Genomic DNA, 125,831 nt, shown 5'->3' with positions numbered 1-125,831 from the left:
AAGGCGCATGTTGCTTTTCCAGGGACAAACAATTCACTTTCTTAGCTGTCTTTGCATTCTTCTTATGGAGTGGAACCGCAGGGTATAAATGAAATAAATAAATTAGAAATTAAAAAGTAAACAGGCATAGATGGGGAGCAGCAGTAGCGTTGGCAAATGCTATGATAGGACGTAGTTTGGGGAAGGGTCCTGCAAACCAGCTTCGCATCCCCGTATGGAGACAAACCCTGATTTATTGATTACCTTTAGCTTGTCTGATAACTGAACACAGGAAGTGTAAGGAAGTCCTCGACTTAACGGCACAATTGGGAACAGAATCTCTATGGCTAAGCGAGGTGGTTGATAAGTTATGCCTGACTGTATATGACCCTTTTTGCTTCCATTGTTAAGCAAATCACTGCAGTCATTAAGTGAATCATGCTGTCATTAAATGAATCTAGCTTCCCCCATTGACTTCGCATGTTGGAAGCCAGCTGCGAAGGTCGCAAATGGTGTGATTACAGGACTCCCGGAGGCTGTGACCATCGTAAATACGTGTGGATCGCCAAGCGCCTTAATTTTGATCATGTGATTGTGGGGAATGCTACGATGGTCATAAGTGTGAGGACTTAGCTTAAAGAAAAGTTTAGAGCTTTAAGAAGGATGTCTACCAGAAAAAGAAAAATTATTCTATGAGGCTAACAGATGTGTGTGTGTGTGATTTCAATTTAATCAGTTAATTGGAGTTAGTTGGATTTTTATTGGTCTGAAAGTGAACTTTAAAGTATGTTAAGAGGAAGTTTTAAAAAGATGCATTAGAATGGTTTGATTTTAGAAATGTTTTTTTTAAGTTTAGTTTTTAAAATGGATTAAAATGGTATTTTTTCCCTTTAAGGTTAAAGAATCTGAAAGAATACAGTGAATTTTATTAATACAAATGGTGATAGTTTATAAAGATTATTGTTATCTTTATATTAAATTATATATGTGTGTATATATATGTGTGTGCGTGCATGTGTGCATATATGGTATATATGTGTATGATTTCTATAGTAAGGAAGGTAAAGCAGAAATGGTTACATTGTTTTAATCAGAGGAGGATATATTTAATTATGTTTTTTATTTGGATATCTGGATTTTGTGCTTGTGATAAAAAAAAAATGAAACTGACTTTGGTTTTGCCGATTAGATAGATTTGTTCTAGAAATGGCTAGTTATAATATGTAAAAGTAAAAAGCTGAGGCTGGAATGTTACCTTGTGCTGTGCTGAAAAGAGTCAAAAGTCAACACTTTCCCCCTTTTTTCCCCTTGCACCTCATATTTTCTCTCCCCCCCCCCCTTAATTTCATTTTTTTTTCCGTGTATTTTATTTTAGATATTGATAAAACAATAAAAGTTCTGGGGAAGAAAGGGTTGTAAAGTCACTTTTTTCAATGCCGTTGTTCCTGAACAAACGGTTGTGAGTCAAGGATTACATATATTGTATGAGTCAGCCAAATTAAAGGTGCCTTTTGAATTCTCAGATCTTAAGGGCTGCTTTGATAACGTTGCAATGGTTGTGTAAATGGTTGCATTTACTTTCTTAAGTAATGCTCATATGTGCCACTGGATGGCAGAAAACTCTAAGAAATCCAGGGCATCTCTCTTTTACAGAAGGAGTTAAGTTTTCCTGTAATCTAAGAACAACAGAATTGGACTTCCAGGGATGGAGCATCCAGAACTTCAGGAGGGAAGCCGTTCCACCGATTAATTGATCTGTCGAGAAATTTCTCCTTACTTCTAGATTGGATCTCTTCTTGATTAGTTTCCATCCATTCCTTATTGTCCTGCTTTGGAGAGTAGGTTGACCCTCCTCTGTGGCAGCCCCTCAAGTACTGGAAGGCTACAATCGTGTCACCTCTAAATCCTTCTCTTCATTATATTAGACATAATCAGATCCTGCAACTGTTCTTGATACGTTTTTATCTTTTAAGAGTTTGCAAAGGGAAACTCAGTGCGCTTGCTGTAAGCACCATCCTTCATCCGTTGTATCTTTCCACCTTGTTCCTATAGAAGGAGTGAGGGAGGGAAGTGTGTCATTCAGGATTTGCTTAAAGATGAAACTTTGGAAATTCATACAAACGTACATCACGCCTCTAAAGAGCAAGTTTGTTGGAGGAATATATATTTTAGAGCTACGAAGACACGTGTAACGTATGTAAACATGGGGAAGGGATGCAGTCATGGTCCCATTTTGATTTTTTGGACAGACTTCAGAGAGTAATGAGGACTGTAGAAAAAAACAACTGCTATTAGCCTGCCTTCCATTGAGAACCTGTATATTGCAAGAGTCAAAAAGAGGGCTGTGAAAATATCTACAGACCCCTCACATCCTGGACATAAACTGTTTCAACTCCTACCCTCAAAACGACACTATGGAGCCCTGCGCACCAGAACAACTAGACACAAGGACAGTTTTCTCCCGAACGCCATCACTCTGCTAAACAAATCATTCCCTCCACACTGTCCAACTATTTACAAAGTCTGCATTACTATTACTATTCATCTTCTCATCCTTCCTATCACCCATCTCCTCCCACTTATGACAATGACTAACCTTGTTGCTTGCATCCTTACAATTTTTATTGACTTTTTATTAGTATGATTTGATTGCTTATTGTACCCTATGACTATTATTAAGTGTTGTACCTTATGATTCTTGACTCTTGACCAATGTATCTTTTCTTTTATGTACACTGAGAGCATTTGCACCAAGACAGATTCCTTGTGTGTTCAATCACACTTCGCCAATAAAGAATTTTATTCTATTCTATTCTTTGTGGACACCCCTAAATGGCAGTGGTGGGATCCCCTCCACAGTTAAACCCCACAAAAATCACCCTATAAAATAATCTTGAGTTTTAGATTTAGCCTGGTTCAACCACTATATTATCACAAGTCACTATAAATTGAAACATCAATAATGAAAAATCAATCTACGTCTCTGGTACCAATTTTTTTTTAAATGGGCTCTTTTGTATTTAAAAATATCATTTTAAATGTTGATATAATTCCAAAGGAAATAGAATACAGCAACTCTTACAGGGCTAATTCCTAAGGTTTCTAGCAATTTATTAAGTAGTATTTACATGGTGTGTGTTCATGTCTGTGTATCCAGAGTGCTTTTCTCTTTTTTTTTTTTTAAGAGAAAAGCTTTATATGACTAAAAACATTGACCAAAATATCCTTTTTTGCTTCTTGTTTTTGTATGTTGAATGACTTGCCCAGTTCCCAGCTCTCTCTCTCTCAATATTTTCTGATGCTGGGGGGGAAATTGCCAAGGTCAACAGATAGAATAAATGGGAAAACCTGTGGTTGCCTTTACTAATTAAAGTCCCAAGGGACGGAGGGGTGAATCTGAAAAGAGAATGTTCCTTTCACCAACTAGTTTGTTTAAGAAAAAAAACCTTTTAGATAAGTATCTTTCGAACAGAGAACAATAGAGTTGGAAGGGTCCTCGGAGGTCTTCTAGTCCAACCCCACCACAAGCTCAAGCAGGAGACGTACAAAATAAAGAAATCCATTCTTTCCTCCTTTCAAAAGTTAGGGAGGGGAAAAGAAATTCTAAAACAATCTGAGATAAGAGGCAAAAACAGGTGTCTCCCTCGGAGGGGTGAAAAACCGTTCGGGGAATTTCAGCATCAGACGAACCCAGCTGGAGTCTCGTCCCCCAATCTTTGATCTTAGATGGGGGGGGGGTTGTTTTGTGTGCGTGCGCATGTGGTGTGTGTGTGTATTTCTCCCGTCCCCCCTGATACTTGTCACCTGCTAATTCAACTTGACTCATTGGGGAGACATTACGTCAAGCCCTCTGCTAAATCCTGTCACTTTCAGAGCCAGAAATCGTGATAAATAACAATAATTTTCTTTCCATGACTTTCACAGGCAAACTTTTTCTTTTTTCTTTCTTTTCCTTTCCTTTCCTTCCCTTCCCTTCCCTTTTCCTCCTTCCCTTCCCTTCCCTTTTCCTCCTTCCCTTCCCTTTCCTTTCCTTTCCTTTCCTTTCCTTCCCTTCCCTTCCTTTCCTCCTTCCCTTCCCTTTCCTTTCCTTTCCTTTTCCTCCTTCCCTTTCCTTCCCTTCCTTCCCTTTTCCTCCTTCCCTTCCCTTTCCTTCCCTTCTCTTCCCTTCCCTTTTCCTCCTTCCCTTCCCTTCCCTTTCCTTTCCTTTCCTTCCCTTCCTTTTCCTTTCCTTTCCTTTCCTTTCCTTTCCTTTCCTTCCTTCCCTTTCCTCCTTCCCTTCCCTTTCCTTCCCTTCCCTTCCCTTTTCCTCCTTTCCTTTCTTTTCCTTTCCTTTTCCTTTTCCCTTTCCTTTCTTTTCTTTTCAGCTGGGAGAAACGGGCGTTTCCACACGGCTGATCCTGAAAAGATTTTTAGCCTGCTTGAAGGTTGATAGAGCCATGTGGCTTCGGTTTTTAAATGAATCTCCTCGTGGTTGCACGGGAGTCTGTAGTAATACAGGGAGTCCACAAGGTATGACAGTTCATTTAGTGACCAAAGTTACAAAGGCATTGAGAAAAAGTGACTTACGACCATTTTTTCACACTTACGGCCATTGGAGCATCCTCGTGGTCAGGTAATCAAAATTCAGACACTTGGAGAGTATTATGAGGTCTGGAGTAAAATGTATCAACAGCTAGAGTCAAGGAAAAAGAAAGAAAGGGTTGATGCTTTATAGGAATGAAAGTTAAAGTTTTGTAAACCAAAGAGAATGGAATATAAATATGAGATGATACGAATGCATGAGTATAAAAGACGGTTGTGAATATGTATATAACTAGATAAATGTAAATAGAAATAATATGCAGCTAGCACTGTACTAATAAAATAAGGGAAAAAGGAAATGAACTATTATGTGTATCTCTATATACTAAAGCTTGTATGGTCAAAATGATGGCCAAGAAAATCGCAGTGTTCAATTGTTTTTAATGTTTATTCAATAAAATGTTTTCTTTTTTTTAAAAAAAAATTTTTTGGACGCTTGGCAACTGGCATGTACTTATGACAATTGCAGTGTCCTGGGGTCACAGCCCTGCTGTGGAATTCTGGGAATTCTACCCATCTTAAAGTTGCTGAGGTTGAGTTACAAGGCGGTAGGAGGTGAGTAGGCAAATGTGAAAATGAAATGTTAAAAATGAAACATTTTCTGACCAGCAAAATCACCGGGGAAGCCAGGTTCACTTAACAACCATGTTGTCAACAAGTGCAGTGATTCACTTAACGAGCCTTGCAAGGAAGGTCGTAACAATGGAGCAAAACCCACTCCACACCTGTCTTGCTTGTCTATATTCCACTGATACATTACAATATCCTAGATTCTCAGGAAGAAATCAATCATGCAAATGAAAGCCAACCCTAATCGAAAAGAATTGGCAGCTGCAATTTCATGTCCTTTATATAATAACGATCATAATTCTTAAAACGGAATGGGTGTGCCTGCGGTGAAAAATTTGCATGCAGTCTGTTTTCACTCAAGTGTCCCCGGGGAAGGAGGCAATAATTTTCCTGCCACTTTGATAACAATTTTCTTCCTTTTGCCGTTCCAGCCAGATTCCTGCAAAAAAAAAAGAAAAAAAGAAAAAAAATGGAAGTTGGAGGCCTTGGATCCTTGCAGACCGTGTGTGTGTGTGTGTGTGTGTGTGTGTGTGTGTGTGTGTGTGAAGTCGCTGGCCTTGTGTGTGCCGCACTGCATTTTCGTGTCAGGTTTGGCACGAGTCCTGAATTTATGGATGTAAAATTTCCTGGCTCGGCTCTTCAGTTCCTCTGCTGCTCGGAGTTCTGGATTGGTGCCCAGACTCTATAAGTCTAGTATGTAAAAGCTGTCGGATGCCTAGAATGATATTTGAACTCTTGAAGACAAAAGGTAGAAAAAGAGAGGGGGGAACAAAAAAGAGAGAGAGAACCAGATTCCAGGTCAAACGGTGACCCAGTCCTCCAAAATACACAAGAGGAAGTGGAAGGCCTTGAGGGGGCCTTCCAAAGTTTGGATGAAATCTCAAAACTCTTCCAAACGATACAGAAAAAAATAACAGTGAGGTACGAGTAGCTACACAGTGAGTATCTACACTTATGGGCCGACCCCATTAAGGAGTTCTTAGCCTAGTTTTCATGCAGGGCCAATGACACTAAATCAACTTTTGCTTCAGTCTTGACCTCACCTATAATTTAGGGGTGACTTCCTTGCTGCTTGGCAATGTGGTCCTCTCAGAAAATTGTGTTGCTCCTGAGACACGTTGCTCGTAGACAAGCTTGGTTGATATTCTAAAAGAATCAACTTCTCTAGGAATCTTCTTTGTAGAAAAAACAAACAAAGCAAAAGCGAAGCAAAAACCCCTTGACCTTTAAAGCACATCGAATTATGAATTATACTTCAGGGGTGTGGAAGTGACAAAGCTAAAAAGGAAAACAACAAAAGTCCAAAACATCTCTGTCAGCAATCAACCCCCCAGATAAATCGAGATTAACCGCAAGATTAACACTAGAGTGATAATCAAGCAGTAAACAATACCCCCGTACCCCAATCGAGGAACTACCAATTCAATCACAGTAAGCAACAGCCTGATCAATGCTGACAGGGCAAGCCATTGTATATAAACAGAGACCAAACCCAACTCCCTTCTAGCATGGATGATGTTACTCAGTTGGGTAATGAAATGTCTGCAAGAAAACCACTAAGCTCACAGAGCGCCAAGGACCCTACAGTTCTCCTCCTCCTCCTCCTCCTCCTCCTCCTCCTCCTCCTCCTCCTCCTCCTCCTCCTCCTCCTCCTCCTCTCCACAAATCCCACTCCCTTCTAGCACTGATGATGGTTGGGAAATGAAATTTCTGCAAGAAAACTCAGAGAGCACTAAGGACTCTACAGTTCTTCTTCTCCTCCTCCTCCTCCTCCACATCTTCAAGAAAACCACCAAGCTCAGAGAGAACCAAGGACCCTACAGTTCTCATCCTCCCCCTTTCTCCCCTTCCTCCTCCTCTCCACAAACCCTACTCCCTTCTAGCACTGATGATGTTACCTAGTTGGGCAATGAAATGTCTGCAAGAAAACTCAAGAGAGCACCAAGGAATCTACAGTTCTCCTCCTCCTCCTCCTCCACATCTGTAAGAAAACCACCAAGCTCGGAGAGCACCAAAGACCCTGTTTCCTTTCAGGATTAGAACCCAGGTTCCAGCAAACATCCTCTTCACAGAAACAAGGAGTACAGTCCCATTTTAACAGGCTGCCTTCTCAACGTTGACGCGTGTCTGTTAAAGAGAAGAGCGGCCCCTCGTTTTGATATTAAATGGCATCAAATCCAGGTTCCCAGACTGAAGCACGTGTGAGTGGTCACCTGGTTGGGAGTTGGGGCATCTCAAGAGCCTCCCTTGAGGTTGTAGAAAGTTGATTTGGGAGCCAGCTAAGCTGATCTGAAAACACTTTCCGTGCCAAGGGAAGAGGGTTGAGTGGGCCCCCCTTTTTTCTGCTGCTGCCCCCAGTCCCACTCTCTGTTGCTGCTTTCAACCCATGGCGGGTCAAGAGTTTAGCATCTCGGTGGCCGACTGCCAAATCGCCAGGCCTGCGCTCTACATCTGCAATGCATTTGGGACCAACGATGAAAGTGATAATAAAGCAAACTCTGGCTGTGCCAAAGGATTGAAACTTCTTCCATCGTGGCGGGACAAGCATGGTCATAATTTGCTACTCTGGACCTGAGAAAGTTGCCTTTCCAGTCTTGCAAAAAATAATAATAATAACAACAACAATAAAAAGATCTAAACCAAATCCACCGCCAGACGGGGAGAATAATGCAGTATTGGCTAAGCCTTGGCTGGTAATGAGAAGGAGCCAGTTGTGTGAGTCCTTTGGAATTAACAAGGGTGAGGTTTGCAAAGTGAACGCGCCCTGAATTTTGTTCTTTTCTTCTGCATCCCAGGAGGTATGTGGACATCTTTTGTGTAAAGTGACGGGCGAAAAAGTGCAACCTCCGTTTGAAATAAGTCTGGGAGGGTTGCATCCAGATATGCAAGGGTTCTTTACTCTATCACCTTTCCTGGGAAAATTTGCTTTCCGCTACCTTATGTGGATAGAGGTGCGATGGCTCAGTGGTTAAAGATGCTTGTCAGCGGGAAAGCTGACAGCCTGGGTTAGAGACCTGAGCACAATGGGGCGAGTTCCCATCCCTTGCTCCAGCTCCTTCCCACCTAGCAATTTGAAAGCACGTAAAATGCAAGTAGATAAATAGGTACCCCTTTGGTGGGAAGGTAACAGTGTTCTGTGTGCCTCGGTGTATAACCATGCTGTCCAAATGACTGTGGAAGCATCTTCGGACAATGCTGAGCCCCTCAGTTAAGAAAGGGAGATGAACACTGCCCCCTAGAATCAGATATGACTGGACAGTTGTGTCCGACTATTTTTTGCAGAAAGATCCCTTTCTCTTCTAAAAACAGCCCTGACTGGAAGTGGCCAGGTTAGGATTCAGACAAGAGGATGTAATGGCATGTGAGAAAGACCTTGGGAGTCTGGGTGAAGAGCCAAGGGAATGGTCAGATAAAAGATGGCATAGCCCACAGCTGCATAATGGGTAGCAAAAGAGGCTCTGGTCCCTAGTTCCTTGACTGTAAAGGATATGGCTGTAATGGTATATGGGAAAGACTTTGGGAGACTGGGCAAAGAGATGCTGCCAAGGGAGTGGTCAGATAAGGGACTGCTTAGTCCTCAGCTGGACAACGGATGGAGAAGGAAGTTTAGAAAAGACCATTCCTAGTTACTCAGGCTGTAAAGGAGAGGGCTGTCATGGTATGTGAGGAAGACCTTGAAAGATGGGAAGAAGAGATGCTGCCCGGGGAAGGGTTAAATAAGAGATGGCATAGCCCACAGCTGCATAATGGGTGGAGAAAGTGGCTTAGAAAGGATCCCCCCCTTATCTGACCATTCCCTCGGCAGCATCTCTTCGCCCAGTCTTTTAAAGTCTTTCCCATCCACCATTACATCCATATCTTTTATAACCAAGTAACTAGGGAGGGTCTCTTCTGAACTTCTTTCTCCATCCATTATGCAGCTGTGGGCTAAGCAGTCCCTTATCTGACCCTTATCAGTCCCTTGGCTGCATCTCTTTGCCCAGACCTCTCCCAAGGTCTTTCCCACACACCATTACAGCCATATCCTTCACACTCAAGGAACTAGGGACTTGCTACCCATTATGCAGCTGTGGGCTATGCCATCTCTTATCTGACCGTTCCATTGGCTCTTCACCCAGTCTCCCAAGGTCTTTCTCTCATGCTATTACATCGTCTTTAGAGGTGGTATTCAGCCGGTTCTGACCAGTTCTAGAGAACTGGTAGAAGAAATTCTGGGTAGTTCGGAGAACTGGCCAATCCCACCTCTGACTGGCCCCGCCAACTCCATCTCTTCTCTGCCTCCCATTGAGTCCCAGCTGATCAGCTGGGTCTTCTTTGGTTGCCCCGCAGAGGAGAACGGAGCTGGAAAGCAGGTTAGTGGGGTGGGGAGGGAAGGGGGATTTTGCAGTAACGACGCCCACCAAGCCACGTCCACATAACCGGTAGTAAAACAAAAAAAGTGAATGCCACCATTGATTGTCTTGTCTAAATCCTACCCTAGCCACTCCTAGTCAAGAGGAGGTGGTGTGGTGGGGGCTGCTTTAAGAAGAGAAAACAGGGATCTTTCTGCAAAAGATAAGCGGTGAAATGTACTTTCAGGCTTGCAAGATTCGGTCAACGTAGAGCTTTACGAATTAACTCATCCGCTGGTGCTTCTTCTCTGCTTTTCTACCCAAAGCCGAGAGATGGACGGCTTCAAGGCACGTCGCTGAAGGAAGGTTCTTCTCCATCCTACACTGAGGTCTCCAGAAGGCGGCAGGCTCGGCCTGTTGCTTCTCTGCCCGAAGAGAACTGACAGATGCGAGACTCATTTTTCTTTTCTTTTTTTCCCCAAGCTCTTCTGGCACAAAGCGGAGTGTGAAATATTTGAGATTTAGCTTGTTTGCTTCCAGGCCATTTGTGAATGGGGAGGGAGGGAGGGGAGGCACAGAGCCAGATGTTGTGATCAGCGTCACACCTGGAGCTGATTACAGAAAAGTGAAATCAATGGAATGAGCGAAAGAGCTAGGGCCAGTTGCATTTGGGATGTTGGGTGAAAAGCAAAAAAAACAACAAAGCCAAACCCTTCCCAATAACTTAAATCTTAAATCTTGCAGGGTAAAAAGATGTTAATTACAATTCATGATTTCAACTTCCCCAGCCTGTCCTTTGGAAATATATATATATATATATATATATATATCCCTTTCCCTCCCTCCCTCCCTCTCTCCCTCCTCTCCCTCCCACCCTCCCTCTCTCCCCTCCCTCTCTCCCCTCCTCTCTATCTCCTCCCCTCTCTCCTCCCCTCGCCTCCTCTCTCTCTCCCCTCCCTCTCTCCCCTCCACTTCTCTCCTCCCTCCCTCCCCTCCTCTCTCTCCCTCCCTCTCTCCCCTCCCTCCTCTCTCTCTCCCCCTCCCTCTCTCCCTCCCTCCTCTCTTTCCCTCCCCTCCTCTCTCTCTCTCCCTCCCTCTCTCCTCCCTCGCCTCCTCTCTCTCTCCCCTCCCTCTCTCCCCTCCACTTCTCTCTTTCCCTCCCTCCCCTCCTCTCTCTCTCTCCCTCCCTCTTTCCCTTCCCCTCCTCTCTCTCTTCTCTCCTATCTCTCTCCCCTCATACCACTTTCAACAATTTTTTTTTACTCTTTTCTATTTTGTGAAGCCCCCTAACAGAGGGATAGAATCAAGATCACGTGAAGTGTTAATACCACTCCATAAGGGCTTGGTAAGGCCACCCTTTCAATACTGCATCCAGATTTGGTCGCCGTGATGTAAAAAAGATGTTGAGACTTTAGAAAGCATGCAGAGAAGAGCAACAAAGAAGAGTAGGGGGCTAAAACGTATAAAGAACAGTTGCTGGAATTAGGTATGTCTAGTCTGATGAAAGGAAGGACTAGGGGTGACATGACAGCAGTCTTCCGATACCTCAGGGGCTGCCCCAGAGAAGAGGGAGTCAAGCTATTCTCCAAAGCACCAGAAGGTAGGACAAGAAGCAACGGATGGAAACTAATCAAGGAGAGAAGCAACCTAGAACTAAGGAGGAATTTCCTGACAGTGAGGACAATCAATCAGTGGAAGAACTTGCCTTTAAAAGTTGTAAATGTTCCAACACAGGAAGTTTTTAAGAAGATATTGGACACCTATTTGTCTGAAATGGTATAGGGCTTCCTGCCTGAGCAGGGGGGTTGGGCTAGAAGACCTCCAAGGCCCCACAAGTTCTGAAAGCAAACCATTCCATTGATTATGGCTCTCACTGACAGGAAATTTCTCCTAAGTTCTAGGTTGCTTCTCTCTTTGAGACATTTCCAGCCATTACTTCTTGCCCTGCCCTCAAGAGCTTTGGAAAATAGATCGACCCTATCATCTCTTGGGACAGCTCCTCAAATATCAGAAGATGCTGTCATGTCACCCTTAGTCCTTCTCTTTGTTAGAGTAGACATACCCAGTTGGGGATGCAGTGGCTCTGTGGCTAAGACATTGACCTTGTCGATCAGGAATGTCGGCAGTTCGGCGGTTCGAATACCTAGCGCCGTGTAACGGAGTGAGTTCCCGTTACTGGTCCCAGCTTCTGCCAACCTAGCAATTCAAAAGCACGTAGAAAATGCAAGTAGAAAAATAGGGAACAGCATTCTGTGCACCTTCGGCGTTGAGTCCTGCCGGCCACATGACCACGGAGACGTCTTCGGACAGCGCTGGCTCTTCGGCTTTGTAACGGAGGTGAACACCGCCCCCCTAGAGCCAGAAACAACTAGCACATGTTATGTGTGATGGGAACCTTGACCTTTAAACCCAGTTCCTGCAACAGTTCTTCATATGTTTTAGCCTTCGGGGAGCCATGCCAAAATGGCATGCAGGCTCCGGGGCTAGGCAAGGTGCTCTGCTCTAAAACCAAGATTGGAAATCGAAGGAAGCAGGCCAAATCTTTCCCACCCAACTCTGAATCCATCGCTCGAGCGAGGCACAATCAGCACCGTCTCGGTTTGCATGTCCCAAAGGGTTAAAACCTCTGAGAAAGGTGGGGATGTGTTGGCTCACTTTAGCAACACTCTCCTCTGGAATTCCCACCCCACCCTGTTGAGAGAAAGGTTTGGCAAGGAGTACGAGAGGGAAGTATAATTCTGGGAAGGGCCGCAGAGACAGGTGTCTGCAGTGGGAAAAGGCCTGCGGATTTCGGGTGGGTGGGGAGAAGCCCCCATGCCAAGCTCTCGCCGCCTTCTCTCACACGCACAAATAGGCCATGCCTTCCGCACCTGACAAAGAGTGAAACCCCCTTCAGCCCCCTCCGGCAACAATTGAACCCCTCACTCCACCCTTTCCAAGCTGCGTTGCCAGCTGTGGGAACCAATGTTTTGTGGGGCTGGGAAAATGCCATGTCTGGGTTTGCACTAACCCCTGAAACCACAATCCAGGGAATGGTGGTTTTAGCAGAAAGAGGCCCCTTTTCTGGGAACCCCTGAGACAGAAGCTGAAGGAGGTTGGTGGAGATCCCTTAGCACGCTATGGGAAAATGAGTCCCAAGGGCCTTTTTTTCCTTTTTTTCTTTTTCAGCGACACTGGCGAGGGCTCGATAGGCACAAAGGGGTGGTGGTAGAAGGGGGTGGTAAAAGGGACGGAGTTGCCCGAGATGGCAAAATGGATTCAAAAAGAAGAATTTATCTAGTTTGGGAGGGAGGAGGGTTGGTTTCCACTTGGAAACTGATTCTGGACTTTATGTTTGAAAATGGGGGGTGGGGAAGAAATTTGGGGTTTTGATGATGAGATTGATGTTATTATAGAAACGGTTTAAATGAAGTAGAAATGTAAAGCCAAAAGGTTTAAAATGTAATTTTTCTGTGGAACTGAAAAAAGTTGAAAGCCCTTCCTTCCTTCCTTCCTTCCTTCCTTCCTTCCTTCCTTCCTTCCTTCCTTCCTTCCTTCCTTCCTTCCTTCCTTCCTTCCTTCCTTGACCCCTCCCTCCCTTTCTTCATCTCATTCTTCCTTCCTTCCTTTCCTCCCCTTCCTTCCCTTCCTGATTCAGCTAGATTCCTTCCTTCCTTCTTTCCTCCCTCCCTCCCTTCTTTCCCTGACAATGTTCCCAAAATGGTTCAAGAAATGTGATAACAAGATCATCCTTCTGCACAGAGTCTAAAAAGAAAATATACTTATTTCCAATATTTTTCTTCAATATGTATATCCCACTCCAGGCCTTACAGATTCTAGATAGATAAGCAATACAGCCCAAAAGTATTCAAGATTTGGAAGGCATTAAATAGATTTTGAACCCTGTCTAATTTTGGGTGGGTGGTTGGAGTGGAGAAAAGGGACAGCATTGTAAAAAAAAATGGAGGGGATAGAGTTGCTTTGTTCTGTATCCTTGGCCTAGGATACTTTACAACTTAAAATATTCTTTTCTTTCTTGTTTGTCAGTCATTTGTGCTATCCAGATCTTCTCTGAAGTTTGATGTAACCCATCCTTGGTTCAGGAAATGAGGATTGTGTTGATGTGGGAAATGAACCCGTGGCCCATCCCTTGTGATTTAGGATGTTTGAGGGTGTGGGAGAGCAGAAATTCTCTGGAGAGTGGTATAAAAATAACGAAAATAATTATACAAGGAACGGTAAGAGTTTGGAGCACTAGAATTATGGTGGGATGCAGTCCGGCTGCAGATCAGATGAAGAATATGTAGAAAGTGTTTAGTGTTCGCACATTATATTTTTACTAGCTGTCATGATGGTTTTACAAAAGGAACCAAAACTCATTTCAACAGGTCATCCCAGGAAGTTCCCACTGCCATTTGTAACTCATCTTTGGGTAACAGAAGACCTGAGATCAAAGGAAAGTCGGTGGAAGAGGTTGGCTGGATGGCCTGCACAAATTCCAAATTTGCTTCTCCTAAACCCATTGTCTCCTCTTGTCTAGATGGCTGCAATGCATTCTGCTTGGGGCTGCCCTTGAAGACTGCTCAGAGTTGGTCCCAAAGACTCTAACCTTACCAGTGGGTTTCTGATATAATTTAAAAGGCCACTTTTAACCAATAAAACCCGTTTGTGATTTGTTGTCCAGGTACCTACAGGAAAATAGAAGTTGCCTATCCAATTTACATACCCTTGCTATGCCATTTGGGGATTCTCCTTGTGAGAAGTTGGGGAGAGGGGAGAGAAATTGCACATGGCCCATGCATCTTCTCTTCTGTCCATCCATCGGAGGAGGAATAAAACAGAGGTGTTTAGAAGAGCATCTAACGCAGGGGTCTTCAAACTTGGCAGCTTTAAGTCTTGTGGACTTCAACTCCCAGAATTCCTCCTCCAGCCATGATAGCTCAGGAATCCTGGGAGTTGAGGTCCCCAAGTCTTAAACTTGCCAGGTTTGAAGACCCTTGATTTAATGTTTAAAACCTTGTGAATTGGAAGAGGGACCCTATTGCGATTGTTATAATGGTGTTCTTTATGATCTGTGGTTTTACAACGCTACGCTCCATGTTTTTATGTTGTAAAGCACTAAGAATCCTTTGATAGTGTGGCAAATAAGCAGACCAACAAACAAACAAAGGGTGTTGAGACTCTAGAAAGAGAGCAGAGAAAAGCAACAAAGATTAGGGGGCTGGAGGCTAAAACATATGACGAACGGTTGCAGGAACTGGATTATGTCCAGTCTAATGAAGAGAAGCATGGAGGGTGATAGGACAGCAATCTTACAATGTTTGAGTGGCTGTCACAGAGAGAAGAAGGGGTCATCCAAAGCATCTGAAGGCCAGGCAAGAAGCAATGGATGGAAGCTTATCAAGGAGAGATCCAACCTAGAATGAAGGAGACATTTCCTGACAGTGAGAATTTATCAGTGGAACAGCTTGTCTCCCGAAGTTGTGGATGCCTCATCGTTGGAAGTTGACCTCTAAGAGCCCTTCCAACTCTGTCATTCTGTATGCTGTAAATATAGAGATTCAAAGACCATTAGACTTCTCACCTTTGCAATGCATTAATCCTTGTGAAGAAGACAGCAAAAAAAAAAAAACCACACACAAAAAAACAGGACCTTGGACAGCTCCATAATGCTTGTTGATTGACCTTCCTTTTGGGCAACTGGGAAATGTCGTCTTAGCTAAATTAATGAAGGCTCTATATAAACTGTCAGATTGTGTAATAATGGCCCATTTCTGCCTCTTGGGACAAACTCTTTGGGTGTTCATAGTGGTTCTCACCTAATTGTCCAGAACCAACTTTTAGGTTGTCTTGGGATGATGGAGAATTGAATGATAGAAAAGTTGAGTCCTTCCTTCTTCCAGAATTTCCTTCTGGTTCCCCGCTGTGTTGATTTCTGTCTTCTGCAGTTCTCCAACAATTGAACAATTTACAGGGCGTCAACGTACGTTTTTCATTGTTAAGATCGTTCCAGTATCCCATCCCCATGGTGACATGATCAAAATTCAGACGCTTGGCAACTGCTTCATACTTATGATGGTTGCAGTGTTCCACGACCACGTGGTCCCCTTTTGCGACCTTCTGACGAGCAGTGTCAATGGGGAATCTGGATTCACTTAACAACCAGATTACTAACTTAACGACTGTGGTGTTTCACTTAACAACTGAAGCAAAAAAGGTTATAAAACAGGGCCAAATTCACTTAACCAATGCCTTAACATAAGCTGAGATGGAGAGGTTGAAATGATAGATCAGGGGTCTTCAAACTTGACAGCTTTAAGACTTGTGGACTTCAACTCCCAGAATTCTTCCTCCAGTCATGTTAGCTCAGGAATAATTCTGGGAGTTGAAGTCCACAAGTCATAAACTTGCCAAGTTTGAAGACCCTTGGCTAAATGTCTCATTTGAAAGACAGCCCAATGAAGTTTCCTGTGTGTTTTGGTTTGGTTTTTTCCCAACTTGTTATCAAAGCAACAAAGGGTCCTCAGGACATCAAAACCCTGTTTGCAATAAAGCAGAGATAAGGAGAGAGGTTGGAAGAGAGTCTTTGGCAATGGGGGATTTGCAGAGAAGGAAAATCACCACATGTGTGATGGCATTTCCTGCCTTCTTCTAGCCTTAAGCAAGAGAAAGAGAGAGAGAGGGAGAGAGAGAGAGAGAGAGAAGGGTGTTTAAAATGCCAGAGCTTTTTCTGATCCAAGAGTGCTTTGTCATTTTAAGAGGGGAGAAAACCCTCCGGCCTGGGATGTTGTATTTGTTTCCCCTGCCAGCCTTCGATTTTGGAAAACTCAGCCCTTCAACGCCCAGAGTAATGAACCGCCTCCTTTAAATCTTGACATCTCCCTCAGCTTTCCTGTCCCTTTTTGTGTCTAATGGATTCATCCTCATTTTAAATGAACATCAGCCCTGCTGCAACACATCATTTTGGCTAAGGCAGGCGGTTGGCTGTGCCAGATTTTCACATTCATCAAAGACGCAACCTGCCACAGCGCTGCGGAGTCAGCTTGGAGGCAGGGGCTCTGCAGAAGCCAGGCAACCGTCCCAGACCTTCCAGGAAAACAGGGGAGAAATACAGGCCATCCTCGGCTTACAACCACCATGGAGGCCCAACCTTCCGGTTGTTAAACGAGGCATTTGTTAACCAAGATGCTCTGTTCCACGACCTTTCTTGCCACCGTCGTACAGCAAATCGTTGCAGCTGTTCAGTTAGTAACACGGCAGTTCAGTGAATCTGACTTCAGGCTTGACTGCCATGTTTCCCCAAAAATACAACCTACCCTGAAAGTAAGACCTAGTTTAATTTTACACATAAGCGCCCAATATAAGCCCTACCCCCCAAAATAAGCCCTAATTAAGCTTCTGCACGGGTAAAAAATAAGCTAGGTTGGGGATGGGGTTGGTGGAGCTGCCCTACTACTTACCTTTGGACAGTAGTAGCCAGTCCTGGCACACCCCGACACCTGCTTTGTCGGCCCATTTCTTCTGCAGCTGGCAAGGCTTTTCTGAAGGCCTCTGCAACCAATAACAAAGCTCTGGATCAATCCAGACCTCTGTTATCAGCTGCAGAAGAAGTAGTTCCTTTTTTTATTTCTTAATTATTTGAATACATCTTTTCAAGAACAGTCTGGTTTCAAGTGTTCTACATTTCAAATCAGCCATATTCATAAATCACAAATCCAACCCTCCAGCATCACTTCGCCATCCATCCTCCTCCTCACATCTTTACACTCTCACAATTACTTCATTTCACGAGTCATTCAAAACCTTCACCCTAGTTTGTAGCTATCCTTAACCATATATTCCCCTATTCACAATAATTTGAATGATATATCTTCTTATGCAAATGGATAACAAAATAATTAATTCATTAAAGACATGTTAATCCATCTCTAATTTCGGTAATAGTGAATTCTTATGCTTACTATGTTTACAATTTCATACTATTCTTTAAATATTCAAAAAAATATCATCTTAATTTATATTATTCACCATTATTTTTCCCCATTTACATTTGCCACTATTGCTTATATTTTATCTTCTATATGCACCTTTCATTCTAACATCTCCATCTTGCATAAACATTTCCTTTTAACCAATAAATTTAAATTTACATTATTATTACATTACGATATATATACATATACATACATACATACATACACACACACACACACACACACATATATATATATGTGTGTGTGTGTGTGTTTTCTTAAGTTTTCGCGGATACTTACATGTATGGCATTCAGCTTTGTTCGGGTATTTTCCCACGTCATTGTAGTTGTGCTTTTAAAGTTGCCGAACGTTGCTACAACTTTAAAAGCACAACTACAATGACGTGAAATACCGAACAAGCTGAATGCCATACACACACACACACACACACACACACACACACACACACACACACACACACATAGTATTCAGCTTTGTTCCGGTATTTTCCCACGTCATTATAGTTGTGCTTTTAAAGTTGTAGCAATGTTTAGGCAGAATCCCATCTGCCATCATCAGGCTTCTGTATGGCAGATGAGATTCTGCCGAAACGTTATTTATTTATTTATTTGATTTGCCAATTGTTTACAAGATAATAAGTATAAATGTATACATAGTTGTGAATACATGAAATGGGTACATATAAGAAAAATAAAAGAATAAGAGAAACAATAGGACAGGGACGGTAGGCACGTTGGTGCGCTTATGCACGCCCCCTACAGGCCTCTTAGGAAAGGGGTGAGGTCAATAGTAGACAGTCTAAGGTTAAAGTTTTTGGGGTTTGGGGAAGAAACTACAGAGTCGGGTAGAGTATTCCAGACATTGACCACTCTATTGCTGAAGTCGTATTTCCTGCAATCAAGTTTGATTGTAATCAATTTAATTAATTGTAATCAATTAATTAATTGTAAATTGATGTAATCAATTTACGTTGCTACAACTTTAAAAGCACAACTATAATGACGTGGGAAAATACCCCAACAAAGCTGAATACTATGCATATAAATACCCGCAAAAACTTAAGAAAATATATATAGGTCTAGGTGTGTTCGGGTCTTTTCCCGTGTAAGATTAAGAGTATCTTGGCGATGTTTCGGCGAGGTCCTACTCGCCATCCTCAGGCTGGTGCTTTCGACTTCGTGCCAGTGCAAGCACCAGCTAGACCTACACACCTAGACCTACACACACACACACACACACACACACACACACACATATATATATATATATATATATATATATATATATATATATGATTTCTGATTTCTACTCCTTAGGACCTAAAGAGCTTTCCCCGAGACAGCAGTCAGGCCAGAAAAACAACTTTAAGAGAGGCTAGGTGAAAGAGAGCAGGATAAACGAGGAGGGGAAGGAAAGGCAATGAACCTGACAACTTACCTCCAAAAATTCACCCCAGGGTGAAAACTTGGCAAAGGAGAGGTGGGCCAGGTGTGGCTAGAAACAGGAATAAAACTAGCTTTACCTGCGAGACCTTTCCAATGATAACATTCAGTCTCTGAAGGACTAAAGGCCTTGACTTAACGACAGTTTAGTGACTGCTGTATATATATATTTGCTTTGGCTCAAAATTAACACTTTGGTCTTGTTTCTGATTTCTACTACTTAGGATCTACATCTATACATCTATCCTTATTTCAGTTTCTCTCTCTCATCTATCTATCTGTCTTCTATCATATCGATCTATATATTTATACCTAACTGTCATCTATTTGTCTATCTATATATCTATATATCTATATCTATATCTATATCTATCTATCTATCTATCTATCTATCTATCCATCCATCATCTATCTATCATCTATCCTATCTATCTATCTATCTATCTATCTATCTATCATCTATCTATATCTATATCTATATCTATATCTATATCTATCTATCTATCTATCTATCTATCTATCTATCTATCTATCTATCATCTATCTATCTATCTATCTATCCATCATCTATCTATAATCTATCATCTATCTATCTATCTATCTATCTATCTATCTATCTATCTATCTATCTATCTATCTATCTATCTATCTATCATCTATCATCTATCTCTATCTCTATCTATCTATATTTATATCTATATCTAACTATCATCTATATTTATATTTATATCTATCATCTATCTATCTATCTATCTATCTATCCATCCATCCATCCATCATCTATCTATCTATAATCTATCCTATCTATCTGTCTGTCTGTCTGTCTATCTATCTATCTATCCATCATCTATCTATCTATAATCTATCTATCTATCTATCCATCATCTATCTATCTATCTATCTATCTATCTATCTATCTATCTATCTATCTATCTATCTATCTATCTATCTATCTATCCATCCATCCATCTATCCATCTATCCATCTATCCATCTATCTAGCTAGCTAGCTAGCTATATTTATATTTATATCTAACTATCTGTCTGTCTATATTTATATCTTTATCTATCATCTATCTGTCTGTCTATAATTTACACATTTACATTATCTATATCTAACTATCACCTATCGATCTATTTGTTGATCTATCTGATCTCTCTGAGGGAAAACTTATCATATATGTATGCGTGTATCTATGAACTTTTCCCCCAGGGAGGATAAAAAAATAAAACAAAAAACCTGTTGCGTGCAGACGGCTGAAGTTAAGAGGCAGGGTGGCCCACTGCAGGATGGAAAATAAAGACTGGCACATTTTCAGCCGATTGCAACACACATCTCTCCTGACACACACACACACAAAAAAGCAGTTTTACCACTTCCCCTAAAATGTGAAAGGAGCCAAATTCGAAGGGAGGGTGACTGCCTATCCCAAAGGGTTTTTTTTTAAGACTCATAAAACACCCCATCTCCCCCCAAAAGGGTGTTCCACCTTCAGAAATTATGTCATTGGAAGACATAATGCTGACTCAGAGCCAGACGGTGAGTCAGGATACAGCAATTTGGGTCTTTGTTGAATATTTCACCCCAAGGAGGAGGAGGAGGAGGGGGGGGGCTTTGAAAAAGGGGGTGGCTGAGATCATCCTTCTGGCCAGACCAGTTTGGGACTACATCTCCCACCCATCCCACCCCGCGCCCCAAACCACCCACCGATGGGAGTTGTAGATCAGCAGATCTGCAAAAGGGCCAGAGGTTTGGAAATCATTCACGCTAGCAAGGAAAGTTGGCCACAATTTTTTATTTTTTATTGTTAAAAAAAAAAGCTATGATTAAGACAATCTTCTTCCTAAGAAGGACGACTGTCATTTCTTGAGAATCTGGGCAAGAATTGGGTGGTGTCTTTTTTTTGTTTTTTTCTTAAATAATCCCAGCACCCAGCTGGGGAAGTTGGGATATGATTCACTGACCTTGGAAAGCAGAGGCTAGAAATTTTTTCTCATCCTCAAGGGTGCAGTGTTGAAGTGCCAAGAAAGAATAGGGGCTTAATGGACCAGAAGGAGAAATGTCTTTTAATAACAGATGAGGAACATCGAGCGAATTGGATGGATTTAATGTCAAGTAAGATGTAGGTCCTTTTCCCACCCTCTATACCAGGGCTTTCCAAACTTGACAACTTTTTAAGACTTGGGAACTTCAATTCCCAGAATTCCCCAGTCAGAATTCTGGGAGTTGAAGTCCGCAAGTCTTAAAGTTGGCAAGATGGAGGCCCCAGGAATAGAGGGACTACCTTGGTGTGATGCTTAAGGGGGTCATGCCCCTGTTGGAGTCTGAATCCGAAGAGGAAGACAAACAGCTGGCAGGGAACAGGAGTGTGGCTCCATTGGCTGTGGAGGAAACTGGGGAAGGGCAAAGTCCGGCTGGGCAGAACAGGGAAGAGGTAGAACAAGGGAGAGGGAGTTTGGAGGAAGACCCAGGCCCACCCCCTCTTCATCCTAGGGCATGCAGGGAGGAATGGAGAAGGGAGCAACGTGGGTTGCATGGCTTACGGGGGAGGAAAGGGCCCTGATTCCCTTCATTAGCCACACCTGGGAAGGGAATTTAAAAGAGATGCATGCTGAGTATGGCAGCTTCTGGAGTTTATCTTGTGTTGACTTTAGTTATCTGTGTTCCTGGTGTCTTCCCAAACGTGTTGAGTTATTGCCGTGCCTTCACATCTGGAATTTTTGGTCCTGCCCTGATGGACTAATTCCCTTATTTTGCCTTAATTGAACTTATAGTTACAGTTTGTGTTGACCACGTTTTGGACTTGATTCTCTGCAGCCCAAGGCTGTTCCTGGGAGAGTTTTTCTCCAACCCAGCAGGTAACCAGGACATTGGGGGCAAAGTTGGAGCTAATAAAGGGACTCCTGCTGATTATCTGACTGTGTTGCCCTTGTGCCACGCCCCTTTGGGTCATCACAAAGGAGTTGGATGAGAGAAGGACCCAGGTGGGATCCTCACCGAAGCCCCCAGAGGAGATATGGGGCCAGTCCTTCCCTCTCAACCCAATCAACCTCACAGGGTTGTTGTTGTGTTGGTGACGAAATATATAGATCCCTCACCCTCGAAGACTGCCTTAGCTCTATGAATGAAAGACAAGATATACCTCTAAGAAAAACGACCTGGGGGGAACCATTTTGGACATGAGTAAGTTGAGGGTAACCCCCATTTTTGGGGTCCACCTGCCATCCTGGAGTTTCAGGCTCCCGCAATCCTTGCTAGATTTAACCCTCTCTCTGCCATTTTTCACACTCTGGATGATTTCAGCAGGATTTTGAAGCCTGAAACAATGTTGGAAGGAACATTGGAAGTCTTTTGGTCCAACCCTTTGCTCAAAGCAGGGGACCTTATTATAGTACCGTCCCGGACACATGGCTGTCCAATCTTTTCAACCGTCACTGAATGTTGCAAGTAAGCCGATTTATTGCCTGTAAATCAGTGCAGCAGGATCTGTGGGCAGCTGGATCGAACCCCCAAGAGTTCATTCCCCAGACCTTCCAGCCTGACAAAGCTTGCTTTCTACAGCAGTGGCCCTCAATTTTGGGGACGCCAGGGCCCTGGTTTCATGGGAAAAGTTTTTTTTTCCCCCGTGGACTGGAGGATGCACGTTTTTGCGTGCTGCCTGCATCCCACAGATGGGGCTTGTTTGCTGGGAACAATTTTCGGCACGCTGCGGCCCAGTGTGGCTCCACAGACTGGGTGTTTATTGGGGGGTTTAGGGACCCCTGTTCTACAGGATAGCAGCTTTGTTAGGTGCAAAAATCATCCCTCTTGCCCTGCAAAGCAGCTTGCCTTATGGAAGACCTCAGCCAAATAATAGCCCAGGAAGAAACGCCAGGGTCTTAATATTATTACAGCTGTCTTCCTGAGTTTTCTTCCCACATTGGTTTGGAGGGTGATTTGAGGGGGTGGTGGGGGAGAGAGGCTGGAAAAGGGGGGGATTAGAAAAACACACCTCTGCTTTTGCTTGAGGCGGGATGCGGCTGGTTTCGAGAAGCAGTGGGAGAAGGAGAAGCTCGCAAAGTATTTCCCCTTAAGCATTGTGAATATGAGGTGGGGGCTGGGGGGAAGGGAAGGAGAGAGGAGGAGGAAGGGGGGGGAAGGAGGGGAGCCATGGCAAGCCCTCCACTGCAGTTTTGCTCCAGGCTCACCTTGGCTTCTGCAGGCGTAAACCAAGGATGGGCATTGCCTCCGTGCAGAATGCAAAAAGGGATTCCAGAATTATATCCCCTTGGTTGAGGCTGTTCTCGGCCCAAATTCCACCCCCCCACACACACCTGAATCATCTGTGACCTGAATGGGATTTTTTTCCACCTCCGAAAATAAACCTTAGGGGGAGGAACACAATGGGAAGTTTTTCTTCCCTTCTTTTTCTAAACATATTTCCTATGCCAAGATAGAAAACAGCTGTAAAGGAGAGAGAGAGAGACAGACAGAGAGAGAGAGACAGACAGAGACAGTCAGAGACAGGCAGACAGATTGGCAGTCCTCCCTCCCTCCACTTCTTCCCTCCCTCTATTCTCTCTCTTCTTTACAGCTGTTCAAGACAGCGAGAGACAGACAGGAAGTATATAAGGCAGTCTCAAAAATTCAGAGCCCCTCTAAACATTCTGGTGGGTTACTCAGTCAATTGACGATGTCTATTTTATTCTCCAATTTGTTCTCCAATTCTCCAACCTTAACCCCAATCGTAATCCTAAATGGATTTGCCTCCCAATGGGATTTTTCCCATCTGTTTTACCAAGAAACGTAGATAAGGCAGGCTCAAAAAGTCAGCATCCTCCTAAGAGTACTGATGCACAACGAATCCATTGGCAATGAACATTTTGTTCTCTGAATTCATGGAGACCTAACCCTAAGTAGATTTGCCTCCCAATGGAATGGAAGGGAATGGAAGGTTAGGGAATGTTAGGGAATGTTAGGGAATGTTAGGGAAGGGAAGGGAAGGGAAAGGAAGGGAAGGGAAGGGAAGGGAAGAGAAGAGAAGAGAAGAGAAGAGAAGAGAAGAGAAGAGAAGAGAAGAGAAGAAGACGAAATGGAAGAGATGAGGAGGGAAGAGAAGAAGAAAGGGAAGAGAAGGGAAGAGAAGAGAAGAAGATGGAATGGAATGGAATAGATGAGGAGGGAAGAGAAGGAGAAAAGGGAAGGGAAGGGAAGGAAGAGAAGAAAATGGAATAGATGAGGAGGGAAGAGAAGAAGAAGAGGAAGGGAAGGGAAGAAGAAGAAGATGGAATGGAATGGAATAGATGAGGGAAGAGAAGGAGAAAAGGGAAGGGAAGGAAGGGAAGAGAAGAAGATGGAATAGATGAGGAGGGAAGAGAAGAAGAGAAGGGAAGAGAAGAGAAGAGGATGGAATGGAATGGAATAGATGAGGAGGGAAGAGAAGAAGAGAAGGGAAGGGAAGAGAAGAGAAGAGAAGAAGATGGAATGGAATGGAATGGACGAGGAGGGAAGAGAAGAAGAAAAGAGAAGGGAAGGGAAGATAGAATAAAATGGAATGGAATGGAATAGACAAGGAAGGAAGAGAGGAAGGGAAGGGAAGGGAAAAGAAGAGAAAGTGGAATAGAATGACCTAGTTAAAAGACCTCCAAGGTCAATAGTATAGAAAAACAGAGTTGGAGGAGATTTGGGGGAATCTTTCAACTATGTTATCCTATCCTATTCTGTTCTGTTCTATTCTATATTCTACTCTAATTTCTATTTCTATTCTATCCATATAGACCATTATGTTACCTCTTACATTCTGATCAAAGTGTAGATCATCTACAGATAATCCTCAACTCATACCCATTCATTTAGTGACTGTTTGACGTTACAACCACACTGAGTAAAGTGACTTAAGACAGGTTTTTCACACTTATGACCATTGCACATGATCAAAATCTGGGCACTTGGCCACTGGCCTGTACTTACGACGGTTGCACTGTCCCAGGGTTACATGATCCCCTTTTGCAAGCTTCCCAGCTGGCTTCCCACAAAGAAAGTCAATGGGGAGGACCAGATTCATTTAACGTCCACATGATTCGCTTAATGACAAAAAGGTCATGAAACAGGGCAGAAAACTCACTTAACTGCCTTGCTGAAATTCTGGTCTCAGTTGTGGACTTAATCCAAAGCCTACATCATGTATAGTCATGTTGAGCTTGCCCATTAAATGATCAAGGTCTGAGCCAGTTTCTTTCAACCAGTGTCATGTCCCTGTTGGAATCTGATTCCGAGGGGGAGGTTGAACAGCTGACAGGGAGGCTCCGGTGGCTGTGGAGGAAACTGAGGAAGGGCACAGTCCGGCTGGGCATTCAGAGGAAGACCCAGGCCCACCCCCTCTTCATCCTAGAGCACGCAGGAGGAATGGATAAGGGAGCAACGTGGTTTACGGGGGGAGGAAAGGGCCCTGATCCCCTTCATGGGCTGCAGCTGGGAAAACAGGACAAAGAGGGTGTTTGCACACAGAACCTTGCTGGAAGTGAAGCATGCATTATCTTTGTTTGTCAAGTCCTATCTGGGTTCTTGTGTCCTCCCAACTGTGTGTGTTTCGTTATCTTTTGAGTTTTGCACTTCCTTATCCTGCCTTGTCTCGTTAATTGCTGCAGTGTGGTTTGTGTTGGTTTTTTTTAAATAATTTATATGTACTTTTGGTTCGGACTGAATTTCTTCCCTTGAAAGACTGTTCTTGGGAGAGTTTTTTCTCCAGCCGATGATAACTGGACATTGGAGGCCAAGTTGGAGGAATTAAAGGGACTTTCCCTACTTTTCGGACTTTGTTGCTTTTGTGCCACGTCCCTTTGGGTCATCACAACCAGGTTGGAAAAAATAGATAAAAATCCCACAAAATCTTAAATTCTTCAGTCGTCCTCCCAATGAAACTCCCACTGGTAAAACGAAGCAGTTACTAAATAACCCTCAATCAACTGTATCTGGTTACTAAAGCCAGACCAGACAGTATCAAATATAAGCCATGATATTCTCCAAGACTTCGGCCAATGTCTAACGCATTTTTGACAAAGAAAGAACCAAGAGGACTTGTTTTTAATCATTTAGATTTCCCTTCAGGGGAAAAAAAAATAGTACTTTGCAATAACCGTTTTTCTTGCCAAAAATTTGCACAGTTCAAGAGATGCACTCAAGATGCTGTGTTGGCTGCATCTGTGCTCCATTGTTAAAGATTACAATCAGGTGCATTGCACAGCTCTGCTTTTTAAGCGGTTGGGTTTAGCGCAAGAATGGTTTCAGGATTTAGGCACACACATCCTCACATTATGGCCATAAGTCACAATGGTTGCAAATGGCCGTGACGATCAGACCTTCTGGAAACGTAGCTTGTCCTATCGAAAGGAAGAAATGTGTGGCTCTATGAAACAGCTTCCAAGAAGTGTTTCAGATAAACCCTTCAGGAAACTGGCATTTCTTTGAATCTTAATTTGTGTGAGGTCTCAAGCCAAGGACAGAATGATGGCGTTAGAAGGGACCTTGGAGGTCTTCTAGTCCACTGGTCGCCAACCAGTGGGCCGGGGACCACTGGTGGTCCGTGAGAAAATTTTGGTAGTCCAGCAAGGCATCCTGTCCAAGAGGCTGTGCCAGCAAAGACTCATTTCTGGTGGAGTTTGCGGGAGAGAAAGAAAGACTTCTACTGCTTCTGCTGCTTTCCTTGCATGAAGCCAAAAGTCTCTCTCTCTCTCCCCCTGAGAATGGAGCTGGAGACGGTGTCCTGCGATCCCAAATAAAGAATGATCAATCGGTAGGAAAACGGGGTGGGGAATTTTCCTGCAGACTTTTTGGGGAATTTTCCCAGGGTCTCTGCTCTGCGGGATTTAAAATTATGAGTTTGGTGGTCCCTGAGGTCCAAAAGGTTGGCGATCCCTGTTCTAGTCCAACCTCCTACTCAAGCAGGAAACCCTATACCGTTTCAGACAAATGGCTGTCCAGCGTTATCTTCATTTTAGATGTTAAAAGGGTTTTGTGGTTCGCGGTGTTTTCTTTTCTGTGGGAAACGGGTCCAAATGGCTCTTTTGAATGTTTAAGGTTACTGTCCCTTGTCCTAGGAGAAGCTTAGAAGATCCACCATCTGCATCACACTGGCTACTGGTGCAGATAGTTGACCAAGCTTCAGTTGCTCAAGATCAGCGGCAAACGGAAGCTATAGAACATAAGGCTAGAAGTCTCCGTTGTCTTCTAGTCCATTCAAGGCAGGAGATCTTCCTAGGGGTCACCAAACCTTTGGACCTCAGGGACCACCAAACTCATTATTTTAAATCCCGCGGACCAGAGACCCTGGGAAAATCCCCCCCAAAAGTCTGCAGGAAAATTCCACACCTCGTTTTCCTACCAATCGATCATTCTTTATTTGGGATCGCAGGATACCGTCTCCAGCTCAGTTCTCAAGAGGAGAGAGAAAGACTTTTGGCTTCATGCAAGGAAAACAGCAGAAGTCTTTCTTTCTCTCTCCCAAACTCCGCCAGAAATGAGTCTTTGTGAGGCTTGTCACGCTGCAGCAGCCTCTTGGAGCAGGAGGCCTTGTAGGGTCCCAAGACTCATTTCTGGTTGAGTTTGGGGGAGAGAAAGAAAGACCTTTGCTGCTTTCCTTACGTGCAGCCAAAAGCAGAAGAAAGAAATGGAAAGGAGCAGCCCAGTGGCCAGGCAAGGTGTGTGGGGCTAGTGGGGCAAGTTCCTCCCCCTCTGCCCTTTCCTCTCTCCCCTCAATACCTTGTGTTGTTCCAAATGCAAGCCTTGTGTTCCCACAGGCCATGTGGGCAGCACAGTCTTGTGTTCCCGTGCAGCCTGGATTAATTGCTTTGGCGGGTGACATTTCTCTGCGGACCACCAAAATTTTCTCACGGACCACCAGTGGTCCCTGGCCCACTGGTTGGCGACCACTGTTCTAGTCCACTCAAGACAGGAGACCTTACACCATTCTGGTCAAATGGTTGTCCCGTGTCTACTGCCCTTCTGGACTGTCTGTGACCTCCAGAAACATCTGGTAGGCCACGGGAGCTCCATTTCATCCACCACAGCTCGATCCAGCGGGAGCCATCTTGTTTCACTCCGTTCCAAGGATATCTGTCTCAAAACTTCGTTCCAAGTTGCAATCTGAGCCACGTTTCATTCTTCCTCCTTTTCCTTGCCAGAGTTTTCCACTTGAGGACCGCCGATAAGCTTCCATCTGTAGCCCTAATCCCCAAAGAGAGCCGTTCCAAGGAACTTAAGGCAGAGAAACACCGACAGCCAAACGTGATCTCATCCAGAGGATGGCTAAGAAGGCAACATTATTGCGTGCGCAAAAATGGAAGGAGGCTTCGATTCCTACTGTGGAAGACGGGTTGCAGAAAGCGGATGCAGTTGGCTGGAATGGTAAAAACTCTGCTCAAAGAAAAGAACACCAATACATGTGTTTCTGAACTTTGTGCTTGAAGTGGAAAAGAATGAAACTTTGATTTGGGGGGTTGACTGATATTTTTTGTAGAGATGACTGCTTCGTACTATTGTGGTAGAACAAAAAGTTGTGATTTGTGGGTTAACGCAATAGAGAGAGTCGGAAAGCAATGTTTCCCTAACCCTTCCTCACTTTTCTTCCCCCCCCCGCTTCCCCTTCCCCTACGCTGTCCCTTTTATTTGATTTTGTATTTTGCAATACCTTATAACCTAATAAAAATGTGTACGAGAAGGCGGCAACGAGAGAAACAGCTAGGGGAAACTTTTAAACAGGAAAAAAAAATAAAATGCCAGCACGACTGTGTGCGGAAATGTTGGGAAAGATTTATCTAATATTTGGAGGCGAACAGCTGAGTGGGGCGAAAGCAGGCAAGGGAACACCGAAGAGAAGTGGGTGTGCTCGCCAGCCAAACCCCCCATTTAAAGAAACCGAGGTTTAAAAGGCGTCAAGGGAAGAGGCAGGGTTGAATGGGCCCGGTTTTCAAAGCCAGCAAGCACCTGAGCTAGAAGCTTAGAAGCAGCAGCTATGAAAAATGTTCGCTGTTTGAAAAGGGGTGGGTGGGTGGGGGGGGAAATAGCCAAGGTCCCCGTTTTGGTGCCAATTGCCACTTTGCAAAAATGCTTACATGGCGAAAATGAAATGGGAGAGTGGCAAAGAAGAGAATTACTTTTAGTAAGTGAATAAGGAGAGAGAGAGCGAGCGAGCACTAGGGATGGAGGCTGTGAGGCCTTTTCTTAAAGGGAGGGCTTCTGTTGCAGGTTTCGGAAAAACGGCACACCTTAAAATGAAAATAGCCCAGCTCTTATTTATTAGAGTTATTTATTTCATTAACCTGCCTTTATTATTTTTATAAATAATTCAAAGGCGGGCAATATATCTAATGCTCTTTCCTCTTTCCCCTACGACAACCCTGTGAGGTGGGAGAGAGACAGACAGACAGACAGAGGGGAGGGAGGAGGGAGGGAGGGAGGGAGAGAGAGGGAAGGAGGGAGCAGAGAGAGGGAGGAGGAAGAGGGAAGGGAGGGAGGGAGAGGGAGAGAAGGAGGGAGACATAGAGAGGGAAAAGAGAGGGGAAGGGGAGAGAGAGGGAGAGAGAGAGAGGGGGGAAGGTGGGAAGGAGAGAGAGGAGGAGAGGGGAAGAGGGAGAGAGAGATGGGGAAGGAGGGAAGGAAAAGAGAGGGAGGAGGTGAAGGAGGGGAGGAGGGAGGATAGGGGAGAAGGAGAGAGAGAGGTGGGAAGAGAGGGAGAGGGAGAGAGAGAGGGAGGAAGAGAGAGGAGACAGGGAGAGAGAGGAGAGGGAGAGGGAGGAGAGGAGAAAGAGAGGGGAGGAGGGAGAGAGGAGGAGGAAGGGGGGAAGGAGGGGGAGAGGGAGAGACTGGCCCAAAGTCACACAGTTGGCTTTTGTGCCTAAGATGGAACTAGAACTCCCAGTCTCCTGGTGATTAGGTGCTGGAGACTAGAGCATATGATGAACGGTTGCAGGAACTGGGAATACTTAGTCTAACGAAGAGAAGGACTTGCGGGTGGCATGATAGCATCTTCTAATATTTCAGGGGCTGTCACCGAGAAAAGGGGATTGGTCTATGCTGCAAAGCACCTGCGCGCAAGACAAGAAGTAATGGATGATGATTAAAGACAGATCCAACCTAGAACTAAGGAGGAATTTCCTAACAGTGGGAACAATTAACCAGGGGAACGGCTTGTTCCCAGATGTTGTGGCTGCCCCATCACTAAAGACTTTTTAAGAAGAGACCGCACAGCCAGTTGTCCGGAATGGGATAGGGTCTCTTGCTTGAGCAAGGGGTTGGACTAGAAGACCTCCAGGGTCCCTTCCAACTCTTCTTATTCTGTATCTTGTAAATGCCCATCTCAGCAAACGCAGGCACTGCAACTTGGGCCAGATCTAGAAGCTGAATCCAACATTGATTCGTTGATTCATCTCAACCCTTCAAGGAATCCAAGATCTCATTCACGCCTGCTCTAAATCCCTTTCTCTGGTTTTTTTTCTCTAAGCACTGGGGATCCCCATAGGATCTCCAGAAAGAAGCAAGAACAGGGTTAACCTGGAGCATCAGCCGGTATCCAAAGCTGTAGTTTAACCATGGAATAATTCAGTGCAGAGAAGAGCAACTAAGTTGATTAGGAAACTGGAGGTTAAAACATATAAAGAACAGGTGCTGGAATTGGGTATGGCTAGTCTGATGAAAAGGACTAGGGGTGACATGACAGCAGTCTTCCAATATCTGAGGGGCTGCTCCAAAGAAGAGGGAGTCAAGCTATTCTCCAAAGCACCTCTGAAGGCTGGAGAAGAAGCAATGGGTGGAAACTAATCAAGGAGAGAAGCAACTTAGAACTAAGGAGAAATTTTCTGACAGTCAAAACAATTAATCAGTGGAACAACTTGCCTCCAGAAGTTGTAAATGCTCCAACACTGAAAGTTTTAAAGAAGTGATTAGACAACTATTTCTCTGGTGGTGTAGGGTTTCCTGCCTAGGCAGGGGGTTGGACTAGAAGAGCTCCAAGGTCCCTTCCAACGCTTTATTCTATTTCTATTTCATAAAGCTACAGGAAGCAGCTGGTCCTTATAGCGTCTCTAACGCAAAAAAGGCAGCATATTCCAGCTTCTGTGCCCAGGGACAGAATGAAGCCTCCAAACCACTCTGTTCCTTCGCGTCCTTCTGTTTTTTTTTTAACCTGGTTGGGCAAATGCATCTCCAAGGACGCAGCTCAAGTGGATTTTCTAAGCAGGCCTGCTGACTTTGCAAGTTGTCAGGAAAGCCAACCAATATGCAGAGTTCCAAGCATCAGGCATTTTAAAATATACCCACCCTGGAGAATATCTCCGGAAGTGGTGGTGGAGGAAAAAATAAAAATGAAGAGTTGAGGAATTTAAAGGAAGTAGGCTACAGGGCACCACAGGCAAAACTATTTTCCTGCAGCTGGCCTGGAAGCTGAAGGAGAGGGGGGCGGGGAAAAAAGGGAATAAAAGCATGATTCTGAAAGCCAACATTACAGGTAGACCTTGACTTACGACCACAATTGAGCTCCAAATTTCTGTTGCTAAGCAAGACATCCATCAAATCTTCCCCACTGGATCTTTCTTGCCACTGTTGTTAAGTGAATCGCGCTAGTTATTAAGTTAGTGACACACAGTTAGGGGAATTTGATTTCCCGCATTGACTGTGCTTGTCAGAAGATTGCAAAAAGGGATTGCGTGACCCCGGGATATGAATGCAACCGTCGTAAATATGAATCATTTGCCAATCATCCGCATTTTCGATCACAGGAACACGGGGAATGCCACAAAGTCGTAACTCTGAAACAGCCATTAACTCACTTTTTTTCAGCGCTGTTGCAATTTTGAAATGGCCACTAAATGAACTGTTAAGTCAAGAACTATCTGTACATGTCGGTTGTCTGAATTTTTGTCATGTGACTGTGGGATTGCTACAATGGTTGTACGTGTGAGGACCAGCCATAAGCCACTTTCTCAGTTCGCTGAACAAACAACTGTAAGTTGAATGATCCTTAAACCACCATGGTTGTAAGAACAGCACTACCTGCAAAGCTAATTTTAGTAAGACTTTGGTCTTCTTGTGGGATTGATTTCCTGGTCTGGCTCTACCTGGCGGAGTTGACATCAAGCAAGACTTTGGAAAAACATTTCTTGTTGAGGTCTGTAGATTCTCAGTCATCCAGGTCATAGTTGTCCCAAAGGTGTTTTTTCAGGAGGAAACTGTCAGCATTCCAATTAACCAACTCCAACCCAATAAACTCTGAGACAAACATTTCTTCAAAGTTCCATTTTATTAGAGTTGTCATATTGGCACATCTGGAAAAACCTAAATCTGAGAGTTCCGGTTTTCCCTTCCCAAAAGAAAAATCAAAGATCCATCCCCTGCGTCCATCATATGGTCCAATCAAATCTTTGTCCCAATTGGAGACATCCTTCCAGTCACTCCTCACCAGGTTCAGGCTAACATGTCCTTGACTTCTAAGAAAGAATGTTATTGAGTCTAATCTTCTACCTCACTAGGAAATCCCCACCTCCCAAATTCCCAGGCACTGAATGTGGCAGCCTCAAAGCTTCCAAATTAAAAAAAAAAAATGGCTTCCAAGGCTGACAGCAACTGGGCTTTCTTGTTTCTTCTTAATAGAATAGAATAGAATTCTTTATTGGCCAAGTGTGATTGGACACATAAGGAATTTGTCTTGGTGCAAATGCTCTCAATATACACAAAACAAAAATTGAAGAAGCTTCTTGGATGAGAAGCGAAACGTCTTCAAGGAAAAACCAGAAAAGTCTAGTCCAGCCTGTTGAAAAAGCACCATTGGGATTTCTTTTAATTCTCATTCCACGCAGCTGGTTGATGGCCAAAATGTGACTTCCTCTTCGATTATTCTAAATACCACACCCCAAACATTTCTGCAGAAACTTCAAAATTTAGCAAAACTGCTAAACTTTAATCCAGAAACTGGTTTGAACTTAGTGCAATAGCAATAGCACTTAGACTTATAGTGCTTTATAGTGCTTTACAGCCATCTCTAAGCTGTTTAGAGTCAGCATATTACTCCCAATTTTACCCACCTCGGAAGGATGGAAGGCTGAGTCAACATTGAGCCTGGTGGGATTCGATCTGCCAAATTGCAGTAGGAGTAGCTTGTAGTACTGCACTCTAACTACTGCACTGAGGCTCATAATAATAATAATAGCAATTATAGTGCACCATATTATTTAAAGGCAATTTCCAATTTCCCTTCTCTCTAATCTCTCTATTCTTTATTTTTATGTATGGTTTGATTGCATAAAACCTGCCAAAATATTTAAGCATCGACAGGCACAAATATATTTGTATTTAAGTATCAAAATACAGAACTTTCCTTTTCTAAAAACGGAGATGCAGGTAGGAATCTTAAAACTTACTCACCTGTGCATTAAGAAAGACCAAAACCAGAAACGCCAGCCCACAAATCCTACTTTTCAATCAACCTTTTAATGAAAAGTTCATAAAATAACAAAGTTTTTCATCACTGTACATTAAGACTGCAAATTACTGAATGCTGAGATCATATTATAATTTCTGCATTTTTTATTATTATTTATTTTCCCCCAATATGACACGCGAGTTGCAGTCACAACTGCCTGCAACTCTTAACCTGAATTCAAGCTTTTGAAGGGAAGAAGAAGACCTTGATAGGATAGGAACGTCAATTACATTTGCAAAAACATTTGGGGATTTACAGTCAGAAAGCAAGCGAGCGAGCGAGAAAAAATTAAGGCTCAAGGAGGTGGCAGGGGAAACAATAGATGCCCCTTTCTCCAGTTGGTGTTGAGAATTAAAGCAAACCTCCTCACTCAACACTGGCAATTTTTTTTCTCTTCCAATTTTCAACCCAAATCAGATTGGTGAAATTGACTCGCCATGAGTGAAACTGACTCGCCATCAACTCCGTAAGCTTCAAAAAGCAACATCCATGCCATAAGACAGAAATGGTTGGTAAAAGCAAAACCGAAGAACAGTTTGCCCAGTAGGACTCTCAACTTAACTGGAAAAAACAAGGAAAAAAGTAAACAACCCCCCCAAAAATTCTTGGATCCATTTTATCTGTTCCTGATGGGAATAACCTCCAGCTGCCAACACGTCAATGCCACATGTTCAATGTTGTGTAGGTGACGGAAAGAAATTGGAATGAGGAATGCTAGTAAAAAGTGGAAGTATTTGCAAAATTGGAGGATCTTCTTCCTTCCAATAGAGGTAGAAATGAGGTAGAAAACGAGATTCTCCATCCCTACCCTGGAACGTATGAACGTTGCCCAAAAGAACCGACGTTTATGATTGCACACAAATCTTATCCTAGGTGCCGCCTCTTTTGTGTTCCGAGAAGGAATTGGCTTGGACATTTTCCAGATGTGAGGGAAGTGAGATAAAGCAGCCTATTTTCATTTTTTTTTTTTTTAAAAAAAGGACTTCCTAAAAAAAAAATTGGCCAGCGGCTACACAATACCTGTGTGCCTTAGGACTTTGCAATGAGTTAATACAGCGCACGAGTGAAAACTGGCCCAAAGAAATGGGAGTTTCTGCTGTCCTTCGTAGACATGGTGTTATGTGTTTGTGTCTGCAAAGATTTGAATAATGTGCGTACGGTCACCTTTAAGCTTAAGGACAGAGTGTTAAGGAACACTTCATTCTTTCAATTGACTGTTTTTTCCCCTTCACCAAATCATCGGCGTTCAGAACTCTTACACAGAGGGTGGCAGGATTTCAAACCAAGAATAGATAGAGATATAGAGATAGATTGTAATCGACACATCCTTGCTCCCAATTTGCTCCTTTGGGAGTTGAGAGAATGAGGGAAGACGCACACCCATCAATGCATTCCTCAAGTGTGTGTCTAGTTCATATTGTAATTCATGCCACCTAAAATTGTCCGGTTTTAGTTTTAACATTTCACTCAAGCTTCACTCCTGAGGGGGATAAAGAACATTTAAGATAGAAGCGAGTGGCCATTGACTTCTTCAAAGACCCTAAAATACCAAAATATCTCATGGTCTCCCTCACCCTTAAAACTGGATCTTACTAGCACTCTCGTATCCATCAGCTTCACACAATGACTCCCAAAACATAGCCATAATATCTACAAGAGAATACCATACGTTAACAATATATGAAGAATATTTCTTATGACCTGTGCATAGTCTTCCACAGTTGAGTTTCACCGGATGTCCCAAACCTATCCAATGTCTCTATGCTACACGGACTTCCTTTGAAGCCTACCCTTAAACCATAATTAGTTCAGCTAAGAAATGGTCCACCTCAACTCCAGCTTAGCAAGATGGGAAGGCCCTGGAGGGAGGAAGGTTTCATTAGCTTGCAATATCCTAGGATTTTCTGGTTTGGGCTGCGAGGGCAACGTCCAGAATTCTCCAAGGCTTCCCAAAATTTACATCCAAGTGTCCCCAAAGGGTTGGAGCCTCTCGGTGCTTGGGACTTTATGGTTGAACATGTGGAAGGACAACAAATGACAGCTGAAGGGCCACCATTCTCTTTGGTTCTTGCGAGCCGGGTGCGTAAACCTTTTTTTTTTCTTGGCCTCCCGTGCCCAACTCTTACAAGCCCCCTTAAAGCAAAAACAGACAAAACAAATCAAATTTCAAAAACGCTTATTATTGCTTGCATTGTAAACATCAGAAAGGTCATTGGGATTGACCAAAGAAAATATTCTGCGTTAGGCATCAGGGAGGTTTTGATTTGCCAAACTCTGGAAAGTTTCTTGAGGCTGCTTTTTCTTAGAGGTGCAACACTCCCTTCTCTAGGTTGGTCTCAACTGCATGGAAAAAGTAATATTAATAATGACAACAGATTCTCTCTCTTTTGCTTTCTGCACCAAATGACTCCAAATGTTTTCTCTTAGGAGCTGAAGTTCCTTCCCCCCACCCCACTTTTTTTGTTTTGTTTTTAATATTTAGAACAGAAGTGACATGGCAGAATCTTTTTTTTAAAAAAAAAATACTGTTAACCTTGATTTGACCTGCACTGCTCAAAAAAAGCGCTTTACACATTGGTTTACTCATGCACGTACACACCCTCACGCATACAAATGAGAGAAAATAAAAAACAAAAACAAAAGCAAAACAATAACAAGGAAGGAAATTGTATTGAGAGTGACATTGCTATAACTGGAAACATCTTAAATACAGCGAAAAACAATATTTTTGTCTTTTATGGAAAAAAAAAGAGCTACAAAAATCCACGGTTTGTATTGTCTTCACAGGTTATGGTTTATGGCTATGCCGAGAGAGTCTCTGAGTTTTTTTTTTTTTGTTTCTATTTTTTTTAAAGTTTTTAAACTTTTTTTAAAACTTTTATTATTATTTTTCTTTTTGAAATCCTGTAGCAAAGACCCTGCTGAATGCATCGTTTGTCTTTTTGCAAATGCTGAGGTTTATTTATCTTTTTTTTTTCTCCTTGCAAAACTGTGCATACAGAATCTTGAGAAATAAATACATTCAATAAAGCACGTACAATATTGATATAAAAACAAACAAAAACAAAAACAAAACAACACTGTCAAATAGTGTTTGCACCATCTTTGTTAAGATATTCAAGACCAGGCAAAATTAATAAAGTTTTCCATCAGCCTCTTTCCCTACCTTTGTGCACCCTAAAAATTTCAGGCTATTTTTTTTATGTGTTTGCTTTTGCTCTTAAAGGATGTGGGGGAAGAAAGAAAGCAGAGGAAAAAACAGCATTCAACGAAGATCTCGGATAAAGTGTGACTGTTCTTTAACTTGGGTGATGCACAAAAATAACTTCAAAAGATGTCTCCTTTAAAAAAAAAAAAGCAGAAATATTAAGAGGAGAATTATTATTTTTTCCTCTTTACAGAAAATATTGAAGGTGCATTTCTGGATCGTCCAGGCTAAGATCCACTCAATCTAGATCACAATCTGGAAAAGTACACATGAACAGGAAGAAAAAAAGAAAGAAAAAAACTGGTAGGAAAAAAAATCTAGTTCTTAGATCAGATATGTTGTGTAGTAAGACTTATTATGTCTTCGTGCTGAGTGAAAACACTTCCCCTCTCCAGAAAGTGCACCAGATTGCAAACCAGAGTAAGGTGGATCTCCTCACTTGGAGGCCATCATTTGAGAAGCGTCTCAAATTCGCCGGCATCCCCATCCAAAAAAACACAACTGTCATCTAACTTAAAACATGTTTTGGCTAGAACCACCAATCCTGAAGCTAGAGAGGACATCTAATCCTGAAGCTAGTGAGGATACCTAATTCTGGAGGAGATAGGAAACATCTCCAGATCTTCCAGATGTTGCCAAATGTTAGTATGCTGTAATATGGCAACAGCTGGAGGATCACAGGTCATCCGGGCCTGGGATTTCCTCGTGTCACTTCTTGAGATTCGTGACCAAGATCAAAGCTATTGACCATTCTAAGGTCTTCAACAAGCTTCTGCGCCTTTTTAGTGGAGTTAAAACTGGGTTAAACACATACTTTGGGACAATTCTTCAAGAATGGTGATAGATGACCAGCACCCCAATACACCTGACTAACATTCAACACTAGTTTCTTCTCCAACAAAGATTTCCTGTTGGTGGTTCTCTACCGTGTGTGGACAATTTCCCCTATCCCTTGCAGAGGAAACATTCCATTGTCTCAATTTCTTTGTGACTTGAGAACTTTTTGTGGTCCAGCAATTTGCTATGGAAAGTTATCAAGGCTTTTTGTGATCTTTTTTTTTTTTTTGGACAAATGGAAGTTCCTTCTCATCCTATCTGTGGTCCTACGGTTTCCAAGAACATCATCTGATGGATGGACTACCGTCCAACTGCTATTCTACTGGCCACTGGCAAGGCTGATGGAATGCCAAGTTCTTCTGAAGATCTTAATGGTTCATCTTCCTACTCCTAAACCACGTTAAAAAAATCCTGGAATAACAAAATCAGTTCTAATTGAACTGCTGAGGTTAGGTGGTTGTGGGTTTTTGTTTTTGTTTTCCCTTCCTTTCCAAAACAGCACAAACAGAAAACATCCTACAAACTGTTTACCTGCAATTGTCAGCTAAACCAATGGAAAAAAAGCAATCATTAATTTTGACTGGCCCCTAGATCTATATTGAGGTCTGTAACTGTAAAAGTTTATGTAAACAATGAGATAAATATATTAATTTTTTTTCTGAGCCAAGTGAGGTTCCATAGTTATTCAAATGTGCTTTGGTTTTAAAATAGGAATTTCTTTTGGGTGTGAATTTGGGTTATGAGCTGTCTTTTAATACAACTTTTTCTATGTTATTTTTGTTTTATTTTTTTTTAATAATCCAACTCCGAAAACATTCTGGTGATCTAAATTGATTAAAGCATAGAGTTAAACTGTCGGGCCTCTGTGATTTTTACATTTTTTTTTCTTTTAACAACAACAACAACAAAAAAAACACCAACCTCAGGAGGCTCTTTTCTGTATCTCAAAAAAAAAAAGTAGCAAATTAAAATAAAACAAAACCAAAAAAAAAAAAAAAAAAGGGAACAAAGAGAAAGGAGAAACCAAAACCGGAACCAAGTGTTATTTCCCTCCCCACCCGACCCCAGAATTCTTAAAATCTTAAATATGAAACTAGTGTTTTGCTTTTTTTTTCTTTTTTTCATTAAAATACAGAAAATGCTTGATACAATACTATGTCGTATAAATGCAGTCGAGTGTCCAGACTCTTTAAGTTGAGTCCTGGACAGTCCCTGAAGTTTTGAGAATTATTTGATTTTTTTTTTCATTATTATTGTCACCGTCTTGGGAGGTGAGGAGGGGAGGAGAGGGAAAGGGAGGAGACGGGAGGAAGGACATCAAAATCCTATCTATGGAACACTTCTACACGGCTACTTTTGTCGGAAAGGGGTGAAACGATGAAAAGAAACGGGGCGTTCCTTTTTTTTCCCTCAAATTTTTTTTTTGTACAATACTCGTGCTGTACACAGACTTTTTGTCGTGTTGTTTAAGTGCTGAGGGGGGAGGGGGATGAAAGAAAAAGAAGAAAAAAAGCAAGCTTAAGTAGAAAAAGAAGAAGCGACCCAACGATCGTGGGTCCTGAAACATCCCCAAGATTTCAAAGCTTCAACCAGAAACCCAAACAAAAGAAGACCCAACTTGAAAAATATCTACACCCAGCCTCAAGACCTCCAATGTCTTGAATCTAAACTCAACATTTCAGCGAAGAGAGGAATGGTTTCCTCTTCGTAAATGTTCCACACTCCTTTGGATTAACTAAGTGGACCTTTTCTGGATGGCAATGTAGAAGTTAAGTAGCAGCTGGAAGAATGATGGCCTGCTTCCATAGGTAGTTGGACCTCCAAACTTCTGGCTTAATAAGTAACATTTGCCAGGGTTGGCTCAAAGGCCTACCTCATCCCGAGGCCTTCTAAAGTTCTTCAGCTCAGTTGCTCTAAAGGTCATGGAAGAAGGAACCATCCCGTAAAGTATGTCATGGACCAGAGACGTCCATGATTCTGGAACAAAGAGAAGCTTGGGGGTGGGTGATTTTTTCTGAAAGGATGGTGAGGTAGGAACAAAATATCATCCTCAAAGTCGCAACTTTAGACCATACAATTTTGCTAGCCCGAGGCGTGGCTTTTGAAGGCATCTCAAGTCAGAAAAGGTCTGGAGATGAACGGAAGTGGGAGTGTAGCCTGGGGATTTATATTCTTGAAAAATTAGACACCTGAGCCCCTGAGCATCAGGTCAAAGGACAGTTTCCATTGAAGCTTTCTACCACCCAACTACTAATCCACAAATGCTGGCTTTGAGGAGAGGTTCTCTGTTTTCACCAAAAGTGAAGCATCTATTCCTCCCAAAGGCCAGATGGTGGTTTCACCGTAGGAGTCACAGAACTGAGACATTCTACACACATCCTGGGGCATTGCATGGGGCCTCCCAGCTCATGAAACCTTTGGAGTCTTGGCACGAAGCCCTTTTGCTAACCAAAAAACCCTCCTTACCATTAGAGGAAACAGTTCTCCTCCCTCAAGAACAGAGGGAGGAGACCAGTTTATCTGGAAATAAGATGCAGCTTACAGTGCTCTGTGCATAAAGTTTAAGGAAAGGATTGATGGGGATTTGGGTGGTTTTTGTTGTTGGGGTATTGCATTGCCTGCAAAAAACCAAGGAATGATGCATACAGTTTAGAAAAATGGAACAAACAAACAAACAAAAAGAGAGAGAATGAGATTTCGCAGAAAGATGGCTGTGGGTTTGGCCAAGAGAGGGGAGTAGAGTTTTCACATTCATGTTCCACAAAAATTAAAAAGACAAAAACGAGTGACCCACAAAAAAAAATAAAAATTAAATCCATTCTGCGGCCTTACACAAACATCCCCGAATTTGAGGATGCATGGAATTGAAAAATGAAACGTGAGGTAAAGATATTTTAAGAAGGGAAGAAGACGACCAATTTTCCTGCACAAGGGCTCACGGTTAGTCGTTTGAAGGCGTCCTGGGTGAAAACAGGGAAATTTAGGCTGCCTTAATTCAAATATGGGTTTGTCTCTATGCTAATAAAGAGGAGAGGAAAACACTTAATGGGAGAGTGGCGAGAACGGAAAAATGCAAGCTTCTTTCTCTTTTATTTGAACAGGCTGAACTTTCTCCATTTTGGTTTTTTTTTTTTGGTCTAAACTTAAAAGACAAAAAAGGTGTTTTTTTTTTCCTTTTTGTTTTGTTTTTTTTGTTAAGAAAAAAAGAAAAGAAATAGGGCGCTTTGGTGACCCCTACCACCACCATCATCGTCATTATAATATTAACCATCATCATCATCATCAACAACAATCATAAACAGAACAATGGTTTCAAGCAAGAAAGCTAAAGTAGAATGGCGGGAAATGTAAACCTTACTCCATTCAGACTCGAGAGAGAGAGAGAGAGAGAGTTGGGGTTCTACCCACCACTGACACCCCCCATATGGGGTTGGGGCTCAGCCATTCACTTTCCATAACTGGTCGTGCCAACAAGGTTGAGGGCCCTCGTCTCCTACACCTATAGCAGCTGTTGGCGGTGAGGTCTTGTGACAGACAGTGTATGGCTGTTCCATCCCAATACGTGGAACCCGTTCGTGCATCCCTTTAAGAACGAAGGTGGAACGAGCACATCACCCAGGTCGACATCCCTACAACTACACCCCCGCCACCCCACTCCCCCAAAAAGGAAGGAAACAAAAGACTTTGGTTGGGTTCTCCACATTCTTATTGCGCTCTGGATCCTGGCAGGACCAATGGCTATGCCGTTGACCGGTGGGGGGAGGGGTCTTCAAACTTGGCAGCTTTTAAGTCTTGTGGACTTCAAATTCCTCCTCCAGTCAATCTTAGCTCAGGAATTCGGGGAGCTGAAGTCCACAAGTCTTGAACTTGGCCACGTTGGAAGACCCTTGCCGTTGACTGTCTCATCTGGAGCCCATCGAAGGGACAACCAACGGAAGAAATGGCGTTTGTCTCCCACCATGGCATCCAGGTTCAATAAACAAGGCTACCCCAAAGCAATTTTCTTTTTTTTTTAAAAAAAAAGGTTTTGTTTTTTTTTCTTTTCTTTTTTGTGGACAGAAAACCCCAATGATTTGGTGGCACCGCTTATCTTCTCTGGACCTCCAGCTTAAAACTACTTATCGTCTTTGGCCATGCTTTTTGCATTTCTGACGGAAGAAGTGAGGTGGCAAAAAATCCCCTTAACCTTCGTTTAAATGCCTACTTTGTACACTAACTTACAACTGTGGATAAGTGGGGAGAGGGCTGGAATGGGGGGGGGGGAAGGACGAGGAGGAGGGCGGGACAAAACACCACACCTAATTATTTCGCTAACCATCTTATTGTTCTCGTGAATTCAAGAGGTAGAAAAGAAAGTTGGGCCCTGCCGTTTCGGCCCAACTCTTTTGTGAAGGAGGAAAAAAGCTAAGTGCACGCATACAAACACCCCTGTGCATGCGTGCAGACAGACGGACAGAGACACATGCGCACCCCAAATAATAACAATTTTTTTTCAAAAATAAAATAAAATGAAAAGGTACCTAAAGGAACTTGTAGCCATTTCAGCCTACTTCAATTCCCGCTGCCCACCCGAAGTCCCTTAAAACTTTCCAGTTCCAACACTTACATCAATATGAACAACGCATCGTTTTTCCTCTTAATAGAACAAGTACCTCTAAGCACAAAATATCCATATGAAAACTAAGGGAGTTTTGGGGGGGAGGAAATTAAACTCAGATATGACCCCTGCTCATTTTGAAGGAAATTCCTGGGGTTGGGGTGTCAACTCAGCCCCCCCCCCCATTCAGTCATGGATAAGGCTAGAGAAGATCAAAAGAGGTTGAGAAGGAAAGTTGGACCAGAAGAACTTGAAGACTAGGGTGTGATGGTTAAGGCGGGCCAACTCTTCCCTTAGGACTTGATGGGAGAAAGGGACAGTTGGAAGGAGACCTTCCTAGGTGGAAAGCACCATGTAGAAATGGGGGAAGCTCTTTTAGCCAACGGAGAAAGTCCTTGGTGTTTGTTCTCCAAGGAACATCTCCCCATTGCAGCTTTGAGGGACAACCATCCATTTAAACCAGGTCAGTTGTAAAAACTAACACCCCCCCAAATCCCCCTTCAAAAAAGGATAAAAAAAAAAAAAAACCCAAGAAGGCCCCTCCACGGGCCACTAAAGGGTATCCTTGGAGTTGGTCAGAAGAAATAAAAAAATAATACTGTGGTGGAAGTTCTACCATAGCAATTCCAAAGTGCTAAGAACGTAAACCGAGGTGGTGAGGGGGCAAGTCCCTCGTTTCCATGACTAAGACCACCTTAGCTCCCCCCCCCCTTTTCCCCATGGGGCCCTCAATTTCGATTGGTATCAACCAGGAAGGGCTTTCTTCCTAGACCACCCCTCAATTCCCCCTACGGCGGAGCTCCTACGTCATCTCCCTCGCCCCACTTGGATTCCCTTACAAGCCCCTGAGAGAAAAGCTGAAAAGGAGGGAAGGAGTCTGGAAGTTAAATTGGGGCTGGGGGTGTGGGTTTCTTGGCAGAGGGGAAGGGGAAAGAGGCGGGGAGGGGAACAGGAGGAAGGAAGGAAGGAAGGAAGGAAGAAAGAAAGTAAAGCTCTGTTTGGTTCACGCCTTCCATGACTGAAGAAGGGAGGCAAAAATGTCCTGTGTGTTTGTATAGTCTGTTTTAAAGCAGCAAGTCGGAAGGGGTATTCCTGGTGGGTGGGTGGGTGGGTTGGAGGGGCTCAGAGCTCCTTGGGAGAAACTTTGGCTTCATGTAGGAGAGGTATGCATTCTCAAGTGGCTAATGAGGTTTCGTTGCTGGGTAAATTTCCCGCCGCATAGTTGACATTCGTAGGGCTTTTCCCCTGAGTGGACGCGCATGTGCTCGGTCAGCCGGTACTGCCGGGTGAAGCGCATCCCGCACTCCTCGCAGGCGAAGGGCTTGAGTCCCAGATGGCTGCGCATGTGCCGAGTCATGGTGCCCCGCTGGGTGAACATCTTGCCGCAGATGTTGCACGGGAAGGGCCGCGTCAGCCAGTGAGTCTTCTCGTGCTGCCGGAGGGTGGCCGGATCTTTGTAGCTCTTCTCGCAGACCGAACACTTGAACGGCCGTGGTTCCGAGGCGTAGGGCTGGTTGGGGTTCGACAAATCCTCGGCCTCCTCTTCTTTATCCTCGAACGTCCCTTCCTCCTTGATGTACAGCTCTTCCTCCGTGTGCTTCTCCACGTGGGCGTTGAGCTGCTCCGAGCTGGGGAAACCCTTCCCACACGGGATACAGACATACAAGTTGTCCCCGAAGGCCACGGGTTCATAGCCTTCCTGCCGGTAGACGTAGTTGGCGCTGCTGTGCCCGCCGTTCTCGCTTTCACTCTGGCCGCTGTCCTCGCTGTTCTCCTTGCCGTTCTCCACGTCTTCTTTGCAGGCGTGCAACGGCGGCTCCGAGCCATAGGGGCTCAGGCCTAGGCTACGCTCCGCGGACTTGCACAAGGGGCCCATTAGGATGCCGTTGGGCAACCCCTCGCCTTCCTCGCAGCCTTTGCCCCCGCCCTCCTTGCGGTCGAAGGGGCAATCCTTCTTGAGCCACTCTTTTTTGCGCGAGGAATGGCGTAGGCTCTTTCGCTGGTTGCCTTCGGGGAGGGACTGGCGGTCTTCGCTGAGGTCCATCTCCATGGGCTCGCAGTTGTCTAGGAGGGTGGGAGGGGCTCCGGAGGTGGACTCTTCGAACGATGAGGCACTGTTGGCGGTGGGGGCTGAGGCGGGCCGGGGGGAGCCACGCTGACTTTCGCCGTGGGGGGTATCATCTTGGGGGGCTACAGTGGGCAGGGAGGGGCTTTTTTTGGACAGATCCAGCCCGAGTTCCTGGTCCACACAGCTCCCGTTGGTGCTGTTGCTCCCCTCTCCCAGGCCCCTACTCAAGGCATGAGAATTCTCTTGGTTGGAACTGTTCATGAAGACCTCGTCATCCGAGACCTTCACCTTTGGCATCTCTTTCGGCTGAGAGCCCTTCATCCCTTCGGCTGACCCTGAATAACGAGTAATAACGGAAGCGGTGGCAAGTCTCTGGCTCCGAGGCGGCCGCCCGACGCTGGAGGCTCCCCCAGCCCGGCCAGCGAAGGCCCGCCCGCTGCGCTTGAGCTTCTTCCTACAAAGGGTTGCCAGGTCAGGAAGTTGGAGGTAGCTTGCTGCGGTGAGGAGCGCGTTGAAGTTCTGTTCCCCAGGCTGGTCGGTCATTAAGAGCTTACCAGTATAAATAAAGTCCAAGATTTGCCGGAACACGGTCGGGTTGACCATGTCGGTATCTAAGTTGATCAGGTTGTCGTGCAAGATGAGGGACTTGAAGTACATGCTGCTGGCCGCCAGGATGTTCTTGTGGGCACGGAAGAGGGCATTTTCGACAACGATGATCACATCGCAAAGGAAACCTTTGGCTCGTTGCTGGTTAAGCTGCAGGAGCAAATGTTTGGCATGATTTGGCAGTTCCATCTCCACCTTGTCTTCCCTTTCCTGGTCACCTGATCACCTAAAAAAAGGGGACAGGAAGAACCACAACAAATGTCAGTCCGTTTCTCAGCTCCACTGCTCTGTTCCTCTCCTAGGTTAGCCACCAGAGGGGTGGACTTCAATCTCCAGAATTCTCTGTACATGGTTATCCTAGCTAGGAATTCTGGGAGGTGAAGTTCACCTATCTGGCAGGCCCCCCTAGGCAAGGGGAACATTAATCGTCTATTGCAGGGGTGTCAAATTGAAGGCCCAGAGGTCGGATCCAACCCATGGGGTACTTAGATCTGGCCCGCGGGACCACCCTGGAGACAGCGAAGGAGCAGCCCACGGCACCCCTGCCAGCAAAAACGGAGCTCAAGGGGGCCACACTCTGTTTTTGCTGGCAGAGGGTTGCAGGAGGCAGCCACAGCCAAAAATGGGGCTCAGGAGCCCATTTTCACTAGGCACCCCCAACACGAGTGATGACGAGCTGGCCACGCCCATTCTGCCCCCTCCCCAGGTCAAACACAACCCTGATGCGGCCCCCAATGAAATCAAGTTTGACGCCCCTGATCTATTGCTTAAGGCTATGCTCAAGTCAAAACGTATGTAATTCAGTGGTGTTGGATCCGTCTTCTCCCAGTAACGACCAGTACGTGAAAGTCGTCATCGCTATGGGCAGCTATAACATGCTACTTTCCCCCCCCCTTTCTCTTTGCTTTTTATTAAAAATTATAAAGTCCAATCCATTTGCAAAAATTGATCTGCACTGCCACGTTGGATGGAAATTACTAGCAAAAAGGGATCTATACTTTTTAGTAGCTCCCTGCTCCAGCGGCCTACTTAAGCAGTTCAAAACCATGCAAGTGCGAGTAGATAAACAGGCACCGCTTTGGTGGGAAGGCAACAGCCGTGATGGCGAACCTACGGCACACGCGTGCCAGAAGTGGCATGCAGAGCCCTCTCTAGACACGCACTCCATTGGCAGCTGCTGTTCTGGTTTCTGGCATGCCAGCCAGCTGGTCTTTGCGGGTGCTGGAGCGCCAGAAAACAGTACAAAAAACAGGTCATTTTTCAGGCCATTTTCGGGCCTGAAAAAGGCCTTGAAAATGGCTCAAAAACAGCCCACAACTGTCCTGAAAAACGGCCCGAAAAGGGTTTGTAAATGGCCCCAAAACGGCCCAAAGAACAGCCTGAAAACAGCCCCCCCAAAAAACAGGCATGTATGCAGCACTCCGGCACCCACACATTGCACATGTGTTCTGGCTTGGGCACTCGGTGCTGAAAAGGTTCAATGGGCAACAGCGTTCTTGTGTGCCTTTGGCGTACAGCTTATGCTGGCTACATGACCGTATGAATGGTCTTCGGACAACGCTGGCTTCCTCGGCCAAGGCAGAGATGAACAACGGTGTTGGAGAACGACTGATGGGGAAAATTTTACTTTTTTATAAAGTCTGCAACCAGCAAAGTTTCATCTTTAAGAGGCTTTCCCACTGCTGACAAAGCGAGGGAAATGGAATTGGCTTTGATTCGAGGTTTCTGCAATGCACCAACAGAAGTGTGCACCACCAAATCCCGCATCACGGCTTCCTTCTGAAGATTTTTTTTTTCTCCACCCCACCTATGCAAATCTATGCAGATGGAATTGATCCATCAACTAAATAACGATATGGGTCATTGGGTAATTAGCTTTAATATCACGGCTTGCATCCGAATGTAATACAAGCTGTGCTGGATTAAATCGGAAGCCCTTCTTAGCTCTGTGTTTTAATGTTTGCAGGGGACGAACGAAAACAGAACCTATTGAAGAAAATCATGATGTGCGCAGAAATGGATAAACTAACAAAGGAACTAAAAAATAAAGAGGATTTGGATTATTATAAAATATGGGATAAATTTTATAGTTAGCTAGAGATGAGGAAGATTCAGGTGAATAAGGAATGATTATATGTATATATAATGTATATGGAATGAATTTATGTGTTGTTATTATTATTAGATTTAGCAATGTAATGACAAAGATTGATGTTAGGAATGACTGTACCAGGTTCAACTTTTTTAATGTATCTTTGTGTTTGTGTTTGTTTGTTTAATAAAGAAATACTTAAAAAAAAAAACAGAACACAAGTCCCTTTTCCTACCAACATTCCTTAGTAATGGAGGCAGAGTTGCTAATAAGACTGGTCTTGGGAGAATCTATGCATCAAAAAGAAATCTGATTTAAAAAACACTCTTTTTTGGTGGGGGCAGCGGTGAAATATGCATTCACAAACCAGGCTGCATCTAAAACCCTCTTATATTTGGGAAATATCTGTTCCACAGAGCATCAACCTTGTATACACTTAAGTTTCCACTATGTATTCAAAATGAGCAGTGATCAACCTATATATGCATATATACATATGGCTGCAGGTACGTGTTTATAGTATGTACTAGCTCTATACCTGTGTGTTGCTACAAAACTATGTGGTCGGGCTTAGTTTTTGGGGAGGAAAATAAGGGGGGGGAAATTCTGTCTTTGCCTATCAGCATCCATCGGTATTCATCTGGCTAGCGTCCTGTCAGTGTGTGAGAGAGTTGAGGGCTGTTTGGAAACTGAAACAGTATTTGCCGTGTGAGCAAGGAGGAGACAGCAAGGAGCCTGGGCGTGGCTTAGCTCAACTGTTCTGTCCTAAAGCTGCTTGGTGCTGTGAAACTGAAACTGAAACTCCTCTGCTTGTGTTTTGCATTTGGAACAGGTTTCTTTTCAGGTGGGGAGGGGGAGTAGAACTCCTTAGCACCAGAGCATGTTAATAATAGTAGTATAAAAAATACTAATGCTCTGATAGTCATTTAAAAAAAAATTCCTTTCTTAGTGAGCACCTAGAAGCCAAAAGGACCATTTCCCACGTCATTGTAGTTGTTCTTTTAAAGTTGTAGCAACGTTTCAGCAGAATCTCATCTGCCATCATCAGGCTTCTGTATGATGATGGCAGATGAGATTCTGCTGAAACGTTGCTACAACTTTAAAAGAACAACTACAATGACGTGGGAAAATACCCAAACAAAGCCGAATGCCATACATGTAAGTACCCACGAAAACTTAAGAAAACAAATACACACACACACACACACACACACACACACATATGCTGGGCTGGTTGGCTGCGCTGCTACCTCTTGATTGGTTGATGGAGTTGATGTTGGTATAATGGGCTGTGTGATGGCCTTGTGAGTTTTGCCAACCAGCCCAGCACACCAGCCCCCACCACCAGTATTTATAGAGAGACGGCAGCTCCGATCACACACTGCTTGCACTGGCACGAAGCCGAAAGCACCAGCCTGAGGATGGCAAGTGGGACCTCGCCGAAACGTCGCCAAGATACTCTTAATCTTACACGGGAAAAGACCCGAACACACCTACATACATACATACATATAATGGGTATTTGTGCATCCGTTTGGGCGGATATATGCTTTCTCTTGAGAGCAAGCAATAGAATTTTCATTTTTAATGCTCACGACAATAAAAAGTTACCTTATCTTATCTTGCAACCATAGCAAGTTGGGTTTTTTTTTAAAAAACAACAGCCTGAAGAGATTTATTAAAACCCCCAGGAGAACAAAATGGCCAAGTTTCTCTTGGATTGGCAGCCTGCCCACCCATCGTAAATGGTCTCTCAACTCGTGTTCAGCAAGATCTTAGGCATTCTTCTGAAAGAGATGCTGCCATGTTCCCTCCGCCCCCAGAAAAGAAAAAAAAACCACACACACTAAAGGCGAAGTAATTAAGAGAAGAGACGAGCCAGCAAAAAGCATCGTTTGTGCTGAAGTTGCAATCACCAAAATAAATAAATAAATCCTTCTCTCTTGGAGCGCAGGCACACCTGACGCCTCTGAAGGCAGAGATGGGGAAATCTCGCCCACAAAGGGCTGCATTAACAGAGGGATAGAAATCAAGATCACGTGAAGGGTTAACACCGCTCCATAAGGCCTTGGCAAAGCCACACTTGGGATATACCGCACCCAGTTTGGGTCGCCACAATATTAAAAAAAGGATGTTGAGACTCTAGAAAGAGTGCAGAGAAGAGCAACCAAGAGGAGGAGGGAGCTGGAGGCTAAACCATGATGAAGAACGGTTGCAGGGGAATTGGATATGTTTAGTCTAGTGAAAAGAAGGATTAGGGGTGACATGATAGCAACCTCCCAATATCTCACACAAAGAAGAGGGAGTCAAGCTGTTCTCCAAATTACCGGAAGGCAGGACAAGAAGCAACGGATGGAAACTAATCAAGGAGAGAAGCAACTTAGAACTAAGGAGAAATTTCCTGACAGTGAGAACAATTAATCAGTGGAACAACCTGCCTCCAGAAGTTGTGGATGCTCCAACACTGGAAGTTTTTAAGAAGAGATTGGATAACCATTCATTTGAAATGGTATAGGGATTCCTGCTTAGGCCTCCAAGGTCCCTTCCAACTCTATCATTCTATTCTATTCTATTCTATTCTATTCTATTCTATTCTATTCTATTCTATTCTATTCTGTTCTATTCTGTTCTATTCTAATATTCTATATTCTATATTCTATTCTATTCTATTCTATTCTATTCTATTCTATTCTAATATTCTATTCTATATTCTATTCTATTCTAATATTCTATTCTAATATTCTATTCTTATATTCTTATATTCTATATTCTATTCTATTATTCTATATTCTATTCTATTCTATTCTAATATTCTATATTCTATTCTATTCTAATATTCTATTTTATTCTATATTATATTCTAATCTATTCTAATCTTCTATTCTATTCTATTCTATTCTATTCTATTCTATTCTATGCTATTCTATTCTATGCTATTCTATTCTATTCTAATATTCTATTCTAATATTCTATTCTAATATTCTATTCTATATTCTATATTCTATTCTATTCTAATATTCTATTCTATTCTATATTCTATTCTATTCTATTCTATTCTATGCTATGCTATTCTATTCTAATATTCTATTCTAATATTCTATTCTATATTCTATATTCTATATTCTATATTCTATTCTATTCTATTCTATTCTATTCTAAACTGAGCACTGGACGGGGACTTCTGTTGCAATGGGGTTGGGTTAGGGGGTAGGAAAACAGCAGCCTTGCTCTGTCCAGCTTTGCTGACTCAAGGAAAAAAAATCCCATTTTTACTGGCTGGCTGTCTCTCTCTCCCCCCCCCCCCCCATGCCAGATTGATTGGCCCTGTGCCCTCTTCCTTCCACCCTCATCGGCTGTCCTCTGGGGATTCTGAGCAGAGATTTAGCAGTGCTGGTTGCAACAAGTGGTGCATTAAAAAAAAGACCCAAGCCAGATTGTGCTTGCTGGGAAGAAGGAATTAACCTTGAGCCAGCCAGGATCGAACTCCTGGCTGTGGGCAGAGTTAGTCTGGAATGCTGCTTTCTGATAGGGATAGATAGATAGATAGATAGATAGATAGATAGATAGATAGATAGATAGATAGATATAGATGGAAATTGAACTGCTGGCAGTGGGCAGAATTAGTCAGCAATACTGCATTCTAACCACTGTGCAGGAAGGAAGGAAGGAAGGAAGGAAGGAAGGAAGGAAGGAAGGAAGGAAGGAAGGAAGGAAGGAAGGAATAGTACTTAGACTTATCTACCGCTTCACAGCCCTCTCTAAGCGGTTTACAGAGTCAGCCTATCGCCCCCAACAATCTGGGTCCTCGTTTTACCGACCTCGGAAGGCTGAGCCAACCTCGAACCAGTCAGGATCGAACTGCTGGCTGTGGGCAGAGTCACCACGGCTCCGTCGTAAAATGGGCCGCGGATACTCGGGCACCCGCTTAAACACTTGCCATGCAAAAGCAGCGTCCAAGCGCCAGGGCGAAGGAGGAGGAAAGGCGAACGGGGAGAAGACGGGGAGGGGATGCCTGATGCACCTGTGAAGGCCTAACGGGGGTGGGGTGGGGTGCTTAAAAAGGGCAGGCTAGTCCTGTTGCGGTTGCCGCTTACCATGGCAGGTAGGAGGGGGCTAAAGGTAACTCCATTCCAGACCCTCCCAGACGGTCTCCGTGCCGTTCCATTGAACACACAACCAGCACGCTGAACGGAGCACCAGTGGGGCTCGCTGTTAAATGCAATTAAGAGACTGCAATCAAATGGAAAGGTCTCTAGAAGTCAGAAAGCGGGAAGGGAAAGGAGACAAGAGAGGGAGGGAGGAAGTGCTTTCTGAATCTTGGTTTAAAGCTTTGGAGGGGGGCAGGATCAGAGGTGGGCATTCAGCAGGTTCCAACCAGTTCTGGAGAACCGGTAGCGGAAATTTTGAGTCGTTTGGAGAACCGGCCAATACCGCCTCTGACTGGCCCTGCCCCCATCTCTTCTCCGCCTCCCCTTGAGTCCCTTCCCTCAACCTAAGAGATAGTTCATTAGCCCTTTCATGTACAGCCGCACCTGATGCAATCTTTTAATCTAGATATTCCCATGATTTCAAGACTCAGAAGTCTACGCCCAGGAACAACGTTGCATGCTTTCAAACTGAAATGGGAACTATCCCTGACCTGGAAAAAAACAGGAGCCCAGCTAAAATATCTACCTTAGCTTTTCTTCTGGCAGGCTAGCATGACCAGAGTACATCCAAAGTCAGTAATAATAATAATAATAATTCACTGAAAACTATGCCAAAAGTTTGGATTTGGGTATAGTAACAACTACTGGGAAATATCAGGTTGAGAAGGTTCTGGAGAATGAAAATGTCAAGATCTTGTGGGACTTCAGAATTCAGACGGACAGGCATTTGGCCCACAACACACCTGACATAACAACAGTTGAAAAGAAAAAGGTCTGGTTCACTGACATTGCAATACCTGGTGATGCACGAATTGCAGACACGCAGCAAGAGAAAAATCACAAAGTATCAGGACTTACAAATTGAAGTTGAGCGACTTTGGAAAAAGAAATCATGTGTGATCCCAATTGTAATTGGAGCCCTTGGAGCAATACCTAAAGGGCTGCCTCGCTATTTGGAAATCCTGAATTTATCAGACTTGAATACCCTGATTCTACAAAAAACCATCCTACTTGGAACAGCTTATATCCTCTGACGCTACCTGAACAGTTCCTAGGTCCTTGGTTAGGACTCGAGCAATTGAGCTACCAACCAGCCCCAAAGGCTGTGAATGTCACTAAAGATTTACTACTACTACTAATACTAATAATTGCAGCCACAAAACTTCTATTTCTATTCTCCTTGCTGAAATAGAAGCAACTTTTTTTTTACTTACTGAAATGGACAGCCCTGGGACTTAGATGGTTATCAATCCCGGTTATTTTAACCCCTTTTTAAAAATAGAATTATATTTTTACATCAATTTGCACCGGGAAGAAGAAGAGAGAAAGAGAACAAAGACCAACTGAGTGTGTGTGTGTGGGGGGGGGTCAAAAACATTTCATCATTCCGTGAATTTTTTCCTTTATCGTAATTATATAATTACATCTATTTGACGATTGCATTCTGGCTTTTCATATAAAGAAATGAAATCTCAAGCAAGCTAGCTCCAAAGACTTAGCCCGTATTCCTTTTAAAAGAGGTAATTACTCTAAAATAATTAGAATAAAACAATTCAACAAACTTTTTTTTTGCAATTGCGTGTGTGGTTCAGGGGATTAAGCCTTTGAAAACCATCAATTTGGGACCGAAATACTCAAGTAGTCCTTGACTTACGGTGACAATTGAGCCCCCAAATTTATGTGGCTTGTCAAGTGAATTGCTACGGTTGTTAAATTAGCAACACCGTTGTTTAGTGAATCTGGCTTCCCCATTGTGATTCTTGCAATGCTGCATTTTAATATTTTGTCTCGCAAACCTGTGCCAGGAGTCACCCTCAGATCTAATTTCCAGTTCCTCAGTTTGCTCATCTTATAAGTTCTTCTTTTTTTGTATCATTTTGTAGTTTTAAAAAAAATCTGCACATATTTTGGAATGGTCTTTTATCTAATATATGCAGGGTTTTGTTTTGTTTTTTTCAAGCCATTCCCCCTCTGGAATTTTACATGTTTTGGGGATCATTTTTTTATTAAATGCACATTTTCAAAGGCTATTATGATTGGTGAAAGACCATCCATCTAACCACAGTCTAGTTTGAAATTCAGGAAACGCTACTTGAATAAATTCGCAAGAAGTGTTGAAGCACACAGATTTTTCTAACGTAAAGTAACCAAATCCTGCCTTTAAAACAAAACAAAAACACCCCTTTCTTTTTATATTCTATTATACACAAGGCAACTTAAAACAACTAGCAAAGGTAGGTCTGAGGTTTAAAGACAGTTGCACAATTTTGTCAAAAGAATTCTTTTTCCCCCCCTTTTCTTTCTTTCTTTTTTTGCTAAGGCAGCTTTCTAAGCTCTGTCTTGAGACGGAAGGCAAGCTGGTTTGGCCGCTACGACAATCACACACCCAACAGGCTTAGAAACAGTGTTTAAGTTTCTACAAAAGTTATTTAGGGCTGACTTCTTGGGGCTTTTTAAATCTTGAGATCCCAGCGAAGTTGATGGTTAATTGTGTGTGTGTGTGTGTGTGTGTGTGTAATAGGTAAACAAATCAGAGCTGACGTCTTAAGAGTGCAAAGGGAAAACAGAAACCACAAATGACCACTGTCGCATAGAATGAGGGTGGCACCACCAGAAAGACACAACATAATTCTAAAAAGATAGTAAGAATGCAGACTGACTGTATGCAGGATCAAAACATCTGGAGGAATGCTTAATAATAAAATAGAAGTCCTCACTTAGTGTCTGGCTGCTTAACAATTAGCATTCAGTTACGATGGAAACCCCCAAATGTATTTTATGACCCAATTTCAAAGTTAGGATGGTTGTACACACTCACGTATCTATTGTCACTTGATCAACTTTTGGGCACTTGCATTTAAGGCCATTTGCAGTGCCCTGCAGTCGTGTGTGTGTGTGTGTGTGTGTGTGTGTGTTGTTGTTTGCTGGTTTCTGGCATTTAATTCCAGCTTTAGACAAGATGCCCATTGGGTATAACGGATTTGTTTAATGACTGCAGTGTTTGTTTATCCACTGCTGAAAAAGATTATAAGATTGGAGCCGGTCATGTGATATAACCTGCTTAACAGCTGCCACAACTTACAAGTGTGATTCTGGGCTCAGCTACGGTCATAAGTTAAGGACTATCTGTACAGGGTTTGATGTAGGAGAAGAGATGGCAACACCTGAAGGCAGAGTCAAAAAAGCCATTAGCCTAGAATCCCTATGTAGCCACAAGTGGCCGAAATCCAATCTCCCTTGAGTGCCACTGACTCTATCAAACTCCTACCAGGTGCTAACCATGCAAGGCTTTTTAAACAATAAATCAGTTTAATCGAACCTTGACTGATGAACCTGGTCTTTCACGCTGGACACTTGATGGGTTAAAACCAACACTTTAAATGCCACTGGGAAAACAATTGTTTTTAACAATCTTTGCTCGCAAACACTATTCCATGCATTTGAAGCATCCTGTAGAACAGGGGTGTCAAAATCAATCAATCAGAATAGAGCTGGAAAGGGACCTTGGAGGTCTTCTAGTCCAACCCCCGTTTAGTCAGGAAACCCTATACCATTCCAGACAAGTGGCTGTCCAGTCTCTTTTTAAAAGCCTCCTGTGATGGAGCATCCACAACTTCTGGAGGCAAGTTGTTCCACTGAATAATTGTTCTCACTGTCAGGAAATTTCCACTTAGTTCTAAGTTGCTTCTCTCCTTGATTAGTCTCTACCCATTGCTTCTTGTCCTGCCTTCTGGTGCTTTGGAGAATAGCTTGACTCCCTCTTCTTTGGGGCAGCTCCTAAGATATTGGAAGACTGCTATCATGTCACCCCTAGTCCTTCTTTTCATTAGACTAGACATACCCATGTTTTAGCCTCCACTCCCCTAATCATTTTGGTTGCTCTTCTCTACACTCTTTGTAGAGCAAGGATCTTCCAACTTGGCAAGTTTAAGACTTGTGGGCTTCAACTCCCGGAATTCCTGAGCTAAGATGACTGGAGGAGGAGGGATTCTGGGAGTTGAAGTCCACAAGTCTTCAAGCTGTCAAGTTTGAAGATCCTGGTCTAGCATGGGAGTCTTCAACGTCGGCCATTTTAAGACTTGTGGGCTTCAACTCCCAGAATTCCTGAGCTAAGATGACTGGAGGAGGAGGAATTCTGGGAGTTGAAGTCCACAAGTCTTCAAGCTGTCAAGTTTGAAGATCCCTGTTCTAGAGTCTCAACGTGTCAAAATGGATTTTTTTCAAGGGCCGGATCAGCACTGTAGTTCTCCTCTGTGGGCCAGCCAGGGCGAGTGGAGGAGACAGGACAGATGCCTCCTGCTGGCCAAAACAGGGCGCAGGGGGACCATCTGAGGCCCACACCCTGTTTTCGGCCTGGACAGTCTCCTGCAACGCCCTGCTGGTCAAAATGGGGCACAGCCCCCCCCCCCCTCACAGAGCCCACAGGCCGGATTTATGCACCCCATTGAGTTTGACACCCCTGCTGTAGAGAGTAATGAAGATGACCTTGAGGAAGATATACAGGTGGTCCTCAACTTACAACCACAATGGAAACCACCGCCAAATTTATGTTGCTAGGTGAGACAGCTGTTAACATGCATCCCTGCTCCGGCAGGAAACTCTATATTCAGACCCATGGTCATCCAATCTCTTCTTAAAAAAACCTTCCAGTCAGCGGCGAGAATGATATTCACACAACATTGGAAGAATGAAATCATACCACCAGAAAGAGATAATAATCAGGAAAATAATGGGCTTGCGGAGAATTGGAAAGGCTAACTTAGAACTGAAAAAATGAGGGGGGAAATCAGATTATAATGAAACGTGGAATAAGTTTTATCAGGGGTTGCAAAAAAAAAAAAGAAAGAAGGGAAGGTCGGAACAAAAATAACCGCGATGAACAGAATCAAAAAGTAAATATTGTATCAGTAATATGAATGTTAATAGTCTAGTAATATTTTTGCATGTATGGCAAATGCAATGCCAAAATGGTGGCATTGTGTTGCATATTTATAGTTGTAAATAATATATATAAATAATAATAATATATATAAAAATAATATATATATATAAAAGCACAACTATAATGACGTGGGAAAATACCCGAACAAAGCTGAATACCATACATGTAAGTACCAGCGAAAACTTAAGAAAACGTATGTATATATATAAACAAAAAACCTTCCAGTGTGACTGTACTTTGGCCATCTTACTAAAAACCAGGATTTGTTGAATAAGCCACCGTTGTGTCAAGTTTTAAGATTTTCCTGGCTGGATCGAACTGAAAACCTGGCTCAACTGCTGAAGAGCCCTCGACGTTGATCCCAGAGAGAGATTTTAATCTTCTCTCCATCCCATAAGTGGAGTCTCTCTCCTCTTCTTTGCAAATGTTGGCTTGTCAGAGGGGTTTCCAGAGGGATGCAAATCCATAACGGAGCTGCGAAATCAGATGATGATGAATGGCCTGGTGGCTGTTTTTCTCCCTGACTCATGATAACCAAAAGAGCTGAGTCCTAAGTTTTAGCTTGATGGATTGCAGAGGTGTTTTAAACGTTTGCCTGGATTGAGACTGAGAAATGTCACGTGTGCTAACTAGGCCTGACCAAAATCAATCTCTAGTTTTATTGAGATCAGCTATAATAAGAGAAGATAAGATAGAATTCTTTATTGGCCAAGTGTGATTGGACACACACAAATTTAATTCTGCTGAACTTCCTGATCTCTGTTGTGGTCCACCGGCGGCCCGCGGAGCTGGCAGCAGAGTTGGACAGTAGGGAAGAACACGGGCCAATTCTGGAGTCTGGAGAGGGATCGGACAAGGGATCTGCATCTGACATAGAGATGGGGCCAGGGCCATCTGAGAGTTATGTGCTGACTCCGGAGCTTCCAGAATCTGACATCAGCGAGGCAGAGGAACAGGGGGAGCCTGTTCCCAGTGCGCGCTTGCACAGAGCTGCCAGAAGGCAAAAACAGTTAAGACAAAAGGGGTGACTCGGGAGAAAGGCTTGGAGGTGATCGGCCCCTCCCGTAAGACATAAAGGAGGAGCAAAGGGACAGGAGCCTTTGCTGGAAGCAACTTTTGTTCATTCTGGTCGGTTTAAACTCTGAATCTCTGTGTTGACTTTGTGCTCCATTTGGCCTTGTACGCTTAGTTGGCAATTTAAGAGTCACTGGCAGCATTTCAAGGGAGATAAAGGTGGGTGCTTATCAGCCTTATCCCGAAAGACTGTGGCAGATTTCTGTTGGACTATTAATGAACTGTTTGTGTTGTGGTTCTCCAGCAGCCTGAGCAGATGGCAGCAGAATCAGACAGTGGGGAAGAATGGAGACCAGTCTGGGAATCTGGAGAGGACTCGGACGAGGGTCCTGCATCCAATGTGGAGATGGGGATAGGACTATCTGGGAGTGGGGTGCTGTCTCTGGAGTCTGGCAGCAGCAAAGCAGAGGACCCAGGGGAGGCTGTTCCCAGTGCGCGTGTGCGCAGGGCTGCTAGAAGGAGAGAGCAGTTGAAACAAAAGGGGCGACTTGGGAGTAAGACTGGGAGATGATTGCCCCTCCCATCAGGGATAAAAGTCAGACCTCAATGACGAAACCTTTGCAGGAAGCAAAGTCGTTCATTCGGTTCAGATTCATTCTTGAAGCTCTTTGTACTTCGGCTGGGTTTTTTTCTAGTTTGCTGGACACTTCTGTTATTGGCAGCACTTCACAGGAGAGAAAGGTGGGTGCTTATCTCAAGGGACTGTTTGAGATTCATTACCGGCTGGGAATGAAAATAATTCCCAGCGTTGCAATAAAACATAGCAAGACTTGTTTTTAAAATAAGCGTGTGCGTAATTATGGTCTCAGAAGCATTGGTCAGAACAGTTTGGGACTCATTACGGGCTGTGAATGCATATAATAAGCCTTGGTCAGAACAATCTCCACCTCAAAATTCAATGAATTAGAGACGTGTCTTTACAACCACTTCCAAGTTTTAAACGTCTCTGGACATTAACAAGCCTGCAGCTCATTTTGCCTGCGTGGAGTTCCTGTCCGGGTAATCCTCGCCTTACAACAGTTCATTTAGCGACTGTTCAAAGTCACAGTGGCGCTGAAAAGAAAAATGACTTATGGCCGCCCGTCACGCTTAACCATCATTACAGCATCCCCCAATGTCACACGATCAAAATCCGGACGCTTGGCAACTGACTCGTATTTACGACAGCTGCCGCGTACCCTTGATTCCCCTTTTTGAGACCTTCGGTTGAGCGAAGACAATGGGGAAGCAAGATTCACTTCACAACTGGGTTACTAATTTAACAACCGGAGCGATCCACAATGAACAAACAGGACAAGGAAAGTCGCAAAATGGGTCCAAACCAACTTAAGCAGCGTCTCCCTTAAAAGCATGCGTCTCGGGCTCAATTGTGATCGCTCCCGGTGGATGAAAAATGGAACATTCCCTCTTCTTCACCCCCTTTTCTGCAGCCTCCCCTCCTTCCTTTCCCTAGGCATGCAACACCCTTAACAGGTGTGTCCCTTTAAATATCGACTGACACATTTGCAGAGAGAAGCCGTCCGGCGAAGGATTAGACTTCCTACCTCGGCTCACCAGCTGGAGTGTCGCCCTACCGGGGGTATCTCATATAACTATTTGAAAAGATATTTTCGAAAGCGCAACGGCAACCCCCTTGGCCTCTGACCTTGGAGAATGCGCCGAGCAACTGAACATTTGTGCTCCAAAAATGCAAGAATGCACACTTGGTACTCGGGGGGCTCGTCCCTTGGCACAGCCACCTCCAAAAAAGCAAATGTTTGGCCCGAATTGGATCCTGGACGCCCACCCCCTCTCCGTTAAATTAAAACTGATTTGTAGGGCTTCCTCCCCCCAAAAAAGAGAGACAGAAAGGTCTTTTTTAAAAAAGAGGATCTCTTCAGGATGAGCAAATAAGAGACACCAACACGGAACTGATGCTCAAATAAAAATAAAAAATAAATAAAGTCAAATAAAAAATAACGGACTGGGAAAAGTTCTGTTCGGAACAGCACCCAGCGTGGAAAAGCACCTATTTTTCAGCAGGAAGTGCTGTCCAGAATCAAAATAAGCCCGTGGGGAGATCCTGTGCTGTGATTATGAGAACATCTGGCATGGATCAGGATGCAGAAGAAACTTTTTTGGCACCACCGCGACTCTCTCTGGAAGCAATCAGGAGGTGAGACCTGGAAAACGAAGCATTGCTTCCACGACAGCTGCCAAAATGAATATTTTGGAAAGGAAGAGGCAGACAAAGATTGTACACCAAGCGGAGAGAAATCTGAGCAAACGGACCCGATGGGTTCGAATGTAGGAAGTCTACCAGGGTTTTTCCAATTTGCTCCTCGGGCAATCTAGAATTTCTGCGCTGGCCCAGATTTTTCAATTAGAAGGGGGAAAAAAAAAAAAGCAGAGGCAAAATTAAGAGGCTGGTGATGTAATCTGACACGGAAGCCATGTGCTAAAGACACTTAATCTGGCCTTCACGTGTTCCACAGCTGAACACCTCCCGAAAGGAGAGGCATCAAACTGAACACATGGAGAGGAGGAGGAGGAGGAGGAGGAGGAGGAGGGGGGAACCTAGAATCATTGGGTTGGAAGGGACCTTGGAGGTCTTCTAGTCCAGGGGTCACCAACCTTTTGGACCTCGGGGACCACCAAACTCATAATTTTAAATCTCCTGGACACTAATATGAATTTTGACTGACGGTGGTTTGCTGACATTGGTGGGAAAGTCGGTCCCCTATTCCAGAGCTGTAGTAGTCGCAGGACTGGCTTTTTGGTCATCTCGGAGCAGCTGCTCCTCCACCCAGGTGCACCGGCCTGCCATGGACTAGAGGAGCAGCTGCTCTAGGATGACTAAAGGACCAATCCTTTGACCACTGCAGCGCTGGAATAGGGGACCGACTTTCCCAATGTCAGCAAGCCACCCCGGGGCGGATTTCCCACCCCCGCTGGTGGGTCATATCTTCCAGTTTCAGCTCGCGTGGCTCTACTCAAGGTAAGGTTTACGCTTGGCCGAAGGGTGGGGGGCCAGCGGGTGGGCGGGCCATTTGGGCAGCTCAGCCTTGTGTTCCTGTGCAGCCTGGATTAATTGCTTTGGTGGGGGGGAGACATTTCTCTGCGGACCACCAAAATTTTCTCGCGGACTACCAGTGGTGCCTGATCCATGACCATTGTTCTAGTCCAACCCCCTACTCAAAGCAGGAGACCTTATACCATATCCTGGCCAAATGATTGTCCAGTCTATTTTTGAAACCTCCAGTGATAGAGCACCCACAAGTCTGAGAGGCAAGCTATTCCATTGATTAATTGCTCTGTCAGGACATGTAGGTTGGGTCTCTCTTTAACAAGCTTCCCACCCATTATTTCTTGTCCTGCCCTCTGGTGCTTTGAGGAATAAGTCAACCCCCTCTTCTCTGTGACAGCCTCTCAGGAATTGGAAGACTACTATAATTCCCTTTTTTTTTTTTTAAACATAATCCCTTAACTTGGGGTAGAGTCGGAATGATTGGATGGAGCTGAGCATTTACTGGCCAGATGCCCTTCCCGACACCTACACTGAGTTCACAGCAGATATTTTTTCCTTTGCATTCCGGGAGAGAAACATCTGCTGCTACCAAGGATTGAACTCTCCACTTTCCGAGTGGGAGGTGAGAGTCTTCACCACGAGGCCACCACGCTGTTCATCAGGAGAGACTACTATCGTGTCTCCCACCCCTTAATCCTGTCCGTCATACGATTTAGCCTCAAGACCCTTTGTATCCTCTTTGTTGCTCTTCTTCGCATGCTCGAGAACCTGATTTCCTTGGAGAGCCAAGCGGCGTGCAAAGGACAATCTCAAGGTAGCTCCTACAAAGAGATTACTCATGCGTAATACTGCAGGTGCCATAACCAGTTTGCGAAGCGCGAGCTTTTCTCTCCCGATAGGCTAAACAAAGAACCAGCTAGTCTTGTATTATTAATGCAATGGGTTTGCGGTTTCTCTGCATTGCTCGGTAGATGTGCTCTGGGCTGCAATCTGCAAGCTTGGGAGGAGACGCTGGAAATATTCAAGAAGGGAGTATTTCAAGGTTTTCCAAAAGTGGCCACGGGGCCACACAAGTTCTCTGTGGTTATGTCCATGTCTCCTCCTCCCCCCCCCAAAGATCTTCTGATCCCCCATCAAAAAAGGAAGAATGCTGGAAGAAGCACTGAACTGATTAAGACAACTTTTTAGATTAACAGAGTTGGAAGGGACCTTGTAGGTCATCTAATCCCACCCCCTGCCAAAGCAGGAGACTCTACGCTAAGGGTCGCCAACCTTTTGGACCTCCGGGACCACCAAACTCATAATTTTAAATCCCGTGGACCAGAGACCCTGGGAAAATGCCCCCAAAAAGTCTGCAGGAAAATTCCCCACCCCATTTTCCTACTGGTCGATCATCCTTTATTTGGGATCGCAGGATACCGTCTCCAGCTCCGTTCTCAGGGGGAGAGAGAGAGAGAGAGACTTTTGGCTTCATGCAAGGAAAGCAGCAGAAGCACCAAAAGTCTTTCTTTCTCTCCCCCAAACTCCGCCAGAAATGAATCTTTGTGAGACTTGTCACACCGACGCAGCCTCTTGGAGCAGGATGCTTTGCAGGGTCCCAAAAACTCATTTCCGGCGGAGTTTGGGGGAGAGAAAGGAAGACTTTTGCTGCCTTCCTTGTGTGCAGCCAAAAGCAGAAGAAGAAAGAAGCGGGAAAAAGCAGCCCGGTGGCCAGGCCAGGTGCGAGGGACTAGTGGGACAAGTTCCGCTCCCTCTGCCCTTTCCCCCTCCCCTCACTACCTCGTGTTGTTTGCAATGTAAGTGACACAAGCCTTGTGTTCCCACGGGCCATCTGGGTGGCACAGCCTTGTATTCTCGCGCAGCCTGGATTAATTGCTTTGGGGGTGACATTTCTCTGCGGACCATCAAAATTTTCTCATGGACCACCGGTGGTCCCCAGCAAACTGGTTGGCGACCACTGCTCTACACCATTTCTGACAGATGGCAGTCCAATCTCTTCTTGAAAGCCTCCAGTGTTTTGATTATTGGTAACAATAAAGATAGCCCTCAACTTAATTTGTCCAGGGACCATTCGAAGTGATAGCAGCTCTAAAAAAATGTGACTTATGATCCCTTTCCACTCTTACGACCGTTGTGGCATCCCCATGGTCACGTGATCAAAATCCAGATGCTTGGCAACAGGCTCATATTTAGGGTGGCTGCTGTGTTCCGGGATCAGGTGATTCTCTTTAGCTGTGATGGCGAACCTTTGGCACGCGTGCCACAGGTGGCACGCAAAGCCATTTGTGCTGGCACGCGAGCCGCAGAGCAAACTTACCTCACTGCACATGTGCATGCCTTACAGCCGATTTTCGGCCTGTTTGAGGCCTTTTCGGCCTCCCAAAGGCTTGAAGGAAAGCCTTTGCAGGCGAAAAATAGGCCTGTTTCATCACTTCACGTATTTCTGGAAATACCAGAAGTGATGAAACAGGCCTATTTTTCGGCCAGCAAAGCCTGCAGAAGCTTTCCTCAAGCCTCTGGGAGTCTGAAAAGGCCTCAAACAAGCCAAAAATCAGCTGGGAGGCACAGTGCAGGTAAGGGGGCAGTAGGGGATTTTGCACGCATGCCCAGGGGGCATGAGCATTGCCTTCTGGGTGCTGGCACGCGGCACACACAATTTTTGGCACAGGAGCCCCAAAGGTTAACCACCGCTGCTCTATGGCAACCTTTTGACCAAGTCAAAAGGGAATCCAGATTCACTTAAACAACTGTGTGACTAACTTGACACTTCAATGCTTAACTTAACAACCAGGGCAACAACTTACCTGCACTGCACATGTGCGCACCTCCCAGATGATTTTTGGCCCGTTTGAGGCCGTTTTCGCCCTCCCGGACGCTCGAGGAAAGCCTCTGCGGCCTCAGGAGGCTCGGAAATACAGGGGCTGCAGAGGCTTCCCTCGAGCGTCCGGGAGGGCAAAAACAGCCTCAAACGGACTGATAATGAGCTGGGATAATCAGTGCATGCGTAGTGTAGGTAAGGGGGCGGAGCTGTTGCATGCGCATGCACAGGTGGGCGGGGCACATTGCATTGTGGGTTCTGGCACACGCACGCTTGTGCTTTCGGCACACCACCACCAAAAGGTTCGCTATCACTGTCTTAAACCCACCCAGATTAGAGAAGCTGTGTCTTAAAAAACTAAACAATCATCTCTTTGTGCTTTTTTCCCCCCTGGTCCACAAGGAAACCTGTTTCCCATCTAAATTTTACCCAACGAAAACCAAGAACGTGTCCTCCCCCCGAGATGCCCACAGGAAAATGGCACCATCTTCCTCCATAGAGTATCAGATATTTTCTACTATTTCTAAATTTCAGATCGGGTGCATGGGTCCCCAGCCAGGGTTGGGATTCAACCGGTTTTGGAACGGTACGAGTGAACCGGTTCCTAATTTTTACACCTGGTTCACTGAACCAGTAGTTGCGAGGACTGGGTGGCCCTGCCCTTCTCTCCTCCCACGAGTCTCTCGTGGCCTGGTTTGGATGCCAGGAAAGTGCAGGGCCCCCACGGAGGTTCTGGGAGGGCCTCCCAGAAGTCCGGAAACAGGGACCTCCTGGAGGCTCAAGGAAAGCCTCCGGAGCCTGCAGAGGGCAAAAACAACCTCCCCTGGAGGTGGTGCAGGAAGCTGAGTAGTCCATGCCCACACCCACCCACCAATTGGGCAGAGAATCCCACTCTTGGCGCCAGCCAACCTTCCTTAAATGGACAACTTTGGGGGGGGGGGTGTATCCAGGATCCCGCCTTTCCCGGAGCAGCGTTGTCCTCATGCTCCTTCTCAACCTTTGGAGGCCAACAAGTTGGAGAAGGCTTCCCGAGAAGGTTCCCCCTCAAAGGCAATGCTGTAGCTCAACCCAAGAAACCCAACTTTTCCCTGAGGTTCACCTCTTCCGTCGACAGCAGAAAGGAAAACTTCGGTGGGGCCCGGAAGGGTGTTTTCTTCCACCTTTGGGGAGATGACCACCTCAGTTTTGGTTCCCCACGTTGGTTTCAAAAATCAACCACCCCCTCAACGGTTTTCAAGGAAAAAGCTTGGGAACCAAGAAGCCGCCCAAACCAAGAAGCCGATCTGAAGTTCAACTTCTGAGCGGCATCAAAACGCCTGGATCTTGGCTGACCCTTCTCCCAACAATTCCAAATTCCAATCCAAGTTCCAAGGGATCACACACACACACACACACACACACACATACACACACAACAGAGGGGAAGACCAAAGTGACACGTACTTTTTCCATTCTGGATAAGCCATTACAATCAAGAGTAGAAGACAAGGGAGAGGCAGAAGGCAAGCTCGTATCTGTTCCCCTGCCAAAAGGGTCAGGAGAAGGTTATGAGAAAATATGAAACATGTGTCTCTTGGACAAAAAAGATGGAACACATGATTACAACAGGAAATGTACAGGAAAGCAAGCCGGGGAGGGTGAGGGCATGCTTGCCAAAAAAACATTTCCATGGAAACCCAACCCTAAATAAGTCTCTTCCCACCATCATCAAGTTTGCAGATGTGCAATTCACCTGAGTTTGCTCCTTCCCTCCCTGGCCCTTCCCTCCCCGAGTATCCATCCAAGACCATCCATCTCTTCTCCATTATTCCCCTTCCCCCCTTTCAAAACGTGAGAATGCCGATGACACAACCGAAATGTTTTCTGCGTTAAGAAGCCAACTGCAAAGTCTAGCATGGGATCCAAGAGGATCCCACGGATGGACCCGAGAACGTGAAGTCCAACGTTGGATGTTCGCCTAGGATACTTGCATGATGGATGCTCTTCCTTCTGCCACCTCAACCTCCCCAAGTTAAAAAAAAAAAAATAACTGGCATTCTTCAAAACAACCGAGATCTTGCTTATTTGGGAGATCTCCAAACTTGGCCCTAAAATGGAGCAGAAACATTGACCAAGCAAGGTCCTAGCTCAATGTTTCTCAACCTTGGCCAGTTTAAGATGGGTGGACTTCAACTCCCAGAATTGCCCAGCTGGAGTTGAAGTCCACCCATCTTAAGACTGGCCAAGGTTGAGAAACACTGGTGTAGCTACTAAGTTGAGGTTGCAAGTGGTCTCCTTGCAAGTCTTCTTCCAAGGCCACCCTCAACTTCCTCCAATCCTGATGTCCAATTCTGGAGACACGATGGCAGAAAAACCAGCAGCACAGGTCAAGTCCTAACTTAAGTTTGTAGCTTCACATAAAATCGGCATCTATCTATCTATCTATCTATCTATCTATCTATCTATCTATCTATCTATCTATCTATCTATCTATCTATCTATCTATCTATCTTAAAAGGTCTCCATGCAGGATGTAAGCTGTCCCAAGCAAACCTGCCTTTTGCAACTGACCGATGGGGATTTTGTCAATGCCGAAGGTGTTCAAGTGGTTGCTTGTTTACTTTCTTTTGCCAATCGTTCTATTCTTGCTGTTGTTACCATATATATATATATATATATATGGAACCTTGTTTTTTTAATCCCCGCTTAGCAATAGGATTTAGACTTATATACCATTTCTCAGAGCTTTCCAGCCCTCTCTAAGAGGTTTAGAGTCAGCCTCTTGCTCTCAACAATCTGGGTCCTCGTTTTACCCACCTCGGAAGGATGGAAAGCTGAGTCAACCTTGTGCTGGTGAGATTCAAACTGCTGGCAGTCAGCAGAATTAGCCTGCAATACTTCTGACCACTGCGCCACCCCGGCTCTTAAATCCACTTTGTTGGAGTAAGTTGTGCAGACAGGTTGACTGTGAGCTTGGTAGTCCCATTGGAGTATGAACCTCAATTTCTCTGATGTAAGTTGTGGGGATTACCGAAATGTGTAGCAAGGGAACTCGTTTGAGTAAGCCTTATCTCCCTATACGTGTCTAAGGATCTTTTTCTAAGCAGTGATAAAAAATAAACTAAGGTCTCTCTTACCTTAGCTACCAACAGGGGAATTCACCCTGGGGCAACATCTAACATTACCTGGGGAAGAAAAGAGAGGGTGACGTTTCAGTTGTGTCAACCAGCAAACCAAAATCTATGGATTAATGGCAATGGATTTTAGAGTCTTCTAAGGTCTATGGCAGAGGTCCCCAAACTTGGCAACTTTAAGACTTGTGAACTTCAACTCCCAGAATTCCTCAGCCAGCATAGGTGAATTGTTGAAGTCCACAAGTCTTAAGTTGCCAAATTTGGAGACCTCTAGTCTATGGGGATTCTCAGTTATCCAAATCATGGTTGTTCCAAAGGTGCTTTTTCAAGAGGCAACTGGACTTTCTGGTTTTTCTTTGAAGAGGTTTCGCTTCTCATCCGAGAAGCTTCTCCAGGTTCTGAAGAAGCTTCTTGGATGAGAAGTGAAACCTCTTCGAAGAAAAATCAAGGAAGTCCACATGCCTCTTGAAAAAGATGACTCTAAGAGCTCCCCAAATTTAAGGGACCGTGAGTTCTAGTCCCACCTTAGGCACAAAGTCAGTTGGATGACCTTGGGCGAGGAGGAGGAGGAGGAAGAAAAGGAAGAGGAGGAGGAGGAGAATGGAGGAAGCTGGATTCAATTAACAATTGCCATGATTGGCTTAACAATCAGAGCAAAACAGGGCGTAAAACGGGTGCCACTCCCGTAGCAACCATCTCACTTAGTGATGGAAGTTCTGGTTCCAATTGTGGTTGTAAGTTGATGATTATCAATACCAGAAGAGGATACAGAATAAGAGAGACCTCAGAGGTCTTCTAGTCTAACCCCCTGCTCAAGTAGGAGACCCTACAACATTCCATGGACTCTCTTGAGTTGTCCACTCTCTTCTTGAAAACCTCCAGTGATGGAGCAGCCACAACTTCTGGAGGTTCCACTGCTTAATTGTTCTATCAGGACGTATCTCCTTATTTCTAGTTTGGTTCTCTGCTTGCTTAGTTTCCATCCATTGCTTCTTGTCCTGCCTACCACCATATCAAGTTAAGAACAATTAAACAAAGGGAACATTTTTTCAAAAATGAGAGCCCCCGATTCAGCTTCAGCTCAGTTTAAATAATCAGTTTGAAATGGGGGGGGGGGGAGAGATCCTTTTAAAGCTGCGAAGGTTGCACAAAACCGGCTGGGTAGATGAAAGACAAAATGAGTTTGTAAGAAAGAGGCATCTCCCTCTGGGACCCAACCCAGTGAAACTGAGGCCAAGAAGGTTTTTAATCCATGACAAACACCACAACTGTTTGCAAAGCAAGCATGTTGAAATCCAGTTTCGCCAAGCCTCCAGTGGCAAACGGAGACCTACAATTAAAACAAGACAGCTGTGATTTCAGGAGATGGTCCTTCTCTTTTTTATCCTAACCAATCTTTTATCACATCAATAGGCTGCCACAAACAACCATTATTGTCCAAAGGCTAGAGAAAATGAAAGTTGTCCAAACCAATCCAGTTGACCAGGGATGGGTCAGGGTGGGGCCAACATCTGCCAGAGGAAGCAGCGGTGATACAATCCAAGACGAGCCTCGAAACATCTGCCATCTTGCAGATGTTAATCCTCCCAACAGGTAGGCGGCTATTTTGGAATGTCAAAATCCTTCTAGAGAGTTACCAACAGAAACTATTAAAATACAGATCATCCTCCACGTATAACCACAATTGGGACACTGAGCTATAGGTCATCCTTGGTCGATGTTGCTGGTCCATTCTGAGCTTGGCCCTTTTCATATGGAATGGCCTCCTGTCTCCGGAAATAAATTATCTGTCAAGTCAGAACAATTAATCAGTGGAACAACCTGCCTCCAGAAGTTGTGGATACTCTATCGCTGGAGGTTTTAAAGAGGAGACTGGACAGCCTGAAATGGTATAGGGTCTCCTGCTTGAGTAGTTGGCTGGACTAGAAGACCTCCAAAGTCCCTTCCAACCAGTGGTGGGATTCAATTTTTTTTTACTATCGGTGCTGTGGGCGTGGCTTGATGGACGTGGCTTGGTGGGCGTGGCCTGGTGGGTGAGGCAGGAGAAGGATAAACTGCAAAATCCCCATTCCCTCCCCATCCCACTAACCTGCTTTTCAGCTCCGTTCTCCTGTGCAGGGCAACCAAAGAAGACCCAGCCGATCAGCTGGGACTCAATGGGAGGCAGAGAAGAGATGGGGTTGGTGGGGCCAGTCAAGAGGCGGGATTGGCCGGTTCTCTGAACAACTCAACATTTCCGCTGCCTGTTCTCCAGAACTGGTCAGAACCGGCTGAATACCACCTCTGCTTCCAACTCTGTAATTCTATATTCCCTGTATTCTCAACCTTAGCACTTTTCTATATGGACTTCAACTCCCAGAATTCTCCCAGCAGCATCGTGTCGAAGTCCATCCAACTTAAACTTGTTGCAGACCCTATAGAGTTCAGACAAATGGCTGTCCGATCTTTTCTTAAAAACCAATGTGTTGGAAGACTCACAATTTTTGGAGGCACTAATTGACTGTCCTCACTCACTCTCAGAAAATTTCTCCTCTGTTCTAGGTTGCTTCTCTCTTTGATTTCTTTCCACCCGTTCCTGAAACGTTGGTCTATCCCTTCCATCAAAACAGGAACCAATTCATACGGCCAAAATAAGATTCCACAAGAATCCAATTTGCATGATTTCAAGCTAAAGGAAGATTTCGGGTTGATCTCACAGGGTTCCTGCAGATAGCTAGCTGGTTTTTTTTGCTAGCTGGTTTTTTTTTTTTTTTTAAGATAACTGCATCTCAAAAGATTGCCGGCATCTGATATGTAACGCTCCATAATTAGAACGGTGAAGCTACGGGGGCTGAAGGATTGCCAGGTTTCCTACGGAGATTGATCCCTGGAATTGAGATTTAGCTCGATGCAAACTAGGTCTCCGTTTCCATTCCCAGCACCGTTTCCTCTCCCGTTAAAACCTCATGGCATCATTCTCCACGCAGGACCGCAAACAGGGAGTGGGATTCAGCCGGTTTGGACCAGTTTGAGCAAACTGGATGTTAAATTTACACCTGGTTTGCCAAACCGGTAGTTGAACCGACCGGCTGGCCCTGCTCAACCCTGCCCTTCCCCTCCCAGGAGGGGCCTGTTTTGGATGCAAGTTAAGTGCGGGGCCCGTGTGGAGGCTCTGGGAATACCAAAAATAGGCCGAACCGAAAGTTCTGGAAGTCCGGAAATGGGTTTTTGCCATCCCAGGGGCCCGAGGGAAGTTCCAGTAGGCCACATCCAACCAACCACCGGACAGCAACCGGTTGCTGGGAATTGTGAATCCCACCCTTGACCACAAATGAAAGCAGACACCGAAAGCTCGACTCACAGAAAGCAAAGACCCTCTTTCGACCCTCGGCTAGTGAAAAAAGTTCACCTGAACTTAGGATTTCCTGCTCAAGAAGTGGGCTGGACTAGAAGACCTCCGAGGCCCCTTCCAACTCTTGTTATTCTAACCTACCTATGCAAGAATGGGAAGACGATGAGAGAATTCAAACGGATATGGAATCTTTCTCATATTTGGGATGGTGTAATACAACAGCTCACTTAACAACCATTGGAAGTTACAATGACACTGAAAGAAGCGACTTATGACCGTTTTTCACACATACGCCGGTTGCCGTGTCCCACTGATCGCACGATCCAAATTCAGATGCTTGACAACTGACTCATACTTAACGACGGTTGCAGTGTCCCGGGGTCTCCTTTGATCATCTTTTTAGACGAGCACAGTCAAAGGGGAAGGGCCAGCTTCACTTAATGACTGTTGTTAAACTGCAGGAGATTCCCTTAAATTCTATTTCAGGTGGAGGTACGCAATACAGCTATTTTCCCCCTCCCATCAGTTGGTGTGCTTAAATATCTGGGCTGGTTGGTGAGATGCCAGCCAAATATAACAAAACAACCACTCAACAACAGTTTCTTCGTGGTCGACGATCCCAAGAATTATAATATTTTATATATATATATATATATATATATATATATATATATATATATAATATATATATATATATATATATATATATATATAATCTCTCTTTTTTTAAGCATTCAACTCCGTCAGATTTCTTTCTTTTTTTTTTTTTTTTTTTTGCGGGCATTTGTCCTGCCCACGCAGAGAGAAAAGACTCTAGTACAGGAAGAAGTGGAGGGAAGAAAAAAATAGAATAAAAATCTAAAAATACATTGACTACCAGTCTAGGTGGCAGACCGAGACTGCTGAATTCTCTTTGTAAAGGGGGTGGGTGGGGGGTGGAAGACACGAGACCTCCGCAGTGCATTTTTGCTGGATTGCATTATGTGTCTCTGTGGCCCATCTGAACACTCCTCCTCCCTCCCTCCCTCCCTCCCCCCACCCAGAAAACTGGTTTGGAAGGATGCAGCTCAGACAAACCCAGCCACGTCTAGGGAGGGCAAGGCGGGGGGGCTAGGAGAGGACGCAGCTGGGAGAGATAAGACAGAAGCTTGCAACACACACGGCATGACTCTCTGCGCTGTTCTCCCAGGGTGGGTACAGAGAGAGAGAGAGAGAGAGAGAAAGAAAAGAGAGAGGAGACAGAGACAGAGAGAGAGAGACAGAGAGAGGCAGAGAAAGGCAGAGAGAGACAGAGAGAGAGAGAGACAGGCAGAGAGAAACAGAGACAGAGAGAGAGACAGAGAGAGAGACAAAGAGAGACAGAGAGATAGACAGAGGCAGAGAGAGAGACAGAGAGAGAGACAAAGAGACAGAGAGAGACAGAGAGATAGACAGAGAGAGAGACAGAGAGAGAGACAGAGAGAGAGACAAAGAGACAGAGAGAGACAGAGAGATAGACAGAGACAGAGAGACAGAGAGAGAGACAAAGAGACAGAGAGAGACAGAGAGAGAAAGAAAGAGACAGAGAGAAAGAGAGAGAGACAAAGAGAAAGAGAGAGAGAGAGACAGAGAGAGAGAGACAAAGAGACACAGAGAGACAGAGACAGACAGAGAGACAGAGAGAGACAAAGAGACAGAGAGAGACAAAGAGAGGCAGAGAGAGAGACAGACAGAGAGACAGACAGAGAGACAGACAGAGAGAGAAAGAGACACAGAGAGAGAGAGAGAGGCAGAGAGAGAGAGAGAGAGAGAGAGAGAGAGAGACAAAGAGACAGAAAAAGAGGGAGAGACAGAGAGAGACAGAGAGAGTGACAAAGAGACAGAGAGACAAGAGACAGAGAGAGTGACAGAGAGACAAAGAAAGAGAGAGAGACAGAGATTTGAAGGTGAGGTAGTCAGTAAAAAGACTTTGGCGTGGGGTGGAAACCTTCCCTTCCCCCCAATTGTATGAGCTCCTGTCTTGAAATTTGGAAGAAGAGTAGGGCAGGCACCGTTCCTCCAACTTTTGATCATACAGGTAGTCCTTGACCTACAACCACAACTTGAGCTTCCAAAATTTCTACCGCCAAGCGAGACGCTTGTTCCGTGAGCTCTGCTCCGTTTTACGACCTTTCTCACCGCGTTTGTGAAGTGAACCCCTACAGTTGTTGTCAGTCAGTCACACAGTCGTGGAGTGAATCTGGGATTCCCCCGTTGATTTTGTGCATCAGGAGGTCATCCAAAAAAGGGATCCCATCACCCGCCGCCCCCCGGGACGACTGGAACCGTCATACTACGAGTCAGTTTCCCCAGCATCCCAATTTTGATTGCACGGCCGCAAGGCCGTTGCAACGGGTGTTAGGTCCTCAAGTCTCTTTTGACAGAGCCGTTGTAACTCGGAACGGCTGCTAAATGAACTGTTAAGAGGTTGAGGGCCACCTGTACGGGTATATTACAGTGAGTCCTCTACTTAACGACCATAATGGGAGTCCAAAATTTCTGTTGTTAAGTGAAACATTTGTTCAGTGAGTTTTGCTCACATTTGACCACCTCTCTTGCCCTGGTTGTTAAGTGAATCTCAGCAGCTGATAAGCCAGTAAGAGAGTTGTTAAGTGAATCTGTCTTGGTTGCAGGCTCTCCTGACCCTTAGGACACAGCAATGGTCATAAGTATGAAGCAGCTGCCAAAGCTTCTGAATTTTATTCACCTGATCATAGAGATGCTACAAAGGTTGGAAGGAAAAGGGTCATCCAAAGTCACTTTTTCCAGGGCCTTGCAACCTGGTCACTAAATGAACTGTTGTTAAGTCAAAGACCGCCTGTGCCGAAGTCGGAAGGAGAAGAGGGAGCCAGCCCAGTTCCTTGTCTCTGGGAGGGGGTGGGTGGTTTCTTTCCATCCCATTTCAAGCCCTGGAACTGGGAGGAAACGAGGAAGAGAAGGAGGAGGAAGAAGAGGGAAAAACCAGAGTCCTAGATGTTAATCTTTAGACAGATCAGATTGGCGAGTCTCAACAGAAGGTTGGTTTAACAAGCCGTTGGTCAATCTCAAGACGCAATTTTGCAATTCAGTTTCCTACCAGGCCCTTTTAACTAAATGCCTCCCTGCTCTGGAATATAAAACCTTCGAGCAAAAGCAGAACTTTTCCCTTTCTTTCTTTCTTTCTTTCTTTCTTTCTTTCTTTCTTTCTTTCTTTCTTTCTTTCTTTCCTCTTCTCTCCCTTTCTCTTCTTGCTTGCTTGCTTTCACTTCTTTTTCTCTTTCTTTCTCTCCCTTTCTTTTTTCTTTCTTTCTTTCTTTCTTTCTTTCTTTCTTTCTTTCTTTCTTTCTTTCTTTCTTTCTTTTTCTTTCTCTCTCCCCTTCCTCTTTCTCTCCCTTTCTCTTTCTTGCTTGCTTGCTTTCACTCTCTTTGCTCTTTCTTTCTCTCCTTCTTTCTCTTTCTTTCTTTTTCTTTCTTTCTTCTCTTTCTCTCTCTCTCCCTTCCTTTCTCTCCTTTCTCTTCTTGCTTGCTTTTTCACCTTTTTCTCTTTCTTTCTTCCTTTCTTTTCTTTCTTTCTTTCTTTCTTTCTTTCTTTCTTTCTTTCTTTCTTTCTTTCTTTCTTTTCTTTCTTTCTCTCTTTCTTTCTCTCTCTCTCTTTCTTTCTTTCTCTTTCTTTCTTTCTCTTCTCTCCCTTCATCTTTCTTTCTTGCTTTCTTTCTCTCCCTTTCTTTCTTTCTTTCTCTTTCTCTCCCTTCCTCTCTTTCTTGCTCTTTCTTTCTTTCCTTCCTTCTTTTCTCTCCTTTCCTTCCTTCCTTTCTTCCTCTCTCTCTCTTTCTTTCCTTCCTTCCTTCCCCTTCCCTTCTTTTTATAATTTTAACCTTTATTGAAATTTAGAAACATTAAAATACAAATAAATTTAAAAATAAGTTTTTACAAAACTCAATCATCTCTGACAGTACTAAGATGTCTTCATTACATAAACACATTTCCGTACATTTCTAGTTATTCCTATACATATCTAATCTGTACATTACATCAGAATGCAAGTAAAGCTGAGAATAACTTTTTACAAACCTCAGTCTTTTTTGACAGTACTAAAAAAGTCTGTCTTTTACATGCATTTCCATACAATTCTAATTATTCATCTACCCATACATATTTATATCTTCTTCCCCATTTCAAAAGGAGCTGGAAAAAAAACCCACCAAGGAATGGGAATTCTTTTGTCCAGGGGAAAATTTTCTCAACGCACAACAAATAGGAAACACTGATCAAGGCACATCAATTTATTAGTGTTTTAAATATACAGGTAGTCCTCGACATATGACCACAATGGAGTCCAACATGTTAAGCAAGACAGTTGTTAAATTTTGCTCCATTTTACTCTTTCTTGCTGCAGCAGACTAAAACTGCAATCCATGTATTGTAAATATAATTTTGGGGGTTAGCATCAACTGCAGAATAATTCAAACAAGTCTTAATTCTCTTCCACCAAATCATGAATAGCAAGAGATGGATGGGACCTTGGAGGTCTTCTAGTCCAACCCTGCCTGCTCAAGCAGGAAGCCCTGTATCATTTCAGATCAATGGTTGTCAGATCTCTTCTTAAAAACCTCCAAGCACTGGTGGTTTTTATTTCAGGAGGCGAGGCAAGCCATTTCATGTTTAATTGTTGTAACTGGAAATTTCCCCTTAGTTCAATGGTTGGGTCAAGCAGAACAAAATAATTTTATCCCACCAAATATCTCAGTGAAAACAAAAAGATGCATATCTTGAAATTTGGAATAGACATCGATTTTCTTTCTTTCTTTTTTTTCCAATAGATTTTTATTGTTTTCCACCAGTACAAATCTTAATTAATTTTTCAACAGCTTTGGCATCAGCATATAATATTACCTTATATTTCCATTACCTATTTGTACATATCATTAATACATATTGCTTTTATTTACAATTACTATTATTCTTCATCTTTAGCACTTTGGGCTATCTATTTACCTATTATGTATCTCTTGAGAATTCTCTTATAATCATCCTTTCTCATTCTTATCTCTCTTTTCTTGCCACATGTACATCAATTTTCTTTCTTGATCTGTGTAGGTTCTCTATGTTTTTAAAATTCTCTCTAAAATTCTAAGGGCAAAATCTGAAAATCTTTAGTGAATCGTGAGGATGATAAGGAAATATATTTCGTGTCCCTTAAAAAACAGTAGCCTGGTACACAAAATGAAAAAAAAGACCAAATGATAAACGAGGACTACTTGCTGGCAAATGAAAAAGGCATAAAAAACAGATTCTTAGCGATTTCGGACAATAAATGAGCCGGATACAGTTTTTCAGTGAAATCAACTATAAAATGTTGTATTTGGAATATAGAATCCATCTGCAGGGAATATATCCAGCTTTACATGAAGGAAAGCCCCAAAGACAAATCAAAAGAATTTTGGAAATATATCTTTTGGAAAAGAAAAAGAAAAACAAAGGAAGATACACAGCGAATAGTAAAATACAGTAGATTATGGGGAAAAACAACAAAGATGAGGAAACTTCTGTTTCAAAAGAATTACAAAGCACAAAATAAATTGCTCTAACTTGCTAAGCCAGACTTTCGCAGGGAAAAAGGAATTTAATGCTAGGCTGCCTGAAAACCGTGTAACCCTTTACATGCCAAAAATCCAAAGACAACTAAGAACAGAGTTAATTATCACTTCATTCTATTTTTGGCACCACCTTCAACAACTCAACAATCCTCCCATCAAAAGCTTTTTGAGTGGTGCTCTGCTGTAGAGCAATTCAGACTAAAACATACTTGAAGAAAGAGAAGAACCAAGAAAGAGGGAACAGGAAAGAAAAATTGTAACCTGCTTATCTGGAGCAATTAAAATAAGGGAATAAAGTCAAGGTTGCGGATTATTGAAGAACCCAACGGATTCGGATAAATTGAGAGGAAAAAAGTCAGATTTGGGATTTTAAAAGGAAGGAGAGAGGTTCCGTTTGAAGAGAAGAGAAGTTTTGCAAATAAAAACAAACGTTTTGAAAGGAGTCAAGGAATGGGACACATTACTGGAAAAATCTACAAAAAAAAAATAAAAATAAAATGGGGAATAAAATTAAGCAATATTTTATGGTAGGTTCTCGACTTAAGATCCAAAATTTTAACTGCTAAGCAAGACAGCTGCTAAGTGAATTTGGCCCCATGTCACAACCTTCCCTGACACCGTCGTTCAGTGAATCATTGCAATTGTTAAGCTAGCAAGACGGTTATTAAGTGGATCTGGCTTCCTCGTTGTTTGTGAGACGGTCATAAAAGAGAATCACATGAACCCCCACCCCCCCGGGACACTGCAACCGTCATAAATACGAGTCCACTGCCAAGCATCTGGATTTCGTTCACCTGACCATGGGGATGATGCAACAATGGTCGTTAAGTGTGAAAAATGGCAAGGATTTGCTTAGCCGTCTTGGCAAAGAAGGTCATAAAATCAGGGGCAATCACCTTGCTTAGCCAATGGAAATTCTGCTGCAAATTGTTATCGTAAGGTGAGGACCAACTGCACTGATAAGGCTGCATGTTGTTTCAGAGTCAAAGTAAACAATCCATCAGTAGAACAATTTGCCTCCAGAAACTGAATTCTCCAACACTGGAAGTTTTCAAGAAGAGATTGGAGAGCCAGCCACTTGTCTGAAATGGTATGCAGGGCTTCCTACCTGATCAAGGGGTTGGACTAGAAGACCTCCAAGGTCCCTTCCAACTCTGTTATTCTGCTATCTGAAACATGGTTTTTGGAGCAACTTTGCAGAAACTCCTTTAAACGGCTGCATTTTTTTTCCTCCCAGGGGTTACACAGCTGTTTTCTGCAACTCTGCAACCCTGGGCCAAAGCTCCAGTTTGCGGAGAGGCGTGTCCCACATACAACCCTGCTTGCTCAAAAGCAGTTTTTCAATTTAAAATCCAAAAATGCTGTACATTTAAAGCGCTTATGCAGAGACACAAACACACACACAAAGTATTTTTTTTAAAAAAAAAAAACAGTTTGTAACCTTCCTCTGGTTTGGCTTTTACTTTTGGGAAACGCACAGCCTGTCTTGTAAGGGGAAGACTACTGCATTGGCTAAACTGAATCCTTCTCGATTCCTTGATCCACCAAGTGAGTGTTTAACAGTTTCAAAACAATTTAAATATTTGTGGGTTTTTTAATTAAAAAAAAAAAGCAGAGGTATACACATATTGGTAACACCACCACTCAAAAACCCATCTAAACGCCTTAAAAAACAGAGGTGCCTCTAAAAATAGTGTTTCCCAAACTTGACAACTTTAATATGGAGTGCCGGCTGGGGAATTCTGGGAGTTGAAGTCCATGTTTCTTAAAGTTGCCAATTTTAACAAACACAACACTAAAATATTTCAGTACATCATCACTCGTTCCAAAGTGTGGGTCCGTTTTATTTGCCCTTCAAAGGACAATAACAAGGTTTTTGATAGATAATGATAAGAGGACCAATGATAATAGGCGCCTTGGGTACAGTCAAAAAACATTTGGAGCACCAATGGAACACCATTGGCATTGACAGAATCCTCATTGGTCAATTACAAAAGTCACCTTTATTGGGAACAGCTGACATCCTGCGACGAGACCTTTCACACCATCAAACATTCAACACCTGCCTATCTCAGGTACTGGGGAAGGACTCGACAGGTGGGAGGAAATGCTGCAATGAACCATTAATATTGGCATTGACAAAATCCCCATCGGTCAATTGCAGAAGGCAGCTTTACTGGGAACAGCTTACATCCTGCGACGAGACTTTTAACACCATCAAACACCCACATCTTCCTATCCCAGATTCTCAGGAAGGGCTCGACGAGTGGATAACAATGCCAAATCCAATCTAAACGATCTGGCTGACTTCCAACCCAAATTTTATTAAATTTGTACGTCGCTTGAGACTTCCAGCCACTTGGCCGTTCGCCATTGTTGAAAGCAAAGATGAAACAAAAAACGGGCACCGGGCAACAGAACGACGATGGCGATGAACAGAAGGCCAGAAGGGAACAGGAAGAAACCGAGGGGAAGATCAGTTGTCTTCTGCTAAGGATGTGGTTTCAACTGGTCTTCACCGACCTTCCCCTCCGTCCACCAGCCTTTTAGCCAGTCAAACTTCCTAGACAATTCGAGGTGTTGCAGTTCCTCAATTCTATTCCCCAGACACCTGGAAGATGTCCCGTCTACTCTGTTGAAAACAAAACCCCATCCTGGTTGTGAAAGGTGCTTGAACCTGCTGGGTTTTTGGCGGCCAAAAAGAAAGAAAAGCTGCTGTGCCCAACTTTACAGAGCAGGAAAACGAGCTGAACTGGACCAAGAAAGGAGCCGTCTCTCTGCCTCTCCCTTCCCAAAGTGCCAATCAAGATTGCAAAACGCCTCTCACCCAATGTTGGGTAGCTTCCCTCGGGCTGTGCTAATCATGTACCGTGTTTCCCCAAGAATAAGACCGGGTCTTATATTCATTTTTTGCTTCAAAAGATGCATTTGCGCTTGTTTTCCGGTTAGGTCTTATTTTGGGGAAAATAACAGTACTAAGTCTGGTTGATGATGATCTTAACTGGGGCTTATTTTTTTGGGGGTGGTGGTAGGTCTTATATTACAAACACCCTGAAAAATCACGCTAGGGGCTTATTTTCCAGTTTCTTATTTTGGGGGGAAATACGGTACTGAATGGCTGACGATCTTAACTAGGGCTTATTTTGGGGGTAGATCTTATATTACAAAAGCATCCTGAAAAATCACGCTAGGGCTTATTTTCCAGTTGGGCCTTATTTTGGGGGGAATGGCTGAGATCTTAACTAGGGCTTATTTGAGGGGTAGGGCTTATATTACAAGCATCCTGAAAAAAATCACACTAGGATTTATTTTCAAGTTGGGTCTTATTTTCGGGGAAACATTGTATTTATTGGGGGGGGGGCGCGGCTTCTTCCCCTTGAAGGCTGTGCTTCAGGTAGTCCTTGACGTATGACTGCAACTGAGCCCCAAATTTCTGTTGCTCAGTGAGACAACCGCTAAACGAGCTTGGCTCCATTTTGATGGCCTTTCTTGCCACCAGCGTTAAGTGAATCACTGCAGTGCATAAGTTAGGAACACGGTTGTTAAGTGCATAGAATAGAATAGCGGAGCTGGAAGGGACATTTGTTAGGTCAGTTTGCCCCCGTTTTACAACCGTCATAAATACGAGCCAGTTGCAAGCATCTGGATTTTGATCATGCGACCACAGGGATTGTGCAACAGTTGTGTGAAAAATGGTCCTAAGTCACATTTTTCAATGTCGCTGTAACTATGCTCGTTAAACAAACAGTTGTAAGTTGAGGACTGAGTTAGTTCAGTGACACGATACCCCTGTGGACCCTTCCCCAAAATTCAATACCAGGCTGCTTTCAGTCAAAGTTATGTTTTGTGGGGGGGGGTCCAGTTTTAGACTGTTTGGGCAAAGTTAGAAGAATTGGGCTCCTAGAGATCTTCCAAACCCTTCCAAAATAGTAAGGTGAGGGTCAAGAAACATTTGTCTTCTTCCCAAAACACATAAAAAGTTACAGCTGCCACCTTGACTTTTCTGACTTCTCATGCAGAGTTCTCTCCGCTCCTGAAGTCACTACAGAGACCGATTGATTAACAGAGTTGGAAGGGACCTTGTAGGTCTTCTACCCTGTTTCTCCAACAATACGGCCTCCCCCAATAGGAAGTCCCAGCATGTTTTATAGGCATGAAATTATTATACATATTAAAACATGTAAAAAAAAATAAGACCCGGCCTTATTATATGAGAAACACGGTAGTCCAACCCCACCTCCCACCGAAGCAGGAGACCCTACATAATTTCTGATGGCATATAAATTTTAAAAAATAAACCTATGAATAAATAAATTCAGAAGTCTTCCAGTGATTATGTGGGGTTATCCACCCATATGTAGTCCTTGCTTAGCAACTGCCTCATTTAATGACCATTCACCATTACGATGATGAATGGCCCCTAAATGATGAAAAAATAAATAAATATGCCACCAATAATCTTAACAACCTTCACAGATCTGTAATAGCCGAGGAAAGTTAAAGCAGAATCTCGGTTTCACTTAGCAACCGCTTCACTTAATGGAACGAGATGCCAGTCCCAATTTTGGTCACTAAACAAGGATGAACTTGTAGGGTTTTTTCCCAACTAAGCTAGAAATAATATTTTTCCATATAAGTTGGAAATAATAAAAACGAGGGGGAGTATCACCATGATGGAAATGAAGCTGGCTTTGGAAATTAGCAAAAGATGAGATGCCAACCTTGCTTTTTCCTGGATTTTTCGGCATGGCACCATTTTTGCCCTGCCTTTCGGGCAGAGAAAGCACTTCTGCCTCACCTTATCCTGAACCACTTAAACGCAAATGCCAAGATGTAAATCTTCTACATGTAGTATTTGTTCTCTGCTACTCAGCTTCAGTGCCAACCTAATTAATGCTAATCATCCGGCTGGCACAGCTTCAAATTATTATTTTGTTTTTTGTTTTGTTTTGTTTTTGTTACCTGGCCAGGTAATCTTTCCCCTGCCAGCGCCAATCAAATTCGAAGCATGCCACAACAGGTGCCAAATTTATTTTAAAAATCCAGGCCCGTTTCACACCTTTCCCTCCAGGTATTTAAAACGCGATCATTCCAATTTGGCAAGGTACTTGCACCAGTAATGATTTTAAAGAGCATTTCAGCAGCTACTGATTGTTGCAAAAGATCCGTTCGAACAGGACAGGGTGGTCACCATCGCTTAAATGGCTGCAAAATCTATATATATAAAAGCGAAAGACCACTCTCGCATCATCACAAAATCTCCAGAACTGTAAAGCCAACAAACTTGAAATTTGGCACGTAGGTTCCTCTTGGCTTCTAGGTGCTCACTAAGAAAGGATTTTTCAAAACGACCATCAGAGCTATTAGTATTTCCTATATTATTATTATTAACACACTCTGATGCTAAGGAGTTCTACTCCCCCTCCCCACCTGAAAAGAAATCTCTTCCAAATGCAAAACACAAGCAGAGGAGTTTCCATTTCAGTATCAGTTTCACAGCACCAAGCTTTAGTACAGAACAGTTGAGCTAAGCCACGCCCAGGCTCCTTGCTGTCTCCTTCTTGCTCACACAGCAAATACTGTTTCAGCTTCCAAACAGCCCTCAACTCTCTCACACACAGACAGGACGCTAACCAGATGGATGCTGGTAGGCAGAGGCAGAATTTTTCCCCTTATTTTCCTCTCCAAAAACTCAGCCTGACCACATAGTTTCATAGCGAAGGACGGGGATCGAGCTAGTACAACATATTGAAGGAGAAAAAGATACCTTAATATCAACATTTTGGGGAGACATTTTCCCAAGGCCCGTTTGCCAAAAATGCAATATTCTGCACTCTTGTAAATAATAGATCCTTCGCTGAAAAAGCATGAAATATTTCTCTTACCACTGTCATTTCATTAGCTGGGGGGGGGGGCGCGGCGGGGACGAAACGGACACAACTAGGAAACGTAAAATGTACCCTAGATGAGAAAACACAGTCCTTGATTTACAACACCATTGAGTGACCCTACAAAGTCACAACTGACAAAAAGGGACTTACGACCGTTTTTCACACTTATGAACATTGCAGCACGGTCATGTGATTTACATTCAGATGATTGACAACTGATTCATACTTATGACGGTTGCAATCCCCTTTGGCAACCTTCAGACAAGCAAGGACCCTGGGAAAGCCAGATTCACTAAATGATTGTGTGACGAACCTCACAATGGCAGCAATTCACTTAACAACGGTGGCAAGAACGGTCATAAAATGGGACAAAACCCAAATGTTAACAAACGTCTCACTTAACAACAGACATTTTTGGGCTTAACTGCGGTCGTAAGTTGAGAACTGCCTGTGTTTAGGATCTGTCTGTAGGGAGGTGCCTGCAACGAAGTAGTGAGAGGTCACTTCTTCAAAAGCTCTCAATTTATAAACCTTTCTTTAGCAAACCAAAGTTACACCGGACCTGAAAAAAATGGGAGTAATAATGACCAGTCCCCACACTTATGGCCATTAAGATCTCCTTAGTTATGTGATCCAAATTTAAGTCACTTGGTGGCTATGTGTTTACAACAGAGGCTTTCCAAGCCAGTTTCTGAGAAGGAGAATTTGTTTTAATGGCTATGTGATTTTACTTATCAAGGGTTTCACCATGGCAAGGAAGCTCACAAAACGAGGAAATGATTCATTTAACCCTGCTCAGCCACAGAAATTCTGGCCTCGGATTATAGTCGTAAACCCGAGGACTATCTCTATGCCTCCCCTCCCACACTCCTGACCCCTGGGGATCGAAGCAATGGGGATCGAAGCATTTTGCAACCCAAACTGAATTCAGCGATGGATGATTCAAGCCACACGCTTTCAATATTATGCCTATTTAGAAAAGAATAGAATAAATATGCAAGACAATATAATGTAATGATATTATATAATTGAATATAATGAAATGAATGTTATGTTCTCAGATTTGTTAAAACTCAGATTTGCTCGAAAAGAATTATGTGAACTTGTAGTTGAGTTTAACAATAACATAATAATAATATAATACAATATAATATGTACAGTTGACTTATGTAATATGAATATATATTTGGAAGGGGAAGACTGTTATTATATTATACATTGCACAAAAGAGATGTAGCACATGCTATATTTTGGAAGATGGTTTTATGTTGAAGTTCTATGTTTGTGTTTGTGAATAATCTTTAAAAAATAAAAAAAACTTTTATAAAAAAAAATAGAATAGAATAGAACAACAGAGTTGGAAGGGACCTTGGAGGTCTTCTAGTCCAACCCCCTGCTTAGGCAGGAAACCCTATACCACTTCAGACATATTTCCTTGGTTTTTGTTTTGTTTTTCTGTTTCCAAAGCTGGCAAATTATTCAGCCCCATTCTCCACCCACTTCCACGCACCAAAAAAAATTCCCCCCCAAAATTTACAAGGTTTTTTCCAAAGGCACATAAAAGCAAGGTCTGGCAGATATAACAGGGCCAGCTAAATTCTTCCTTGTTCCTCCAATCTCTAATGCTGATTTACTCAGACAACTCTCTCTTCTCGTCCCCAATGGCAAATGAAGCCGAGAAAGAATATTTTCAAATACTTTTTTTTAAAAAAAGTACTCCATAAGCAATCTGGATTTCAAAGAACATGCCAAAATTATTTATCACACAGCCTGATCCCCAAATGCAAACTGTTTTCTTCCTTGGCTTTGGACATTGGCTAACGATGATGGTCTGAAGGCCAGACAAGGAATAATGGATGGAAACTGACCAAAGAGAGATTCAACCTGGAAATAAGTAGAAACTTTCTGACAGTGAGAACAATCAACCAGTGGAACAGAAGTTGCCTTCAGAAGTTGTGGGAGCTTCATCCCTGGAGGCTTCCAAGAACAGACTGGACCGTCATCTGTCAGAAATGGTGTAGGGTCTCCTGCCTAAGCAGGGGGTTGGACTAGATGACCTACGAGGTCCCTTCCAACTCTGTTATTCTGTTCTGATGAAACTTGCAGAGATGGCTAAAATATCTTCCTTGGTTAGGGAAAAGACAATCAATGATGTTGTATGGCTGATTGGAAACCCCTTATAGGCTTTTTGTAGGAATAAAGTTATGATTTATGGTTTTAAAAGTAGAGAGGATAAAGGCGTGGCACTTTGCAAAGCAAGCCTTTTTCGTTCCAACCCTTTTCTGACAGAACAATTTGCCTCCATAAGTTGTGAATGCTCCAACCCTGGAAGTTTTGAAGAAGAGTTTGGATAACAATGTGTCTGAAGTGGCGTAGGGTTTCTCCTGCCTAGGCAGGGGGTCGGACTAGAAGACCTCCAAGGTCCCTTCCAACTTGGTTAATTCTGTTCTGTTCTGTTCTTACTTTATATTCATTTGTGTTCGTGTTTTTTTTCCCTCAAAACCTTCAATAAAATGACATTTTAAGAAAAGGAAAACCCCAACCTTTTCAAGCTTGGACCTGCCAACTGATTTCCTTCCCCAATTCTGCAGTCCCCTTTTAATCGGAGAAAATAAAAAAATGGGGGTTACCGTCCATTCAGAAGTTTCAAACATGAAAAATATATTTAATGACACATGCATTAACTGCAGCCTAGAATTGTATTTGCTCAACATTGGAAAAATGAAAAGATTCCAATTGGAGGAGGAGGAGGAGGAAATTAAGAAAATATTGGAAGGTGCAGAAATGAGGTGGTTAACATTGGCAATTAAGAGAACAAGAAGAAAAGGAGCATTATATGATTTGGGATCTATTTTATACCGGGTTGGAAAACAAAGTAAGACTTTTAATGATATCGTTACAATGAGATATAATGTTGAATAGGTTGTAATATCAATGTAAACTTAGTGAGAAATGTACATTAATATGTGCACAAGATGTATATACCCAGTCGACACACTGTATAACTGAAAGGTGGATTTGTTTGTTTGTTTTAAATAAAAATGAAAAGCTTTTTGGAAAAAAGAAGTTGTTTCAAACATTGGCAAACGGCAAAAATCAATCCCGAGGCTCCTTCGCCCACACCGGAGGGAAGTTTCTGAAGCAATTGGCACATTCCACCCCAAATAAAGATATTGCTTTTTAAACAAATAATAATAATATTGGCCCACGCCCTGTGCTGCGAATTCACGTGTCTGCCTGGCCCTTGAAAACCGACCTGGTGCCACAGGGCTTTTTCTCAAGGTCGTTTCGCAGAGAGAGAGAAAAAGATTATAAATTCCAGAAAAGTGACTAATTCAGTGGCCGGCAGCCGTTCGGCCTTAATGAGGAGCAGGAGATTATCAAAATTGAATCTCTCTCTCTCTCTCTCTCTCTCTCTCTCTCTCTCTCTCTCTCCTCTCCCTCCCTCTCCTCTCTCTCTCTCTCTCTCTCTCTCTCTCTCTCTCTCTCTCGTTTTCTTCCCTCTTCCTCCTCTCCTCTTTCACCTTCTGCTTTTTTTTCCTCTCAGGATCGTTTCCAGCCAACTGGGGTGGCCTCGGTTGAGACACGGGTTCAAGCCTAAATTCTTGAGGTCTTGGAAACCTGCAAACCAGGAGTGGACAGGATAAAAATTCCTGGCCGTGAAAACGATTGATCAGTGGAACGATTTGCCTTCAGAAGTTGTGAGTGCTTTTAAAGAAGAGATTGGGGCAAGAATTTGTCTGGAATGGTGTAAGATCTCCTGCTTGAACAGGGGGTTGGACTAGAAGACCTTAAAGGGCCCTTCGAAATCTATATTATTATTTTTTGTAAAAAAAAAAAAAAATAGTTTATTTAAAGTACATACAATTCACCTTCCATTTAACCGTGTGTTGTCTGGGTACAAATAGGTGTGCAATAAACAATTAAAATTTACACCTTGTTCATTACTTTGCTATTAATTCTCTATTATTATTATTATGTGCAATAAATGATTAAAATTTACACCCTTGTTCATTACTTTGGTATTAATTCTCTATTATTATTCTTATTAATATACATATATCTCTATTACTATAACACTCCTCTTCTTAACATGTTTCGTTCTATTAACCTGTTTTCTATATTTCACTAGTCTATTAGTGATTTCTTCTAGCTTTCGTATTTTTTTCTCTAGCCATCGATAAAATAGTTCCCATACCTTACAATATTCCCTTTGCTCCTTCTCTTTAATTGCCAAGTGTTAATCTGTTAAATCTATATTCCATTCTACGTTCTGTCTGTGACTGACAGCCCACAATCCTCAAAAGAGTAGAAATAGCACTAAATAAGAGCATAAGTCAGTGTATAACTCTAGTTATTCTTTTATTCTGGACCGCTTGGGAGAAAAGAGAGAATGAAAAACCTGGAGCTCAGGATAAGACAGTCTGCTGGGTGGTGGGAAAGGGGAGAGAAATGTCTTGGCTTGACCCCCCCCCTCAATGAAGCCCCGGGGACTTGGGGGCCCTAACCCTAACCCCCAAACCCCATTTCCACAGCCTGCAGCCGAAGGGAAAGGAGGAGAAAACGAGAAACGTTAAAAGTCGGGGATCGAAGTTTCCCTCCAGTTGAAGATATATGGGTGTTTCAAAGCAAACAAGTCCATAACTCGTCCTGGCCTTTTTCCCCCCCAGGTTGCGAAAGGGAGTAGGGGGTTGGGAGGAATAGATAGGCAGTGTCTGCTTTTTGCATTTTCGGTGGCTCAAGAGATTAAGGGTGACATTTCAGGAAAAAATGTGCATAACTTTTTTTTTTTTTAAAGTTACTTTGCCAAGCAGGTCAAAGGGATTTCTTCTTCTTCCTTGTTATTTTTATTTATTTATTTATTTAATAAACAGACAAGAGAGCTAGAAGCTTAAGCTGCAATGCACAGAATATAGCTTCCCGGTCAAGGAACAGATTTTATTTTAATTTTTTTTCCCCTTAGAAAGGCTTCCTGAAATCAGTTTGTTTTGGCTTTACAGTTTTGGACGAAGTGAAGGAAAACAGCAGCCTATAATGTTCGGGATATGTTATTTAAAGAACATAAGGTAGAAAAAGTCACTGTCCCAAAACCATTACAGTTTATTCTTTGGCAGGAGGGAAGCAAAACAGAAGATGGAGTCAAGGGGATGTAGTATACTAAATTCATTAATGCTATTTAAAGTGCATAACGTAGAAAGTCACTGTCCCAAAACCATTACAACAGATAACAGATAATCAGAGTTGGAAGGGTCCTTGTAGGTCATCTAGTCCAATCCTCTGCTTAAGCAGGAGACCCTACACCATTTCTGACAAATGGCAGTCCAATCTCTTCTTGAAAGCCTCCAGTGATGAAGCTTTCACAACTTCTGAAGGCAACTTCTGGTCCATGGGTTGATTGTTCTCCCTGTCAGAAAATTTCTCCTTATTTCCAGGTTGATTCTTTCCTTGTTTAGTTTCCATCCATTATTCCTTGTTTGGCCTTTGGGTGCCTTGGAAAATCACCCCTCCTCTCTGTGGCAGCCCCTCAAATATTGGAAGACTGCTATCCTGCCTCCCCCGGTCCTTCTGCTCCCTCAACTAGCCAAGCCCAGTTCCTGTAACCGTTCTTCAGATATTTTAGTCCCCAGTCCTCTCATCATCCTGGTTACTCTTCTCTGCACTCTTTCTAGAGTCTCAAGATCTTTTTTATAGTGTGGTGACCAAAACTGGATGCAGTATTCCAAGTGGGGTCTGACTAAGGCTTTATAGAGTGATCTTGATTGTATCCCTCCTGTTAATGCAATTTAGGATTGCATTAGCTTTTTTGGCTGCTGCTGCATACTGCTGGCACCTATTTAGCTGGTTGTCCACTAAGACTCCAAGATCCCTCTCATAGTTACTGCTGTTAAGTCTGGTTTCACCCGGTCTATATGTGTACTTTTTGGTTTTTCTTGCTTAAGTGTAGGACTTTACTTTTCTCTACACTGAATTTGAAGAGTACTGGGCCTAAGACGGAACCTTGTGGCACCCCACAAAGATCTATTCTTTGACAGAAGAGAAGCAAAGCAGAAGTAAGAAGACGGGAGTAAAAGGGATGCACTATACCAAATTCATTATCCTAAAGGTGCTTTTTCAGGAGGCAACTGGACTTAAGTTTTTTTCTTTTCTTTGAAGATGTTTTGCTTCTCATCCCAGAAACTTCTTCAGCTCTGACAGGATGGTGGGGAATGGAAGGATTCCCACCCACTAAGGATTCCCACCCACTAAACTAAGGAGTCCCCACTATCCAGTCAGAGCTGAAGCAGCTTCTGAGATGAGAAGCGAAACATCCTCAAAAGAAAAAAGAAAAAAACAGAAAATCCAGTTGCCTCCTGAAAAAAGCACCTTTGGAACAACCATGACCTAGAGGACTTGAGAATCTCTACAGATTTTTAGCTATGCACTTTGGGATGAACACCCTCAAATGGTGGGGGAGTAAGAATGGATTTCCAGAGGGAAAAAATTGCAGACTACAAGAACTAAGAACACCACTCAGGTGGCCCCTGAGGACACAGACAAACCTCCAAGTGGCCTCAACGACCCTCTAAAAGGATGCAAATGACCAGCTGTCTGCAAGGAATATAAATCCTTCCATTCCCCACGTCCGGTCAGAGCTGAAGAAGCTTCTTGGATGAGAAGCGAAACATCTTCGAAAGAAAGAAAGGATGAGAAGTGAAACATCTTCGAAAGAAAGTCCAGTTGCCTCCTGAAAAAAGCACCTTTGGAACAATCATGACCTGGAGGACTGAGAATCTCTACAGACTAAATTCATTAATGCTGTTTAGGAGAACGTAAGGTAGACCATCGCTGTTCCAAGGATGTTATGATGTAGTATATACTACATTCACGAAGGCTGTTTAAAGAACGTAAGGTAGACCATCACTGTTCCAAGGATGTTATGCTTTACTCTTTGATAGAGAAGATGGAGCTAAGGGGATGTAGCATATTAAGTTTATTAATGCCTTTCCGCGATACCGGTCCCATGTCCTCTGCAGTTGAGTAAAGAAATAGGATTTGCAGCTTCAATAACGACAATAATTGAGCCCAGAATGTATAGTTGCTAAGCAAGAAATGTATTAAGTTATTAAGAAATTTATTTATTAAGAAGGCAAGAGAAGAAGCAAATGGATGGAAACTTATCAAGCAGAGAAGCAATCTAGAACGAAAGAGGAATTTTCTGACGGCGAGAACAATTGATCAGTGGAACAGTTTGTCTCCAGATGTTGTGGGTTGCTCCAAAACTGGAGGCTTGAGAAGAAACTGGACAGCCATTTGTCTGGAATGATGTATAGAGACTCCTGCTTGAGCAGGGGGGTGGACTAGAAGACCTTCGAAGTCCCTTCCAACTCTGCTATTCTATCACTCAGCTCTTCCAGAATTAGAACTGGAGGAATGATCCCATTAGTCTGGAAGTTGGGAAGGATTGCCAATTGGAAAAGGCTTTCGTTGCTCTTCCAGAAAAGCCTCCGCAGCTGGAGAAAAGATCCAGACCATTTCCAAACACCCAAGATTTATTGGAATTCTGCCATTCCAGAGTTTTGTGCTCAAGCTTTTGGCTTGGTTTTACTTTATTTTCTGGGGTAGTCTGGGGGAATGGGGTGGAAAGAGCGCTACAGGAAAGGCCGAGAAGGAAGAGAGATAGTTTTTGAGAAAGAAGATTCCAGTTTGTGTGTTTTGTGTTTCAAGTTTACAGAAGAAAATAAACCCCCGGTTTCTTCCCACGCTTTGTTGGAAGAAAAGAAAAGGCTGGTCTCATTTTAAAAGGATTCGGTGCAATTTTTGGGGATGGGAGCATCTTGAGACGACAAGGGAACTGAGCTGTCTTTGAAGATGAAAAGGACCAACAAAAGAAAGAAAGAAAGAATGATCCATTAAACCACCTCCACCTACCCTTAGTCACCCAGGTACCTAACTTTCCCAACCACCTAACTTTCAAATCTAAAATATCTACTTTGCAAAACTCCTTGCGTGGTGAAGCCTCCACCCTACCTTAATGATTTGGCCTACAACTTCTTTGTTTGCTATTTTGCTGTAACTTTTTTTTCTACTCCAAAATACCTTTTCTGAGAATGACACACAACATCCGAAGTCCACCCACCCACGAGGTGATTATTATTTTCTTGCATAGCCAGCTGGATGGCTGGGGAACACCGGAATAGTAACTTTTTCCACAGATCCAAAGGGCACATGCTGGGGGAAAAAAAATCACCCTGCATTTCCAAAACCTGGTGTTTTATTAAATATAATGGATACTTTATGCCCGGAGGGGCTGAGAGAAGGGGAAAAAATCCAGAAGAGAAATTAGACAACTTACTAACTGAATAACACATTTTTTAAAAAAATTTAATAGACAAGGAAGAAGACAACTGAGAAATTCAATCAAACTTCCTTGTCTTGTGTCTCTGACATAAAATAACAACTCTACCTGCAAACTTTTTTTTTTAATCAAATGTATGCAGGGTGTTTACAATATAAGATTAAGCTGTTCCTGATTACTATTCCACTTTAATTTGTTAATAATAACTTAATAATAATGTAATTTAATGACGATAGGACATAGAGGTTCAGCCATTGTCTCAATATTGAAGACAATATAGACTTCCACTTACAACCACAATTGGGGACCGAATTCCTGTCGGGAAGCCAGGCGGTTCTTAAGTGAGTCACGCCCATTGTTATGACCTTTTCTGCTACAGACGTTAAGTGAACCACTGCAATCGTTAAGCAAATTACAGTCATTAAGCCAATTCAGTTTCCTAACATTGACTTTGCTTGTTGAAAGGTTGCAAGTGGTGATCTCTACAAACTGTCACAAGTACATGCCAGTTGCCAAGCATTCTAATTTTGTGGGTATATGAAGTTTATAAGTGTAAGGACTGGTCGTAAATCACTTTTTTCAGTGCTATAATAACTTCCAACGATTACTAAAGGAATGCTTGCACATTGGAGACTCCCTGTAGGAAGACTCTAAAAGCATTTGTTAAATTTCTCAGCTTTTTAAAAAAAATAATTTATTTATTCAACATTTAAAAAACAATTTCCACTTTTTACAATGATTCTGTAACAGTGTTCACACTAATTAATAAAGTCTATAACTATATCAATTGCTTCTCCATTCTATTCACTTATACTCTTATTTCTCAATTTAACTTATAACACACACACACATATATACATATATATACAGACGAACACAATACAGAAGCCTGATGATGGCAGATGAGATTCTGCCGAAACATTGCTACAACTTTAAAAGCACAACTATAATGATGTGGGAAAATACCCGAACAAAGCTGAATACCATACATGTAAGTACCCGTGAAAACTTAAGAAAACATTATATATACATACATACATACATACATACATACATACATACACACACACACACACACACACACTTTCTCATTTTTGCTGTCAATTGATGCCTTTGCCTCTGCTTTCTAACCACTCATACCAAACATTCCATATCTTATAGTACTCGATTTCTTTTAATATCTTTTAATATCATCGTTAGCCTGTCCATTTCAGCACATTCAAGGATCTTTTTAATTACTGCTGCCTCAGAGGGCATAGTATCCTATTTCCAGTTTTGAGCAAATGAGATTCTGGCTAAATTTCTCGGCTTTTAATCTACCTCGCAGGACTGTTTGTGAGAGTTTAAAAAAAAAAAGAGGGAAGATCAGAAGTATGATAGATTCCGCTTTTAAAATCTTAACAGTGCCAGATGGGAATAAAATGCAAGCATAAGCTTGAGAATTAAAAAAAGAAAAGCATGACCGGTCATAAGGCAAGAAACAACATAAACAGATCTTATTGCAAGAAATGTACATCTGTTTGGTTTTCTTTTATGAACGGGAAACCAGTTCAAATATTTACTTTGAATCGGCTGCTACGCACTTTCAAACCGGATGTTTAACCATTCCCCCCAAAAAATAAAAGTCCCAAAATTCTCCAAGAAAGATTGACAACCCAAATTTTCATCTGTTCTCCAGAAGTAACAGATCAAACCATCTCAGCACGTCTTCAACTGACACAAAAAGGCCTTTAAAAGACATTAAAATAGAAGCATCGGGGTAAACTGGCTCCAGGGATGCCACATGGGGCATAAAACTATACAGGTAGTCCTCAACATACAACCACAATTGAAGCCAAAATTTCTGTTTGCTAAGCAAAACATTTGTTAAGTGAATTGTGCCCCCGTTTTACGACTTTTGTCTGGCCACTTTTGTTAAACAAATCACTGCCGTTATTAAGTTAGTCACAGGGCCGTTAAGTGAATCTGGCTTTCCCCCTTCGTTTTTGGTTGTCAGAAGGTTGCAAAGGGGGATCATGTGATTCCCCAAGATGCTGCAACAGGCATAAGTACATGCCAGTTGCCAAGTGTCCAAATTTTGATCACATGACCATGGGGAATGCTGCAATAAGTGTGAAAAATGGTCATTAAGTCACTTTTTTCAGTGCTATTGTTAATTCTGAATGATCACTAACTGTTGCAAGTTGAGGATTTGGTAGTTCTGTTTGCAAACAAATAAATAAAAAGTATGGAAATTCGGTCCACACAGCAATTTGGCCCACCCACCAACTCCAGTCTTATCTCTGAAACACTTATTTTTCCAGCCATTAATTTATCTCAAACTTGGCAACTAATGTTTCTCGACAGCTAATTTTTCCAAAACTTAAAATTGTGACCCCCCTCCCTCCAAAAAAATTAGCTGAGTGTCCCCGGTTGTAAACACAGGACCGAATTTTGATCAAAGGATTGTGGGAATGCTGAGACAGTCATTAATGGCCATAAGTCGAGGACTACTTATGTGTCCTGCAAAACACGACCAGCAAAAACCCCACAAACTGGAAAACTGGGCAAAATTGCTTCTTCTGCACAATGCCATCTGTATTTTTTTATGCTGATGTGAAATGTTTTTCTGTAGCTTTGGTGATCTGGTGCATAACAAAAAGGGGCACAGAGGGAATTTCCCCTTTCTAAGATATCAAGAATTTAGGAGCTGTTAAGTTAAAAAGCACAGACTGAAGAGGAAGGGCACACAAAAAAAAAAACACAAATGTTTTCCACATTTTTATCTTTCTTGAGTAAACTCAAGGAAAGTCTGGAGGAGGATTAGAACCATTGGTGTAGTGGCTGTTCGGCGTTTCACAGTTATAACCGTTGGATCCTCCCCACGGCCACAATTCAAAGGCTTGGCAACTGGCATGTACTTATGCCAGATGCACTGTCCCGAGTCATGTGATAACCCATCAGTGACCTTCCCAGCTCGCTTCCGACAAGGAAAGTCAATGGGGAAAGCAGATTCGCTTAATGGCGATGTAATTCACTTAACAACGGCAGTGATTCACTTAAAATTGGTGGCTCAAAGAGGCACAACTTGCTTAACAACTGTCTTTTGCTCAAGAACGGAAATTTTGGGCTCAACTGGGCCAGTACGTCAAGGACTACCCTCTGTTGCAAAATAAAATGACGATCCAGAGATTGAAAAACCAAACCAAACTAAAAAGCTTAAGACAGGAGAAAAGAAATACTTCTAGCAAAGAAAATAATAATGTAAATGACTCTTGGAACTTGCTGGGAAGTCCTTTTTGCTTCATTCTTTCGCAGATCAGCAGCCAAACTAAACATTGACCAAAAAAACCCACCCCAAACCCTAAATATCTAGTGTTGCAAAAGATATTTGACTTTTTTTTTCCACAGCTGTAAAATAATTCTCCGCGTTGCATCCTGTGTTCGAAATCGTTCTTAATAATACTGACAAGTGAAAAAAAAACCTTATTACAATCTAAAAGGCGGGATTTTTTTTTTTAAAAAAAGAATCAAGTTTGTTAAATTGACACCCTGCTTATCATTCAGGTGCTGAGCGATTGACTTCTTCTTGTTTTCCCCTCAACTATCTGGTGGGAGGCTGGGCTGAGAGGGAGAGACTGGATCAAAAAAAAAACAAACCCCAAGGATTTTCTGGCTTTTAAAAAAACAACGATCAGCCTAAAGTTTAACGGGAATTCGAGTCACACCAGGCTGCCCAACCTTTCTGCCAGAGAGTGACCGAATGGATGGCAGGATAGTCAACGGGTACATTAAACCATGCAGGAGATGATCAGATGGACGTCCTTATTCTAGGACAAATTCAGGATGTAGGCAGGACAAGAAGCAACGGATGGAAACTAATCAAAGAGAGAAGCAACTTAGAACTAAGGGAGAAATTTCCTGAACAATTTAATCAGTGGAACAACTTCCCTCCAGAAGCTATAAATGCTCCAACTCTGGAAGTTTTTAAGAAGAGACTGGACAGTCACTTGTCTGAAATGGTATAGGGCTTTGTGCCTGAGCAGGGGGTTGGACTAGAAGACCTCCAAGGTCCCTTCCAAATCTCTTACTCTGTTCTGCTGTCAGAGCAAATCTTTCAGCCAGTTCACAGGTTACGTTTCAGGGAAGCTTTGCTGGCAAATTGCCCTCAAGACCAGATTCCCTATCTCCCAGCAGATCTTTCTTCATCTTTCTTTCTTTCTATCTATCTTTCTTTTTCTTTCTTTCTTTCTTTCTTTCTTTCTTTCTTTCTTTCTTTCTTTCTTCCTTTCTTTCTTTTCCTTTTCTTTCTTTCTTTCTTTCCTTCCTTCCTTTTCTTTCTTCCTTCCTTTCTTTCTTTCTTTCTTTCTTCTTTCTTTCTTTCTTTCCTTCCTTCCTTTTCTTTCTTTCTTTCCTTTCTTTCTTTCTTCTTTCTTTCTTCCTTTCCTTCCTTCCTTTCTTTTCTTTCCTTTCCTTCCTTCCTTTCCTTCCTTCCTTCCTTCCTTCCTTCCTTCCTTTCCTTTCTCCTTTCCTTTCCTTCTTTCTTTTCTTCCCTTTCTTCCCTTCTTTCTTTCTTTCCCGGCCTCCAATGCACAAGATCCCAGATAAAAATGGACAAGAGACTGATTTGGGAAGCCTGGCCCTTGTTTGCCTTGACTGATAAGCCCTGTTAATGTTGGTTTCTGCTCCTTCAGCAAAATGCCTCTCGTTCAAAATCGGTGACTCTTGGCCGGGGAGAGCGCTGGCTGCCCCATTCACCTTTATCTTACCCACCCCAGTTCCCAACTATCCAGAGTTTCAGGATGTTTCCCCATTCCACCAACCTCCCCCACCCACCCAAACAGCCCTGAGTCATGCCAAAAACATTTCTGTTGCCAGCAAGAGGAACCAACAGAGAAAACAACAACAACATCTGGTTAGATGTCCATTTTCATTAGAGAAGGCAACACAAGGAGCCAAGAAGGAAGGATCTGCTGCCCAAGTCGATAAGAGAATACAGGATAATAAAGAATCGGTAGACCTTCGGAGGTCTTCTAGTCCAACCCCCTGCTCAAGAAGGAGAAATGTATTCCAGACAAATGGCTGCCCAAAAGCCTCCAGTGATGGAGCACCCACAATTTCTGGAGGCAAGCAGTTCCACTGGTTAATTGTTCTCTCCGGAAATTTCTAGGTTGCTTCTCTCCATGATTAGTTTCCATCTGTTGTTTCTTGTCCGATAGGTTGACCCCTTGTTTTCTGTGACAGCCCCCCCGCACCCGTGTATTGGAAGTCTGCTATCATGTCACCCCCTACCCCTCTCTCTTCATTAAGCTCTTGGTGATTGGCCCAAAGTCATACAGTTGGCTTTCATGCCTAAAGCGGGACTAGAACTCACCGTCTCTTAGTGATCAGCCCAAAGTCATGCAGTTGGCCTTCATGCCTAAAATGGGACTAGAACTCACCGTCTCCTGGTGATTGGCCCAAAGACATTTAGTCAGCTTTCATGCCAAAGGTGGGACTAGAACTCACCGTCTCCTGGTGATTAGCCCAAAGTCATACAGTTAGCATTCAAGCCTAAAATGGGACTAGAACTCACCGTCTCCTAGTGATCAGCCCAAAATCATGCAGTTGGCTTTCATGCCTAAAATGGGACTAGAACTCACCATCTCCTGGTGATTGGCCCAAAGTCACCCAGCTGGCTTTCATGTCTAAGGCAGGACTAGAACTCACGTCTTCTGGTAACTGATCAAATTTACCCTGCTGGGCTTCATACCTAAAGTGGAACTAGAACTCACAATCTCCTGGTTTCTAGGCCAGCATTAAACACTACACCAAACTCAACTCAAAAGTTAAGGGCAAGACATTTGCAAGTATGGTTCACCTCCTCTATGGAGCACCTGAATTTTGCAGACAATTCTACTTGAAAACACAGAAACAGGAGCCCATTAATAGCAATCACTACATAAAGAGAAAAAAAAATCCTTCTTTTTCTCCACGTGATAGTCTGAAAACTAGGAGTTTTATTATTTAAGGAAGGCTTTTTTGAGCAGGGGTGTTGTGTGTGTGTGGACAAAATATTGTTTTTCTACTGTCTTCGTCCACAAGTTACTTAAACTGAAAAATCCCGAAAAGTCACTTTTTAAAAAAATGTGCAAGCTTGAAAGAGAAGTGGCTTCAAACAGTGAAGAAGAAAGAAAAAATCCAAAACGTAAGCAAACTTTAAATCTTGTGGCACGGTGCAAAAAAAAGAAAACCTATCCTGCAATTTAATTCGCCTTTCCTGTGTGATCATTTTCTAATTATTCCTCTTGGAGACCCACAGCTCTCGCTAAAAAGGAGCCCTAATGAAGTTAACTTCAAAAGTTAATTGGAAAAAAATGTGCTTGATGAATTCTTCCATTCTGGTCCCGCTTTGGTGCTAATTCCATCCTGTTTTATTTCCACTAACGATTTATTAGGCTGCCACAATTAGCAATTGTAAGCAGACGTGTTTTAAAAGACGCCTGACGGGGAGAGGCACACACAAACACACAACAGTGAAGTTTTCTTGAAAAGGATTATCAGAGAGAAATACAAAGGTAAGTCAGGAACCCATTTGTTTTAAGAAATGAACACAAGAGAGAAGCAGTTTGATCTAGTGGTTAAGGCAGCAGGCCAGGAAACAGGAGGTGGTGAGTTCTAGTCCAGCCTCAGCCATGAAAGCCAGCTGGGTGACTTTGGTCCAATCACCAGGAGATGGTGAGTTCTAGTCTAGTCTTAGCCATGAAATCTGGCTGGGTGACTTTGGGCCAATCGCCAGGAGATGGTGAATTCTAGTTCTGCCTTAGCTTGGAAAGCCGGCTGGGTGACTTTGGGCCAATCACCAGGAGATGGTGAGTTCTAGTTCTGCCTTAGTTAGCTAGAAAAGCCAGCCGGGTCACTTTGGGCCAATGACCATGAGACGGTGAGTTCTAGTCCCGTCTTAAGACATGAAAGCTGACAGGATGACTTTGGGCCAATCACCAGGAGATGGTGAGTTCTAGTCCTGCTGACCCAACATCTTGCTACTTTGCAAGGAAGAGAGAACTCAAAACCAATTTTGCTCATGCAGCATCCTTGGGGGCCAGGCCAGTCTGAGTAAGTGCCTTCTCCGTGACCCCAAAGCGCAGGAGGATATGAAGAGAATGAGGAAATGGCCTCCTTGTGCCCTATGCACAATTTTTATTTACTGCATTTGGGGAAAAAAATATCTCTTTTCCTCCATAGATAGCTTGTAACCAAGATAGGAACAACAGAAAACAACCCAAAGCAAGCATCAACTCAGCTCAAACAGGGAACCAAAACCAGCAGAGAAATTGGAACAGATGAAGCGCACTAAGGAATAAGAGCTCAATGTTGGACTTCCACAATAAAAGTCTTTTGAGGTTGATGGTCTCAGCAACTTCTGGAGAACCTCCGTTTGCCCCTCGCTGGTGTGCAAGAACGACTTATCTGCTCACCTAGGAGCAAACACATCCTATAGGTAGTAAGAAGCCACCCATAATTAGAAGTCATCCAATCGCTTCTCATTTACTTCAGGTTTATTATGGGTAGTGCCAGTGCCGGTCATTAAATGAATTTGTTGTAAATCAAAGCCTATCTGTACCATGCGATTAATTGCCGGCCCAAGTCCATGCAAGTTGAAGGGAAAACAGAGTTTCCAGACTCTAAACTTGGGCAGTTATGACCCATCCATCTTCCTAAACGCCAGAGGGAATATTTGTTACTGAAGAAGAGAGGGGAAAAAAAATAAATGTATAATAAATGGTGGGTTTGGTTTTCAAAGCTTTCTATTTCTTGTTCACTTTGGCAGAGTCAGCTCCAATCAATCCCAACGCTCGCCTTGAGGTCTTAAGACTTCAACTTCCAGAACTCCTACAGGCAGGCAGGTGGGTATCCCAGAATCCCTAGCGGACAGGGAGTATCCCAGAATTCCTAGCAGGCAGGAGGTAAGTATCCCAGAATTCCTAGCAGGCAGGAGGTAAGTATCCCAGAATCCCTAGCGGACAGGAAGTGAGTATCCCAGAATTCCTAACTGGCAGACAGGTGGGTATCCCAGAATCCCTAGCGGGCAGGTGAGTATCCCAGAATTCCTAGTGGACAGGAAGTGAGTATCCCAGAATTCCTAGCGGGCAGGAGGTGAGTATCCCAGAATCTCTAGCGGACAGGAAGTGAGTATCCCAGAATTCCTAGCAGGCAGGAGGTGAGTATCCCAGAATCTCTAGCGGGCAGGAGGTGAGTATCCCAGAATTGCTAGTGAGTGTGAGGTGAGTATCCCTAGCGGGCAGGAGGTGAGATCCCAGAATTCCTAGTGGACAGGAAGTGAGTATCCCAGAATTCCTAGCGGGCAGAAGTGAGTATCCCAGAATTCCTAGCGGGCAGGAAGTGGGTTTCACACTCAAGAAAAAAAAGAATAAAGTTGAAGGAACATTTCCCCCCCAAACATAAAATATCATCCAGTGCCACAATGGGAGGAAAAAACCCGGAAGGCATCATGCTTCAAACACAACAACACCGTGTTGTGGTGATCAACCCACAACCACAAGTTATACTCTCCTTAATCTCATTCTTGTATCAACTCTAAATGCGGTTGGTGGAGAATTAAGGGGTTGTTTTTTCTTCCGCGAGGAAGCTCCTAGAGATGTCACTTTTATCTCCTTCAGATGTTTGAAACCACCACCTAATTTTTTTTTTATAAATATTGAGAGAGGCTTGTCTTAACATCTGAAGGTGGATCTACACTTCTTCCAAACAAAACCCGGGTTAAGGAATTGATTAAGAAAAGATCCAAAAAGGATTCAACGGGATACGTATCCTTTCTCTGACGAAGACGTCGCTCTAAGTTGGGTGCGTATTTTATTTTAATGATCTATTTTCTCCCCCACACCATCTTTCCAATCTGTTTTATGACAGCCCCTAAGTAGGGCCAGACACAAAATAAATACCGAATAAAAGAAGTACCACAATGCTTCTATATCTCTGTATACGTATAATAACAGGACAAACAATACAGGTAGTCCTCAATTTACAACGGTCACATTTAGTGACCGAAGTTACAATGGCACTGAAAAAAGTGACTCGTGACCGTTTTTCACACATACGACCACTGCAACATCCCCATAGTCATGTGATCAGAATTCAGTCGCCGGCTGGGTGGCTTTGGACCAATCACCAGGAGACAATGAGTTCTAGCCCTGCTTTACAAGTGAAAGCCAGCTGGGCGACTTTGGGCCAATCACCAGGAGGCGGTGAGTTCTAGTCCTGCCTTAGCCATGAAAGCCAGCTGGGTGGCTTTGGGCCAGCCCCTCTCTCTCAGCCCAACTCCTATCACAGGGTTGGTTTTGTAGGGAAAACAAGAGGAAGGAGGTGTGCTGGATATATTCACCACCATGTAAAAATAATAAAGGCAGGCTACAAATGAAAAGAAACAAAAAATATGCGATAGTTTAGCTGACAACCACAGGATCATTTTCTAAAAAAAAAATATCACCACCTTCTGGATCAAAGCTCTTTCCACCCCTTTTTCTCTGTCCAGCCTGGCCTTGGGTGCTCTGGACTACAAAACCCCATGCTCCTCAGCCGCAGCTCAGGTTGACTGCAGCTGTGCAACTAAAACATCTGATGCTTAATAGAGCTTAAACATTGGGAGTCTTATAAAGAGGAGGAAACATAACCTCATCCAAAAAGATCCGCGCATTGTGGATAATCCATTACATCCTGCATCAAGAAATGTTTTGCAGTTTTAAAATAGCCGAGGGGAGGGTTGGAAAATCCTGGAGTAGGATTATTAATGCCTTGATTCTCTCTCTCTCTCTCTCTCTCTCTTGGCACATTTACTAAGAAATTTTTTCATACTGCTGTTTCTTCGAAAGCAGGCAAAAAGACGCGTGGTTATTTTCCAGTCTCCAAAGAGCAGGTGCTAAACTTAGATTTCTTTTCCCCCTAAGGGCAGAAGGCTGTGGAAGGAGAAGAATCTTGGATTCGAGCTTGCCAAAATGACCACAGTTCTAGAATGCATCTCAGGTTGCTTTAAAGGGGGGAGAGAGAGAGAGAGAGAGAGAGACAGACAGAAAGAGAGAGGGAGGGGAAGTGAGAAAGAAACAGAGGGAAAGAGAGAAAGAAAGAGGGAGAAAGAGAGAGGGAGAAAGGGAGAGAGAAAGAAAAGGAAAGGGAGAGAGAGATGCAGACAGAAAGAGAGAGGGAGGGGAAGTGAGAGAAAGAAACAGAGGGAAAGAGAGAAAGAAGAGGGAGAAAGAGAGAGAGAAAGAAAAGGAAAGGGAGAGAGAGATGCAGACAGAAAGAGAGAGGGAGGGGAAGTGAGAGAAAGAAACAGAGGGAAAGAGAAAGAAAGAGGGAGAAAGAGAGAAAGGGAGAAAGGGAGAGAGAAAGAAAAGGAAAGGGAGAGAGAGAGATGCAAACAGAAAGAGAGAGGGAGGGGAAGTGAGAGAAAGAAACGAGAGAAAGAAAGAGGGAGAAAGAGAGAGAGGGAGAAAGGGAGAGAGAAAGAAAAGGAGAGGGAGAGAGAAAGAGAGGAAGGGAGGAAGACAGAGAGAGGGAGGGAAGGAGAGACAGAGGGAAAGAGGGAAAGAGGGAGAAAAGAGGGAGAAGAGAGGGAGGAGAAAGGGAGAGAAGGAGAAAGGGAGAGGGAGAGAGAGAAAGAGAGACAGAGAGGAAGGGAGGAAGACAGAGAGAGGGAGGGAAGGAAAGATAGAGGGGAAGAGAGAAAAGAAGGAAGGAGAAAGAGGGGAAGAGGAAAAAAGAGGGGGAAAGAGAAAAAGAAAAAGAAAGAAAGAAAGAAAGAAAGAAAGAAAGAAAGAAAGAAAGAAAGAAAGAAAGAAAGAAAGAAAGGAAGAAAGAAAGAAAGAAAGAAAGAAAGAGGGGTGGGAGCCCTTTTCTCCTCTTTTCCCTATTACAATGACCCCATGAGTTGGCCCCAAGCTGTCTTTCAGACCTAAGGGTAGACTAGAACCCAGAGCCTCCCAGTTCCTAGTTCAGCATCTCTCCTCCTGTCATCATCAAACTGTGTCTCATCAACCCTAATAAAGACATGTTAAAAAGACAGCAGACTCTGCTAGCGGGACTATTTCTTTTCCAAGAGAGGGAATTCCCCCCGTGCAATTTCCCTGAGAAAGCCGCTCCGGTGACAGGGCCCCCGTTCTGCAAGGGAATTGGATAATTATAGAGAACCTTCAAGGGGTCAGAATCTCTTGTTCCCGAAAACATGAACTTTCAATGTGGGTGGTGGCTGAGGCAAGTCATTCCCTTCCTGCAACACGTAACTGTGGGCTGGAGAGCATGAACCCTCGGCAATCAGAAAAGGGAAGCAACACACACACACACACACACACACACACACAAAAACCCAACCAACCCCACATGTCAAATGCACCAGGATAGAACAGAGAAACTTTCAACCCAATACTACCCATCTTTGAATTAAATTTGCCCAGGCTGCATCCAACCAGATTTCCTCTAGGCATGATATGAAGCCATAATTTATCCAAGCATGACATTAACTCACTGGATTGACAGGTAGTACAAAGCCGCCAGTCATCGTTTATTATGTGGCTGGCTGGAGGGGAAGGAGTGGGAGAATCTGGGGACGGAATCAAGAGAGGGGTTAGCTTAGAATCCCTACGTAGCCACAAGTGAACTAAATCCCACCTCCCCTGACCTTCCACGGACCCGTATCTAACTCCTAGCAGGCACTAACCATTCGTTAGGAAGATTCCTGCCCATAGGCAGCAGAAGCAATAAATCCATTTAAGTGGACCTTTAGGGGTGGATATGAACGTTGGCAACTGACGTTGGCCAAGTTGACTCGTCAACACCAAGAAATGGAATGCTTCTTTACGTGAAGTATTTACGATTTATTTATTTATTTTAATGGAAAGGATGGATGCATGGAAAGATAACAAGAGCATCTTCCCTAAGCATTGAAAATCGCTGGATAGAAGCCTTGAACTAAGCAACAGAGCCACAGGCAGAGGAAGGCAACTGGTAGGTAGAACATTTTTAATGGGTCTGCTCCAGAAAAGGTGTTCAGTGGACTACTCAAAATGTAGGAACTGTGTTGTGGCTCGCCGGCAGTGGAATGGAATTGGAGAGTGGGGAAGAACGGGGACCAGTCTGGGAGTCTGGAGAGGACTCGGGGCGAGGGTCCTGCGTCCGATGCAGAGATGGGGCCAGGACCATTCTGGGAGTGGGATGCTGCCTTTGGAGTCTGGCAGCAGCGAAGAAGAGAACCCCAGGGAGCCTGTTTCAGTGCGCGTGTGCGCAGAGCTGCAAGAAGGAGAGAGCAGCTGAAGCAGAAGGGGTGACTCGGGAGTAAAGCTGGGAGGCGATTGCCCTTCCCATCAGGGATAAAAGTCAGGCCTAAACGAGGAAACCTTTGCAGGAAGCAAAGTAGTTTGATCAGTTCCGAGTCCTCCTTGAAGCTCTGTCTATTTCGGTTGGCTTTTTCTTGTACTTCGGTTGGTTTCTTTTATAGTTAATTGGATACTTCTGTTTTTGGCAGCATTCCACAAAACTGAAAGGTGAGTGCTTATCTTGGGGGACTGTTTAAGATGATTTCTGGCTGGGAATGGAAACAATTCCCAGCGTTGCAATAAAATAGGTTCTGCTTTTAAAACAAGTTTGTGATTAATTACGTTTTATGAAGCCTGGGTCGGAACACTGACATAGGGAAGCCAACCAACCACAAACTCTTAGAATGCATGGGTCCTAATGCAAGTAGACATAATTCCACCTTTCTACTTGTTCCAACTTAACCATGTTACAAAGGAGCCCCTGTGGCATAACTTTACCTAAAGTGTGACATTTGCTTGATGACCTTAAGGTATGCACGATCTCACAAGTGGCCTTCATGCAATAGTGTGGGAAGTGATGAGGCCACGAAAAATGCTCTTTCAAAAGCCAGTTTCGGGAGAGGTTGCACAGTTGGGCCAACGAAAGGTGGAGTCTGCCACCAAAACATTTGACCTTTACTCATCACACCTGAATTCAGGCAATGTCTTGACCGTGGAAGAGCTACAATTCAGGCACGGCCGTCTCCAAATCAAACCAACCCAGGCTGCACTGTAGACCAGACTCTTTCCAAAATTCTCAGAAGACGACGCTTCCAAACATTTGCGTGGCAGAGAAGAAATGAAGCTCACTTTTTGAGGTTCTCCTATGGCTTTCTTGAAATGGGCTGGTAGAAGCAGTTCCCTGCCAACACAGCCAACCAAAACTCCTTCATTGGACTAGAACTTGTCAACTTGGCAATCTCCAAACTTGGCAACTTTTAAGACTTGTGGACTTCCAGTTACCCCCTTTTAAATCATGAATCTCGAGTCAAACTTCCAAAAACCTTTAAAAAGGATTTATTGGGAATTAACATGTCCGACACTGCCTGGGTGTATCCGACTCTGAGACACATCGTTCATTATCACCCTCCAACCCTTGGGTGTATCATAATTCATATTGTCCAATGGGACACCTCCATAGCCAAGAGTCATCAATCCTGCTCTCCAGTTAGAATTTTGCATGGCGGAAACTTCGATCACCTAGCTACTATCTTTGAAAACATTTATGGAATGCAGTTTTGGTTTGCAAGCTGCTGCACTGCTCCCCTCTCCCTTTCTGTTGGCAACTCTTAAAAAGACCATAGAAATATTTCATGAGTTGAACACCAGACAGCATGGCAGGCTGAGGAATGCTGGAAGCTGAAGTCCACAAGTCCTAAAGTTGCCAAGTTTGGAGACCCCTGGACTAGAAGACCTTCAAGGCCCCTTTCAACCCTGTCCTTCTATTATTCCAAAAACCCCTTTTTAGAGGCTACTCCTTAAAGACCCAGCTTGGGATTCTGGGAGATGCGGCCCCCAACACGAAGCCTGGCCAGAAAATTCTGGGAGACGTCGTCCCAACAATACACCTGTCTCATGAAACTGACCAAGGGAAAGATAAGCCTAGCCAATGTCACAAGGTTTGGCCTTTTTTCTTTTTTATTGAAGCACTGCCCTGTATTTATAGCAGTTCTCTGGAAAGGAGGAAGAAAACACAGATGGTCACATTCCATTTGATTTTTGTTGACCTCATCTGCTTCACCAGAGAAAGGATGGGTGGGGACAGAGAAGCAGAGAAGGAAGGGAAGCGTCTTGACACTGGAGGAATGAGCCACACACTTACCAACACCGTTTATAGATAATGCTTTCATTAAGGAGAGAACCAACCTAGAACAAGGGAGAAATTTCTGGCCGTGGGAACAATTGACCAGGGGAAGAACTTGCCTTCAGAAGTTGTGGCTGCTCCATCACTAGAGGTTTTCCAGATTGGACAACCAGTTGGTGGCTAACCTTTTGGGGCTCCTGTGCCAAAAACGGTGCGCACATTCATGTTCACACATGCCAGCTCCCAGAAGACAATACGCCCCCCCATGTCCCCTGCATATGCATGCGCAATCCCCCGCTGCCCCCTTACTTGCACTGCGCCTCACAGCTGATTTTTGGCCCGTTTGAGGCCTTTTTTCGGCCTCCCAGAGGATCGAGGCAGGCCTCTGCAGGTTTTGCAGGCCAAAAAAATGGGCCCGTTTCATCACTTCCGGTATTTCCGGAAATACAAGAAGTAATGAAACGGGCCTATTTTTCGGCCTGCAAAAGGCTTTCCTCAAGCCTCTGGGAGGCCGAAAATCAGCTATGAGGCGCGCACATGCACAGTGAGGTAAGTTTTCCTTCAGCTCGCGTGACGGCACAAATGGCTCTGCGTGCCGCCTGTGGCACGTGTGCCATAAGTTCGCCATCACGGGTATAGGGTCTTCTGCTTGAGCTAGGGGTTGGACTAGAAGATCTCCAAGGTTCCTTCTAACTCATTTTGTCATCTGTCAATCCTTACAATTAATATAAACGATCACCTGAGATTCCCAATATCCAATCCAGTATTTGAGGGGCTGCCATAAAGAGGAGGGGGGTCAACCTATTCTCCAAATCACCCAAAGGCAAGACAAGAAAGCAACGGATGGAACCTAAATCAAGGAGAGAAGCAGCCTGGAATTAAGAAGAAATTTCCTGAGAGGGACAACAATTCATCAGTGGAACTCCTGGCCTCCAGAATTTGTGGGTGCTCCATTACTGGAGGTTTCTAAGAAGAGACTGGACAGCCAGCCATTCGTCCGGAATACTATAGCAGTGGTTGCCAACTGGTGGGCCGTGGCCCACTGGTGGTCCACGAGAAAACTTTGGTGGTCTGCAGAGAAATCTCACCCCCAGAGCACCCCCCAAAGCAATTAATCCAGACAGCCCACTCCCGGGCCCTCCTGCCCTCACTCCTTACCTGGCAAACTTGCTTTCTAAATTGCTATTTTTCCCTTTTTCTGACCATCATCTGTTCTGCTGTGCCGGGAGATTTAGATTAGCTAGCAAGCAGGAAATGGTTGGATTTCTTGCTTTCTAGCTAATCTTTAGATCTTTGGCTGTGAACCTTCCTTAGGATTGAAGCAGCGCAGACTCAGCTCGCCGATGGCAGAAACACGGATCTCTAAGTGAATCTGTGATTCTGTGAGCAACTCAATCAGCCTGCCTGCTTTGCCTGATTTTGGGTAAAAGTTGCTTTTTTAAATAAATAAAAAATCAATATTTACATAAATATTTATAATATTTACATACAAGCCATGCCCAGCCAGTCACATGACCACCAAGCCACACCCACAATTTGGCCATGCCCAAAGAACCAGTTATTAAGACATTTGAATCCCACCCCTGCGTCTGTGTGTGTGTGTGTGTTTGTGTATGTGTGTGAGTGAGTGAGTGAGAAGGGGGAAGAGATAGAGGTTAGATCAGATCTCTCTTTCTCTCTTTCTCTCTCCCTCACCAACATCAGACAAAATTCATATTAGTGGTCCCCGGGATTTAAAATTATGAGTTTGGTGGTCCCTGAGGTCCAAAAGGTTGGCGACTCCTGGACTATAGGATCTCCTGCCTTGAGCTGGGGAGTTGGATTAGAACAGGGGTCCCCAACCACCGGGCCGCAGACCGGTACCGGTCCGTGGAACATCTCCTACTGGGCCGCCGGTTTGCTGGGCGCCGCCATCTCGTTTTGATGAGAAAGTGCTTCCGTGAGCTTTTCCGGTTGGAAAGCGGCGTCTGGGTCCTGAAGGAATCCTCGCGCCTTAGTTTCATCGAAGGGGCGGCGGCTTCGAACGAAACTAAGGCGCGAGGATTCTTTCAGCACCCAAGGCAAGGCGAGCCGAGCGACCATCCTGAAGCCGTCCCGAAGCCCATCGACAAAGGTACAAAGGAGGAGTTGAAGGTAGCGGAGAGAAGCGGGGACGGCTGGCTGGCCGGTCGCTCGGCTCGCCTTGCCTTGTCATGCGTGCTGATGCCGGTACCAGGCCGCGGATCATTTTGTGATGCCGGTACTGGGCCGCGCACAAAAAGGTTGGAGACCACTGGATTAGAAGACCGCCAAGGTACTTTCCAACTTTGTAAATTTCCACTGTTGGCATAGTTAGTACCCACCCCACAATGGCTGCTTCATAGATTCTTGGTCAATGAAGCCATGGCCTGAGGTCATGCGAACCCATCCTCCACAGCACTGTATTTCCTCAATAGAGTGAACATTGCGTAGTTCTTGGCCTGAGGGGGACACACACCATTTCCCATCTAAGCAGAAAACAGCACAGCCCTTTTCTAGCTTCTGCTACTTTCCAAGAGTTGGTCAACATAACAAGGTTCTCATCGCAATAGCCTGTAGGTGCAGAGTGTGTGGAAAGAGGACCCTCCCACTGGCTGTAATCAAATATTACCGGTCTCTCGAGTTTTTGTCCTTCAAGGCTTGGGGGCGTCTTTGTTTTATGGTTGGTGACACCAAGATGGCCATGGAAGTTGGCAGAAGTAACCCAGGTTTGCTTCTGAAGACACACAACGGTCAACAGGCGGATGTTGCATAAACAGGCGGCATTCAAGCCCGTCACACACAGAGGCAAACCTTAATGAGAAGTAGAGAGCCATCCCAACCTAAATGAAGACCCAACATGAGGGCAAGACAAACAGCTTGAACCATCATCGGTGACTGTAGGGAGGTTAGTCGAGTCGTAATTCTAGGTGCCATCCAAACAGGGAGTAATGGTTAGATCGTGGTTAAGCAACGGCATAAAGTGATTGGGTCACATTTTTTTGCAGGCAACTCTCAATAGTCCTGGTTCACATAGACTACTCAACGTCATGAGTAGACATGACCCCAAGTTGTCTAGCGCGGGTGGTGTTGCCTAGTTTGGGTCATGAAATGTCTGCAAGAAAACCACCAAGCTCAGAGAGCATCAAGGACCGCACATTATCCTCCTCCTCCTCCCAAACTCCACTCCTTCTAGCACTGATGAAGTTACTTAGTGTGGGTCATGAAACATCTGCAAGAAAACCACCAAGCTCAGAGAACACCAAGGACCCCACAGTCCTTCTCCTTTTCCTCCTCCTCTTCTTCCTCCTCCCTCCAACTCCCTTCTAGTACTGATGATGTTACTTAGTGTGGGTAATGAAACGTCTGCAAGAAAACAACCAAGCTCAGAGAGCACTAAGGATCTCACAGTCCTCCTCCTCCTTCTCTTACTCTTCCTCCTCCTCCCAAATTCCACTCTCTTCTACCACTGATGAAGTTGCCTAGTTGGGTAATGAAACGTCTGCAAGAAAACAACAAAGCTCAGAGAACACCAAGGACCCCACAGTCCTCCTCCTCTTCTTCTTCCTCCTCCTGTTCCTCCCCCCGCAAAAAAAACCACTCTCCTCTAGCATTGATGATGTTGCCTAGTTGGGTAATGAAACGTTTGCAAGAAAACCACCAAGCTCAGAGAGCAACCAAGGATCCTTCATGTTATCTATCCCTGTATATGTTTTTCCTTCCAAGTCTGCTATTTTTCAGAAAGATTAGCTTAGGGGCAACTTACTGGAAGCCCACCTATCTGGACAGACAGTTACACTTATGGTTTACACCTTCTTCCGCTTTCCAAAACCAAGGTTACACCTCTAAAAAGAAACACAGGTAAGCCCTCAGCGGAAGGCCACAATTAAACCCTCAATGTCTACTGCTAAGAGAGTCAATTATTGCAACTGCCATAAATAGGAGTCGGTAGTCGAGTGCCTGAATTTTTGACCGTGCGAGGCTGCAACTGTCGTTAAGTGTGGAAAAAAAAACGTTGCTTTTTTTCAGTGCTCTTGTAGATTTGGTCCCTAAACCAACGGCTTATTAAGTTAAGGACAACCTGTATGGGAAGAGGAAGATGTGCAAAGGTCAACTTCCAACAAGTAGACTGGAAAGCAAACACAGAGAAGGCAGGTAGGATCAGAGAAGGAGGAGGAACAAACTCATAGCTGGTACAGGAGTTGAGCAGAGAGGTAATGAAAGAGGAGGAGAATCTCTGACTCATGAGAACCGTGCTTAAAACAGACGCTTAAAAGGGAACAGGTTGGATGAGGCAAGAGCTTCCCACGAGTTGACGCTGGAAGGGAAACTCGGCCAACGAAGAGATTGCGCACTGCACCCCAAGGGAAGCTTCCTCACCCAAGCCCCCCGTTTTGAAGGAACTAAGCTGGGCGTCAGCAACCTGTGGCTCTGGAGCCACATGCGGCTCTTTGGGCCCTCTGCTGTGGCTCTCCTGTTGGGTGATCCTACCTGTTGTGGTTCGCCAGCAGCGGAATCAAGACAGTGGGGAAGAATGGGGACCAGTCTGGGAGGACTCAGATGAGGGTCCTGCGTCCGATGCAGAGATGGAGCCAGGACCATCCGGGAGTGGGGTGCTGACCCCAGAGCCTCCAGACTCTGGCAGCAGCGAGGCAGAGGAGCAAGGGGAGCCTGTTCCCAGTGTGCGTGTGCACAGATCTGCCAGAAGGCAAGAGCAGCTAAGACAAAAGGGGCAACTCAGGAGTAAGGCTTGGAGGTAATTGCCCCTCCCATAAGATATAAAGGAAGTGCAAAGGTGAAGGAAACTTTGCAGGAAGCAAAGTCGTTCACTCTGTTCGGATTCAACCTTGAAGCTCTGTGCGGACTTTGTACTCTGACTTTTTACAGTTCATTCGGCACTTTAGCTGTTGGCAGCAATTCAAAGGAGAGAAAGGTGGGTGCTTATCTCAAGGAACTGTTTGGGACTCATTACGGGCTGGGAACGAACATGAAATAAAACAAGAGTTGTTTGGACTAAGCGTGTGCTTAATTACGGTCTCAGGAAGCCTGGGTCAGAACACTACCACTGGCTGGCCCTGCCCCTCGCCCTCCCCTCCCAGTCACTCCTCCCCTGGTCTGAGAAGGTAAAACACAAAAAACCGAAATGAGGGGGAGGGAGGGAGGGAGACCCATTTCCCACAGAAAATGGGCGTTGTCTTACCTGAACACCATTTCTCCTTGTTAGGCAAGACAGCTCAGGAGTAACACTGGGAGCCACAAAACCTGGGTAGGCATGGCCGCAGTGGTGGTGTCATGTGGGACCTGGTGGGAGTGGCGTTGAGTTGGCCACGCCCACCCAGGTTTTGCGGCTCCCGGTGTTTTCTGTGGGAAACAGGTCGAAATGGCTTTTTAGAGTGTTTAAGGTTGCCGACCCCTGAGCTACTAGGCCAGCAAAGCAGATTAGGAAAGGGTTTCTCTGCCCGCAAATCATTCATGACAAGGAAGGGTAGACATGGAGACCTTGGCCAGGTGCAAACATTTTGCAAGAGGCGGTTTCCCCAAAGGAGCATTTCCCGTAAGTGGGTTTGCAGCAGACACACAGTAATAACTCCCAGCTTAAGTCTAACACAAGCCCCGTTACAGTTCCTCGGACATTATCGCTTGGAACAGTTTGCAAGACAGCAGTATTTCCGCTTCACGTTTGCTTGGGAAGGAGGAAGACTACGATTTGGTGTTAGATGGGTGCATTGGGCAAGACTGGGGTGGGGTTAAGATGGCACCACCTAGCCGCCCCCGAGGTGTGAAAATATCTACGGAGATTCTCAGTCATCCACTTACCCCAAAGATGCTATTTTCAAGAGGCAACTGGACTTCCTTGTTATTCCTTGAAGACGTTTCGCTTCTCGTCCAAGGAGCTTCTTCAGTTCTGACTGAATGCAACATGACAGCAAGAAATATAAACCCTTCCATCCCCCACCATCCAGTCAGAACTGAAGAAGCTTCTCGGATGAGAAGCGAAATGTCTTCTAAAGAAAAAAACCAGAAAGTCCAGTTGCCTCCTGAAAAAAGTGGGAATAGGAATGGATTTCCAGAGGAAAAAAAACTGCAGACTGCAGGAACCAGAAGCACTACTCAGGTGTTCCCGAGGACACAGATAAACCTCCAAGTGGCCTCAAAAACCCTCTAAAAAGGATGTAAATGACCAGCTGTCTGCAAAGAATATAAATCCTTCCTGGATGATTAAGAATCTCCATGCACATTTTCACACCTAGCTTTCTGTATGACCATGATTCTCGAAGGCCATCAGGAGAAAACTATGCAGCTGTGCAAAGGATGAGTAAGACATCAGAAAACTCCACCACAATTAGTGTTTAAGTTCTCAGAAGGAATGAGGAACCTGAAAAGTATTGGATTCCAATACCCATCATTCTTGACCACAGCCCACATTAGTTATAAAGATGGCCTTTGGAGCCCAGCATGTCTTTCTCATAATCTGTACACTACTAAAAACTCTATCTGCTTATCACCTTCAATTAAACCAAAAGGGACATCACAATACTGTAAAAACATTTTTTGAAAGTGCCTCAAATCTGCTAGCTTAAAAATGTGTGTCTGGGACTCATTTGTGTAACTGAAATTTCAACGATCTTCACACCAGGTGTATTTGCAAAATTCTGGCCACAACAGCAAAGCAACGGTGAAGCTGGCAAGAAGTTGGAAGTCCTTCTTAATTCTCACTGCAAAAAAAGCTCTCACACAAGAAAGCCTGCCTGTGGTCATTGTTTCTCTCTTTAGGCAAGAAAATATTTCTGAAAGGATGACCCAACGGCCCATGGGTTGTCTATTACTTCCTACTTCCAGGGATCAAAAAAGATACTTCCTTCTCTCTTATTTTATTTATTTGCTAAGTTTAGTTCTGCCTACCTCATGTGGGCCGCCTACAAAACTAAAAAGGAAGAAATGAAAAGACTGTAAACAGAATTTTAAAATAATAGAATAAAAGTAAATAATGAAAAAAGAGAATGCATCAATAAAGGAGAAAATATTTGCAGCTCAGGGTTGAAATGAGATGTTCTCTGAGCTCGGTGGTTTTCTTATAGATGTTTCATGACCTAACTAGGTAACGTCATCAATGCTAGAAGGTATGGGAGTTTGTAAAGAAGGGGAGGACTCTGGGTCATCAGTCAGTCAATCAATCTTTATTATGGTCACAGACCAGCATTAGAGATCCTAGATATTCTCTGAATTTGGCTGCTTTCTTGCAGACGTTTCATTACCCAATCTAGATAACTTCATCAGTGCTAGCAGGTGGGGGGGTTGTGGAAAGGAGAAGGAGCAGGCGGACTCTGGGGTCAACCATCGATCAATCAATCAATTTTTATTACAGTCACAGACCAGCATTGGGGTCCTTGGTGCTCTCTAAGCTTGGTTGCTTTCTTGCAGACATTTCATTATCCAAACTAGGCAACATCATCAGTGCTAATGAGAATCCATCAATATGAACGACAAAAGATCTTCCTTGCATTCCGGAAAAAAATAAATACATTTAAGTTTTCTCCAAACCATGGCCAAATCAAACCATTATCAGCTCTCGGATAACCCAGAAGCTGGGTTAATCAATCATGTAACACCCTCCACCGGCTTCTAACCAGCCGAAGCTCCTGCCTCAAGAACAGCTGACTCCCAAGTGCTCGGCTGGACATTGCTTATTAGCAAAATGAGAAACCTGATCTACAGAAAGAAAACACTACACGGAGATGAGATCTGGGCTGCTGTTGGCAGCCAACAAGCCTTCCTCCTTTCCTTCCTTCCTTCCATGCAGATTTAAAAAATAAAAACCACCCCCAATTCTTCTCCTCTGCCCCGTCACAGCCAAAACAAGCTTCTGCTGTCCGAGATCCTTTCTGGTAGCGCAGTTTTTAAAAACTTGCCTTTTCATTGCCATCTACTGATAGGATTTCTCATTTTACGATCCAACAGGGCGCGTTGCATGTTGCTTTTTTACAAAACGACCCCACTTCATCGAAGCATGGCACTTTCTCTGGAGGAATCGCATGAGGCAGAGCTAATCCTTGCATGCTTGGGATGTTTAAAAAGATGTTTGGAGGTCTCTTTGTGAACAAAATATCTAGTCATTTGCAAGGTGCGGGGTTAGCAAATTGCTGGGGGAAAGGAATTGGGAAACTGCTTAAAATCCAAAAACCAGAAGCAACCCAGTAAAAAAAACAATATTATTTATATTAGGAGTGTCCCCACCCCTTACCATAGTAACTCGAGTACGATAGCACGGGAAGATCTCTGTATTCAAAGAAGAGCCCCCTTTAAAAAACAAATTGCACAAGTTGGCTTCAAAGGTTCATTGGTCTTCGCTCCTGCCACATGGTTAACCCAATCATGGTTTATTCCATGAACCCTGTTCCAGGTTTATGTGGCTCTATCCGGGACAGCGAGCTAAGAGCTGAGCTCATATCATAGTCAGACTAAAAATGCCGCATATTTATAAACTTTATACCCGGTGTTGCTTAACAATTAAGGCACAATTGTGAGTATTTGACAGCTGGTCCAGCTCCTATGACATCAAGTATTGCTAGATAAAAGGAGAAAAAACAAATGGGCCCAGTATCCAACATCACTCTGTAGGCCAGAGTTTGATGATTAAGGCACCAGGCTAAAAAAATAGGAGACTGTGAGTTCAAGTCCCAACTCAGCTATGAAAGACTGCTAGGTGGCCTTGGATCTGGGAGTTCTAGTCCCAGCTTAGGCATGTGACTTATCTCTGAGCGACTTTGAGCCAATCCCCAGGATTGTGGGAGTTCTAGTCCCACCTTAAGGATGAAAGCCAGCTGGGTGACTTTGGGCCAATCACTAGGAGACTGGGAGTTTTAGTCCCACCTTAGGCATGAGAGCTGTCTGAGTGACTTTGGGCCAATTACCAGGAGTCTGGGAGTTCTAGTCCCACCTTGGGCATGAAAGTCAGCTTGGGTGGCTTTGGCTCAGTCTCAGCCCAACCCACCTCATAGCATTATTGTTGTGGGGAAATTTAGGAGCAGGAAGGCGTGCTGGATGTGTTCACCAGCTCAAGTTATTTGCAAAAATTAAATAAAAGCAGGATACAAATCAATAAAAAAAAACTCATGGTACAGATCATTGTGGATTTAATGGGTCCCCATGCAATATTTAATGGAACCTAAGCGTTGCCCTATACTTTTTAAAAACAAGTTCATCGTGGTTTGAATCCAGTCATTCTCTCTTTTTTGCCCCCAAAATTCTAATCTTGTCACCTCTCCAAGGTCCAACTTTCAACCTCTTTACAGAACAACCATCCAGCCATCGCGACCCCCACCCCCACGTTTTCTACTCCACTTCCAGCATTTTTCCAGAGTGTTGTTTGGAAACAGTTCGGTGTTATTAACCAACCTTGGTTATCAACCCTACCGGCTTAAACCCGGTTATTATTATTTTTTACCAAGTGCAACCAGGCAGGCGCGGTTCTGGTGATAGTGGAATTAAAAGCCATTCCTTGCTGCCCAGCCCTTCCCCCCACACTCCTCCAGACCCCACTGAGCCGAGGCTGTCACAGACCACATAATGGCTGAATGGCAAATGCGATTCACTTTGGCCTCTCCGGGCGCTGCTTGCCCGCCCCAAACCCTTTGGAAGGCGACATCTGCTGCGGGAGTGGTGGAAACTAAGCCTTCTCGTAGGAGGCGCAAGGATTTTCCACTTGGGGCAAAGCCCCCAAAGGGCTGTTTGGAAGGAAGAGGAAGAGGAGGAGGAGAGGGGAGGAAGGAAGGACGACACAATAGTAGCAGTGAGTGTTGTGCAGGAGAAGGAAAAGGGGGAAGAGAATGAAGAAGATCAGAAGTAGTAGGAGAGAAGGAAAAGCAAAAAGGGAGAAAAGTCATCCCAGAGGGAGTGGAAAAAGAGAATGAGGAAAAAGGAGAAACGGTGCTGGGGAGGAGGAGAGAAAGGAGAAAGGAAAAGGAAAAAAGGGTGATAGTGGAAGAGGGGGTGAGTCAGAAGGAGAAAGAGAAGTAGTAGTGATGGAGGAAGAGGAATAAGGAAGAGAAAACCCTCAAAGGGCTGTTTTGAAGGAGGAAGGAGAGGAGAGGAGGAGGAAGAAAGAAATAGGAGTAATGGTGGTTATGGAGAAACAGGAGGAGGAGAAAAATTAGCAATGGTGGTAAGGAGGAGAAGAAAAAAGGGGAAGAGAAGTAAAACGAAGGAAAACGAGGAGGAGGAGAAGTGATGGTGGTAGAAGAGAAAGAAAAGGAGAAAAGTCATCGTGGTAATAGTGGAAGAAAAGAATGAAAAAAGGAAGGAGCAGTGGTGAAAGAGGGAGAGGAGGAGAGACAGGAGAAGGAGAAAAGGGAAAGGTATGACAGTGGAAGAGAAGGAGAATGGGGAGGAAGAGGAAGAGAAGTGACAGTGGTAAAAGGGAAGGAAAAGAAAAAAGTTGTAGCAGTAATAGTGGGAGAAAAGAATGAGGAAAAGGAGAAGTACTGGTGGCAGAAAGAGAAGGAGGGAGAAGAGGAGAGAGAGAGAGTGAGGGGGAGAAAGAAGGGATGATGGTGGAAGAGGAGAACCAGGAGGAGGAGGAGTAATGGAGGAGGAGGAGGAATAAGGAAGAGAAACCTTTCAGTGAGTAGGGTTGAGATGTTTTTCAAATTCCCAAAATCACAAGCTACTTTTCTGGAAGAGGAAGAGAAGGAAATGAAAACGGAAGAAGAAAAGTGGTGGACAAAAAAAAGGAAGAGGAGAGGTTAGTGATAGAAGAGAAGAATGAAAAGAGGAGTAGTAGTAGTGGAAGAGAAGAGTACGGAGAAAGAAAGGGCAGAAAAAGAGAAGGTAAAAGCAGTGGTGATGGCAGGAGGAGGAGGAGGAAGAAGCGGCGATAAGCAGAAGAACCACCAAGGAAGTACGTAGGGATGGGGCGCTTTCAAAACTCCAGACTCACAAGCTACTTTTCTTGACGTTCAAAAGATACCCCACCAACCAAGAAGGGGAAGAAATGTAGACTTCCCACTGCTCACCTCACTGCCGAGAGGTTCTCCACGCCATTTTCTCATCCACTCTTGAAAGAGAATCCAAAAAAACAAGAGTCAACTCCAGAAGGTGGAAGTCAACCACCCAACGGTAACCTCCAGAAATCAAGACGGCCTCAACACAACTCTTCTTCTTCCCGCTGACCTACTGAGGGCCGTGGGACAACTCACAACCCCACCAGGTCCACATGCCCAACATCGTCCCAGTCTGGGCTTCAGGAATGAAGGCCAAGCTGCTGCTGCTTCTTCTCCCCTTCTCCTCCTTGGGAAGACACACCCACCCCAATCTAGTTAAACACTGTTTACACACGCTGGTCTTCCAACGAGCCCTTTTAAAGATATTAAAATCTTTCAGGCAGTCCACATGCTTACCAAGCCAAAAAAAAAAAAAGTAGTTTAATTTAAAAAGAAAAATCCAGGGTATTAAGCAAGACAAATTCCATGTTCCCAGTTCTTTAAAGGAAGCAAGCAAACAAACAAGAAAAACAAGGTTGCCAATTTTTCGGACACATTTTGGAAAAAAGCCGGAGAAATTTATTCCACAGGATGTTCAAAGACAACCTTTTCTGAACACCTGGTTGACACCAGGAACGTTAGTGTGCAGAAAGTGTCTTTATTATTTTTAATAAAAGGAACAGGTCCATAATTTAAGAAGTCAACCATGCAAAAACAACTTGGAAGGTCCTCTCTCTTTAAACAAGCCAGAAGCACTGTAGAGCCCATATCAACCAGCTAAAACATGAAGTTTTAGTTGCAAAATGTATTCTTTATTTATTTGTTATAAAGCTTCAGCTGCAACATTTATTCTCAATTAACAAACAGTGTTATTTCCCCTAAGAAACAGAGAAAGGAAAGAAAATCTGGAATGTTTTAAGCTCAGACCCACCTTAAAGATGACAATATTTGCTTTATTTCTTCGCTGCTTTTGGTTATCCTGGTTTATAGAAGCTCCAAAGCGGGATTGTAGTCCTAGATCATAAGCCAACATGGTTTGAAATTGTCTAACCCCTTTGGGGTGTGTTAGGCAGCACACAGCAATTAATTACTTCCAGCAGGATTGGCAATACAAGTAATTGACAACAGTTGAAGTTTTTTTTCCTTTATGGGCAACTGATACAATCAACACAGAAATAAATACTTTCAGACGCCACATATATCTCCTTATAAAACTGCACAGATCCTTTCCGCTGTCAAAACACCTCTCCTTAAAACAGTATCAGCCATGTCAAATAAATAGCCAAACTTTGTAATCAATTAGCATTTAACCATCAGAAAAATGCAATTCTATCCACAGAGTTTTGAAAGAGCCCTTTCTTCGCTTTCTATCTTCCTTCTTTTTCTTCCCCACCCCTGGAAAAAACGAGAAGCATCTATACAAGCAGGAGATTTTTAACCAGCTTTTATTAGATAGAAAAATATATCCGCCTTTCAAACAGCAAGCCGACAAAACTTGAGGCTTTTTTTTGGGGGGGGGGTTAACTTTAGGATAGTCCCCTTCTCTTTACCAAGTTATGTTTTTTGGGGGGAGGAATTGAAAGAAAATAGCAGAGAATGACATTTTTTTAAATGGAAAGTTACAAACTCTTCTTCTTCGGGAGGCGCTTGGTAAAACTAACAAAACCAGAAAGTGCCAGCTGGTAAAACAGATTAAAAAAAATATGGGGGGTGGAAATTTGCTAAATGGTAAGCTGCCATTTCTGGTATCCTCAAGTTTGAAAGTAGTTTGAAAAGTTAAGTCTACTAACTTTTCCCCATTTTTTTTTTTTTTTTTTTGAAATGAAAAATCAAAGCCTCTCCTAAACAGAATTCTAACACCTCCAAACTTTTCGGTTTTCTCTTGCAAATATTCTCCAATTAGCTAGAGACCCCAACCTGCATTATTATTTTTCCTCATTTTAAAAAAAGTGACTTCTTCTCTTGATGCAGGTTTTTTTTTAAAAAAATGGCCCTTCCTTAAAGGTGACATGGGGGGGAGAAAAACCTCCACACACATATACAAACTCAACTATCCAAGAACCAACACGGGTCTGTCTTGTTTTCCAATGCAAGCCTTGATTTAAAAAGATATATATATATATATTACAAAACAGACTGTCCCTGACATGGAGCGAGATTTCCTGTTTGGAAAAGGTAAAAAGCTAAGAGAGAAATAATGCATCCAAGGGAGAGGGACGGTTAAGAAATACGAAAATACTGATATAAATAACTAGTCTATTTCGAAGACCCCCTCTGCAGTCTCTCGCCATAGGTTTTCCTCACCCATTTTGGGAGAAGGGGCTGGCAAGGGGGGGCAAGGCAAAACAGCTGCAGGCTTGCACACACACACACACACATAATTCCTAGGTTTCTAGTCCCTTTGAATCTAGGAGAAATAAGCTTCCCAGATCTTAAAAAGAAGAGGAGAGAAGGAAGAAGCTATGTGGCAAAGGTCAAACTCAGGGAGGGAATGCAGGGGGTCCCCGGTCAAGAAGGGAGGGGGGAAGGTCACCTTTCAAGCCCACCAGGGACGAAACGAAACGCCCCCCCCCTCCACCCCAATGCACAAGGGAAGGAAAGCAACCAACCTTCTTCCCCCTAATTTTTTTCTTCCTATCTAAAGGGGGTACTTCTTTTATTTCGTTCCTTCCACCCACTAAACCCCACAGCTGTTTTATTGCACAGGGCTCCCCCCTCCCAAAACCCGGGCGTGCAAATACACGCGCGCCTTGCCCGGACACACACACACACACCCTTTGCAAAAGACCCGACCCACCTCGCAACTACCTGCCCGGGGGTGGGTAGGTGGGTAGTTCCTTCCCAAGGGAGGAGGGAGGTTGCTCCTCTCCCTTCCCCTCCCTCCCCACTCTCGGCCGAAGCAAACCCCCCAACCCGCACAGCTGCGCTTGCCTTTGCTAATGGGTCGCACGCCCCCTCCCCACTCCTCCTCCTCCTCCTCCTCTTGCTCCCGGGAGACCCGGCGGAGCCAACAAGGCAGCGCAGGGGGGAACGCGCAGGCACGCGCAGCACACACACACACACCCCCCTACACACACACCCCTACACAAAAGAGTGGAAAGCAGCCTGTCGCCAGCCAGGCAGGCAAGGCGGGCACCCATTCACTCGCGCCGCCGCCGCCAAAGTTTTTTGCAAGTCCGTCCGGGGACGCGCGGGACCGGACACCCCAACCCCCAATTCTTGCATTGCAGAGCCCCCCCCCCATCCCCTGAAACCCTCCCCCCACCCCACCCCCCAGCTCTGGGGGTTAGGGCGAAGATGCCCCAGAGAGGGAGCAAGGTTTTGCAAAGCAAGCAAGCAGCAGCAGCAGCAGCAAAAGAAGCGCAAAACTGGCATTGCTTCCTTTCCTTCCTCCGGCCCGGGATTTGGGGCAAGCTGCGCGAGTCCTTTGTGTGTGTTTGCGCTCCAGCGGGGCAGGACTCGCACCCAGCGCCCTTGCCCGGGGTGTGTGTGTGTGTGCGCGCCCTGCCTGTGCCACGCAGCCCGTCTCTCTTGCCTCTTTTTCGCGGCTTGCTTGCTTGCAGCGCAGCCCCGCGGGCGCGCATATACCCATCCATGCCCACGTCCGCATCCCCACGCGCGCGCACACACATACACGCATGCATGCATACACACACACACCCCTCTGCTGGAGGAACCCCCCCTCCCCTTTCCTTCCTTAGCCAGGGAAGCTGGCGGGAGCCCCCCTCTCCCTTACCTTTGCAAAGGCATGCTTCGTCCAGACTGCCTTCCTCCTCCTCCTCCTCCTCCGGCTTGCGCGACCCCCGCCCGCCCGCCCGCCCCCCAAAGCCGGGTTCACCGCCGCGCGTCTCCCATCTCACCACCTTCCTCCCAGCGCCATCTTGCAAGCTTGTGACGTCGGGAGCCGCGCTCACCCCTGACCCATATTTGAATAGAAGCCAGCAGGGGAAAAGGGGAGGGGGAGAAGGAAGGAAGGAAGCCAGGGGAGGGGGCAGAGGGAGGAGGAGGAGGAGGAGGAGGATAAGGCAGGGAGGGAGGAGGGAGGGGCACCCTATAGTCAACCAGCCAGCCAAGCCAGCCAGCCAGCTTCTTGCAAAGGACCAGCCTAAGGATCGGGTCCTTTGCAATAGGGAGGATTTGGGGCTGGGGGGCTTCGGCTTGGCTTGCAACGCGGTGGGGGGCGGCGTGTCCGAAAGCTGCAGCCGGCTTTTGGCCAAAAAAAAATAAAAAAAAAGTGGGGTGGGGTGGGTTTGCACGCGCACGAGGGCACCCGAATGGCATGCTTGCGCGCGCGTGCATGCACACCCACCCACCCCTCACTCACTCATTCATTCATTCATTCATTCATTCACTCTCTCTCTCTCGCCCTTGCACGCGCGCAGATACACGCGGGCTGTCTGGGGCTCCAACTACCCCCCCGCAGATCTGCTTGCCGGGCGTGCAAAAGAAAACAGAAAAAGAAAAAGGGTGGGAGGCGAAGAGAGGAGGGGGTGGGAAAGGGAAAGGGGATGCGCGGCGGGGGCGGAGGACGCGCTAATTGGAAGGTTTCTGATGGGGGGGTGTCTCTTTTTCTCTCTTGTTCTTTCTCTCGCTCTCTTTCTCTTTCTCTTTTTTCTCTCGCTCTCTTTCTCTCGCTCTTTCTGTCGCTCGCTCGCTCTCTTTCTCTTTCTTTTTCTCTTTCGCTCGCTTTCTTTTCTCTCTCGCTCTCTTTCTCTCGCTTTCTCTCTGTCGCTCTCTTTCGCTCGCTCTCTTTCTCTCTCTCTTTCGCTCTCGCTCTTTTTCTCGCTCTCTCTCTTTTTCACTCTCTCTTTTCTCTCGCTCTCTTTCGCTCGCTCGCTCTCTTTCTATTTCTCTTTCGCTCTCTTTCGCTCGCTCGCTCTTTCTTTTTTCCTCGCTCTTTCTCTCGCTCTTTCTCTGTCGCTCTTTCGCTCGCTCTCTTTCTTTTTCTCTCTAGCTCTCGCTCTCTTTCTCTCTTTTCACTCTCTCTCTCTCTTATCTCTCTCTTTCTCGCGCTGTCTTTCTCTCTCACTTTCCTATATAGATGCGCCCCTCCTCGTGGTGGGGGGGTTGTTGAAAGTGGGACACAACCGCTTGGTCACCCGCGCCAGAATTGCGCCGGCTGGTGGAACGGTGCGCGGTTTTTTTTGGCTCGCTGGCGGAACCGGACGGGCTTCTTGTGCTAGGTGTCGGTGGGTGGGTTCCTAAGGAACTGTTTACTGGAGAAAGGTGGGTCGGTGGGGGAAACGAGACAGCTCAGGATGCCGCGCAGGGGACAGCATTCGTGTCGCCTAGCTCCTCTCGCGCTGCGATCCAAAACTCCTCGGGAGTAAGAGGCGCGGAGGGCAACGAAAGGGTTACTCTCGGCTCGCAGCCTTTCAAAGAAGCGATACTTTTAAACCTAACCTTTCAAAAAAGAAAAAAAGGGGGGGGGGGGGAGAAGCAGAAGTTGATGTCCCACAGAGGCACAGATGACTCCAGCTCCCATCACACCCGGCCAGGCCATGAGGACTCCAGCTCCCATTACATTCTCCCCATCTGGGGACTCTGTCTCCCAACCTTTCTGCAACCTCCCCCTCCCCCCAAAAATAAATATGCACCTAAAGATACTGGAAGAACATCTGGGTCTATCTTGTACTTTCAACATGGTTCTAGTTCAGGAGTCCCCAAACTTAGCAACTTTTAAGACTTGTGGACTTCAACTCCCAGAATTCTCCATCCAGCACAGTTGGCTGGAGAATTCTGGGAGTTGAAGTCCACAAGTCTTAAAAGTTGCCAGGTTTGAAGACCCCTGTCTTCAATTCTACAGACAGGAGATGTCTGAGCCAAGCGGGGACACATCTGGCGATCTTCTCCCCTCCTAACTTTGGCCCAGAGAGTGGTTAGGAGAAACATCCCAGCCTTTTAACATCTGCTTTGTTTTGGAAGGCTTTAGGTTGTTAAGCAATCCTAAGAATGGAGCACAGCCTTGGAAAGGAAACTTGGAAATGAGGTCAGTTCTGCCTTCACACACACACACACACACCCCTCTTCCTCCCCGATTCCTGCCAAATGGATTGGAGAGGGAAAAGATGGGGGCTGCCAAAATTCCAGAGGATACTTTTTGTGGGTCCAACTTTCCTTTAACTTGATGCCCTCCAGATGTGATGGCTGGCTCTGCCAGGGCTGGTTGGAGAATTCTGGGGTTGACACATCTGGAGAAGAAAGAGCCAGCATGTGTGTGAATCTTTATTCACAGCAACAACAACAAAAAAAGCAAGCAGGATCTACTTCTAAGGTAGGACAGGATGCAGTTCAAATATCTTGAAAGGGAGCATGACTGGCTAGTGAACTAATCAGGATGATTAACCAGGAACGTGTTATTTTAAGGTGCAAGGGTTTATTTTTGGTGGCTTACTAGTCCAAAGCTTTTCGAGGTCTGGTGTTCTTTAATAAAAAGTGCCCAAGATTATTGACATTAGAAAAACAGATCATCATTACCAGTATTTAGAACTGTGGTGTCCCTGCTGCTCTCAGAGCTTGGTTGTATTTCTTGCAGACATTTCATTACCAAACTAGGTAACATCATCAGTGTAGTAGAGAGTGGGGTTTACTCTCATTTTATACTCTAGTAGCTTCCTGTATTGGTGGGAGTTTGATTAATTAGAAAGATATATTTTTTTCTTAAAATCATTGTTTCATTTCTTTCCTACTTTCCCTTCCTTCCTACCTTCCTTCCGTCCATCTCTTAACAAACCCTTTCAAGCCAGCCCTATTTCAAGCCCAATTTATTTATTAAATTTGTACAGCCTCTCAACCAAGTGACTCTGTGCCTCTTGCAACAATTAAAATAGACTCAGAAACAAAAAAACAAATCCAGAAAAACAAACATACCCACCACCAGTAAACAGAAAGACAGTGTGTGTGTGTGTGTGAGAGAGAGAGAGAGAGAGAGAGAGAGAGAAGAACGAAAAAGAAAGGCCAAAGAGAGTTGTTTCCAAGCACTTTACGTTTGGGGTGCTTTTTTTTAAAGAAAAATATTTTGTATTTATTGTTTGTTATGCTTCCTTAAGACAAAAGTTGGAAGGTAATAAAACTAGGAAAGAGCCAAGGATTCATCCAGGACTTATCTGCCGGGAACATTACTTTGATTGTTCACTTGCTGTGGCCCCCAATTTTTTTTTTGACCCAGATGTCTTTTATTCCAAGCCCCCCTGTCCCCCCCCCCTCAAAAAAAGGATTGCCCAGGCAAATAAAGATAAGAGATGGACCAATAATCTGTTGTAAGATATTTGACCTTTAGCTTTTTTTTTTGCAACCTATATAAACAGAAGAACCAGGAGCTAGAATGCAAAATCCTACAGGAAGTCTGCAAAAATTCCTAGGAATGGCGTCTCTGGAGCTCTCTGCCAATCTTCTGGAAAACATGGAATTAAAAATTTGTTTCCTTTTTTAAAAAATTGAATTTATATGATCCCCATCTCACTAACCAATAACTCTGGGCAGTTTACAGAACTATAAATAGTCGAACAAAACAATTCAAAAATTAAGAACATTAAAACCGGGGTGTCCAATCTTGGCAGCTGTAAGATTTGGGGACTTCAATTCCCAGAATTCCGCTGTCACAGTTGGGGAATTCTGGGAGTTGAAGTCCACATGACTCAAAGTTGCCAAATTTTGAGAAATGCTGCTGTTCAATTCGTTGACTTCTTCCCAATCTGCAAATTTTACAAAGTTGGGCAGGCTCATTATCTCAACTGCTTGCCACAGCTGATGCTGGCTGGGAATTTGGGCTGGGTTCTCCCTGAAGCACGTGAAGAGGATGCAAAATAATTCTAACCACCAAGGACAGAGCTTAATGAAAACTAAATTAGCTGGATTAATAAGTGTTTAGCATGCTGTTTTAAGCAGTTGATGATCTCAAGAACTCCGCCCTCCGTTGGGGGACTCCAGCTATCAAAATACCTTGTATGACTTCTGGACTAATGCATCACTTCCTACTTTCTTCAAAAAAGATGTTGAAACTCTAGAACAGGGGTTCCCAAACGGGGGTACGAAATGATAGTCCAGGGGTGCAAAAACTTCCATTTAGAAATGTCAAACTTATAGTGTATATGCATAACTACCTGGATACCCGTACTTCGCTACGAAACTATGTGATCGCGCTTAGTTTTTGGGGAGGAAAATAAGGGGAAAAATTGTGCGTCTGCCTACCAGCATCCATCGGTATTCATCTGGCGGGCCTCCTGTCTGTGAGAGAGTTGAGGGCTGTTTCGAAACTGAAAGTATTTGCTGTGTGAGCAAGGAGACAGCAAGGAGCCTGGATGTTCAACTGTTCTGTACTAAGCTGCTTGGTGCTGTGAAAGTAAAACTGAAACTGAACCTCCTCTCCTCGTGTTTTGCCTTTGGAAGAGATTTCTTTTCAGGTGGGGAGGGGGAGTAGAACTCCTTAGCATCAGAGCGTGTTAATAATATAGGAAATGCTAATGCTCCGATGGTCATTTCGAAAAATCCTTTCTTAGTGAGCGCTTAGAAGCCAAGAGGAACATGCCAAATTTCAAGTTTGTAGGCTTTACGGTTCTGGAGATTTTGTGATGATGTGTGAGTGGTATTTCACTTATATATATATAGATTTACTGATTAAACGTGTTTTCTCTTGGGTCAAATTTGTAATTATAACTTACCATCTTTTGCACAAATAATAGTAAAAATATATTGGCCCAAGTTTTATGGTCCTTTTCTTACTTTTAAGAAGCTTAGAAGGTCACAAAAGGGATAACATACAAACAAACGCAACCCTGGGACGTTGCAACCGTCATAAATATGAATCCAAATTTTTATGACGGGGAGACAGTGGCAATAGCCCTAAGTGTGAAAATCTTTTTTGAACCCTGCTGTCACTTTCCATGGTCACTAAATGAATGGTTTTAAGTCGAGGACTACCTGTAACAGAGGTAAAACTAAAAAAAAAAAGAACCCTTCACACCAAACATTCAAGACAGAAAAAGTCAAACTTCATCCATGTTTATATCTCCATGGAGAGAAAGAACTTTGCAGAAAACTGATGATTAAAACATGAAACCTTAGCTTTTCCCATAATGCTGAAAAGATTAATATGGAATATGACATTCCTGGAGCTGCTGCAGGATTGAAATTTAACGGGAATGTTACCAGTTTTTTTTTTTTAACATAAAGCAAATATTCAAGAATGAACAGAAGTGGAAACGAGCTGATGCATTTTGCAAGCCAATGGCCCAGAAGCCATCAGAGTTGATAGTCCGAATTTGGAAAGAAAGAAAAGAAGAAAAAAGTTCTCTGTGGAATATAAACTTTCTCACATGAACTCTGTGAACTTCAAAACTGAATAAAATCTCATTCATCATTTCCTAATCTTGCAACCCACATTAGGAACCAGATCCAAGATTTAAGAGGAATCAAAAAAGACACACTTCTTTTTTTTTTTTTCAGGGGAGGAAGGAAAGAAATAATTTTGGAAGGACATTCCTGTGACCTACAGCTGCTGGGTTGAGTCATCATGATTTCAGAGAATTTGCTTCCTCACATGATGGGGTAAAAAGCAATAGAGTCAAAAATCTGACATTTAGTTTTCCTTCACCCGTGTTTTCACCGATTTCGTTCTCATTTTCCGGTCCATGCACTAGTATATGTGGAAAATATTCATAAATCATAAAAATAACACAAATTGGCACCCCCAAAAAAGTTGAGACTCTTAGAAAGAGTGTAGAGAAGAGCAACAAAGAGGATTAGGGGACTGGAGGCTAAAACATATAAAGAAACGGTTGTGGGAATTGGGGATGTCCAGTTTAACGAAAAGAAGGACTAGGGGTGACATGACAGCAGTCTTCCAATATTTGAGGGGCTGCCCCAAAGAAGAGGGAGTCAAGCTATTCTCCAAAGCACCTCCAGGCAGGACGGGTGGAAACTAATCAAGGAGAGAAGCAACTTAGAACTAAGGAGAAATTTCCTAACAGTGACAACAATTAATCAGTGAAACAACTTGCCTCCAGAAGTTGTGGAAGCTGCACCACCGGCGATTTATAAGAAGAGATTGGAGAAGCATTTGTCTGGAATTGTGTAGGCTGGATGAGAAGACCTCCAAGGTCCCTTCCAACTCTGTTATTCTGTTATTAAGTGACTGTGTCTCGTTGCCCCTGCTTGCAAAATGGTTCAGGTCAAATCAAGAAGTAAAAGGATGTAGTTTTTTTTTTGTGTGTGTGTGAAGCTGTTCTGCTCAGCTTCCTTGCTATCCCTGCCTTTCAAGGTCAGATTCTCAGCTGCTGAATGGCTGAACCAGTATCCCTTCCCTCCCTCTCTCTCCCCCCACTCTCCCTCTTTCTCTCATTCTCACCCCTCTCTCTTTCTCCCCCTCTTTCTCTCTTTTTCTCTCTCTGTCTCTCATTCTCTTTCTTGGTTTCTTTCCCTCTCTCTTTCTCCCCCTCTTTCTCATTCTCTCCCCCTTTCTCTCTCTTTCCCCCTCTCCCTTTCTCCCCCTTTCTCTCTCTTTTTCTCTCACTCTCCCCCCTCTTTCTCTTTCTCCCCCTCTTTCTCTTTCTCTTTCTCTCTCTTTCTCATTCTCTCCCCCTTTCTCTCTTTCTCTCTCTTTCTTTTTCTCTCACTCTCCCCCCTCTCTTTCTCTTTCTTCCCCCTTTATTTTTCTCTCCCCTCTCTTTCTCTCTCTGTGTCTCTCATTCCCCTCTCCTTCTTCCCCTCTTTCTCTTTCTCATTCTCTCCCCCTTTCTCTCTTTCTCTCTCTTTCTTTTTCTCTCACTCTCCACCCTCTCTTTCTCTCTCTTTCTCCCCCTTTATTTTTCTCTCCCCTCCCTTTCTCTCTCTCTTTCTCTCTGTCTCTCATGCTCTTTCTTGGTTTCTTCCCCTCTCTCTTTCTCCCCCTCTCCCTTTCTCCCCCTTTCTCTCTCTTTTTCTCTTACTCTCCTCTCTCTCTCTTTCTCTCTCTTTATTTTTCTCTCCCCTCTCTTTCTCTCTCTCTTTCTCTCTGTCTCTCATTCTCTTTCTTGGTTTCTTCCCCTCTCTCTTTCTCCTCCTCTCCCTTTATCCCCTTTCTCTCTCTTTTCTCTCACTCTCCTCTCTCTCTCTCTCTTTCATTTTCTCTCCTCTCTCTTTCTCTCTCTCTTTCTCTCTGTCTCTCATCCTCTTTCTTGGTTTCTTCCCCTCTCTCTTTCTCCCCTCTTTTTATCTCTTTCTCATTCTCTCCCCCTCTTTCTTTTTCTCTCACTCTCCCCTCTCTCTCTCTCTCTCTCTCTCTCTCTCTCTCTCCCCCACCAGCCCAACAACGATGCCATCATCCCCACATCTGAGCACTGAGGAATCACATGCTACTCCTTGGGCAAGGTTGCTAAGTGGGTTGCTAGGTTCAATTGGCTATCGCCCTCCACGGTTATAAATTGCCGTTGCCCTTCTGGTCTGGTCAGAGCCCCCTCCCCTCAACAACAACAATAACCTCCAAGCTGGCACAGCAGCGTAGGGAGAAGGTGGGGGGGCAAGAGAGAGGCCACCGATGCTCCTAAGCTCATGGCTGATACCGCCAGAGAGATCTGTGGAAACCAATCAACTTCCTGGAAGGCAAAAGTTCTTTTTCAGAATTCAAGCAACATTAAAAAAAAAGACAAATTCCTGTCTTCTCAGTGTTTAAGATGGGTGGGGGTGGGTGGGGGGAAAACAGCCGAAAAAAAAGCAGGATGAACATTTTTCTTGCCTCTTGGACATGTCTACCAACCTCGCCCCCC

The 125,831-nt window shown here is 44.0% G+C and overlaps 1 protein-coding gene and 1 long non-coding RNA gene across 2 annotated transcripts; one reads left to right on the top strand and one right to left on the bottom strand.

The window, feature by feature from the left end:
- Positions 1-33,315: 33,315 nt before the first annotated feature.
- Positions 33,316-117,871, bottom strand: HIC2 (HIC ZBTB transcriptional repressor 2). Its single transcript, XM_026686672.2, has 2 exons — positions 117,827-117,871; positions 33,316-44,868 (listed from the first exon to the last, which is right to left on the bottom strand). The coding sequence occupies exon 2, from the start codon at positions 44,829-44,831 to the stop codon at positions 43,119-43,121; it is 1,713 nt and encodes a 570-aa protein (XP_026542457.1). The 5' UTR covers positions 44,832-44,868; positions 117,827-117,871; the 3' UTR covers positions 33,316-43,118.
- LOC148129609 (uncharacterized) lies at positions 88,320-96,848 on the top strand. Its single transcript, XR_015745282.1, has 3 exons — positions 88,320-88,574; positions 96,191-96,446; positions 96,777-96,848. It is a non-coding gene; the product is annotated as an uncharacterized LOC148129609 (long non-coding RNA).
- Positions 117,872-125,831: the final 7,960 nt, after the last annotated feature.

This window comes from Notechis scutatus, chromosome 13, assembly GCF_049901735.1.
Source record: "Notechis scutatus isolate UNSWTSFEM ecotype Mainland chromosome 13, rNotScu1.2, whole genome shotgun sequence".
NCBI lineage: Eukaryota > Metazoa > Chordata > Lepidosauria > Squamata > Elapidae > Notechis > Notechis scutatus.
This window is presented reverse-complemented; position numbering and strand designations above follow the sequence as displayed.

Coding starts and splice junctions, on each gene's coding strand:
- HIC2 (XM_026686672.2), bottom strand. CDS start 44,831: ATGGAACTGCCAAATCATGCCAAACATTTGCTCCTGCAGCTTAACCAG.